The sequence below is a fragment of the Syngnathus acus genome, chromosome 5 (genome assembly GCF_901709675.1).
Source record: "Syngnathus acus chromosome 5, fSynAcu1.2, whole genome shotgun sequence".
NCBI classification, from domain to species: Eukaryota; Metazoa; Chordata; class Actinopteri; order Syngnathiformes; family Syngnathidae; genus Syngnathus; species Syngnathus acus.
The window spans coordinates 10616200-10743645 of NC_051091.1; the positions used below are offsets into that span (position 1 = coordinate 10616200).

The 127446-nt window shown below is 42.6% G+C and overlaps 6 protein-coding genes across 8 annotated transcripts; 5 read left to right on the top strand and 1 right to left on the bottom strand.

The window, feature by feature from the left end:
* Nucleotides 1–766: 766 nt before the first annotated feature.
* pax7a (paired box 7a) lies at nt 767–44538 on the top strand. 2 transcript variants are annotated; one of them, XM_037251499.1, is made up of 9 exons: nt 767–1224; nt 2583–2818; nt 4180–4324; nt 4548–4676; nt 21334–21533; nt 28012–28177; nt 28267–28457; nt 40874–41129; nt 42615–44538. In XM_037251499.1, exons 1-9 carry the CDS (start codon nt 1140–1142, stop codon nt 42728–42730), a joined length of 1524 nt encoding a protein of 507 aa, XP_037107394.1. In that variant the 5' UTR covers nt 767–1139; the 3' UTR covers nt 42731–44538. The 2 variants fall into 2 exon arrangements, with proteins under 2 accessions (XP_037107394.1, XP_037107395.1); XM_037251500.1 differs by having other exon boundaries at nt 4180–4309.
* Nucleotides 44539–64780: 20242 nt separating this feature from the next.
* On the top strand, nt 64781–66207 carry mrps16 (mitochondrial ribosomal protein S16). The gene is made up of 4 exons (XM_037252436.1): nt 64781–64949; nt 65062–65098; nt 65536–65802; nt 65988–66207. The coding sequence occupies exons 2-4, from the start codon at nt 65086–65088 to the stop codon at nt 66095–66097; spliced, it is 390 nt and encodes a 129-aa protein (XP_037108331.1). The 5' UTR covers nt 64781–64949; nt 65062–65085; the 3' UTR covers nt 66098–66207.
* Nucleotides 66208–66824: 617 nt separating this feature from the next.
* LOC119122986 (mucin-5AC) lies at nt 66825–75517 on the top strand. Of its 2 annotated transcripts, XM_037251723.1 has the most exons (14): nt 66825–67214; nt 68290–68475; nt 68941–69029; nt 69639–71694; nt 71866–71975; nt 72065–72129; nt 72211–72298; nt 72511–72563; nt 72644–72846; nt 72909–73074; nt 73973–74140; nt 74243–74304; nt 74758–74838; nt 74942–75517. In XM_037251723.1, the coding sequence occupies exons 1-13, from the start codon at nt 67133–67135 to the stop codon at nt 74823–74825; spliced, it is 3396 nt and encodes a 1131-aa protein (XP_037107618.1). In that variant the 5' UTR covers nt 66825–67132; the 3' UTR covers nt 74826–74838; nt 74942–75517. The 2 variants fall into 2 exon arrangements, 1 of the variants encoding a protein (XP_037107618.1); XR_005097984.1 differs by lacking the exons at nt 72909–73074; nt 73973–74140; nt 74243–74304; nt 74758–74838; nt 74942–75517 and having other exon boundaries at nt 66827–67214; nt 68290–68619; nt 68902–69029; ... (2 more) ...; nt 72207–72298; nt 72644–72731.
* Nucleotides 75518–75891: 374 nt separating this feature from the next.
* Nucleotides 75892–85106, bottom strand: errfi1a (ERBB receptor feedback inhibitor 1a). Its single transcript, XM_037251724.1, has 5 exons — nt 84899–85106; nt 81464–81667; nt 81295–81377; nt 80056–80754; nt 75892–79655 (listed from the first exon to the last, which is right to left on the bottom strand). The coding sequence occupies exons 2-5, from the start codon at nt 81613–81615 to the stop codon at nt 79255–79257; spliced, it is 1335 nt and encodes a 444-aa protein (XP_037107619.1). The 5' UTR covers nt 81616–81667; nt 84899–85106; the 3' UTR covers nt 75892–79254.
* A 21627-nt stretch (nt 85107–106733) lies between these two features.
* Nucleotides 106734–111343, top strand: LOC119123297 (taste receptor type 1 member 3). The gene is made up of 8 exons (XM_037252294.1): nt 106734–107020; nt 107228–107528; nt 107643–107999; nt 108711–109115; nt 109189–109392; nt 109570–109690; nt 109908–110278; nt 110388–111343. Exons 1-8 carry the CDS (start codon nt 106818–106820, stop codon nt 110967–110969), a joined length of 2544 nt encoding a protein of 847 aa, XP_037108189.1. The 5' UTR covers nt 106734–106817; the 3' UTR covers nt 110970–111343.
* A 90-nt stretch (nt 111344–111433) lies between these two features.
* Nucleotides 111434–117182, top strand: odad1 (outer dynein arm docking complex subunit 1). Its single transcript, XM_037252293.1, has 15 exons — nt 111434–111601; nt 111880–111960; nt 112245–112341; nt 112422–112611; nt 112750–112875; nt 112952–113065; nt 113174–113241; nt 113698–113870; nt 113946–114080; nt 114213–114295; nt 114368–114536; nt 114677–114813; nt 115131–115234; nt 115335–115425; nt 115512–117182. The coding sequence occupies exons 2-15, from the start codon at nt 111894–111896 to the stop codon at nt 115605–115607; spliced, it is 1650 nt and encodes a 549-aa protein (XP_037108188.1). The 5' UTR covers nt 111434–111601; nt 111880–111893; the 3' UTR covers nt 115608–117182.
* The last annotated feature ends 10264 nt before the right edge of the window (nt 117183–127446 follow it).

Genomic DNA, 127446 nt, shown 5'->3' on the forward strand with positions numbered 1-127446 from the left:
TGGTGCACAAACACCCGAACTTACCCACACGCACACGCACACAAAGCGTAATTATACATATTCAACTATGAAGCAATTACTCTCCGGGGAAAAGTCAAGCTAGGATTTGTCAATGTAGCAATTAGCCATTTCCTTATTGAATAAAAATTACATTTTGAAATTGTGCTCAATAATTGACGGGTCAAAAAAAAAAAAAAAAATCAAAATGTTTACATTGCCCTAGAATGCGGACTTAATTTAATGCGCCAATATAATGTGGACGTTTTATTTATTTACTTATTTATTTTTTACAAAAATGTAATTTAAAATGTTCAATCTTCACGATGCAAGTTAGGACAATTAATAATAAATACATTTTCAATTCTTGATGTTTGGCATTCAGCATTTTTCTTTCGATTATATGAAATGTTTTTATATAAATGTCATGTTATTTTTCATTTTATTTATTTTTTAAGGTACACGTTTGAAGGTACACTTGGATTCATATTAATTTCTCAATTTCCATTGAACAGTTGTGTGCAGGCTCTTGTGATGGAGGATGAGGAGACTGCTGGGGATAATGATGAAGATGATGATGAGGATGTTGGCGGTGGCAGCAGTGCATTAAAAAGTCCAACGCGGCCCTGTGATTGGTCGCCAGGGCTGCAGGCTGAGCCCACTGGCTTTGAGTGCGAAAAGGAAAAGGCCACGGCAGCCTATGGGAGCGCGGGCTTGTCTCCTCCCACGATGTGTGCACCAAAGTTGCCCACTTCAACTACTTCCACGCAGCCAGCAGACATTACATTCACGCCAAATGCACCAAAGGGACAAGAGGGCCTGCTTTTGCCAAACTCCCAATTGCCTTCTTGACTCATTATCAATATTTTCTAAATATACCATTGCTGTTCTACTTTTCATTCCTGCCCCCCTCCCTTCACTTATGTGAACCTTGTCCAGTCAGTCCACCTGGGATTGGAATTTCACAGCATATTTTTCATTTCAGTCTTTTTTTTCTTTTCTTTTTCCCCCATTTTTTAAACCCTCCACCAACACATTCCTTGCATTTTGGACTTTGTGTGAGCAGCTTCGAGTCCTCCCGTTTTTTGTTTTTGTTTGTTTTTTATTTTGTCTGGCGCTACTGCTGAGCGAGTAGCTGTGGGATGGCTACTTTACCCGGAACAGTGCCTCGAATGATGCGCCCCACACCGGGTCAGAACTACCCACGGACTGGCTTCCCCCTGGAAGGTGAGCGGACACGGAGACTTTTTGGGTCTGGTTGGAGACGCTCGCATTAAGGTTACAAGTGTGTAGTAAATTAAAAACATTAAATTAAAAAAGAAGAAATAAGAAAATCGAATACTTGTTTTTTGTTTCTTTATGTTTACATTTTTTTGCACGTGGGCCTCCATGAAGGTCACGTATCTAATTAAAGAAACAAAATCCAAGTTTTTTTTTTTAAACGTTTCAAAATCATGTCTATTGTATAGGCTACTGTTACTGATAACGTTAAAAAAAATCATGTTTTAATTTATCATATAGGCATTTTTTGTACCCAAAGTTACATACATATATATATATATATATATATATATATATATATATATATATATATATATTCATCGCGGATTTTGCATTTATGATTAACTGAGTTCATATTCAAAAACATTTTTTAAAACATTATTTGAAGGAAATATAACAGTAGCGGTCTATTAGAACACAAATCGGTTTAAAATAATATTTCCTATGTTCAGATCAACTTCGTGTGAAGGATCACAAATGTAAATTTTTCTTACACATCGAAGTTGCATGTGCACGGTCGCGTGTTTTTACCATTCCTATTAGTCATATCACGTAAACGACATGCTGCAAATGTTCTTTTTAATGTTATTTTTAAAACAACGTCGTGCGTATTTTTCTGTAATGCTCTTTATTGAGCATTTTGAAACGACCACAAATGGGCTTTTTTTTTTTTTTTTGATCGTACGCCTCAAAAGCAACAATAACCAATAACAGAAGTGTCTATTTTAATAGCATTAAAATAGACGCATTACTGCTCGGCGCCGCCAAAAGAGGCAATCTAATTGTTAATTTGGCGACAACTCCCCACGCACACTCAAGCTGTCTGCAGCATACGGCAGTGGGACGATGAGGAGGATACGTCTGAAGACCACTTTTTGTATTTGCATGCATTTATGGCAACCATTTTCCCATTAGGGCCGCGTTCGTGCTCAAGTGGCAAAGGAAAACACGCGCGCGCACATACACACAGACACATGCGCGTGTCGCGTTTGCAAGTTGGCCGTGGATTTGCTCGAGAGGGCCGCCGCAGCAAATGGCAAATAAGCCACGGAAGAAACGTTGGAGGATCACATCAATATTTGGACAGCATGACTAGGAATAATCAAGGTGGCAAAGTGTCAGCCTCTTCACTGACTCTTGAGACGTGGAATTGGAGCGCGTGGAGTGGGCTCGGGTGCATGCACGTTGAATGACACACTAAATCTGTGCATCACATATTTTGAAAAAGAAATTATACACGCGTGGGGTTTTGTTTTGTTCTGTTTTTTGTTGTACATGTTCTGACACTAATGTCGCCCACGCAGTGTCCACCCCACTGGGCCAGGGCCGGGTCAACCAATTGGGCGGCGTGTTCATCAACGGGAGGCCCCTGCCAAACCACATCCGGCACAAGATCGTGGAGATGGCCCACCACGGCATACGGCCGTGCGTCATCTCGCGACAACTGCGCGTCTCGCACGGCTGCGTGTCCAAGATCCTGTGCCGCTACCAGGAGACCGGCTCCATCCGCCCGGGGGCTATCGGAGGCAGCAAGCCCAGGGTAAGTGGGGTTGAGGTATTGGGGGCGGGGGGGCTTCCATACAGAAAAGCGTGCACTTAGCGGACCCAGCATTATAGGGACACCTGAGCGCTTCAATGGCATTCATTGCAATTAGTTGTGTCAACGTCATGGCCATAATTACCTCTCATAATTGATCCATCTATGCAACTGGTGCCATATAAACAGGTAAATAATGCGGAAATTTTTTTTTTTTAAACATTCTCTCCTCGTTTTATCATATTTTTTTCCAGATTTGTCTGTTCTTTTGCTTTTGTAATTCATTTGTTGAGCTTGAGAACGGCCATATCATTAGGTACACGAGCACAGTAAGCTATATCAGCAATCACAACAATCAATAAAATTGAACGTGTAAGTGTGTGTGGGTGCGTGCGCGCGCGTGCGTGTGTCACTACACTTGAATCACTAACTTTACGACTATTATTGCATCCTTTGTCAACTCTTCACTACGTCAAAAATAATACTAATCATTTATATAGTTACTTGATATAGCATTGGGTACATTTGCACAATGTGATGAGATCCAATAGTGCTAAACTGCATAATTGTTTTAATTTCTGATACAATCTATATATCATATACAAACTGGCTAAAGCATTTACTGTAAATGCACCTTCACAATCAAACACTACACTGAGACTAAAAAAATGTGTAATTAAAATGTTTTTCTTCAATAAGTTAAATATCTTTTATTATGTTATGTATCCCTCATTTTATTTTTGTATTTAAAAAAAAATCTTAACAAAAGCCACAATATTATAACGTACAGCAACCAGTCATACAATTAGGAACACCAGCCAATTTTAATGATAGCATCAGCCCATAAAAGTGTTTTTAATATGCATGTGTGTATATTTTCTATTGTCATTCTGTACGATTCTTCATCTGCATCAGGAAAAGTGAGCAATATGTTATGTTACGGTGATAAATATTATAGTGATACACTCAAGAGTGATGATTCAAAATTTCAAGTTAGCAAAATTCAATCAAATTTTAAGGTGGAGAATTCAATAAAATTAAGCTTGATAAAATGACAAGTGCCTTTCTCTCATTTTCAATAAATAAATAGTAGTTTACAGAACTAATTGCCCCTTCTATTATCTCATAACTTACAAAAACAACTCAGCAAATTGTTTTGAAGCAAAAACTTGCTTTGTTGTGCTAAATAACTTTGTTGTCATAAATGTCAATATTTTCAAGTTATTCCAAGGTAAATTCCTTTTTTAGCTCCCCAAAAGAGGTTTTTCTTTTTAAATCTGTGTATGACTGCGTTCAATGTGTCCCACCATGAAATGGCACCAATTAAATTGCCCCCCCCCCCCCTGTCAACTTGCAACTTGCAGCAGGTGGCCACTCCCGACGTGGAGAAGAGGATCGAGGAGTACAAGCGAGAGAACCCGGGCATGTTCAGCTGGGAGATCCGGGATAAGCTGCTGAAGGACGGGGTGTGCGACAGAAGCACAGTTCCTTCAGGTGAGGCTTCATCTGGTAAGCTGCAATTCTTCTTTTAATAACCTTATCATAGGAGCCTACAAGTGCAGAATCGCTTGTCGTCTAACTGCTTGATTTTTTTTTTTTTTTTTTTTTTTTTTAGAGGAAAAAATATGCCTGCAAAATATGCTTGACTTTTGTGCAGTGTCCTTCAAATAAGATGATTTGGTTGTGTTGTGGGTTTGAAGGGCTAATCACCCATTTACCTTCTTGTCATTAGTGAGCTCCATCAGCCGCGTTTTGAGGGCCCGATTTGGCAAAAAAGATGACGAGGATGACTGTGATAAGAAGGATGAAGACGGAGAAAAGAAAACAAAGCATAGCATCGATGGCATCCTCGGTGATAAATGTAAGTTAGCAACCTTATGGGCCCTTAATGGCTTCTCTATATATCTACCACTTGCATGTCTTGTCAGCCTCCTCCCGGCTCGGATGGGAAGATTTGCCCAAATTTGTCCAAATGTACTTTCCTCCGAGGCGTCCTCGTGGGACTTGATTCCTTTGCTCATTCAATCCATTATTTATGAGAGTCTTGGCACGAAGGTATTTAGCGGCAGGAAATTAATTTGTGTTGGCCAATTGCGCCTCATTCATTCACACGTTCAGCCATTCATTTGCGGTGTGCTGCTTTGACCCTCCCCATCCCCCCAACCCGTAAAAAAAAGCCCCCCTTAAACGACTGCTGACCCACGGTCATATTTTCACCACTTGTTACTTTTAAGTTGAAATCAATGAGGTTAGTTGCTTCCATAAATGCTTCCATTTTGGATAGCTATGGATTTTTCCATTATATTAGCAGGAAGATGTATGTATTTTCTAGCTATGTGTAGGGAAATCATTGTAATATTTGGAAGGTGTGGAGAAAAGTGCTGTTGATAATACATAGTTTAAGAATATTATTCCTTAATTTTTAAAGTAATTGTGAGTATTTTGTACATAAATTGGAATTTAATAAATATTTAGCACCGCCAGCAGTAAAGTATATGTATACTGAATTTATAATAATTTGGAGTAAACAATATATTTAAAAAATAATTTGGAGAAAACAATGTATTTAAAAACGTAGCATTTTTTTTATATATATTAGTGTAAATACTGTAATGCTAAATATACATAATATAATAAACGCACTGGGGATCCTATTTTATGTGCATCGTGAGAAGCGGTTGATGGATGGATGAATGGATGGATGAATATATTTGAATTTTCAATCACTTTAGACTGATTTTTTTGGTCACCCTCGGATAATTACACGAACGCCCAACATTGTGAAAATTATCCTGAAAGACCGCGTGTCTTATCACTTGTGCGTAATTACGCACACCTCCCAAATTTGGAGCTGGAACATCGGGATTAAATTAAATGTGTACAGGCCTGTAGTATAGCATATAAAAAACGCCAATCATTAATTGAAAGTAGTGATGATTATGAAAAAAGGAATATTTCGTTTTGATAGTTTATAAATGACTAACAATAAATAAAAATGTTAAAAATCTTCTATACAATTTTAAAACCTTTGCTATGCAGTGCAATAATTTACTATCATCCCTAATGTTTTGCGTACACAATGATTTCGAGTTCGGATTTCTCGGTCACTCGCGTGTAATTGCGTATACGCGCACCTGGATCCAACGCGGGATTTGGATTTCAAACTATAATAATAATAATAATAATACATAGCTAAACTCCCCTTTTCATCTTGAAGACGAACCTCAACAAACCTTCCTTCCATTGATACTTTTTTTTCTTGCAACGAGCCACAAAAGCAAAATCCTGGAAAGCAGAGCAGCGAGAAGCGCCGCACTGGCACGTCCATTCTCCCTCAAACAAACGCCAGGAAACTTTGGACAAAAGGGCAAGGGGGACCCATAAAAAGGAAATGAATTATTCAGCACGCCCCGCTGCTAGATAGTTTTGTAATTTCATATAATGGCCCGATGGAGTGGAATCAGTTGATAGCGTGAAAACGCTCTCTCTATTTGTCTTCTCTTTTTTCCCCCCCTGCACCCTTTGCCACGCTTCAAGAAAAAAATCCTCCAAGTGTCCACATGCACGCTTGACCACGTGTACTCCCCTAAAACCATCCCATAATTCCCCTGGCTGCTGTTTGTGGCCGTTTTGCCTGTGTTTTTACATCAAGGAGCGAATTAGGTGGCTATAAAAAACAGCCAAGACTAGATGGCTTTTAATAATAATAATAATGTTAATACTTATTAGCGGGGAGCAGCGGAGACGAGGTGACTACGTGTTCACACCGGGTGTAATAGCTGGCAGGCACGCTCACAAATGTATTTATCCCCAATCAGCCGCTCACTCTGGCGGCGCGCGGCGCGGCGAGGCGCGGCCCCCCTTATATGAGCAGAGAGGGGCTTTCAAGCAGATTAAACGCAGCCTTTTATTTCTTTTCACTTTCATCTCAGAGCCGAGCTCACATCGTGGCTCGCCCTGGGCGCAAACATTCATGAGGGTTTCTCTTTTATTTTCAATCCACTCGCTCGTTCTCGCGCTCACTCTTTTTTTGCGTCTCCAGATTTAAGTCCCTCTTATTTATTTATCGAGTTGTTTATTGTGCGTGTTTTGGAGGTTACATCACGGATTTATCCCAGCTTTAATCGAGAGTTCATTAAAATGGCTGATCAAACTACAGTCGCGTCTTTTTCCGTTAATGGCAGATTAGAGGATGCTGTTCAAAATGTGGTTTCGGGGCCATTTGCACGCCACCAAATTATTATTTGGTTTCTAATTGGCGCTATGTTTCTTGCTAATCATAATTCAAATGATAGGAATATCCAGGAAACAAAAATGCAGGGGAAAAAATAATGTGAACGATATCCAATTTTACAACACAAAACAATGGACTTGTTTAACTCTGTAAAAACGATTCAATGTTGTATTTTCTTTAAAAAAAAAAAAAGTACTCAAATATGTGCAATATTCTAGTCCTGTTTGTAGCACGACAGTATATTTATAACAAAAGTTCAAAAGAAATGCAGACTTTAAATTAACTCTGAAATATTATATTGTTTATAATTGATTATGTTTTAATAAAACTAACATTAAGATTATTATGATTATTATTATTAGTAGTAGTAGTAATCGTAACATTATTATTATTATTATTATTATTATTATCATTCTATTTTTCTTCATACATATATGTAATTGATTCAAATACAACAATGAAATCCGTATCTCGTAATTTCCAATTACTTTGCCACGAACATCACCCAAATATGCGTGTATTGGTGCTGTAGTAGTAATTTCAATTTCTATAACAAAAAGATGACTTCTTTGTTGTTTCTTTTTTTTTACATTGGTAACGAAAATGTGCGCTCGTGAAAAAAAATCGATACTAAAAAACAAATAAAAATAAATACAATCAGAATTAAACCCCAATTGAAATACATATGAAAAATGTGACTTATTTGTGCAGTGTACGGCGCCCCCTTTTTTTTTTTTTTTTTGCATGATGCACATCTGCCACACATGCAAGTGACGCACACTGCGACAGGCGATGGACACTCGAGCAAATCGCGGGATTAGCAGGTCCTCAGTCTAATTAAACAGATGCCAGGTGGGATTATTCCCCAGTTTGAAGGAGGGGAAGTGACAGAGAGGTGCGAGGGGTAGGGTGGGGAGCACGCGAGCATGTCTGAAATTTCATTTGGGGTGGCGGCACAAACAAAGTATTATTCCATTGCAGGTCGTCCTTTTACGCTGCAAAGCGTGCACGATCTCCCCTTTTATAAATGTATACATTGGCAATATTTCGTCTCTAAACCTCGCTGAATGAATGAGGGTGATGTTCGGGGGGGGGGCATGCAGAGGTTTTGGTGTGTGTGGAAGGGGGGGGGGGATACTGGAGCGCACTTCAAACAAATCCATCTGGAACAGTGTGTGAGAGAGATTCAGTGAAAGTATGGGCGAGTTATTTAGCTATTAATAACGTTTTCTTTCCTCGGGCGCGGAGGAAGGAGAGAGAGAGAGAGAAGAGAACGAGCGAGCGAGCACAACTCCATCCGTACGAGCTATTTGGCTTGGCTAGGAACTGAGAGGGGAGAGCACCCAAATGGTGGGCAGAGATAACATACCCATCATAGCGCAGACCCCGCGCTGCGCTTCACTGCATTAAACTCGGATTAACCTCCCATGGCCCCGCACACACTCGAGACACTTCGCACTGGAATTTACATTGCACCATGCGGCTACACCACACAACGAATAATAATAATAATAATAATAATAATAACTATAAGGGTGTGCAGTCCTCTCCACAAAATGATTCAATACGATGATGAACAATGTTTTCATTCAGTACAATTTAGTGACATGAAATTAAATTTCATGTGGGCTGCGTGTTTATTTACATGCAACAACCAAGCCTTACAAAATTAATTTAAGTGAAGAAACAACAAATTTTCAGCAACGTCAAACTGATTTATACCTGGTGTGCATCTTCCTTCCACATAAGACTTCGATACGATTCTCGATACATAGGATGGGAAACGATTCAAGGATGCACCGATTTCAAAATGGAACAATTTGATTCGGTTTAGTTGCATCCCTTATAGGGGCATGTGGAGTAGTCAACCCAGAGGTTGGGTGTTCCATTGTGACCAAGTGTCCTTGAGCAAGACAGGTGGAGAATGAGCAAGCAGGTTGAAAAGCGACAACCCATTTACCATGACCATACCACTGTATGATCCTTAAATCAAATAAAACCTTTGAGATTACAAAAAGTCCACAAATACTCATACTTCGTATTAATAATTGATATTTGTTGGATCATTGCGTAATGACAGTTATTTACTAAAACATTGTTTTGGGAAGTGTCAGCACGTTAGGTCCAATAATGCACAAAAATGAAAGCAAGACTGGTGAGACTGGGGTGGGGGTACGGGCCAACCAAACCCGGAGTGACATTTCAGTGTCAGCGGCTTAAGTGTCGACAGAAATATAGATCTGAAAAAATAAATAAAAGAGGGGGAGAAGGCTTAGATTCCTTCTGCGCTGCCATTTGACTTTGATCACATCACAAATATTCATGGGGGCACAAACACTCTGCCACCATTATCCCGGCTGACAGTGATACCTCTCAAGGCTGTCTATTAATTAAAGTGGCGCACTCACCATGTGGGAACGACAACTAGAGCAAGAAGAAGAAAAAAAAAAGGTCCCCCCCATCTCTTGTGGTTTCTCCTCTTGAAAAGGGCCAATCTTCCCTCCCTGGCTTCTTGTGGGAAATTTAAAAAGTCTACACAGAAGAAGACATGGGGATTTCTAGCTCATTTCTATAAAGAGCCTTTTATAATCCTTTCCTGCTTAATAACTTAAAGGGATTCAATTTCTCCCCTCGTCGACGGGGAGGGGAGGTGGCTTGTGATCGCGTATTGTCGGGAAGCACTTGAAGGTTAACACTTCCTGCTCCCGAAGAGCACCACGCAACGTCTTAGTGTGATGTCACCAGCCCGTGATGCTTAATAACATCATTTTATTTACCGACCAAAATTCAATTCGCACACTTTGGCTAGAGTAGTGAGCTTGGGGTCTTCAAGCCACGTGAGACAAATTAAACAGGAAGTGATACCCCCTCCAGGTATCCTGTCACAAAACAACATAGGCCGCCTTTCATTAGGGTCTGTGTTTGATTTCCTTTCTAATTTTCACTAAATGCAAGATGAACTTCCCAACCGTAGCCCAGCTATCCATCTTCTATAGCATTTGTCCTCATTAGGGTCTCGGTTGAGCTGGAGCCTAGCCCGGCTGACTTTGGCGAGACCCAAGGACTACTTTGGACCAACAACCCTTCTCATTCACACCTGTGGACAATTTAGTCTTCCACGAACGTAACGTATGTTTTTAGAAGATAAGAGGAAGCTGGCCGATACCCAGAAAAACATGCGAACACCACACAGGAAGGCCCGAGGCAAGATTCGAACCCAGAACTTCAGAAGTATGAGGGGAAATTTGCAAACGGCTCGGTCAATATGTTTGCTCTGCAATCCAACAGGTGGAGGAATTTAGGAAGAAAAACAATTTTGCAGGTGGCACTTTGGTACACCAAAGAAGGTCAGTGCGATCCAATGACCCTGTCAGTATATAATGCAGTTACGAGAATCACACACGTTCTGAATAAAAAAATTTTTTTTTCGTAAATATTGATTAGTATCGACAAAGTATTGTGTGTGTAAAATAGACAGACCTCTTTGTGCCACTATATTATAATAATAATTTAAAATGTGCCAATTTGAGCTGCAATATAATGAGAGGGTTGGAAAAAATAATTTTCATGCATAAAATTAAAAAAGATGTACCATAAATGTGAAATACTGTGTAACAATTAGCCTAGGCAACTTCATGTTCTTCTTCGGGTCACATTCTCATTGAGCGTGAATCAACAGCGCCTCTGCTGGCCACAGCCTAGTAGTGCATGCCATTTTTATGAGTCAATCAAATCTGCATGGTTGATTAATTGATGGATCAAATGTTATTCCCAAACTTCAAAAATACATACTGCTTTTCTAAAGATAATGTGCATTTTTGACTGACAACAGGCTACAAACTTTACATGTTTGTTATTGTTTTGAGAGGATTGCATCTCACTGAGATCCGTTTCTAATATTTTGAGTAGTTATTCAGGCCCCATGAGAGGGCCATAATATTAGAAACAGCTCAGAGTATGATTCAGTCATCTTCCCCACCGCCAAGCCTTCCATCTCCCCTCCTCGGAGGCGTTTAATCGTCGCCCGCTTTGTTAGCGTTGATGTTTAATTGGCTGTGAGAAGATGAATGAGGCTGACAGGAATCAGCTGTCCACACGATCCCTTGTGGCTCCGACTCGGAAATCATAACCTGAGCGGCTTTTCCTCCCGCGAAACTGGCTCGTTGAACTTGTCACATCTAATTAGGGTGTTAAAGCGCGCTGGGAGCATCGGTGGGAAACAGTAGGCGGCATGGTCCGGGGGCAGCCAATAAGGCATTTTGGGGTCAGATGGTGGAGGGCGATGGAGGGGGTTGAATTGGACCACAGTGGGCTTTTATTTCAAAGCTTTCCTCGCCCGCTTTACCGGCTATTACATCAATTACGGTTGTCCGGCCGCCAGCAGGCGAACAGGGCAGCATGCATGCAGTGAAGCCTTGTTTTAATTGACTATGAAATTAATTAAAGCAGATGTCTATTAAGGACTTTTAACATTGGCCACATAGTTTAAAGGTGTAACAGAGGATTAATGGCTTACAGCCAAAATGACACTAAATTTCTTGCATGCTGTCATCGGAGCTGACAACAAGTGGCATTTTATTTTATATTCTGGCAATACAATGCAATATTGCTTAGCTTTTTTCCCCTTAGTTATAATTTAATGGCCTGAAAAATACTATGTCGTGATTTTTGCAGACCTTTTAAAAAATTCAGCATAAAGAAAAAAAATTGATAGGCACCCTCTTTTTGCTAAAACATATCGATGCAGCAATTCTGAATTTTTTTAAATTTATTATAGCTACTCAGTCCTCTGTCTGGTGCATCTCCAAAATTCAACATTTGCTCCTGAAAAATTTCATTTACTTTCCTGAGCAGTTTGTGTGAAAAAAAAACACTATTGTCCTCCTGCTCCATTTCAAGAGGTTTCATTCTCTTGCCTTTTGTGGGTTAATACTTTTTTTCTTGTATTGCGGCGTGGAAAGAGAAAGTGCTAAAAAAAAAAAAAAGGTTGTGTGATGTCTGACAGCCTCCTCTCGCTATTGTTCCGCGCCGGGAGGAGAGAAAGAGGAGGGGAGGAGAGAAAAGGCCTTTCTGTTATTTTCTGTCTTGAAACTTGCTATTCAGGCCAGTTGATGAACTCCTCCGAAAAGTTTATTAAGGGGACCAAAACAATAGGAACCAAAGCCTTTGGCTGCCCGGGCAGACAGTTTATAAACTAGCGGCCATTGTGCCTCAAAGGCAGATGCATGAATACTTTTGAATGGGGGCCTTCAAACTGACACGATAAGGCTGGACAGCAGCACTCTTAAAAAAAAAAAAAAAAAGGACACAGGCCGCTTCTGCTTTAGCTCTCGCTCCCTTTTTTTTTCTTCAAATTTTGCATTAATGTACATCTGCAAAGGAAGAGCAGGCGGGAGGAGGGTGCTGTCTCTCCTGGCTAAGCTATCTTTTTTTTAAATGCTTTGTTGCTTTAAATAGCACGAAAAAGAAAATACTGTGACATAAAAGCGATCAGATGTTTTAGAAATTGTCAAAATTTAGGATGTTTTTAACTAAAAATACTGTTTCCCGGCTTTACACAACATATTTTTAAACCCAAAACTTTGCTTGTGTGCTTACACTATAAAAAAAAATGTCCACACCTGTCTTTGCGCCGCGAAAATCCATTGCTGCCAGTATTGCCTAATTTTGAGATTTCTGGTTGCATTTTCACATGAACAAAAATTTGCGATTGCCGCCTTTCACAATATTGCTTAAAAAATGAAATACTGTATAGTTGCAGCCTCATCATTCTTAACACTTTTCTGGAGTAACTCAAAAACTAGAGCCAATTCTGGAAAATACAATGTCATCAGTGAAACTTTCTTTGCACCAAAATGTGCATTATTCATCAGTCCATGCAGTTCCGTTGTAATGTTTTTTTTATTTTATAATATAGGTAAAGACAAACAGAGAAAGTAAAAAGTATGTCTTTACGAAATGGGCATTGTGCTCAAGCGGGCTCCCATGTTGATATACTTTTGAAGGGGGCCAGCAGCCAAGACGATACATTCTTGGTGTCCTTTTGAGTGGACAATAGCCTGTCATTCTTGATCCCTCATCCCTCCCCGCGTCCCTCCCCTCTGCAGCCTTCCCTTTGAGTCCACTCACTCTCTGGCTCGGTGCCTCCCAACTTCAGAGGGAGTCCTCTGATTTGTGACCCTGGCAACCCTGCACTTAATCTGGCTAAAGAGGGATGGCGGAGTGCTGTTGGGAGGGGGGGGGGGCGGCATCCCGTCAGAGGCCCCCGAATAGAGCGAGCCGGCTCTGGCAGGTGTCAACGTTAGCAAACAATCGGCGGGCGCTGCCATTGCCGCGTCGCCCGGCGCGGCACAGGACCGCCGCTCTGAAAAGAGCCACATAATGTGGGGGGAGGACAAGGCAGAGAGATTACACTCTCAGACAGCTATTAGCGAGGATGAGGCTTTTCTAAACAAACAAGGAGGAGAAGGCGATCAATACTGTGTTAGTTTACCAAGTGGAGTCATTACAGTGGCTTATTTTCTGCCCCATTGTCTTTCTCTCCACTTTCTTCCAACATCTGTGAGCCGTATTGGCAATCCAATTTGCAGCAAGGGAGCTGGCTTATTTCTTCAGTCTTGTGTCACTTGCAGTGGACATCACGCTCAGGCATTTGTCCTTGTAATGAATCTTGATTGGGGTGTATTACCTCCGATGCGATCGTGGAGGCTGGCCTCCATTAGACTGAAGTGAGCGGAGGAAATGGCTCGGAGGAACGAGTTGACAACGAGCGGCTCTCGAGTGGATATGTGTCTTGACAAGAAGGTCGGCGCCTCCCCAAAGGCCATTTATTTACCTCTCATGGCTGATTCACCAAGAGAGACGTGTGAAGGGAAGATGGTGTTTTAATGGGAGAAAACTGGAGAGGGAACACTCTGAGGGAGTGTTTATTCGGTACTGGTTTCAGCGTTAACGTGACACCATTCTTAAATGAAGTCGACATATTTCCCGACTGCTTATGGGTTTTTAGCACAATTAAAAAATTCTAACTTTATACATTTGGGCCTAGTTGTTTAGCTAGACCTCACATGATGCTAGTGGAGCTAAAGGAGATGACTAGCATCGAGCTAACAACTTGTTTTATATTTTATTATTGTGTTATGTTAATAATAGTTGGCATTGTGTGCATTTAAGACATGATGCTTGAGCAAAAATGATCCATTACGGTTGCTTTAAATAGAGATTAGAACAACAAAATGGCAGCTGACATACGCGGCATTAAACCGCGGTAAAAAAACAACAACCAGTAACTGATTGACCTCATGACCGTTAAAGACAATAGTCACTATTGTTTAAAAACACAGAGAGCTTTCACAACATCAAACAGACAAAAAAAGAAGATAAACAAACGTAGAATATTATCTTGCGTTCCCGCTAGGAGGCACAAAGCACTCCATCTTTTGTTTGTGCTTCCATCGCAGCAATTTCTGTCGTAAACATGATTTAATTCACCGTGTAATTTCGTAAATCACAGTCATCCCGACCAACGAGTTATTTATCAGACATGTTTGGCGGCTGACAGTTGACGTCAAGCGACGACAAAAGCCTTTATGTGTGTGTGATTTTTTTTTTAGGTGAGGAAATGATCTTCCCTACTGGGAAGATGACTGTAAACTTTTTGACTCCAAAAAATAGGAAGCAGGAAGGATCACGTTTGACTTTTAATGATGTGCGGTGCTTGACAGACAGAGTGGTCTATTTAATTTGTGCGACATTTGTTACTGTTTCGGTATAACGCGAGGCACATCAAAAGACGCTGGCATTGGATTTCCCCGCCTGTCTGAGGGAATCTTCTGTAGTCGTAATAATAAAAAATAATAAGCAGGACCTCTGGCACAAATGCGTGTTTGTCGTGCTGATTAAGCTGTCGTTATTCCGGCAAAATGGTAGGTTTGGCGAAATTAGTCGACGCCACGCCGGCTTTTATGATGTCCATGTAAAATCAGATGAGGCGGTCAGGAGGCACGTAATTTATTGAAAAGACGGCGAAGCACTTTGCAAGCGATTCACCTCGCCGTCGAGGCTTGTCAAAGTCTTGACTGCTCACCGCCGAGCTGCATTCCAAAGCAGACAAAAGGCGTTTTGGGGCTAATTTTATTACAATACGGGAAGAGGGCCGCATAATGTGCAACAATAATTAGGTTTAGCAGACACACCGCCGCCACCATGCTCCGCTAGTCTTCAAAAATGCCCATTAGCTTATGCTACTTAGCGCCAGAACATTTCCCATTTTATGCTCATGATGGGCCACCATATTCATTTGTTTTAATTAGCCGTGCGCTACAAAAAGACTGCAAACACATTCAGCAACCCCCTCCTGTGAGTGTTGCCAATCACAAATGTGTTCAAATTGTCCAACAACTTTGCACCGATTTTCCCAAACTAATGGGCTTATTTCTGCATCGTCACTCATTGCCTCCCTGGGGAATACGCGGCGCTCGCTTACTGTGCCACATCTATTACTTTCACATTTACATATGAATGTGTGCAATACTTGTTTATAAAATACAAAAGATTCCTTTCTTTATAGAATACACTACAATAAGCATGTATCCATTCTGAAATGGAGGGGATTCAGTTTTTATTCACAATATAAGAAAATATGAATCAAACATGAATAAATGCCTACTGTACTGTTGTGAATGGAACACAATGGAAAATGACTAAGAAGTCACACTGCAGTGTGAGCATACTGTTGATGAAACAAAAGCAAAGACTTGGTTGGCTCGCTGTGTACAAACAACATTTCCCTCCACAGTGGTGCTCAAATACTTTTAGTTTGGTTGTAAATTAAAGAAAGAGCGAATCCCACCACCCTTCGAGGCTGTCACGTTTTCACACTTGGGCAGCGCCCAGGCATGGGGAGTCAATATGTCAGCATTTATGGATGCCCCGAGGTGCTGCACAGGCCTGTCAGGCACCTATTCATGCTCTAATGGCCCCCCGAGGAGCTTGTCTCTGCGGGCTGAAAAGGCAGGGAGGCCCAGCGGACAGGGGGCGAGGGCCAACGGCTAGCGTGCGCTCTCACGGATGCGCCGCACCATCTTCCCACTGACAAGAGCCATAAAAGAGCATCGCAACGGCTGCTCCTCACGCTCCAACCCCCCCCTAAAAAATAAACCTCCAAAATACGGTGCTGGCTAATTGTTCGTTGTGAGAAGATTAGAAAAACTCCCATCGTTCTTCCTCCTCTTCTTCAAGACAGACAAAAGAATGTCCCACAGATGAAAAGTTGGACATTTCTTTGCAAAAAAGTCCAAATTTTGGTCTTTTTTATATTGCGAGTGTCGGCGTTCCACCCCTTTTGTCCTTTATTGATTAGCCATGATGCGCACCAAGGAAATACCCAATTCCCCTTCATTCATCTGTAAATGAGCAAATAATGTAGATTTGTTCATCTTTCTATGCCAGCGACGTATAGTGAGTGAAATGAGTGATGCTTAACGGCATCATATGTTCCGTCTTTGCGTGAGGGCGGAGCATGGAGATAAAGATTGATGACTTGCCGTAAAACAACACAAAACTGTCCGGGTCAGATGTTGAACAAATGTGCGATATTATGGTCCTGCCGTGAAGAGCTTCACTGACTATCCTCCTGAGGCTCAAGCTGATGCACTTCAGCCATTTACTGAACGGACTGAAAACGATAAAACACAAATACAATACTCTCAGAGGAGCTGCTGTTGGCCACAGCTCACACGCAGATACTCACATCACGCGGCAGGCCATCAGGCTCCGCCTCTTAAAGGCACATTTCATACGTAGATACTACAATGTATTTTCTGAATTTTATTAAGTTTAAAGGGGTAAAACTATTTTCAAGTGGTTTTTTTTTCCATAGCATGGCTTTTGAACAATTGTATTTGGGTTCACAGTATGAGGAAAAAGTTGCCTCAACTTAACTCCAAATACTTTTAATACAATACACCGGAGAAAGACTTTTTCCTTGTTGTTGTTTTCCCACCCGCTAAAAGATAACCGCGGGAGGTTCTTCATGGCGAAAATTGTCTTTCAAAGTGTCGCGTTTATCGCCGATCTAGTCGCCGTCGCGCAAAGTCGCTATCTACTGCGCATCGGGACCGTCCCCTTCACTCGGCACCCCCTTTGGGATGACGTGCCTTCGCCGGTGATGCCGTTGTCCCCAAAATGCAAATTGAGGAAGTTGTTAGTTATTTGATGTTGCTGCACCCCCAACCGCCATCCGCCGCCTCCCCAACTCCACCCCCCCGAAACATCCCACAGTGTTGTGCGCTTGAATCACATGCAGTCCCGAGGACAGGCAGGCCTGTTTATATGCAGGCCTGGAGCAGCAGAGACAGCACAGAGACAGATGCATGTCACAGATAGCAGATCCCATCGCTTATCTGGGGCCGTGTGCATAATTAGGCCTTTTGATATTCAACCCCCCCATGACTGACAAAAAGTATAATTGCGCTATCATGCACGACAAAAGGTAGGCACAAAAATAAACAAGTCAACATAAAAAGGGGGAGAAAAGACGCCGTGTTATTTTTGTCCTGTGGGATACAAGGGAGGGGAAGTAAACAGCATTTTCAGCTAAATCTGCTGTCAGTCACAGTCAACTAGTGTGATTCCGAGCTCACAGGCTGGTCCTGTGAATGCCTGCAACACACACACACGCACGCGCACACACACAGAGCGCAAGGCCTCGTCGTAATTATGCTGGAACTAATATGCTTTTCAAAATGAGCCATTATGAGCTAATGCCGCGCTGCCAAAGCCCTGTCTGTTTTTGTCCCCACGTCTCGGATAGCACGCTAAAGGTGCGGCTGATATACCAAGAACATGGCGGCTTGGCTGGTCTAGTTTTTTTTTTTTTTTTTTTAAATTCACGACTGTATTAGAGATGAAGCACCTGGCAGAAGCTTGTTGTTGTCATCCATGTATTCAGCAGGTTTCTCCAGTTTTTTTTCCCTCTGAACTCGCCATAACCGAATTTGAACCCCAAAACTCTTCACCTGCACAAAGAGGCGTTGTTGAGTAAAAAAAAAAAAAAAAATCAGACTTTACAAAAATAATAATGTTGAGTTTTGACTGACACTGTTAGGGAAGCGCACTGCATCATACTGAGAGCTGTTTCTAATATTGTGGTGGAGGAGTCGAAGGGTGTGTTGGAATTGTGGGTGATGAGGATCCCATCTGGAGTGTGAGGAGACTGGAGGGGAATCCGCGGGGAATCCTTTAAAACTCAAGCTCACCTTCAAACTATATGAACTAAGTAAGACCAGTCTTTCAAAAAAGACTCTGTGTCACAATAAAAATAAACATGGCATTTATTCACCCAAATGTCTGCTGGAATCCCAATTAAGCTAAAAACAATTAATCTTGTATGTCGATCTAATTTTATTTTTGCCTGAAGTTCTGTACATTATCCTTTTAAAAATGCTTTGCTGGACCTTTTCCTACTGCAACCGGTAAACAAGACCTAATAGTTACGCTCAATGTAATGTAGCCAAATTCCTTAAGTGAACAAAGTTTAAATTACTTTATGTGGATCGTGGGATAAAGTCCAGAGATCCCAATCGGAATCGCTGTTCACAGTTCTTCATGGAAGTTCGAAGCCATGCAACACTGGCGTGAAGAACTTCTTGGAATGAGTTCTTATACTTCACAAGTCTTTAAGAGAAATAACTAACAAGGTACTTCCCCTATCCTGATAAAAAAATGTAGCTTTAACTCATTCTCCATCTTAATCAAGCACTTAGCCAAACAAAAGCTCTGACCAGGATTTTAAATCAATGTTTGGCGGAGGTTGGGGGTCGGGTAAACCTTCAGGGGGCCCCCCTGGAGAAGAACGCTCTGCGGTAATCTTGCCCACTGGATGGCGCATAATTAGATTCTAATTGGACTTTATGTAAGTAACGACAGACGCGAGAGAGGTTTATCAATATCCCATGAACCCTTCGAGCGGTGGTATTATGCGGAGGTCTAATCAGTATGTACCTTTTTGTTTCCGAGCGGACTATTAACGGATCGGTCTCGAGCCGCCTGTGGGAATGTTGTTTGCCCGTTTAGGTGATTATTACCACTGGCGAATGAGGTAAACAAAACAAAAGACATGATTTTTAAATGTGGTCATTAGTTGCTAAACACACTAAAATTGTGCCTGCAGTCTTCCTGAAGTAACAGCAGCTTCGCAAAAAAACAAAAGCTACGTAGTCACAAAATTCCAAGAAATGTTGTTTTCCAGATAAAAACACCAAACTGAACAAAACTGCCCAAGTGATTTTCAAAGAAAGATAATTGGGTCAATGGAATTTTTTGGGCTGGAAATTCCATTCTTACTTTCTTTCACATGCAGTCCCAGCTGGATGCTCCATGCCTGGCGTGTAGCATGTTCCCGTTCGCCCGTCCTCATTACAGGCAGGCCTGTTGACCTTGTGCTTGTGCTTCATGTTTAAGAGCAGATGTGTTGGCTCTGAAGGGCTTAATGGAGAGCCGGCGTACATGCTATCAGCTGTCCAGGGTTATCAGTCATTAGCCCGGTGGCGGGCTGAATGTGACACCGGGGGCCGCGGTAGGGTCCTCGCAAAGTACAGTCGTAAAGGACAAAGGAAAAGACGATCGTGGAAGGAGACTTGGGCGTCCCCTCGAGTCCGCATCGACCGCGTATCCCCCCCGGTAGGATGGCGGGGGTGACTTTGGAAAGCTACCCGGGCTCGGTCTCAAGTGTCGTCACGGCAACTTAGCCGGCCGACGGATGTACGCATCCTCATGAAAACCAACAATAGGATACGTGGTGTATGTACATATCCAACTTTTGTATGTTCAAGGGCGGCGCGCGTTCCAAGAATCAATCTTTTATTAAAACGGATAAGACTGAAGAATTGATTTAATGAATGCGTCCTCATGTCCGGCGGCCACGTTGTAATCCGCAGAGAATCGTCGAGCGCGAGCTCAGGGGGGACAAAAAAAATGTTGGTGGAGTGGCCTGTGATGATAGTCTCTATATAATCCCCTAATTCCTTGTTTAATTAAACTCTGGAGTCGGCCTTGAGACTTTGCCAGCTCTGTTGCTCTTTTGTTCTCACAGTTGTTATTCGGAGAGTATTCTTTTGTCCACTTCTGCTAAAAGATGCAGCCGGAGAGCACTGTAAACGGAAACAACGGCTAAGGTGACCATTCCGTCTTTGATTGGAGCCGAATGGTGTCACGAGCGAGAATCTGGCGGCTCTTGCACATCTTCCCCCTTTTATTTTCCCTCTCCCACACTTTTCTGGACTGCGCGTGATGCAATCCAACAAGGCCTGCAGCAACACTGGCACGTCAGCGCCGCCTTGTCACTGTCTCAATGAGGAAATTATGAAAATAAGAATTTTGTGACATGAAATGAAAGGGGCCATGTAGTCTGAATAGACGTGCAGAGGAGGTGAAAATGATGCAATTTTCTAAATTCTGTTTTAATGGTAATGCGCGATGGTAATGCGCGTTTTGCTGTCAGAAAACGTCCCTGTCGGGCCCGGATTGTGCGGCTTTCTGCCGTATCTCCGTTCCTCGAGCAAAAAGTCGGCTTAGCTGAATGCCTGAAAAGTTGTGTAAAATGTGTTCTAATTCACTTAATGACAGCAGACGCAAACACAAGCGTCAGGCTGAATGGCTTTGCCGCCATATTGTGCTGCGTGTTAACACACACACAAACGCGATGCGGCTGTGTTTAAGCAGTGTGCCCTGGGCCAAGGAGCAGCAAGGTGGCCCGGGCAGATTAACCCAACTACGGAGCTCCGCCCCCTTTCCTGCTTCGGTACTCCGACTTAACTTCCTCTACCCACGATGTTGCCCGCTTCTGAGGCAGGGTTGTGTCTCAAGGCCTCTGCTATATCAAATTAATAGTCACAGATTAAGATAATATTCTCACATCTGTACATAGTGAAATCACATTTATCACAAGGAATAAATTCCAGACACGCCCATAATCGGTGAAAATCCCTGAATTGGGGAGGAGGGGTCTTTTACCTCAGAGGGTGGAATAGAACAATGGCTATGTTTACATGCACGCTTTTATTTGGATTAAAAATCTGATCAGAAATCAGAAAGGTCAGAAACCAAATCACGCAAGAAATTAACAGGAAACTACAATTTGCCTTTATAACACTAACTACAATGAACAATAAATACAACGAAATTAACCGTGGCTCTCCTTTCCCACAAATACCTAAAACACCTTCATGTTCTTCCCCCAACGACCCCGACAACATCGCTGAACCCTCCGCGTCCTTTTCTCCAGGTAGCCGCACAGACGATGGCTCCGACGTGGATTCCGAGCCCGACTTGCCGCTGAAGCGCAAACAGAGGCGCAGTCGCACCACCTTCACCGCCGAGCAGTTGGAGGAACTGGAGAAAGCCTTCGAGAGGACGCATTACCCTGACATCTACACTCGGGAGGAACTGGCTCAGAGGACCAAACTGACAGAGGCCAGGGTGCAGGTAGAGTCTACTAACCCATACACCAATTTTATGATTTGTTTTTTTATTAATGTTTCACAGTAAATAGTTGGGCACACGTTAGCAGGATTAGCACAAAATAAACCAAAAAAAATTATATGTATATAACATTACATGGCTATTGTACTTGTAGTTGTAATTTTATGCTAAAATGAGCTTTGAATAGAGGCTAATTCCCGCTGTTCCACACCGGAATCGTAATTCTCGCTTTATGGGTGTAGATGTAGTTTTAAGGCTCGTTGATCCCAACAAATGCATTGTTGCTGCACTATTATGGATTGCATTGCACAGTGCTTTTAAAGACGTTCCCATGCTTATCACCAACCTCCAGTGTCGTAGTCTGCGAGTTGCCTGCCTGCTTGCCTGCCTGCCTGCTCGGGTGCCACGCAGCTGTGTGTCAGCGAGGGAAAATATTTACAGTAGAGTTATAGCGGCAGCTGTTCTCTTAAAGTTAGGGGGGGTGAGAGGAGAGAAAGTCGACGCATTCCTGATGGATTTCTCATTCCGGCCGTTTGGCCAGGATCTCATCCCATCACTTTCAAGCTCGCCGCTGCTTGTAAAACCTTCCACATATCACACGGGGTTCCTCATCCTCTCTAGGGACCCCTTTGCCCTGACATTAATCAATCAGCCACCGGTTGGGGTGGAGGCAGGGCGGTAGGGGGGTCCGAGGCAGCCCTCTCCTCTTACCGCAGTCATTCACACTCAGTCTGAACCCCTTCAAGTGTGTTAGCGCATGCTAAGTGTTCATCCATTGGAATAACTCTTTGCACACATGTCTGTGTCCATCTTGCGCGATTGCACGAGATGGCTCGGTTTTTGTGTTTTATCTGTGGGAGTGACATCATGTCCATGTGCAGGACACAGCTGCTCCACTAGAAATCACTCATTGGTTTTCAAAAAAAGTGATGAAATGGAGGACACAATGTCAATTTATCTGCATCTGTACATCATACATTTCATGAGGTCTTCCGGCCGTGGATCTTCATTGCACACATGAGGTTTGGTCTGGCCTTGTGGAGTTGACTTATTAGACTTAAGTACTTTATGAGCAGTCATCAAAGGTCGCCACCATGCGACACCCACGTGCTATAACAAAAAAGCAAATCTTTTGCAATTGCGTACACGTAATTCAAATTTGGTAGCAATCAGACCATTTGAGTCCCATGGTAGTTTCACGAATTAGCCTAAAATGGCGACTTCAAACCATGTTGGCCATGTGTCTTTTCTGGTATATTTTGTTGAGATTCATTTTCACGTTGCTATTTGATACTGGCCTGAATTTTTTAAAATGAAGACACAAAATGAGTACATCTTGAATTCAAAAGCTAACTTTGAGAGAATATAAGAAATTTTACACCTGAATGTCTTAGGGGAACTGAAGTCTCTGAGCCCCGCTTTGAGTTTTGCCCATGGCTACGCTTCTGGTTGTTTACATGTGAATTTTGATGGAAAGCACATGTGTGTTTCATAGTTGAAGCAAGGCACCAGCTGGGCCTCTGCAAAGGTGCCCAAATGATGGGAGAAGATAGGAGACCCTTTGGCTTCTCCTGCACAGCTGCAATGACGCATCCTCCAGATGTCGTTGAACGCCAAAGTTGTCCGGTTCAATACAGATTACAAAAACTGCGTATCTGTATTTGTCTTCCAAAATGACGGGAATCAAGTCATTCTCTCCGCTCTCAAATATTGGAAAAGATGCAACCAAGAGATGATCACGGAGGTCCTCCAGCACAGGAAGTAGTAGCCACTCAGGAGGCCCGAGCTGTCAATATATTCTGAGATTCCGACGTTGGGCTTTGACTCGCAACACAAACTCAGCACCTCATAAAAGGCAGCCTACTCCCTTGTGTCCGTGCCTAGGCTGTCATTTTAAGACCCCCTCTCCTGCTCTCACATCCATCTTTATCAGCTCCCGCTGTCACTTTCAGCAGCAGTTACCAGCGCTCCTTCGCCAGCGCATTTTATGACCCCGGCTGACAAATTGCGGGATATGATCCGTGCGAGCCGTTGAAGGCCCGTCACAGTGGGAGGGAATTCTTCCTTCTGCAGTATCTTTTGCTTCAGATATCAACTATCATGTCAACATGAGCGTGAATATCAAAAAGCCATGGTGGTGGTGGTGGTATGGAAGGGTTATAGAGTGGAAATGACTGGAATCGTCAAGAATCGTTTAAAACTGAGATACATATATATTTACCATTTACAAGAAGATTACATTTTAGATGACGATCATGGAAAATTCCATTCTCAAAGACACCTGTTGACAAAAATAACTAAATGATGGAAACATTTGATTTTTCAATTTCAGGCCACACTCAAATTGACAATTCAAAAGCTAAAAATAAGGATTAATTGGTGAAAAAAGATTTTGAACAATGCTACGGTATTCTTCAATTGCCGATACAATGATGAAGACCAATTGGCTATATTCAACTCTCACATTTCTCCTCATTATACTGAACCAGTTCGTCCTCGTGTGACTCTGTAAACCCCGCATGCCGCCGAGTGTGTCACAAGAGATCCTCTTTCATGACCAATAAACATTCTGCGTGTCGCTATCATACTTAGTGGAATCTAATAAGTTATAAGGATCGGCTTTTACGAAGCATGAAAATCAATTGTTGAGGTGGGGTAGGGGGCAAAGTTTCTCACTTTGTCTACGGCTCGTGCTTACCATTTGGGTTGGTGTGTCTGATTTTTCATTACACTCATGTCTACAAACACTCTACGGACAAATATATATTTGAGGATACCTCAGAATCGCACCTGTAAGATGTAAAAATTGAGGAAAGTCAGCCATTCTTTCCTTTCTCAGCTTTTTAAAGACGTCTAGTCCAACGCTTGATTGATTCTTATTAAATGACTCAAGTATGCTCCTTTTTGTTCCTAAAATGCGGCTTTGCAGCTCAGACATGCCGCGAATTCATACGCAACAGAAACCAAGAGGGATGTAAGACAAAGTAGCGATTGTTTCACTATCAATTGCCCACCAGCGGCAAAAGAGAGACGATCACAATGGAGCCCGGTGGCGGCAGCCGAACCCAACAGGCAAACTGTATTCCCGCCAGTGTGGGGTTTATGTTTCATAAAGGCACAAATAGGATTTATGTAGATTGTGGTTGGAAGAAATTGTTGCCGCGCGTCAGAGTGAATGTTCTAACACTTTCTTATTATTAGAATTTAAATGACTTTGGTACAGTGCTTCTGTACTCCTGATACTTATCAAGTTAATCCCACTCTCCTCTCAAATTCACACTCCTAGCTACTTTAATTAGCATAGTGCCAGCAGTCTGGAAGGCAGCGGGAGGAGGAGAGGGAAGAAGGGGAGGGGGCGATGAGGAAAAGAGGGTGAGGAAGAGTGATATTGCGTGGTAGGAGACTGGCGGAGTGTTTGTGTGTTGAAGCTGGTTGCATCACCCCCCCCCCTCATGTGTCGGGGCTGGATATTTTGTTTTGTCATTATCTCGCCTCTCGCTATTCATCTGCAGCAACATGTCGCAAATTGGCTTCCGAGAGGCGTCACACATCCGGTGTGCACTTGCCTGCTATTGACGGCATCCTTCATGGGGGAATTGGACGCATGATCCGTCTATTGAAGATGAACGACTCGCTAGCGCAGTATGGAGACGATCTCAGATCAGGGACGATATCAAAAGAGACACGGAGGCAGCTTACCAGCAATCGATCCTTTTGGCGAAGGGTGAATGGACGATTGTGAGGCAAATGTCTTGATTTGAATTGGAGGCTAAGGCCATGCCCACACGAGTTATAAAACCTTTAGTAACTGCACAGACAATGTTTTAAAGAGCCTGTGCAGTGAATTCAGAGATTAGTTTTAAAATGCATCGTTGGAAGATAAATGCTGAAATTGTGCAGTACGTTCGAACGACATAACCCGGTCCATACTGTTTACTCCAAATCGGCAGTTCCGTGCTTCCGTATCTTTTTTGTATATACATATAAATGATATATTTGTATTTATACCCACAAATCTGCAATCTAATATTGGGAGCCCATATAAAAAAAAAATATTTTATATAATTAGACACCTCCCATATGCTTTAAACACATTGAAGCGTGTTAAACTTTCTCACACACTTTTTAAAAACTTTGAAAATTTGGACACACAACCACACACACACACACATGCAAAATCATTGTTAGCATACTATTGGTAGAACACGGTATGATGAGAGTGCATGCTCAACCAAGTGTGTCCAATGATTCCTGCACTTTTGCACTGCATGAGGAATACCAGCACTGATCCGAAGCCAGCGAGGTTTGCACACAACGTAGGCAACCTTCACCTTTGGTCCTCCTCCATCTCCGCGCTTCCTGCAGCAGAGCTAAGCTCGCAAGCCGTCCTCCGTCTTTGCCTTGTCCAGAGCGCAAATATGCCAGAAACCTTCTTAACGCTTTGAGAAGTAGGCCCGTTGTGCAGGTAGATACGCAAGTGGCGAGGGAGCTCTCCCTGTATGTGCCGCTGCAGAGAATTAAACCGGATTGGGGAGAGCCGAGAGGAATTGTGGTCCAAGGTGACTTTGTGATCGGGTTCCAGGGAGCAGCCTGAAATCTGCGGCTTGGGGCTGTGTGTGGATGTGTGGCTTTGGAGTGTCAAAGAGCCTCAGGCTAGGACATATGCACATCGTTTGACCCCTTTAGTTTGTAGGGTGAACTTTTAAGTGTTGAAAAGGAAGTCTATTGGATCGCTACAGAAATTTTGTCTTGATGGGACCTCATTAAATTGCCACTGCTAAAATCTATTTTGAAAATGGGAAAACAAAGAAAAATATGTAAGGTGTGATAAAGCTACAAGAATAATAATGTAATTTTATACTACATTTAATTTTCATAGTACTATTTAAACTTTTATTCGGCTAATTTCACTCCGTTATGGGAACATTTAAGAAACATTTTACCTGCCATCTAATTCAATCGTTATATAACGCAACTATATTCAACTGTAATAATTATTATTCTAAAAGAAAGTCATTGTAATAATTAGTTTTGTATAATATATTATTTCTGAATGTAATCAACTCTATTTCTTTCTGTTTTAACAAGTTAACAAGATGGAATACTAAATAAAAACAAACCAAGCGTGAAAAATAACAACATACATAAGTATAGACTGCATGCTATACTGAATACCTTAATAATATATAAATCTGAGGCTCAACATCATCGTCAAAACGCTTAAGCCTTTTTGTGGCTCTAGCGATGAAACGCCGCCTCGCTCTCCTTGGATGACAACGAGGGGGGGGGGGAGGAAGTGAAAATGAACATAAAGCAGGGCTGGGGTGAGAGGATGAGGTCGGAGGTGAAGTGGCACTGCGGGATGAAGAAAGGGGGGGGCGGGGAGGAGTGTGTGTGTGTGTGGAAGTGAGGGGTGGGCGAGGCAGCTGTTTGTCTGGCCCAGTCGGAGTTTGGATAGTTCAGAGTTGCGAGCACGCTCCACTACATCCCAATAGGAACCACTTGACTGCAGCCACACATCACATTTGTTTTGCGGGCGCTGATTGAGGCCACGGCAGATGAAGATTTCACCCTATTCCAAAAGTCACACATTCAAATGCGGCTAAGATCCCGTGTAGGCCCTTTCTGATGAGTTTATGTGGATGTTTGTGTGTAGAAAAAAGGAGGCACCTCCTCTTCTTGAAAAAAGAAAAAAAAAAAAGCCGCAAGTGTAAGTCCCCTTGAAAGTGTCCCTGTTGAAGGACTGTTTAAAAAGGGACGCCCCCCTCTTTGTGCCCACTGTTCTGGTTGGCGTATGGAGGGGCTTTTGTGCCCCTCTTTCATGTGCGCTCACAATGGGCCGGGCCGTTTGAAACACAACAGTAGATGAACTGCGCTGACAGTGTATTAAACTCTGATGAATTGCCTGTGCGAGGCATAGATCAATGTCCTTCAACCCCCCCGAGCACGCAGCCAAGGCCGGGCCTTGTCTGGGCTAAATGGAACAGGTTGCCGGCTCCTTTCACAAGGCCTGATTATATTCATGTTTTGTTGAAGAAGAAGCCTTTTTAAAATGTGTAAATCTTTCTAAAGAACTCCTACTTTTTGGGTCTTTTCATTCAGGGGGTTGAGATTGTGTGCTGCTCGTTTCGGGAACGCTGTCCGTCTAGACGAGAGTTTGGAGACGCTTCTTTTTTGGTTTTCTAAATAGCAGTCACATTTGAAATAGGGAAACTATTAGTAGGGCTGATTAATCATTTTGCCATGTTTCCATTAAGGCATCAAGTTGCCACAAAAAGCGCAGTCAGTTGATTGATTGACATATAGAATTGTTGTTGACCAAGAGTTTTGAAGGGAGGATTGAACATTGCGCCACTTTGTTTCAATAACATAAAATATGCACAAATTTGGAAGATTAATGAATTTTGAATTACTTTTTGGATCTAATAGGCAAAAAGTGACACTTTCAAATCTTGTTTTTACTCCCTGACATCTCCTTCAGGTGTGGTTCAGCAACAGACGGGCAAGATGGCGTAAGCAGGCCGGGGCCAATCAGCTCGCCGCCTTTAACCACCTTCTTCCCGGTGGATTCCCACCCACCGGCATGCCCACTTTACCTACGTACCAACTCCCGGAGGCGAGTTACCCCGGCACCACACTATCGCAGGGTGAGTGCATTTGTCTGCCTTATTTGTTTTTATAATTATTTTCTTCTTGGCTTGAAATCCTTGCTTGTGTACGTTTTCCCCGCCGTCAGAGGGCAGTACCTTGCACAGACCTCAGCCCTTGCCCCCATCCTCCATGCACCAGGGGGGCCTGAGTGACAGCAGCTCAGCATACGGCCTGTCATCCAACCGCCACAGCTTCTCCAGCTACTCCGACTCCTTTATGAGCCCTTCGGCTTCCAGCAACCACATGAACGCAGTCGGCAACGGGCTGTCCCCGCAGGTTAGTCAAACGCCATCATGTTCCTCTCGCTCTCCTCATTTATAAGAATTATGTCATCGTATTTGAGTGCAATTAAAATGTTCGGCGGTATAACTACCAACGTGGGCTTTTATGTGCGCCTTCCAAAGCGCCTGGATTTATTTCAGAGACTCCAAATTGCTACATTGGTAAAACAATTGGATTAACATCAACAAATTAAAATTCATCTTGATAGTTGACGGCGAGCACTCGAGCCGTTCCAAACAGCCACTTTCCTGGGACGTCTAAATCCTGCGCGTCGCAGCCAGAACACACGGAGATGAAATAATTAGCTCAAGCTTAAAAATGTCGACCCGTAATCTTCTTGGCGTAATTGTCTGCAGCCACAAGACTCCAGTTTCTTTTTTTTTCTACGCCCTTATTTCCTTTCTGTTTTATTTTCAAGCAATTGCAGAGAAGTTGGGCACTATTTTTACTGTTTAAATCCATTTCAGGGCCTCTTATTTCCTGCATTAAAAAAGAAAGAATGTTAACCTCTTCGGGCGCCGCGGTGTAGTTTGAGCTTTAAGCGGCAAAGAAATGATTTGTAAATGATGCAAATCGTGTGTACGGAGTGAATTATACACAATTACCCATCAAGACTGGCCAGCCTTGCCCACCCTCACCGACAAGATGCGGTTAACAAGCAGAAAATAAGATTGAAATGGTGCGTAAAGAGTTGAAAATGAATTTCAATGCCGCATTTGTCCACAATTACCCCCATCGTTCACGTATTTTATTTGGGTCCCCCACGCCCACCCCACCCCCTTTTAAAATATTTCTCAAAGCAGATTCTCGGTATTACTGTTTTTTTTAGTAGAAAGAATTAAGGATTTTGTGACAAAAAAGAGATTTTCTCTCCTGCCGGAGTGACGGAGGAGGATAACACGGCAGCTCACAGCGTGTTTGATTGTTAATCGTGGCGCAGGGGGCTTTAGCTGCTAATGCTCCGGCTGAGAAAACTGCAAAAGAAAAAAAAAAAGCCAGGAACACTAAAGTCATTTGAAGTATATGTACTGTAATACAGTTTTTTTATATTGCTTATGTAAGTTGAGTAATTACTTTCTTTTAACAACCCAAACACAGACTCATTAGTTATTTAATTAGTTAGTTTTAGCTAACTAGCTAGCTGATGAGTGACAGCTTTGTTTTATCAAACCAAATACTTACAACTTTGAAGATGATTGTGAAATATCACACTTATAATGGATGGTACTTGGTTTTATTAAAACCAGTACTCGAGTTTTTGAAAATGAACTTTTTCTAGTCCAGTGGCAATTGGCGACGTCGTTACTGTGTTTTAATTAAGCAAGTTTTTGAAAATGATCTTTTTTTTTCGTGTGTGTTCAAATGTGTATTTTTGGGCATGTTTTTTGGTCGATATTTTGATGCGTCATGCCACGCTAGTGTGCAAGGTCGCTCGGCATTCCCATCAGTCTCTCAGCATGCGAACCAAACGTTCCCACTGGCAGCGGAATCAAAGTTCACGCCGGCGGTTGCGGAGTCCCGCCGAGTGAGCAAACAAACGCGCTAACACGCGAGCGGTTAGTGCAGCTGGCTTGCAATTAAACATATTCACCTACATTGCAAATTGAGTTCATTGGTCATGATTTGCAGTTCTTGATGAGGAGAACATATGAAGAGCAATTCATTAGAATGGAAACGAGTATTTAGGATTGGATCTGTTTTGCAGGAGATTGCCTATGCTTGTGCATTGCGAAGTGTTTGTTGCGAAAAAAAAATATCTCAGCTTCCCAGCAAATGGGCTGGAGTGGCGCGCCGCCAAGTCCGTAATGGAATCCTGCAGCGTTAGCAAGGCCCGACAGGAGCCCCGCGTCCATCCCAATCCCGTAACCTAACCCGACAGCACACTTTCCCCCCCCTCATTACAGCTGGTGGAAAAGCTATCCAAAAAAAAAGTGAAAGCGCTGGCCGTTTTCATTGTGAGGATGTGTTTGGCTGCTTGAGGGGCGGCACTGGGTAAGCTGCGCATGGCTGGGCAGCAGCAATGACTCCAGAAGTATTTTCCTTGTTTTTCTTGTTGGTCCTTTGGAGGACAGCAAGACACAAAAACACACACACTCAACTCAAGTCCGTTCTTGCCTTTCTGCAATCATTGGGAATGAACATGGTTTCAAAAAACTAGTTAGCTTCAGAGGCAAGAAGTAGCCTTCTTGGAAGTAAAATTTCAGAGTTTTGACTGGCAGGGACATCTGCTGGGAGATGGACGCAAACAACTGCTGGACATTTGAAATTCAACAGAATAAAAAGAAGATGTTTGTAGTATTAAGTTGCAGCTGTAGTTACGGACTTCTGAAAAGACGTGTTTTTATGAATGTAGGCAAAGGGAAGGAATGTCTTTGGGGAGTTTAGTGCCTTAAGGACATCTGGGCGTGAAACTGGCCGTTTTTCAAACGCCATTTTCAATTTGATACCTGAACTCAATATTTTATTAACTACCATAGATGTCGCTAGATCCACCTCTTGCCAAAACGTGACAAAAAAATCATTATGCTAACACAAAAAAGGAATCGCCATAGAGAAATAACATTGAGGTCACAGTGTTCGTGAAGCAATGGTGAATTGAACACAAACAATATTGAATTATGTTATTATTATAAAGCACACTTTTCTAGGGTGGGAGTTTTCTTATTTCCTTTCCTATTCCTTTCAATAAGAAATACGAGTTGAGACATGTGGTTTCACAGAGCGGAACCACAACCAAAATATGGCCCGCGATAGAAACTACCCGGACATCCCTGCACTCCATCACGAGTGACAACCGGTTCAGTATCCCTGGCCGCCACGCGAGATGTCATTGCAGTCTTGATGGAGCAAGTTGAAAAAGTTTGATGAAAAATAACTTTTTTTTTCCCCGCAGTTTTATAAAAGTGTTTTGGAATGACAGGGATGTATGTGTGTGTACGTAGAGGGCCTTTGGGCTGTGTGAGTGGGCAGGGCCTTCACACACACACACACACACACACATATGTACACCGGATCAGAGGCAGTATGCGGCTCTCACCCTTGCCTCCCTTTGATCCGTGTCCCGGGGCCTGCCCGCCTGCCCGCCTGCACCGCACCAACGCACGCTGACACCATGCTCACCAGCGACTCCCCACAACTGTCTGAGCGAGATAAGCCAGGGGAGACTCCAAACTGAGCTGCTTCTCCTCCATTAGCCTACGAAGACGCTTCTTTAAAAAAAAAAAAAAAAAAGACGGGATGAATTATTTTTAAGAGCTCTTGTCGCTGCCAAAAAATGGAGAGAGAAGAAGTGGGGGGGTTGAAGTATATGGAACAATCTGGCTTCATTCTGCCTGACTTCTAACAAGACACCCTGCACCTGAATACCAATGAGAGATAGTTTTTTTTTAGGGGGGGGTAGTCCCCCCCCACACTATTAAAACTTGGGCATTAAGCCTCTCACCGGGCACTGTGTCAGCTGGCAGCCGACGCTGACAACAAATCAAAGGGGATGAGCACATTGCCCGCCTGCATTCACAGCACCAGCGCTCGCTCAGTAAGGGGGGTGTGAACCGGGGAGGGAAGGGTACATAGTGGTTAATTAGAAGTCCCATTAAAACAAATGCTGTTTCAATTTGGCAGCGGTTTAAAAAAAAAAAGACGTAAGAGGCTTTCTGTAAAAAAAAAAAAAAAATTTTAAAAAGAAACCCGCTGTTGGCAGCTGCCAAGAAAATCCAGAGACTGTAAATCATATCCAGTGGCTATAGTGTTTGTGCACAGATTATTACTGCTGCCTGTTGTGTTTGCAATACTTCTGAACTCTGAGGAAACCTGCGCTGAGTGTGACATCACTAATGTGCACGGCACAAGCAGAATGTGTGTGTGCGTACGCTGCTAAATGTTCCCATTTGGAGAGATGTAACTTCATGAACAAGACATCAATAGCAGCACATGTTTGACTAGTACAACGCAGACGCCCCCCCAAGACGTTAACAATGCTAATTTGAATTAAACATCAAATTGTAAATTTATCTGTCATATACATTTTGCCATTAGCACTCTGAAATAAATAGGAATGAAGGAAAATAATGACAAAAGTATGTTAAGACATCAATTCTTGATATGCAGTTTATGCACCACAATCCAGATCCTCAGCAAAATGTGTTGTGGCATCCGCACCACCCTTCCACTATCTAATTTTAGTGTAATCTTGCAAAAAAAAAAAATAATCCACTTAAAACTGTTTAAAAAAAAAAAAATTAGCTAGAATTGTACAAAGCACAGCTGAGACGTCCACCATGGACAAACACTGAAAAAAAATCCATTAGATTTTGATTACATTTTGTTTTGTTAATTCAAAACAACAACAAGAAGTTAAAAATACACACCTACAAACAAATATTCCGGATTTGGCGTCTCCGCTCATATTTTCCACGTAGCAACCTTGCCTTCCTCTCCATTTGGCTGCATGTCATGGCTGCGCTCACTAACCCACCCCCCGCTCCCCCTCCACCCTCCTACCTCCACCTCCACTGCCACCTTCCTCCCAAGCTCCAAAACGTCTCTCCCCTGGAGAGGCAGCGCCCAGATGAAAGGCTAAGGCGGACAATAAAAATGCTATTTAAATGCAAGGGTGTTTGTGTGCGAGTGAGAGATATTTCCCGGTGAAAGTGAGCTGCCGCATCCCGATAAATAATAAATATAAGGGGAATGTGATTTACATTTATCTCACCGAGGCAGCCAATATGAATTTGGGTAAATCCTAGAAGATGGGGATTTAAGGAGCAAAATGACTGCGACTGATTCACATGCTGTGTGTCCCACGCATTCACGATGCCTATAAGGTGCACTGCCGCCTTTATTACACAAGGAGGCACAAACTTGGATGCTATCGAAAATAAACAACGGTGATCCTGCGCAAGGTGACTTTAGCTGGCGTCAACAAGACCCTTATTCCAACTTAGGCAGGCTACTCCCTACATTATAAACACCTTCTTGTGGTGTTTGATTAAATCTCAACCACCAAGTTGGTTCTGGTGACTTCGACCCAAGACAGTCTCTCAACCCTGCACCCTCAAAAAAGTTGTCAATGGAGGTCTTGGAAGTATTTTCCCGCCCCTGAATGGTAGACCAGGATTTCCTCAAAGCCATCTCAAAGTTGTTCTCCGTGGCTTCCTCCTACGTCCGACTTTTTGCCTCAGCGATTACCACACCTTGTATTCCACTTGGTCCATTTGGGCTCAGTGGTTTTCCATCTCCCCTGGGACATGATCTCATTCCTACCAGAGGTGAGAGTTGAAGACCCTTTTGATAGGGGACTAGGCCAGACATTCCCAGCAGACCCCTCGTAATATGTTAAGGCTTGTCAGGTCAGACTGGCACCTTCCCCCACTACCCACCATCACTGCCAACGGTGAAGATTGTTCCACCATTTTCTTCACCTGAATGTCTAAGACATGTGACTGCAAGTCCAATGACAGCCACAAAGTCCATCATCAAAGTAAAGCCTGAGGTGACCAACACCTACTTGGCAACTCTGGAGAGGAAGAGTCCAACCCCTCTTAAGACAACTGGCACCAGAGCCTAAGCTCTGTGTCAAGGTAATTCTGTAATTAACGATGGGACCAACAAGGTCCCCGACTTTGACTGTGAGCCAGCTCCCTCCCGCAGATGGATCTTAGTCGACGCCCAAGGTGGGGGAAAATGCCATCCAAAAGTGTTTCTTCATTGGGCGTCTTTGCCTGGTCCCTCACCCAGGACCCGTTTGCCCTGGACGACCCTACCAGGGATATAAAACCCTTAACTCCTACAGGATCAAGGGAACACTCAGGGAGGAGGAGTCTATTGGACAAAAATCCCGTTATTCACATACACACATACTCATTAGGAATTCTAACCAGGTATGCCACAGCGGAGATCATAAGGTAAATTAAATGCCGTGATCTAGAATCACTAAAGTCATCACGAATTTGAGCTGAGCTCATTATCGGAAGCCAACGGTTATTTAGATACCTTGTTATCCTCTACAACCTTTCCAGCACTTGAAGAGCCAATAACAACCACTTGTCGTTGGCGGGCAGGTGAAGCGTTGGCGGTGACCCCTTTCCCTTCCTCTGGAGGTGCAAAGGTCACGTGAGCGAGAGGTTATTATGGGATGTCCGCGGGGTCGCTTTTACTGTGAACCTGCCATCCAGCTCGTGGATGTTGCGTGTGTGCGCATGCCACATGTGCTTCCTGTTAGTTCCAGATGCCACTCTGACAGGTGCATTGATGTGATTGATACCCCACTCTGACTTTTTACCCCGTCCTCTCTCACCTACACTTTCATGGCGGCGACCCCATTTTGCGCCAAAGTTCATTCGTAAAGCTAGCATCGAGCCGGCCAATAAAACCAAGCCACACGGCCGGACCTCAGCTGGGTTTTACGGCTCCTCGGTAGCTCCCCACTCAGTCTCCAGCTGAGAGCTATTTCACTATTTATTTACATGTAATTATGGCTATGAGGTGCAGATATTAACACTGTCAAGAACAATTTGACCTGACATTTTTCACCAAGCCTGGCCCCTGCTGGTTTTAGCAAACAAACCATCCCCACCCCTCCTCCTTCTTCTTCTCCCCATCATCCTCGCCTTCCTCCAACCTTTTCTCCAGCCGTCTCACTTTCTGCCTCCTGCTGCACACACTCACACACACATAACCAAAACTACTCTCCTAGAATCAGAAAATCTGCCGTTTAATTTAGAAGTCTGTGTGTGTGTGCATGTCACAGTGTGTGTGTGTGTGCGCACTTCTGGAAGGGGGCCTCTCTTGTTCCCAGTGGCTGAATCCATCCCATAGTTACTCAAGCATATCACTAGCAAAGAATAGACGACTGCTCCCCACACATTCTCCAATTGCAGTCCAATAGACGACATATTAACCTCTGGTTAGTGCGGGGCGGGGACTTGATAGCTTGTGGTGTGATGTGTTTAAGAGGTTAGTGGACAGCTGTGCTCACTCAGATGTTATGGCATTACTAGAAAGGTTGTGCGGAATAAAAGGTGGATGTGTGTTATTTTAATGTTTTGGGGTCAGGTATGTGCTCAGTGTATTTGTGTGTGTTAATAAGTCGAATATGGTTTTTTTTAATAAATAATGCTATTTTCTGGGCAATTTTTCTTTTGTTTTTTATTGTATTTTTGTGTCAAAAGCAGATAAAATTCTTCCTGGTTCTACAGATATTTGTCAGATATGGGAGTAAGATGAATATGAATTAGTTGTACTATTTGCCTGGGGTTTTTTTGGAGGGGGGGACTGGAGGGACAGGAAAAGAGTGACAGCTTGTTCCAGCGGCTTCTAATCATCCTCATCTGCGCCTCTCCTGTCAATGCCCACTTTCTGTCATTGCCAATCAGCCACTTAATTGAACACAATTAGCACCCCACCCCAACACCGCATTCTTCCAAGACCCCCCCACCCCCACCCCCCGCTACCTCTCATTCCTGGTGGAAGACACTTTTCACTTGTTATTAATGTGCCGCGGCCAATTAAGACAGTGGCATGCGGGCCAAAGCCCATCATCTGCTGCCTGCCACCGTCGCGCAACCCCCAGCTACCCCCCCACCCCCTTGCACCGCGCCACCTCCACCGTGACCAAAACGCTTTAATTCAATTTATGCAATCGCTGTTATTTTTAAATAGTCATTTTGTCTGCTCATATGAGGGGCCTGACTGCCCGCTGGGCTGCCCCCCCCCCCTCATTTTATGTGAGGGGAGGGGGAAGGGGAGCAGGACTTTACTCCTAGATAGTTGGACTTATTAGATAAGGTTGATTGGGCCTCCTATTTAGTGAATATAAGGACACCCACCCCTTGCCTATGCCTCAATTTGATCATTTATACAAATGGTAACTTTAGACAAAATGGACGCCTATATATAAATTAGAAAGTGCAATTCATTACTTTCTTACATAAATAATAATATTCAAGACATATGTCTCATAAATATCCATCCATCCGTTTTCTGAACCGCTTATGCAGTTTAAATTAATGACATTTTAAATCAAATTGTTTAAACAATAAATAAAAAATAAAAAATGCTGCATGTAAGCTTCCTAATTAGAAAAAACAATACCAAAGTAGAACATGTTGAGTGTGACAGGCCATTTTACTTGCTAATGTTCCATTTCCCAATTGCGTATTCTGGAATAGTTGACCGTCCCTTGTCAAAGTCAGACACTTCCCGGATGATCAGCGCCCGAGGACGAACCAGCGCTTCCCAATATCGATCTGCAATTCATGCGTCACCTGCGCGCATCTCCACTAATCGCTCTCCATCTGTTAAGGTGCTAAAATGCGACATTCTGCAGCCTTCAGATAAGTGGCACGCGTGTTGCCAGTGCTCATTTTTATTCCCCCACCTCCCGTCTGGCCGCCTTTGACCTCTGCCTAACTTAAAGGTACATCTCGAGGGCATTTCATTTGGGCCCAGCGCCGCAGCTATCGGTGACAGAGGAACTAATCCAGTCTTGCGCAGATTAAGAGTATTTGTGGAGCTGCGGCTGTGCTGGATGGAACAGAGGGGCTCTCGCTATCAGCTCTCCAGGCAGGCGAGCCCTCAGGCCAGCGCAGTCCTAAAGGAGTCTTTGTACTCCCCCCCTAAAAAAAAAAAAAATCCTCCACTTCACTTTCACTCTATCACTTTCTAGTTGCGTCTCCAGCACCCCCTGCCCTTCTTCAGATAGCTGTCACATTTCTACTCGTCCATTTTTTTTTACACACACAAAATGCTGCAGATTTCACTGCTGAATTGTATTTTTAACCATTTTAATGCACATTTTCTCCAATTTTATTTTGTAGTCCGACATGCACTGTTGCAGGTTCTAAAAAAAAGATGCAGATTTCACTACGGTATTTTTTAAGTTATTGCACCCCTTCCATTTTTTTTTTTTTACAAAAATTTGTGCAGTTATTTGAATGGGAGAATATGTTGCAGATTTTAATCCAGAATTTTTTTAGTTAAAAGTATGATCCCAAGTTTCGCTTTCTGTTCGTGTGCCTCCTCCTATAGGCCTTTGCATTTCCTCTCTGCTGTAGGTGCCGGAAAACGCTGCAAATTTCACTCCATAAGTCATTTTAACATTACACTAATGCATGTCTTTCTTTTCTGTATCACATTCTATTCGCATCATGGCCACTACTTTCCTTCTACTTTTGCAATTCTGCTCTCCTTTTTTTTCCACCCACACTGCTGCAGGTGTTTGATTGGGAGGAAAAGCTGCAGATTTCACTCCAGAATTATATTTCAAATCGTGTTATTGCATGTCTTTCTTTTCAATATCACTTTCTATTCGCGTCTCAAGCCCCGTTACCCTTCTTCCATGGGCCTTCATACTTTCTCCTTTTTTAACACACACTGCTGCAGGTGTTGGAACGGGTGGCTATACAGCGGATGTCACTCCAGAATTCAAGAATTTTTCATTTCGATTTCTCTTCATGTCTCGAATACCCATGATCTCCTTTCTATTTGGACTCTGCCGTCTTTTTTAATAGTGTTCAAAAGCTGCAGAGTCCATTCCGGAATTATATTTTAAATGGTATTAATGCAGGTCTTCATACCTACAGACAATGCAGGCACAGTGACAAATCTCTCCAGATCTCCCTCCAGAATTGTATTTGAAAGGGTATTAGCGCATATCTTTATTTTGCGTTAATTTCCACGCGGCACAACAACAATATTGCACAAAGGGAAAGTCGTCAAACATACACACACACAAAAAAGAAAAATGCAACGTGACTGTTGCAGACATGAGAGGGGAGCAATGAAAGGAGCTCTTTATGTGCCTGGAGTATGCTATTTATTTATCTGAAAGGATGCACATTGTATCAATTTACAATTCTCCGCAGGCTGCGGGCTTCGCAACTTGAGAGAATTAATTACTTTTTTTGTTATTATTTTTAAAGTAATCTATCTGTGGTGGGGGGGGGGGTTAGAGGGAACAGCCCGGAGCATTGTCCTTTAAACTAAAGTCCTGGCTCGCATTATCTCCCCGAGCAGCACTCGTGCGAAAACCGACAACAAACGAGCGGCTGAGGAAGAGGAAGGAGATGGGGGGGCGGCAGAGTATGACAACAACAACAAAAAAACAAATTGGTTGTCATTCTTTTGTGGAACATTTATGCTAAAAACGCAGCATATTATGTAAAGATCAATTATGTATTACATAGTTCTTGAATTTTTAGCAAAAATGTGCTCCAAAATCAACAATGTAGAAACCACTACGGCAAATATTTTAATACATTTAATCAAATTAAGTTATTAAAAAAAAAAATCTGATTACTTTTTCATGGAAATTCTACTAAATATTTTTTGGGGGTATCCTAACAGAGTTAAAATCCCTTTATTAGTATTTTTAACAGAAAGTTGCAGAGGGCGCTTATCTATGCTGCTTCAGCAAAAATAAAACGATTGAAGTCAAATTTTTTCTTTTGGAGAAGTACTGAAGGCTCTTTCTGACCCATCCTGATCTACTAAAATAGCAACAGAAAAAAAACGATGTCGCCGGCCATTTCTGGAGATAAGGCCTCCATTTTCTTTTGAAGAACTTTTATGAGCGTGAATATTACCGTAATTGCAGCGATTGTTGGCCATTGCGCTTCATCGGGGAGGGCGATGCAATCGAGCTTCAATTAAAAGCTAAAACGGACTCTCCCTGCAGGACACGTTGTCAAATGTCGCATGGATTTTTATGAATCTCAGTCAGACGCATCACATGGGTGGAATGAACAAACGTATAGAAACGGACACAACAATTTGTGAGAGCTTCGGAGTTGCGAAAGATGTGATGAATGTCGTCAAGGCTCGATTCCTCCTGTTCTGGCTCGTTCACATATGTCTAAGCGGCGATGGCCTCCGCGAGAGCCTAATTGGTTTAGCAGGCAAGGGGTCACAGGTCAGCGTAGCGTAGCCAAACTCAACGTGAACCTGATGTTGAGAGGAAGGCCTGTCGCTATAGGAGGGAAGCATGTGTGGGATACAGGTCTTTTTTTTTTCTTTCCTCTTCCTATACTAACAATGTCTGCTGTGCATTGTTTTTATGGCTTTTCTTGTATTTTATTATATTTTTTGCAGAGGGTTATTATATATTTTTTGAATTTCTTTTCTAAAAATTTGGCTACATTTTACGAATTCAGTTCTGTGAGCCGGTCTGTAATTTGAAACATCCATTATTCGAGGTAATTTTTCACAGTGAAATTAATGGGAACACAATTAATCCGTTCCAGCCCCAATTTATAATTCCCTTTTTTAACGGGTGTAAAGTTGAAAATAAATATAGTGCAATATATCACACTGTTTTGAAAAAAATTAGATAATTTTCAACCAAATATATTTCTGATATTTTTATAAAGTAAAATTCTATAAATACTGCAGTACTTTTTTTTTTAAATTCTTTTCCTTGTATCTCTTTAACAAGGTGCTTGAGATCGCAGCACAACTGGAGGTAATCTCTTCCATTTGAACACATTCCGAGCGCTTCCTCCGGCGAATGTCACATGCTATTACAATAATCTAGAATATTGAATTGGAAGCTTTATGCAGTGGGAATAATGCACGCTCCGTCATATTGCGGGGCCGAGCCCTAACCTGCAGTATCAGCGGGCCTCTCCGACTCGGCGCGGGGATCTGAGGGGATCATTTACCAGTTCCAAGTCCATTACTATTCATGAGACGGCGGGCTTGGGGGCGAGGGATTAGGGACTCCCTTGGCGCTTGTTGTGCCGCCGGCTCCGGCTCGGGCCGCGGGACGGGGGCCGTCTGGCGCGGGTGGCGGGTCTATTATCGCCCCGAGACCTCGGTGTCCCTCATCGGAACACTCAGTGACAGCGCCAGCTAATGGAAACAGTCGCTCTTGTTCCCTTCAAACCCCTTCGCCCCCTAACTCGTCCTGAAGAAAAAGACGGGCCACTCGATTTTTTTGCTCAACTCTGAGCAGAAACGGCGCCTTTCCATGGAAGTGCCCATGGCTGGCGACCAGTCCAAGGCGTATTCTGCCTCCCAATTTTGTTGCATGTACAATGACAATAAAGGCATTGTATTCTATTCAAAGTCAGATGGGATAGAGTTAAAGGTCACGCACTACAGAAAATGGATGGAAGTCTTTCCCAAAGCTATTCGGAAGAATTCTTCTGAAATTGTTGTGTTGGCAAGCATAGCAAATGTGCCAGCCTCAAAACCCAATATTTTGCCACAATTTTATGAAAAGGTAATTTTAAGTTGAATTTCACTTTTGAATAATGTCCTGCTTTTGAATGAAACGGATACAAATAAATTTGATCAAAGAAATTATCAACAGGTTGATCGGTTATTCAAACTCTGCTCACTTGCAGCCCAAATTCTTCCCCAGTAAATCTGCCTGAAGTCATGAAAAGTTGTTTTTTTTGGCGTGCCCCCAGGTGATGAGCATCCTGAGCAATGGCAGTGCGGTGCCCTCGCAGCCTCAGCACGACTTCTCCATCTCGCCCCTGCACGGCAGCCTGGACGCCTCCAACCCCATCTCGGCCAGCTGCAGCCAGCGTTCGGACACCATCAAGGGCGTGGACAGCCTGGCCTCCTCGCAGTCCTACTGTCCCCCAACCTACAGCGCCACCAGCTACAGTGTGGACCCTGTCGCTGCCGCTGCCGGCTACCAGTACAGCCAGTACGGCCAAAGTAAGCCATCTACAAATATCCAAAATATAAAATACCAAAAATAATACTTGAATGCCAAAAAATGCAATTAAAGTTAATTGTAAAAGTGTAAAAAAAATTAATAGTCACCCATCGAAGCCTCAAATGTTCACATTTTTACAATATTTACAGCTTTTAACTTATTTTTAAGGACACCTTTAAAACAATACAAACAGATTGAAATAGAAATAAAATAGATTAGAAACAGAAATAATAAATTCTACCATCGAGCGGAACCGTGATATAATGAGGGTTGACTGCGTACTAAAATGTGCAACATTCTTGGAAAATGCTTTTGAGAAATGGGAACTAATGATAAAACACAAAAGAGCAGAGACCCTCTTGACCTTTGCACCTGGAGGCCGAGACACGTGCTCTTGATAAAGATGCCCTCGCCCCCACATCGTGGCTGAGTCACATCCCTCTCCACTTGGACGGGAAAGAGAACGAGGGCCACTTCAAAGAGCGGCACGCCCTCGGGGCCGCCATGTCCTCTTGCCCACCTCTTCCTCTCGCCTCCATCACACACACACACACACACATTAGTACAGCCCAGGGGCAGGAAAGAGTTAGCTTTATTCGATTAGCATAATTGACTGATGCTGTCGCACTCATTCACCAAGGTAAAACCAAGCACGCCGTCCTGTGCGCCATTTGTTTGTATTTCCATCTCAAAGCTCCGCGTACGCAAGTTGCGTCAGCGATGCGTCAAGCGGATGCAAACTGATGGCGGGTTAATTAAGACGCTGATTGAGCGCAGTGGACAGCTAATGAATCGAGGGGAGCCGCCGTCGGATGATGAAAATGATCGGCCGCGTGGAGTGTGGAGGGCATGAAATCGCAGATGCCAAGTGTAATGAAGACTGGCACGCATATTCACATACTCAAGGCTGGGAGGGCGGGGGGGGGGGGGGGGGTCTTGCTGAGTGACGGCACAGAGGGAAGCTCTACCAGGCTGCACATGCGCCATGCCAGTGGTGTGCCAACATTTTTCACATCTTTCACTCTGGCTTCTGACACACTATTTCACATTCATCACAATAGGTCTTTGTGAATGTCATGTGACTCAAAAGACGAGCATACATGTGGAAATGGTCGCTTGTCAATCAAAGAGGTGACACAGGCAGGTTAGTGTAGGGACAAAGTGACATGGGGAAAAAGTTGTAATAGAAGGAAAATAAGTTTCGGATATCAACAGAAAAAAGTTATTTTTCTCCCAAAGATTTTTATAGTCATCTTCAAAAAAAACGTAAGACAATATTTTATGCAAAAGAGATTTTTATCTATATACAAGAATTAAGTAATATTACCAAATTGTAAAAAAAATCCATTTACAATAATCATATGAAAAAATTAAATTCGGTTCTACTAGTGACCCCAAAGCTAAGATTTCTGTTCCTGCTCCAGTCTGCTCTGTTGTGGCCCTGCGAGTACTGAAAGGATGTGCTTGTTGTTGTTTTTTGCTAGCTGCCGTGGACTACCTGGCTAAGAACGTGAGTTTGTCCACCCAGAGGAGGATGAAGCTGGGCGACCACTCGGCCGTGCTGGGACTGCTGCAGGTGGAGACGGGTCAGGCCTACTGAAGCCCTGAGGACGGCCAGCAGCTGGACCAACACTTTAGAGCCAATACTTTTGACTTTGATGTTGATAGTAGTTCACATTCATCATTTCAACTACTTTCTCTGCTTTTTTTATATTGTTAATATTATTGTTGATGTATGATTGTTGTGCAAATGTTGGTCTTTGATTCCATGAAGAGGAGTGTTTTTTTCCCCCTTAGCAACTCTTTTCCCTGAGCTCCATTTTTTTTTTTAGGGGGGGGGGGGGGGGTTGACCTTCCCGCTTTCATATCCATCTTGACATTCCAAAAGCACTTGGCCACTCTGTGGGAAGTCTGGCTGGAGGGAATCTGCAGGGAATTTTAAGCAGTGTTTTGGCGGCCAATAGAACCACCAGCCCCACCCCTTTTAAGCGACGTCCCCCACTAACCTCCAGCCCATCCTTAGCCGCGGTCCATGGGGAAGGGCGGCTTTGTTTGCGGAAAACGGATTTGGGACATTACTATATTTTGTTTAAAAATATGGAAGCCGGGCTACATTACGCTAAATCCTGTCTGCCAGTGTGCAAAGCTGATTATATCACATAAATATAAAATCATGCACCTTCACACAAGCATTCCTTCCGAAACATATTAAAAAAAAAATCCTAGAAAGCATTCCAACACTTTTTCCAAAAAAGGACTTGAGATTTTTCTCATGACATCATTTTACGGCAATGAAGTTGACGATTTACTAAAAATGAAGTAAAATTAGGATGCATTTTTACAAAAATTAAACTGTAACATGGGTGAAGAAAGTTTGACTTTTACAAGATAAAGAATAAAAGAGTTTATGAAAAATTTGTGATTTAATTTTCATTAAAAAATTCAAAACGTTTTATGAAAATAAAATTGCAACATTATGGGGCAACATGTAATATTACAAGAAAACTGACAAAAAAGGTACACGTTTATGACAAAAATAATAATTTTATGAGCTCTTAGTATGATCTATCGAAAATCTCAAATTCTTTTAGCCTTCATCTGACATAATCCAGGACCACCTGTTTCCACTCATGTGTCATTTATTTCTTTTTTTTGGGGGGGGGGGGTCAAACTTTTCAAATGTGTACAGGCTTCTTGTTTCTAAAGACTATGTTTTATACTAAAACAAAACTTTACCTTTCACTTTGACCGTCTGTTGTCTTTCAGTTGATTTTGTTGGACTTTGTATTTAATTGCGTTTGAATCCCGCTTTGGGAAGTAGAATGTGTAAACACTTTGGAATGAATTCCCCTGGATGTGGTCCAAATGAAAGGACAAAAACTGCTCCGAATGGACCCCCATGGGAGCACTCGGCAGAACTTTTGACCTGCTGGCAAGGCAGGACTGGACCAGTTTCATGTTTACGCGGTCAATGAGGGGGGGAAAAAAAAAAAAAAAAAACCTGAGTGGCGCTGGATTTGTACGCACTGAATCACCTGCTTCTCCTGTGAACTTGTGAACACTTAAAAAAAAAAAAAAAAAAAGACAAGAAAAAAAAAAAAGAATTAGAGTCGTCTTTAGTGTATCAAACTCATTTCTAACGCTCAATAAACATTTGGATATTTAAAGCATCTTATTCCTCCCTGATCCCCCGATGAGCTGAATTAACCTGTTTAGTTGCTTTCTGAGTTCCTGCTTTTTGTTCGGCATGTATGTGTGTGTATATTATCATGATATAATTTATTCTGCTCTATGAATATTAGACTAGTGGGAAAACTTGTATTGGTATTTACTACCTTCAGCCTGTGGGTGTGTTTACTGTAACACTGGCGTAACTGTTATCAAATAAAGATCCCAATTCAAATCAAACTGTGAATTGTTGCAGTGGGTTTTTTTCTGTTTGCCTTAAAAGTGAAGTAAAACTTGACAATTGTAATATTTAGAAGAATTTTTTTCAAGATAGTTGTTTTATGAAAATGACACATTAGTTAAATTGTAATCTTAAAAAAAAAGTGGTTAAACGTGGGCAATAAAATTGTAATATTGCCAAGATAAAGTGATATATGCTAATTTGTGAGAATGAATTTGTGATGTTACAAAAAATGGTGATACGGTGGGCGGGGAAGATAATTTCATTGTGTATAAATTAATGACAACGGAAGTGACTCATTGAAATGACAAGGAAATAAGTGCGTTGCAGAAATTATTGCTTTTTGGTATGCGTTCAAGAGCATGCATCGTCCGCGGTGGCTTGCAGCTGTAGAAAGTCAGTCAGCGTGTAACCGCAAGAATGTTGTCTACAAATCTGTCTGCTATGCTGTCCATGCAACGCGTCTTATGTTGCACGTCTAACATCCCGGCTCACTTAGTGTTTATTTTATCACCGCCGCAGCTTGTCACTTGCATCACATATCATCCCTTAAGAGCTCTTAGCCGTACTTTATCTAATTATCATGATTAGAATCGTGTGTTGATGAATCGAAACAGCAAATCAGGTCGTGATTGCCGGGTGAGAGATGCCTTACATAGCGAGAAATTATTCAATGCATATTGTTGTTCATTTGCACTTTAATGGAAGAGAGCGCAAAGGCAATCACGAGAATGAACACTTTAACATGAGATGAAGAATCTAATATCGGAAATACTTGTCTAAATAAACCTCTGCTACTCATTAATTGAAACAAATATTACTCTCTTCAGTTCTATTTCCTTGGAGGGGTCAGCAACCTCTCGAAAATGAGAGCTACTTCTTGGATACTGATTTCTGCAAAGGGCTCCCATTTTAACACACAATTATTTAACAATGCAGGAAACTGAAGTAAAAAGTTTAGTATATGTGTACATTTTAAACAAAGACTTCTCGGCCATGTTTACTTGCTATGGTGTCAGAATAATGATTTTGATTGACAGTGATTGTAAGGATCAAGTGGTCTTTACTCACATTTTTTTATAATTTGCATTCAGATCAATTCTACGCTAATATATTTATTATCAGTTAATATAAATAATGTGACAGAGTATCAAGGAGTCTAAGAATACTGCATCCATGTGAAAATTGCAGGAAAGATACAGATATTAAAAATTTCTCCTAAGTGTGGAGTTGGCCAGGGGGCTGCCCAGAGAGTGACGAAGGGTGGACATGACCACCCTTGGCCACCCCTTAGTTCCATCCCTGGTGATACTCTAAAAAAAAAAATAAAATTTGCATAAAAAGGCTTATGTAAAACATCTAAAAATAGCCAATTCCTATATGGTGTATTAATATACTTTGCAGGAATGGATTGATTTGATCTGTCCATATTTGTGAATGACTATTTGAGGAATGCAATTGACTAGCGGCCAGTCCAGGGTGTAACTGCAAAGTAGGATAGGCTCAAGCTCACCCACGACCCGAATGAGGACAAGCGTTATGGAAATGAGATGGATGCAAGTCCAAAGCAGATGTGGATTGTTGACCTTGAGTATGTGCCGTGCATTGTTTGTCGCCTGTGTCAGGCTTCATCTCTTCCTCTTAAAGTTAGTGTCGTGCCTGAGCAGATTAGCCATGGCGTCCTTGCAGTTTTGTCCCTCCTCCGCCGTGCGCCTGTCACTCACTGTGGACGAGGTGGCGGCTCAGGCGTCACCACGCCGGAGAGCTTTGGCCCGCTGCCCGCTTTGATCCAATAATTGATTGACTACAGGAGTCGAGGATCAACAAGAGCCCTTTTCCCCTCGCCTGTCTTCTAGGGAGGTTTTAGATAAAAGTGCCCAGGCATCCTGACTCCTCCTCTACCGCCTTGACGCGGACATGCGGCCATTGAAGAAGGGAGGGGATGTGGTAGGGGTGCGTGGGGGCTTCAGTTCCACGGTAGCTTTACTGTGGGCTGCATCTCCAGGTCCAGGGACCTTGTGCGCTGCCCCTGACGGTAATGGGTTTGTTTACATCACAGGGATGGAAATGGGGAGGATGGGAGGGGGGGGGGCTGAGCCTCAGCAGAGAGGCCAGGAGGGCTCTATCGCTCGGAGACTCAGTGCGGTCATAGTCACTCTGAAATGATCCGTGCAAGGGGGAGATGTGATTCTCATCTCATTTGGGGCCCCTGAACCTGGCCCTGCTTGATAAGTAACCTGCCGCCTGCTTGACAGCCATGCCGTGGAGGACACTAACCTCCCAGGGAGGAAGCAAGGCCACGTCTTGATGGAGAAACATGAAAAAAAAAATAGCACTGTGCAAAAGTATTAGCTCACCACTACTGCTGTTGTTTGCAATAGTTACTTCAACGTAAAAAACGGTGATGCCTTGATATAAGAGTTTAGCTCACAACTCAGAACATGATGGAGAAATGATACCACCTGCTCCACAACTAGCATAGCACGGTCTCCCAAATTCCCAAACACCATAACGAAACTTGCTGCGGCGCAAAAATAAAGATGTGCCCAGTCGTGACACCTAGCGCATGTGACAAATCTCAAGACCAAAGGATATGTGAACACAAACAATGGTGCAACACATGTAGACAGATAATGTAAAAATACTCATGGGCACATACTCTGTCATTTGTGAAAAATGACTTTTACTAGTCGCTGTCTTATTTCTACGTCCAGATTGGTCATTGACTGATAGCAAAAAGTCTTTTTTTTTTATTATTACTTTTAATTATGTCATCACTGTATTGTTTTATAAAGTAGAGTGCCTAACACGCAATAGTCCTTTTAAAGTTCTAGAAAAATTCTGCATTAAAATAACGCTTACATTTATAAAGACATGAACAATAATGGAAAACTTTGTCTCAGTCTCATGTAGATATATTTTTATTTGAAAGAAAAGTGGTTCTGTTTTGCCCCAGATGGACCTATCGTATTTGCTGATTCTATTCTCGTTTCCCGAGTGTGAGAGTCTCCAGCCGTGTGCAGGTATGCTAAGAAATGATTAAGAGATGCTCCGGGGGTCTTGGTTTTATTCTCCGAGATTATGTGTCGCGGGGAGCAAAAAAAAGCTCCCAGCTGTCGCCATGAAAGCACTTACAGTATAATAATCCTCCACAAATCCTGTAATTATGCCAGCATATGCCATGTACCTGAGCCTCGGCTTTATGCTCGTCACCTCCGAGGATCCCGTGCAGACGCGCATATATATATCTGCTTGCTACTCGTTTGCATACGGCCAAGCAAATCTTATTTCGGGAAACATTCAGGCTGTTTTGAATTTCAAGGTTAACCCTCTCGAGTATTACACATAGATAATCTGTCGTGTAAAGAGTGAAAAGTAAAAAAAAAAAAAAAAAAAGAAAGAGGGAGCTTAGAGTGAGGCATTGTCCCAGATTAATGCCAGTTCATTTCACACATAGGCTTTATTGTCATATGATGCCTTACTTATATGGAATTTTGGACATTTTATAATGACAAAAACACTCAATGGCATCAACAGACAATTTAGGTTTTAAATATTACAATAATGCAAGAAATCGCTGTTATAATGCAAAGTGGCAGTAAGATAAAATATTGATAACGATTTATTTAGTAATTATGTCTCGTTTTTTGATTGCAGAATTTATTTTTGTCGGTGCTAATTAAAATAGTAACTGTTTCGTTAAGCAACTACATATCTAAAAAAAAAAAAAAAATTAAGGTGAAATGTTAAGCATCAAAATATTAATATCAAGATGGAGTATGGAAACAGAAACATCAGATCATCATATTACTATCCAACTTCAAAGTAATAAGGATTAAATTTTTTAATGGTAAATGTGTCTACCATTTTTTGATTAAATGCAGCAAAAATTCTTTGTGCTATAAAATAAAACGTAAAAGTTGGTAAAGTTGACAAAAATCGCTCTTTGCGGTTGTAGGTGAGCATAAACAAACTGGGTAAAAAAAAAAAGTCTGCGAGCATCAATATTCAACTTCAGTCACTTTCAACTGGAACTCTCATTTGCAATGTTTACATATGCATGGCATATATTGTAAAGACATCCAAACTTATATACAATGTTTTTCCTTCCCAGGGCACAAAACTAAATGCAGCATCTGTGCACGTGTACCTCATTTTACGACTAATGGTTCTGTTGCATATCAGCACACCCTAAACCAGAAAAGAATAAGGGGAGGTAGATAAAAAGTTGTAAATCTAGGAAATCAGAGCAAAGATAAAAATCTCTCAGTGAAGCTTCATTTCCATTCAAAATGGCAGCCTCTGTCTTCTCCAACTAATTAATATTAATAACCCAAATGGAAATGAGCGCGCCGGTGAGTGAGTTGAGCGCATTCAGCTCGGAGATTCGCATGTATAAGCCCTTTCTGGGGAGAAGTGAGCACCAAACAGGCGTGACGGCGGGGCACGGAGCGCCATACACACAGACAATTTTTCTAGATAATAGCCTATCACGCAGGATACAATTTAAATTAAAAAATGCAATTTTCACCTTGAAATGAACAAATGATTACAATTTCTATACAAATTAAGGCATCCAGGCTGCGCCTCAGTGCTGTGCCAAGGCCATGAAACCTGACATAATTGCCATGAAATACATTTTCAAATATTTGTATTTTGTCCAGTGCGCTTTTTTAAAAGGCACCGCTCTCTCGCCTTGTGTTGCCTTGTGATCTCACCTCCTTCTGGGGGGGAAATACATATGAGGAGAAAAAAAAAAAAAGGCAGAGATGAAAAGCTCTTCAACAGGAGAGATAAAAATGTGAAGAAAAAAAACAAGCTCCCGTATACACAGTAAATCAGCGTCGGCCCCCGCGGCGAGCTCTAAAAGCCAAATTACTGCTTCTTATCTAAGGAATCGCATCTACTAGTTATCTGCTCCTGAGATAGGCTCCTTGTGCTCCTCACCAGAAATGCTATTTATTTGTGATTACTCTTTGAGTCAAAGCGTGTGTGTGTGTGTGGGGGTGGGGGGGGGGGGGGGGGGGAGTGCAAAGTTTTGGCACATTCTGAACTCTTCAGAGACGCAAAGGCAGAACTGAAGGCACAAACACCTTATTTGGGCTTAGGGTGGTCCGCAGCAGAAAGAGGGATGAAAGTGTAGCCCATGGGAGAGATGAGACAAGAGTCCCGTCGTATCGCTCATGCCTTCGCGCTTGAGCAGAGGTGTCGAATTGACTTTAAAACGCAGAACCTGGCGTTGGAGACATAGGCGGGTGGAAGGCAGCCAAAAAGTTTGTCTTTTGACGCAGACATGCAAATGTCCTGGCTGAGGGGAGAAGAGAGATGCAAGGTTTCCGCAGAGCAAACTTTGCTCTGGTTTTGGCTTGCAAACAAGATGCATGAGTCTAAATGCATGCTAAATGATCGCAAGCGGGAACATTCAGATACTGGCTTCATGGACTTTGTATTCTTTTTCGCGGAGGATGGAATAAAACTAATTGTGGCACAAACCAGCAACCATTAATCGGAAGAATTTTTTTCTCCGCATTTTTCTCCAAAAAGTTGAGTAAAACACAACTTGTAACAAGTTTGGGATGACTCTCCGTGGCCATCTCCCGCTCCCTCCTTTCCCTCTCTTTGCCCTCCGCGTGTCGGAGACTCTCAGCCAGAGAGGCGCACATCAGATTTCAATAGTTGACCTCTTTAATGCTCAGGTCAGCTCTGCACCGGCAGCGATTTCACACTCAAGATGAAAGGGAAATGAACACTGCGGATGCGAGGGGGTGACACGGGGGCCCTGACCAGCCATTGCCACTCTAACCGCCTCGCTGCACCGGGCTCAGATGAGTCTACGAGGAGGAGGAGGTGGTGCTGAGACGGGCTTTTTGCCACCTGTGTAACAATGGCCAAAGTCAGCCAGCCACGACAGATATGTTCACTGTGATTGGCTCGGGGAAAAGGGCTGACTTGAACTAAGGACACAGTGGAAAGTCTCCTCATAGTCTGTGAGCAGCATGGATGAAGACAGCTACAGTAAATCATCACAGTAAACAGCATCTTGTTGATGGACAGATATTTTTGTTATTTGTGTGTGACTGGACAAAGAGAAACTCAAATTTTAAGGCATCACTGTATGACACCTATCATTTGAATTAAACCCTCTCTGTTGAAATTTCTTTTTTTGAGTCTATTGTGCCATTACCGGCTGCGCCTTGTTGCTTCATCTCAGTGCCGTCGTTACAGAGGACGAGGCAGGCCGCCAATGGCCGGTAGCTGCCTGCGAGTAATGTAGCGCTTAAGTGGCTGTCAGCTTTATAAAGGGAGGGAGTCGACTGTGTAAATGTGTGTGTAAATAGAGTGTCAGATCAGGACCCCAGGGAGCGGAGGTGGGGAGGGAGTGCACGTGTGTGTGTGTGTGTGTAAATGTGTGTGTGTGTGTCCCAGTAATGGCAGTTTAACCCTCCCCTGCGTTCCCCGGGGCTCCACGTCGCCTCTGCCCGCTCCTCCCGGCTGGGCACAGTCGGGGAGCAGCTCCTTATTCATTCATGAGAGGAGCGGCGGATAAATAAAAAGGTTCATTACGGCGCTAAAGTGTTACTAATGACATGTACCTGCCACTGAGCACCTCCGAAAATCTAATGTGACACACCGGAATGGAAAATCTATTCTGGCCCGGCGAAAGGCCTCCAGTGGCGCCGGCGTGTATAGATCTACTCTATGGAAATTTCTTTCCGCTTGCCCCCCAATTGTGTCTCTGCCTAAAAGCAATATTTACACTAGCACAGCCATTATGTCGTACTACGCCCTCTGCGCCTGCCGCTGCGACCTCCACATTAGCTGCAAATTGGACTTTACAAACTTGTCGGGGCAGGCACACTCTTGGACTCTGCAGCCTCCAATAAAATAGCACTGTGACATTAACGCTCAATTCCATCACATGCGTCTTGGATTGTACGCCAATGTGCCAATAGTTAGTTCAATTATGAGCAATATGCCAAGTTCGGGCAGAAGTTTAACTTAGAGGAGCCCGCGCAAATTCTGATGCCACTATTGAAAGTAACTAATTTGGTATAAAAACCTCAAGGATGTATGTTTTTGACATAATTGCACTATAACTAAAAAAATTGGATGCTAGTGGAAACACAATCTGTACATGATCACATAAGTTGATACAATTAGATCCTAAAATGTATCTTTGGTTATCATGACAAATGCTAAAGAAATAAAAATATATTAAATTCAACTATATATTTGAACAGGTAACATATCCAGCCATCCATCCATCCATCCATTTTCTGAACCGCTGAATATTTATATTAAATATACAGAGGATGAAAGAATATGAATTTGTAGTACAAATCAAAATACGATCCTCAATATTTAACCATTTGGAACACACACATTGCAATGTATGGAATTTAACGTTCTTTATCCACCCCCAAAATATTGTCGTATAATATACATATAAAATATATTTTAAAAATACATTTGAGGTGCATGGATGTCTTTGACAATAAAATAATTATATTTTATCTATTTACTGCATTTTTTGGGTGATTGGATGGGAAGTATCACAGGGTCCTGTGCATATACAGATAGATTTAATTGTAAATAATACTGCCAGAGAATATAATAAGATTACAGTACAACCAAATAAATGGTACCACCACTGCCTCTAAAGAAGAAAGGCAAGCTATGTAAAATATACCGGGCAGCCGACTGATTTCAATTGCAAAAGTCTTGAAAAGGAAATATCAATAATGAAAAGTGAGAATATGTGCGTTACACTCTTTCTATTACTTTGGTCAGACGAGCACAATAACAAACAGATTGTTGAATGAACACCTCTGTGATGATGTCAATCCCCCAAAAAAAGATGTCCCAATTTCTAACGCGGTTCTCATTTTGCATGTCAATAGACACGTATGGTTGCACAAAAAGGTGGTGGAGGAGCGTTCGGTGCGGCTGATTGACTTTCCCTCTTAAGACGCCCGCAGCAGAGGGGCTTAAAAGCGTTACTGTCAGCTTCTCACCTGCATCACAGGAGCTGCGGCCTCCCGCTCGGAGCATGCAAAGCAATATCCCTCTATTCACGGCCGGGGCCGAGCCGGGATTCACAGCTGTGGCTCTTCGCACAAAAGCAGAGGGTCAGTGTTATCTTATTGAGTTACCTGTGGCTAAGCCTTGAGCCGGCGCGTACAATGACGACCGCTTAATGATGGCGCGGGGGCCTTAACCCCTCGTCCCCGAGCCTCATTTCCGCGCGGCGGCTGCCATTTCACAGCTGTTAGCCACACACTCTCTTTGTCGTGATTAGGGACAAATTAATAGATGCCTCCTGGTAATCAGCTTTCATTAGGGGGCCTGTCAAAGCGTCGGGCGGCGTCCGAGGGGCGGCGGGGCCCCGGACACGCCGCCGCTCGATGTGTGGCTAAAGGCGCGGGGAAAGCGGCGCATTGACACTCGTCGTGGGCGCATTAAGATGGAGGTCATCGCGGGACTGACATAAAGAGTAGTCTTTCTGCTGGCTGTAATTGGCCCCAGCATGCTGAAAATGGACTGTAAAATGTAAAAGGGGGAGGGTGGAGGGGAGTTGGGGAGGAAAGCGGGCAAGTAATTGATTTTTTCCCCGCATGCGGAATCCAGGCCAGGGCTGTTTAGCGAGTCGTTTACAAGAGCCAGCGGACGGCATAGACGCACTCATCTGCCGGGAGTTCCCAGGGGCGCGTCGGGAGATAACACACCTGACACCCCCGCAGCAGATGGACGGCAAGTCACCGAGGGGCACCGGGCGTCAGAATTCCCGCGTGCGTCGGGCGGGCGCCGTCTATTTCCACTCCCCTCCATCCGCTCTCGGAATGGATGAAATAAACTCATCAGACTTCCAGCAAGTTTGGCATTGTGCTCCAAAGCCCAAGTCATTTCAGTATGTAGATTTGAGACTTAAGCCCATAACCGCGTTGCATGGTGCATGACCACCCCCACCTGCTGGAGAAGAAGCAAGGCCTGGGTGTGCATGATGGGATATCTGCGAGACGGGATATAGCGGCTGGCCTCCCTGCATGTTCCGTCATTGAGCTCCAGCGCAACCCCTTGAGGGAATTAAGACAATAGCCTGGTGTCAGATGGCATAATCTACTCACAAACAACAACAACAACAAAAACACTATCTTATTCACCATGAGCTGTGTGTAAAAACCCCTTGGAAAAAGATGAATGAAGACGAGGTGACGACGACGCACGCATGTCAAGATCTATATGATCTCGTCGGCGTATGGAAACGGTGCCGATTAGCCGCAGAGTCACTGCTGTCAAAAATGGAGATGAGCCACCCAGAAGCCGGTGGCATCGTGCGCTATTTGTGCGTCACGCACAACACGCGCCATTTTCCTCAGCGTCGGGCTAAATTGCACCAAACAATGTTCAAGATCAATTCCTGCATCAAAAAACAATGAGCGCAAATCCCATTTCTTCAGCCCATATTGTGCTGGGAGAGGGCCCCCGTGTTTGCATGAAGGTAATTACAGCGGGATTTGATGTTGTAGTGTGCCCAGAATTCTCCCAGCTTTAGATCAGGCTCAGGGTGCTCCACCCCATTAAAACTCCATATGGGGAGCCCAGCTGTGATCAGAATTGCAAGAGCAGGAGGGGGAAATCGATTTCATTTGCAGGATTATTGATGTAACCAAGATGCCGTTTGTATGAAACATAAAGTCTCATTTCAGAGGTCATGGATAGAACTGGAATGGAGGCCCCCTGGCTGTTTGCTGTATTCATTGAAACATTACAAAAAAGAAAGAGTCAATATATACACTGATATACATGGCCTTCACCGCATTGCACCACAGTAGTACTTTGCTGCATTGCATTTATTACACTTCTGCTTACACAAGTAACTTATGAATGTGGTGACACAATTAAAATCAGAATTCAAAAATGTATGGCGGGGGGGGGTGCAGTTAACAGTTAGTAACGATTTATTGTGGCACAGTGCTTTAGTGCATTCGATGGGGTTGTAAAAAAGAAGGGAGGGGGTGGGGGTGAGGGTTCAAAGCGGACACATAATGTTGGCAGTAAGAAGTCCCCTGGCATTGAGACGTTTGCAGCCTTTGCCAAGAAGCCCACCTCATCCACCACTACCCCCCGCTTCCACCTGTTCCGACATGTTAGGAGGATTTTATAAGCCAGCCTGACGTTCAACACGAGGTGATTGGTTGTACATTTAAAAAAATAAAAAAAAGTAGCGACAGATTTTTCCCAGGGTTCGGATGGCCTAACAGCTGGATCTTTCAACCGAATCCATCCTTCCATCTCGGTGTTCTTGCCGCCAGATGATGCTCGTTCCCACACATGAGTAATAACCAGTCGGATGCGATGTTTTTTTTTCTTTCGAGTCCACAGTTAGTGTCCAACAGAAAATAAATTTTGATGCTTTTCTTCTGCACTAAGTTTGAATTGTGCCTGCTGAATTGCAGCTTCCAAATATACAGCATGAAATTGCTAAATTGACGTATCATTTGCCATGAGACTGGGAGTATAATATTGCTAAGCTAATGATTTTGTTTTACGGCTTCTCTGACGATAATGATGACAAATCTCCTCAACAAAATATTTTGGTCATTTCTAGATGTGGATTCTCAACTACAATGAAGAAAAATCTGCTGGAGCAATAATAACGAAGGTAGCAAGATATGGGCCGTTGCAGCAAAGTGGAGACTGTGGAGCATAATGTATGTTTTTCCACTTAAGGGAGCTTCAAAAGTTACAACGAGACCACGACGCACGTTGTTGATACTGTGCATTGGAAAAGGGGTACTTGACGCCTCTCTCTCCTCCTTGAACCCCAAAAGCTTCCTCCGGCATTCTTGACAAACAGCGGCCAACATTAACCACCCACCCCAACACCCAAGCTCATTTCCATGTGTATGCTATCGCCGGGCTGTCAGCGGCCGCATTGGCCTGTCGTTGGCAGGATGAAAGGCAGAGGGAGATCCTGTTGAGTGAATAATCTTGCGAGTTTACAGAAGGGAGAGGATGTCAACTTGACAGAGTGTGAGTCGCACAAAGATTGGGGGATTCACTACGGGCAATCCCATAGTCCCTTTAAGTCCAGACGTGTGAATGTGAAATCAATGGTACATCCGTACAACTGTTTGTTTGCTGGACCCTGGGACGCTTTGTGGTGTGTGGATTTTTTACCTCGTGGATTGAGGACACAGAAGAAGGGGTGGGGAGATGGGGGGACTGTAAATGCTGGAAAATCCAGATCTGGCTTCTTTTTCTTCCCCAATAAAGGAGAAGCAAGTCAAATATATTCTTTCACCAAAACGTGAAAAGTCACAAATGACAGTGCCAGCGCTGAATGGCGGCAATTAGCATATTCACCTGTGATGTTTCCAATCGCTAGCGACGCTCACGCGTCGCCACCGCCTCTATTCTTCTCACTCTTTGAGGGCACCTTTCAGTGCACATATAGCTGTCCTGGTTGGCAGCGCCATCCAGCCTCGCCATTTATTTGATATGCAAAGGAGCGCCGCCGTGGAGCAGCTCCACGCTCTCCGCTAAAGTACTTTACTCCTCACATAACCTAAAGTGGCAGCGGCGGAGGCATCAGGATGAGCTCCAAGAAGAAGAAGCGAGGTAGCTCTTCCTCACTCTCTCTCTCTCTGGCTGATTTATAATGCACTTAACTCCCCCCTATGCCTGATGATTGTCTGCATTACCGGGAATCAAACACGAAGCAAAACAAATAAGAATGCCACTTTATATTCCTGTGGAAAAAGCAAAAAGTCTTTCATTACATTGCCGCTCTGGCTTTTGTGGAAGCAGAGACGAGGATTACACACAGGCAGAAGGCTGCTTGAGAAGGCTGGGTGACAAAGACACCAACTAAATCAACTATATGTGTTGCTTGAAGTTTGTTGGAATGCTAAAAAAAAAATATTCAGAGAAGCCTTCCTGAAAAACAGCGCTGCGACCACCGCTGGCGGAGGACAGTGTTCTTCTTCTGTTATTATTCTTATTAAATGTGCTATGTGGAGGGCCTGCAGGTAGCTAGCGGGATCAGACGCGGGCAGAGGGGGGCTGTTTGGCTTAAGTGTTTTTTATTAGGAGAGATGGAGACTTAAGCTCCATGGCAGAGCCGCAGCCCTCTCTCCCAGACGGGGGCCCACTTTCCCTGCTCACTCCGCATAGGTCCGTATCAAAACATGCCGCTCCAAATGGCATGCTCCCTTTTTTTACCCCCCTCCCGCTCTCCCTTTCACTGGGCTCAGCTTTCTGCCCCTCAATAAAGAAGGAAATGATGGAATTCTGCCATGTCTTTTGACTAGCACCACATCAATATGGCCACAAGACTCAATATGGACCAGTGACAAGGAGCCCATGAAGAGAATAAAGGCGACACAGGACGGAAAATGTGTGTCTGTGTGCAAGTGGTAGTTGTTATTGAGATGTCATCGATATGAGAAAAAAAGTGTGAGACTTGCTAGTTTTTCTAAACTTTAACAAAACAAGACTGCGTGGAGATAGGACATTTGGTGTTGTTATATTTTATATACATATATAAATAATATATACAAATAATATATACATACAAGACACAAATACGTTTGAAAAGATTTTAGGTCCCTCCATCGCCCCCTAAAGGTTGAAGAGGGAAACAAGAGGTTGTTGATTCTGATCAAACTTGCTGAAGCAGCATGTGGCACTTACCTATCTTTCCATTCTAAATAAAGTAATTGTCAAAAATTAATTTGGGTCGGGATGGGGGTATGAGGCTACAGGATACCTTTTGAGGGAATCATGTCTCATTGGTTTAGGTGTACGACGCAGCGCTGATCCAAATTAGGCTCGTTTGGTCTCGATTTAGGGAAGGCCTCGAGGTACACGAGTGTGGAGCCTGGATGTGTGCTGCAGCATGATAACAATCATAAAACAACTCAAGTGGTCTCAAAGTCTGATAGGAGCAATATGTGCTGTGAAATTTATTTCCTCCTGCTCCTTCCCCCCCCCACACACACACAGACACAGACACAGAAGAAGAAAAAACACTCCCCTATGTGGCCAGCCCTGTGTTACAAAGAAGCTTCTTTAATTGTGTGCTGGAATGATTTCAGTCAATATCTCCATGTTTGCAAATGTTATCAACTCCTCTAAAGGGTCAAATGAAAGGGTCTGTCTTTTTCTTGAGAATCAAGGCAGAGGAGAGCGATTCATGTCGCGCACACTGTTATGCATGGATAATTGATTACGGGAGCAGCATGGCCACCGTTGGATCTTGATGGCGGCGACCGGGAATGTCACCTCACTGAAGTCAAAGCCGCACTGAAATATGGGGGTTTTTTTTTTAAAAAAGGCTTCTCTCAAAAAAAAAAAAAGGCTGCGCTATGAGCAAATTGCACCCGCAACCCTTATCTGCACGGGACAGTAGTGCCACTTCTAGGAGCGCTGTGAACACTTAAAATCATAGGGACGCATCACGCTCGCCTTTTTAAGCGGAAATCAAACATGTGCCGATAGTTTGGAAGAGGAAGAATAATGACTATTGTGAAAAAATAAAAAATTACACCCCCCACTGCCAATGTAGCCCATGACAACAATAAAGGGAACACATTTTCATTCCAATATTTCAAGCAAAATTGTTTGAAAATATAGTCTGTACATGTTTGTAAAGAGGACGGGATTAAGCGAATGCCTCGCACTTTATTTGGGAGTTGAGCTATAGCAAAAGCAGTGCAGAGAGCCTGCTAAATGGTGCTAATCTATAAAGGCTTACTCAGGTAAAAATAGACGACACCTGCATGCCTTTTACCTCCTCTGTGCTGCAGGGGGAGGGGAAAGCTTTAAGAATTCATCTCCCTAATTTGATGCACCCCAAATGTTGCTGACTTGCCAGAAAGTAAAAATAAATAGCAATATGGTACACGTACAATTTTGCGTTGAGAGTTGGTTTTGGTGAAACAAGAAGTACAATACTGACTAACAAATTACCGTATTTTCCGGACTATAAGGCGCACCGGACTATAAGGCGCACCTTCAATGAATGGCCCATTTTAAACCTTTGTCCTTATATAAGGCGCACCGGACTATAAAGCGCACCATTAATGCATCATGTCAGATTTTTAATCCAAATCAAATCATTCTCCATTTTATCTTTTTCATTTCAACTTCAGACGCAACAAATTACTTTATAATCACAAAATGCTGATCCATAGTTTTTTGGATTAATGATTCATAGTCTTCAGCGGGCCACTTATGATTTATTTTATGACACAATGCTTCGGGCCAGTTTAAATTTAGGAATTTGGTCCATATATAAGGCGCACTGGACTATAAGGCGCACTGTAGGCTTTTGAGAAAATTTTAGGTTTTTAGGTGCGCCTTATAGTCCGGAAAATACGGTAAGTGAAATACACGTTTGAAAAAATAACTTGTTGAATCACAGACCTGTCACCTGCCCACTTTAAAAAATGGTATTGCCTGAACATTCAAAACGTAGCATAACCAGGAAGTAGCCTCCTACCAAACAAAACTAGACTGCAACTTTTTCCATTTTTGTTGGTCACACATATAGTCACCCCTTTTTTACATACGAGTCACGATTAAAGCGAACCCCCTAATTAAAATGGTACCAGCCAATGACCTTATTTCACATTAAAATCAGTTGATGTTGATTTACAGCCTACTGCTTTATTCATATCATAGTACAGAAGAAATCATAAAACAGTCACATCTCTCCATCATGTTTTATGTTAACAATTAAATCTTGCTGGAGGTTAAGTGTGCCACTGAGCTGTTCTACATCACACTGATCTCGTGTTGAAGGCCTCTTTCCATGGAGCGCCACTTGACATACTGAAACAATTGCGTATGTCACAACCTCCCTTCGTAATCATGCGTGAATGAACATGTAAACTTAGCCAAGTATTAGCGGAGCGAGGCCTATGTTCTCAGAGCAAATGCTTCCGCCACCACTTGCAGCTCGAGGAGTGAAGACGACCCACATCAGACAAATCGGGATGGGGCCTTACAATGAGAATTAACAGCTTCCATATGTGCACATATGCTGTGTAAATGTCATTATGTACTGTACAAAATGGAGCATTTAGACGGAGGTTATCCTGAGAGTGCGATCTGTCATGCTGATCTTTTCAAGGCAAAATGTGGGTAACAGCTGTTCACTTTGCCTGGCATTATTTTTCTTTTCACCCAGAAACTATTTTCAGTCAATAAAGAGCAGTGATTCAGTCCGAGTTGGAGTTTAATGTAAGATTAAACACACAACAAAAAGAATCACACACCTTATATAGGCTAATAGAAAATTAGCATCACGTTCCAAGTAGTATATTCGTTCGAATAATAAATATTCACTCACAAATTCTGTAGGAACACATAGAGACTGGTAATCTAACTAGAGTTTGGTGATCTAGTCAGTTTGTCAGAGTTTGTTCAAAGTTGCGAATTTTCGCCAAATGTTCGTAAACTGTTTTGGGGGGTTTCCTTGCTGCAAAGAAATGTTCAACAAATTTGAAATGAAAAAAAAATTGACTTGCAACAAGAAAAGTACATGCAAACATCTTCCAAAGTCTGCCGCCCATTTTGCGGCCTTGAACCAAATCTGAAGAACCCACTGAAGAAGGCAACGAATTATAAAAGCTGAACAACAATCGAGAATATTGTAGCTGCATCGTCAAGATGTCAAGTTTGGCTACTTTCAAGCAGTGTGCTCAAATTAACGTTGCATATTTGCTCAGCCTGGACTATCAAGTATGAGTGAGCCATAAATTGCAGGCTAAAATCACATCTTAATGTTTGCGGATGTTATTTTTCCACCTCCATGTCAAGAGCGTGATCTTCCTTTGCCGACTTGTGGGGAAAGTGTTTGGCAGCAGCGACGCGCCGTGCGGTTCTGTGATTGAATTAAGTTTGAACTATTTTAACACATGTTCCCTTGTTTAGGGGGGAAAGTTGCTGCGGAGCTGGCTGCTTAAGCCGTGGATTATCTGTCTGCGTCCTCGCTGCCTCTTTTAGCGACGACACGAGTTCACCCACTCGAGAGTCTATCGCACATCCGCAGAGCACCCCGGGAGAGAGCGGACCTCGGGGAAACCCAAGTAGCGGCGTTCGGGGAGGGGGTGTCAAAGAGTGCAGGGGCTGAGCGGTGGAGGAGCCCATGGGCATGGCCCTCTCGCTCTCTGGCATCCACTTTGTTAGGAACACAACACTAATCCTCCTTGTGTCTTTATTGCCCTCTATGCAGCAGAGTGGGCTGGGCCTTGGCCCGATCGCACTGCTTGAGGGCCATACCATCAGCATTACTGTTTGAAGATAGGCCACATCATCAAGCATTAAGGCTCCTAATAGAGACAAGCACTCATTGGAGTGAAATAGTATGGCGGGGGTAGATTATTGCATCCAGAAATGACTGTGAGGCAATTGGGCTTCGTGTTGCTACACATCTACGCAATCATTTATACAAAACATTCATGCGCTGCCTTCTTTGTTAATACACCCCGCTGCAGCTGACAGTCATTTGTCATGCGGCGAAATGGAATGAAGATTATGAATGTTAATGTGCCTTTTGTTAGTTTATTTTATAGACGACCAATCAAATGCAAACTGCCTCAACAAAAATTCCCATTTGAGATCCATTGCATTTGTTCAAATGGTTGTACAAACAGATATTTTTTTAAGTAACAGCCATTCATTCTTTCTAGCGAGTCAGAATTGCAGTGAATATTTAAATAAAAAACACTTGAATATGAAATTCATATATATATCTAAACGTTCATGCACATGCATATAGGGCAGATTGACATTGAGTAAATTTAAACTTGGTTGCACCCCCAGCAACAACGTTCCTCTTGCAGTCAAAACACAAGTTCTTGACACAGAATTCTATTTTCCTATTCGCAAGGACTTTCCCACTATCTTAGAGTAAATAGCTGAGGTTCCTTAGAAAAATGCAAACGGCTAAAAACAAACCACAAATTGTTGGGGCTTCATGGTAATATGCAACAAAACACTAAGCAAACAAAAACCTACCAAAGCAAAAAATGGCCTAACCAAATAAGCACCTACGCGATCATTAGCGGACTATTGCTGCACGAAAACAAAACAGTACAAAAGTTTTGATGATGGCAATTCCAACTTTGGGGTATATTTTCAAACACATTCAATTGGTGCTATGGTGTGTCTGGCCAGCCATGAACCCAGGTGCACCAGTGTCAATGTCACCTTTTCACTCCCCCCCCCTTCAGCAAGCAGTCAACCCAGCTGTCACCTGGGCACTTGGCAACAGAAGGTATTAGCATCAAGATGCAGCCTTGATGACATGCTTGTCACTCATTTCTTATGTGAAGAAAATCAAGCCTGTGCATAGATGACCCAAATCTAGCAACAAATGGAGCGAGTCCAAGTTAGTCAGAAATGATACCCAAAAAGGTAACCGCAGTTCGAACTCCAAATATTCAAGATTCAAAGCGTTTATTGTCAAAGCTCGGCACTGTGAGGCAAACAGGCTAATTTTTTACTTTTAAATGTGATTGGAATTTAAACGCAACCAGGGTTGTTACTTTTCATTAGTTTAATAAAAGTACAATGTAGTTTTGGTTGCAGTAGTTTTTGGTTATTCTTAAAAAGCTTTCCCATTTTTATTTTATTTTAATAATGATGTGTTTTTTCAATTTTAGGGTTTAAAGTGAGTCATAAAAAAGTTCATTTCTATATTTTAACATGAATACTATTTTTGTTAGTTTTTCTTTTTGTATAAAATGTTCAAAATATTTTTTTGTTTTGGTTTTTTTGGTATAAAACGTTCGAAATTCTTGCAGATGAGGCTCACGGAAATAGTACATTGAAGAAAAAGAAAGAATGAAAATCTTAAATTGTAATCTCTTCCTGTATTGCAGAAGTCTATTATATATCTGGAGCGAGCCGAGAGTGTGTTTGTACGCTACAGCCACATGAGCAGTTTATTTCCATGTTTACACCGTCTCAAATTCTTCGCAATAGTAACAGGATTACTTTGCGACAAAACGGCAATTTGTGGAATTCCCTCATTTCGGCGGGAGGATTTTCTTCTTTCCTCTGTCCATGTCTAGCTAAAGACTGTTTTTGCATTCTGAGACCCTCCAAACTAGGCTTGATTCCGGTAAGCCTTCAGGTTTATTGCAGCAGAACTAGATAAAGCAAGAGTGGAATGAGAGAAAACTAGGAACAAAGCAATGATGACAATTAGTGCAGCAACTGGTTGTGTTGAGTGTTTGTATGATGTATCACAAAAGTCATTCACCAAATTAAAAATGACAACCACCCCAATGTATTAATCAGATAAGCTAAAAGTCAAACTAGCTTCTTCTATTCCTCCACTACCACCAGTGGCACTAGGCTGCCAATCACAGGCAAGTCTCAGTACTACAACAAGCATCTGATTTAGGTGAAGATGATTCTGATTGTAGTTGGAGATATCATTTTGTCTGTCAGTTTGTGTGTATGTTGCTCATCTCGGGTGCACCACACACTACATACTCAGCCATAAATATATACAAAACCATTTAAGGTGTTAAAAATCAGTATGCTAGCAAGCTTTTCAACATGATACTTCCAATGACTGCATGAATGAAAAGAATAGTCAAACTCACTATTTGAAGGGATGGTCCTGGCTCATTGTTTAGTGCACTCGACTCACATCCAAGGTTTGGTTGGTCTGTTGCACAGAAGAAAAGTCAAACAGCACTGCATGACCCTAAGGATAGAGACATAAGATATTAGGGGAAACACTTGTTATGCAAAGCTGGCTAGCTCTCTATTTGCTAATAAGCAAAAATAGGCTAAAATAAGTGTTGCACCAAGCCTTGTTAGCTGAACTGGTTCAGCTTGGGACAGTAGCTAGGCTTCACATATTATTAGTACAAATCAAAAATATATATGCTTGCACAATGCTCAGCTTACCTCAGAGCAGACAAAGGTGTGCTCTCATTAATCATCTGCACGTCACATCATTTAAGAAGAGCTATCTTTAAAAGGAGCAGAAATAAGTTGCAAACTTTGTCGATTGAATTCAAAGGTGTGCAGCGAGGAAAGCATGCGATCTCTGTTATCCACTGTGATTGGCCAAGTTTTGGGTGTGGCTTAGCACTGTTACATGCCTGAAATGATGGGATCAAATTGTGGTGTTAAAAAATCCAACATATTAATGATCGTGTTTATTTCAGTGCCATGGGTCACTTTGAAACATTTCCTCAGTGTGATCCGGGACTTTATCGCGACATGCTTGACGGAATTAGTAAATGTAGACGAGTGAATTAATGTATGGAAATGAGCTGGAGCGGCACAGTTGGTACTATGTTGCGTTGATCCCCATGTGCATATGTTCCTAATCACCACTGCTTCTTGGATTCACTCACAGGCACGCAATAAATAACCTGCTGCCAGCACCCTGCCTTTTGTCTAATTAGCTCTTTCACTGGGCTCTCATTTTTGTGGCACAAATGGGAATTCAGGATTAGACTCTAATATATTATGTGAATTTCACAAGTTTATGCTGGAGAAGTTTCTGGCCTCTTGTAGACCCTTTTTAATACACAGCCAATTTTTTTAGGCTTGTCCTCTGGGCCAGGAGTGCCGAGCCTACCTGACTTTAGGGTGAGAGAAGCAGGATACACCCTCAACTTCCTGTGATTTAGGGCTATATAAATTCACTTGATTTGACTTGACTTCACTTGACTTGACTGGGTTCCAGTAAGTCGCAGAGCACATATCGAGAATTCACAAACTCATTCCTGACTACTCAGTCTTCATTCTTCAATGAAACTAACATACATGGTTTTGGAATGTGTAAGAATGTACCAGGATAATTTTATTTGATGACAAAATAAAAGATCAAAATCAACAGGTTTAAACAAAATGGAAATCAGTAGGGAGAAGAAAAAAAAAAACTTGTTTAAATCACCAAAGTAAATTTTTGTTTCTCAAACCCGAGAACAGACGAGCTAACCTCTAGTACATCCTGCTGACATTACTATGACACTGCAGGTTGACAGCAAATTTGAATCACGGATACTTTTTGTGTCCCAAAAACGTATTTTTGACGTTGATTTGTAAATCTCTTTTACAATTAAAAGAAATGTTATATTGCTAAAAAAAAAAAGAATATCTTTGACACTTATGCTTAAAAGATTTCTAAATTATTAAATTCGCGAGCGCAGTGGCTTAGCAGTGCAACACTGCCCTCTATCGGCGGAAACCTTTCAACGTCTTGTCTGAAAATGACGCAACTTCCGGTAGAAACATGGCTGCGCCCTGACAAATGTCACATTAGTTTTGGGCAACGCGACCAAAACAGGCACTCTATATTCCATAAAACCTCAATTCTCCTTTGTTAAGCGGGCACATTGTGCTGCTTTCCCCATCCAAGACTTCAGAGGTATTCTGTTCAATTTTCCACTCGTTTATTTGCTGTTTAGCTCGGCTGAGCTGATGTAAACATTAGAACGGCATCTTAACGTCATTTTTATTTATTTTTGTGATTATTGCAGCTTTGAAAGTATTCAGTGGGCATCATGGTCCATATAAGTAAGTACTGCATCTATAGCAATAAAAATTAAATCGCTTTACCGTTACATGAAGAACCCCGACTGGGTGGGGATGTTGTCCTCTGTTTACGACTCCGTTGCTTGCTCCCTCCAACTATTTGGCTTTTGGAGATAATATAAGCGTAATAATGTATTGATTAAAATAGATAACGTAGTAATAAAGTATTGATATTTGTCCATTTGAATATCATCAAAACCATATTTTTAAATTTACATCAGTTTTGCCAATAACAAACATGAGACATAGTTAAATTAATACGATATAAAATTGTAAACTGGGCATAGCTACCCAGAACGTAAACATGGACCTGCACAGCACTGAGAAGCAACCCAAAAAAAGATACAGGAAAAAAAATGTACTGTAGATTTTCACCAACTTCACTACACATCCTTTACCTATCCAATCTCCTTTTGCAGCGTCGCAGCTTTTAAAGCGGTACCACGGGGGCTATGTGGTCATCCGCATGGCTCTGGCAGGTCACAAGCAGGCCAACAGACCCTTCTACCGCATCGTGGCGGCGTTCAACAAGCGGGCGAGGGACGGCAAGTACATTGAGCAGCTGGGTACATACGACCCACTGCCCAACGTGTACAATGAGAAGCTGGTCAGCTTCAACTCGGACCGCATCAAGTACTGGATCGGCTGCGGCGCCCACACCACCAAGCCAGTGGCCAAACTTCTAGGTGTGTCTGCGTTGTTTGTTTGCATACATTATACTTCTGTAAGGAGAAAACTTATACATTTGAATGAGATATCATAATACTGGATGGATGAGGTAGATGAGCGCAAATGGTTTCCGATCTTTCGCCTATGAATTGTACTCAACTGTTAAGACATGCTCCAAGAATCACCATTTCTATTCCCTCAGGTTTAGCGGGGTTCTTCCCCCTTCATCCAATGACGGTGACAGAGGCGGAGCGTCGGCGAGCCGAAGCGACGGCAGCGGAAACGGAAGAAAATCTGGAGGCGCAAGTGTGAAGAGTTGCAATGTGATTGCAGAGACTGTTTTTGTACATTGTATATTATGTTAGACCTGTGTGTGATGCACTGAGTGAACTAATAAATAAAAGTATCCAAAAGAAATAGAATTAGTGTACTTTATTACATCAGTTCAAGTTAATTTTTTTATCACTTAATCACAAGAAGTCTCAAGTTACACTTCACTTACCTTCTTTAATAAATTGTTAAACATAACTCTTGGTTACTTCCTTATTCTCCTTCAGTAATTTACTTCCTCCATTCTCCTGAACTTTGTAAACTTTAAATCTTGATCTTTTGTTCTTTTGTTTTCCTTTTTGTGTGTGTCTGACTGTGACTCAGTGGTGCTAAATGGTTCATGTCAAACAATCAAATGAAAAGCGTCAAGTGGACGTCAATCTCCATTCAATTATTTTTACAACTCTCTCAGCGCTCCCTTTTTTTTTTTTTCTCGATAGGACGCACATAAGAAAACTGCGATCGGTACACGCTTGGTTTCAACTGTTAACTTGAACCTGTAAAGTCAACTGTTTTTATAATGGGCTCCAAAATTAATGATTTGCTTTTTATGCTGAAAGTCAACTAAATTTGAATTCTGTATGTATTTTTAAACTGATAAAAGCGATAAGCCTTCCTGTGAGACGTGAATGTTTACTTCAATGACTTACATGACTGTGATAAATACTTCTATACCCGACCTAGCCCCCCCCCCCAAGTATTGTCCAGAGACCTGAACCTGCGTGTGTACTTTCAGGGGATTTGCTGGGACTTGGGACTTGTCAATCTGTTGCGCCATTCTGCTCCAATACATGAAACATTTGCTGAGGGAGGGCACAATATCAGGAAATGTTCAGGTGACCCGTTGATCATTTATGACACGTGTTATACAAACGATTCAATTGAGCAGGTTCAAACTGAACTACGGTGAATCATATATCGCGGAAGTAGGTACTTATTAATATTTTCTCCATCTTTATAAGTATGCTGAAACGATTCATCTTTTGGATACGTACTTGACAAGAAGGGAGCCTGAAGATGTGGAGGAGGATTTCCACTGTTTTTATGACCGTAGGCATCATGATGCTTGCATTCAGTGTGATAAACACACAAGAACAAGGTAAGTCTCGTTCCCTCTATTGATGAAATAATATGAATTTGTGTAAGTTATCCACTTAAGAAACATTGACCTATAATATTGTTAATAATTGTCTAGATCAGGGGTTCTTAACCGGGGGTATCCATACCCCTTGGGGGTATGGGACCCAAATGCTGGGGGTATGGGACTCGATCTCTCGTAATCAGGTATTTTTTTAGTATCTCTCGTTATTTTCTTCTATTTTGTACCTATTATTGTTCACAGGTTATTTTTTTTAGTTATGCTTATGTTCTTGTTCACTGTCGTTATGCTTGTAAGTAGTTAAAATCTGACAATCTCAAATGAACGTAAAAATCTGCAGACCTAACGATTAATCTGTAGAGTTGGCAGCACTGACAGCACAGGCAGTGGGTGTTGTGGCCATCAGCTGACAAGCAGCATAACTGACCACAACATTGCTGTAGCGTCAAAAAGCCGTCCGCCCCCTCACCCACAACATTCATATTCACGCCTCACTCCCACACCACAGCAGTTATTTTGTCCTGCATCACACTCACACACCCATCCTCCCCTAAGGAAAATATTAACACAGAAGGAATAATAAGGCAAGTAAATATGAGGTCAAAAGCTCTTCTTTCTTCTTTCTTGCTCTTCTTTTTAGGGTTAGGGTTAATAATTATTTCAACAGTCAAGTGAAGGGGGTATGGTACCATATTGGACAATCCATTGGGGGTCTGGAATCATTCGAAGGTTAAGAACCCCTGGTCTAGATGATAAGTTTAGAAAAAATATTTTCATCGTCCAAATCAAGTTTGTTATAAAACAAAGTACATTATGGAAAGTAACAAAATTAAATGAAGTCACAAAATTTTGAAAATGAAAGATGAATGCTTTGTTGATGATTTGGAAAACTTTTTTTAAACAACGTGTTTTGGTGTTTCTCAAATATTTATTCACGTCTCAAATTAAAAATTGATTATGAAATAATGGTGATGTATTATGTTGCAACAGGCATATTTTATATCCATATAAATGATTTACTATTCTTCTACAAGTACTGAAATTCCCTCACCTTTGCCTTTCACATTCGCTCTAGTGACTACCCAGTTGAGTCTTACCTCTTCTGGATCTAAAACAGACACAACTCAACCCTTTCTCTGGACCACCAAACAAGCAACGAGTATTTATCCATCTTCAAAACCACAGCATACATTTGAAACAACATTTGGAAGATCCACACCTGATGACAGCAGTACTAAGTCAACTACTCAGGAATCAACAAGTACAAGATCGTTGTCCTCTTCAGAGCCACAAACTGTGTCAGCCATCGTTCCCACAGAATGGCACACGTCAATTGAGATATCCACCACACAGCTAACTTCATCTGAATATAGGACAACTTCAATGAATCTGAAAACAACTCAGTCCTCTCCAACCAGCAATGGACCATCAACGAGTTCATACTTATCTTCAGAACCAAAGTATACATCAAAAACAACAAAAACAACTCAAACTAAAAAAAACAGTCAGGAAAGTTCAACTAGGGGATTTTCTTCCACTTTATTCCCATGGACTGCATCGCTTACAACATTCATGCCCACTGAATCAACAGAGTCAAGCAGATCACATGGAACATCCACCACCACGAGAACAAAGCAAACTACTGGCAACAATTCGTTGACAGCAACATCCAGTACTTCGACAAATCCTGACATTTCCTCACCTTTGCCTTCCACAATCCCACCAGTGACCACTCACTTGAGTCATACCTCTTCTGAGAGTCGAGAATCAAGCACAACAATGGAAACAGCCACCACCACAGGAACCATGCAAACTACAGGCAACAGTCCATCTACAGCAACATCCAGTACTTCGACAAATACTGACATTTCCTCACCTTTGCCTTCCACAATCCCACCAATGACCACTCACATGAGTTATACCTCTTCAAAGAGTCAAGAGTCAAGCACAACACCTGAAACAGCCACCACCATGAGAACAATGCAAACTACCGGCAACAGTCCATCTACAGCAACATCCAGTACTTCGACAAATACTGACATTTCCTCACCTTTGCCTTCCACAATCCCACCAATGACCACTCACACGAGTCATACCTCTTCAAAGAGTCAAGAGTCAAGCACAACTCCTGAAACAGCCACCACCATGAGAACAATGCAAACTACCGGCAACAGTCCATCGACAGCAACATCCAGTACTTCGACAAATACTGACATTTCCTCACCTTTGCCTTCCACAATCCCACCAATGACCACTCACACGAGTCATACCTCTTCAAAGAGTCAAGAGTCAAGCACAACTCCTGAAACAGCCACCACCATGAGAACAATGCAAACTACCGGCAACAGTCCATCTACAGCAACACCCAGTACTTCGACAAATACTGACATTTCCTCACCTTTGCCTTCCACAATCCCACCAATGACCACTCACATGAGTCATACCTCTTCAAAGAGTCAAGAGTCAAGCACAACTCCTGAAACAGCCACCACCATGACAACAATGCAAACTACCGGCAACAGTCCATCTACAGCAACATCCAGTACTTCGACAAATACTGACATTTCATCACCTTTGCCTTCCACAATCCCACCAATGACCACTCACATGAGTCATACCTCTTCAAAGAGTCAAGAGTCAAGCACAACTCCTGAAACAGCCACCACCATGAGAACAATGCAAACTACCGGCAACAGTCCATCTACAGCAACACCCAGTACTTCGACAAATCCTGACATTTCCTCACCTTTGCCTTCCACAATCCCACCTATGACCACTCACATGAGTCATACCTCATCAAAGAGTCAAGAGTCAAGCACAACTCCTGAAACAGCCACCACCGTGAGAACAATGCAAACTACCGGCAACAGTCCATCTACAGCAACATCCAGTACTTCGACAAATACTGACATTTCATCACCTTTGCCTTCCACAATCCCACCAATGACCACTCACATGAGTTATACCTCTTCAAAGAGTCAAGAGTCAAGCACAACTCCTGAAACAGCCACCACCATGAGAACAATGCAAACTACCGGCAACAGTCCATCGACAGCAACATCCAGTACTTCGACAAATACTGACATTTCATCACCTTTGCCTTCCACAATCCCACCAATGACCACTCACATGAGTCATACCTCTTCAAAGAGTCAAGAGTCAAGCACAACTCCTGAAACAGCCACCTCCGTGAGAACAATGCAAACTACCGGCAACAGTCCATCGACAGCAACATCCAGTACTTCGACAAATACTGACATTTCCTCACCTTTGCCTTCCACAATCCCACCAATGACCACTCACATGAGTTATACCTCTTCAAAGAGTCAAGAGTCAAGCACAACTCCTGAAACAGCCACCACCATGAGAACAATGCAAACTACCGGCAACAGTCCATCTACAGCAACACCCAGTACTTCGACAAATCCTGACATTTCCTCACCTTTGCCTTCCACAATCCCACCTATGACCACTCACATGAGTCATACCTCTTCAAAGAGTCAAGAGTCAAGCACAACTCCTGAAACAGCCACCACCATGAGAACAATGCAAACTACCGGCAACAGTCCATCTACAGCAACATCCAGTACTTCGACAAATACCGACATTTCATCACCTTTGCCTTCCACAATCCCACCAATGACCACTCACATGAGTTATACCTCTTCAAAGAGTCAAGAGTCAAGCACAACTCCTGAAACAGCCACCACCATGAGAACAATGCAAACTACCGGCAACAGTCCATCTACAGCAACACCCAGTACTTCGACAAATCCTGACATTTCCTCACCTTTGCCTTCCACAATCCCACCTATGACCACTCACATGAGTCATACCTCTTCAAAGAGTCAAGAGTCAAGCACAACTCCTGAAACAGCCACCACCATGAGAACAATGCAAACTACCGGCAACAGTCCATCTACAGCAACAGCCAGTACTTCGACAAATACCGACATTTCATCACCTTTGCCTTCCACAATCCCACCTATGACCACTCACATGAGTCATACCTCTTCAAAGAGTCAAGAGTCAAGCACAACTCCTGAAACAGCCACCACCGTGAGAACAATGCAAACTACCGGCAACAGTCCATCGACAGCAACATCCAGTACTTCGACAAATACTGACATTTCCTCACCTTTGCCTTCCACAATCCCACCAATGACCACTCACATGAGTTATACCTCTTCAAAGAGTCAAGAGTCAAGCACAACTCCTGAAACAGCCACCACCATGAGAACAATGCAAACTACCGAGACCAGTGCAGTGAATTCCATCATGACATCTCCAACCATCACTAAGTCCACTCCCACATCAACGAGTAATTCCACGGTCACACAGTGTCGAGACGAGGACTGTCAGTGCTTGATGGGCAAGTGCATATTCAGTACAGAACTCAATCAATGCCACTGCGTTTGCCAAGAGGGTATCTTTGGAGATACCTGCAACCTTGGACCAAACAACATATCTCCTGATATCAGTAAGGAAAACTTCACCTTTCTGAATGGTTTGCAGTGATACTTTGAGTTGTGCAATTGCTAATCAAACCTGGAATTGTCAAAAAGGATTTTTTGAAAGTTTTAGTCCATATTGTACAAATTATTTTATGCATATGTACTGTTGAGTTATTTTTTTTCCCCTCACCTTACAGATACCACAGCAATACCTGATCGAAAAGTAAATATTACTTTGGATATCAAGATCCCGTTCTTAGATGATTTGCGCTCAACATCAAATTTCAACGATACGTTAGTGAAGAAGGTACAGTTGTGTGTTTTTTTTCTTTATTAACTGAGTACAGACTGGTTGAATATTGGTTAGCCTCACATTTCTGAGATCCTCTTTTTCAGCTTGAACCACTGTGCAAAGAAGCCGATTCCCAAGCTTTTAAAAAAGTACAAGTTGTCGAGCGACTGTAAGTTTACTGATCAAGTTGTTCAAATTACTTGCTCGATTCAAGCTTTTTTTCATTTGTTGTCTGATTTTTACTTTATAGACCGGGAGATGTTATTGAAGCAAGGAGGATGGAACGCTCTCTGAGTGACCAACCAAAAATCCGGTTTTCTGAAATGTTATTTAAGAAGGTAGACATTTATTTATTTGTGTCAAGTCAAATATGTGATGTTCTTAGTACAATATGATTAGAACAATTCATTGACTAAATAGTTTACCAGATTCTACCATCTATAGCATTTAGCAATTAGCGTAGCACCTTAAATACAGGCCTGATGTTTGCACTTTGAAGGCTCTGCTTTAAATTCCCTCATCAATGAGTTATTTGTGTTTTCTACTATAGTCGAGATCTCTGCTGAAGAAAGGCGACCCACGAGTAGACATCACAGAGTCGTTGTAGGTGAAACCCTGCCCGTTATTTTCTCGTTTTCGTCTCAAACATCTTCATTTGGCGACGATGCGTTTCCCTGTCGTAGGCCGAGAAGCGTTTTGGCTACAAGCCAAGCTCAGTACGCCTATCAGAATAACGCTACACAGATCAATTGGCTCAACACGAAGCTCGATGGCGCTTTGAAAAACATTCTGATGGACAGCGACAACATCCAGCAAATCTCTCAAGCCTTTGATAACACCAGCGTGCTCTTCAAGGGAGTCGTCTCCCCAACACCCCAGATTAACGGTAAATCCAACCTCATTTGTTGTTTTTGTGGCTCAAATAAAAAATTTTTTGTCGGCAATCAGATATCACGGACATTGAGCGCTTTGTCAGCTGCTCCAGTTTTCCTAATTACACTGCTGAGGTGATTGAGGGTCAATGGCAGTGCGTTGCACTCTGCAAAAAGATGCCGGACTACTGCAGTGGACACGGCAAATGTCACAATGATCTTCGCAAAGGGGCCGTGTGCAGGTAAAACCCTTTGATAGGTGCACCTGCACTATCCAGAGAGGCGTGACAAAGTATGACCCACTATAGTTTTATCCAGGCCATGAACCAGTTCTATATTTGTTTGCCTATCATTCATTATTTATTGATTTTTGTGTATATATACCGTATTTAAAAAATGTGTATTCATTAAACAAGTGGAATATAAAAATATTAGCATTTTGTTATGCATCGTATTACACGATTGGTTATTTAAATTAATACAAAGGATAATATTTTGAAGAAAGGCAATGGATTATTATTATAATAATAATAATAATTATTATTATTATTATTATTAAATAATAATAATAAATAATCTTTTTTAACATAATTTACAAATGTCCTGGCCTATTTATCAGTTTTAAAAACCAAATGTAACACCTGAGCACAAAAGTTTGCCCACGCCTGCTATATTTGATGCCATCCATCCCTTGGCTTGAATATTTTGCCTAGTGCTTGTCAAGTTAAACAAAGCGGCCTACATGCCACTCCGTGCCTCACTTAATCATCTCTTGCTTTGTCCACTTAAATAAATAAACACCTCACCTCACTCAAATTTTAACCGACTCAATTATGTCTCTTCAACAAACAATCGCCCTACCCAAGATGGTGGCCTCTGTCATGTGACACCATGCCCAATTAATCATCCACTTAAAAAATACCATTAGATTGCCTCCATTTGATGCCTAAGTTCAGATAGTAACCTCAATTTTAATTGAAGCGGTCCCTCAGTTATTTGTCTACTATTTTGTAGACTTTATTCAACCACATGGTGCATACACTCCATTTAAGAAAAGAAGAAAAAAAAAGCCTCACCCTTATCCAGCAGGTGTATGTTAGTATGGATTAGAATGCACACATTTGCTTGTTTTTCCTTTAGCTGCGACGGGTCAAGCATAAGGCAGTATTACGGCCAACGATGTGACCGCTCACGCTGGGGTCCGGGCTTCTATGGAGCTCTATTCGGATCACTGGCAGCGGCCCTGCTGATCATCATGATTGTCATTTTGATCGTCTTCCTGGTCAAAAAGAGGCGGTCTGGGATGTGGTGAGTCAGGATCACAAAATAATATTTCAGTCTAGTCCAAAAACATCCAGTAAGGGATGAGGGGAGAGTTCTAGGCCAGAAATGATGAAATTGTGTTTTCAGGAAAAGGACTGATGGAGGATTTATAGATTTTGAAGAAGACTACTTTGACTTCACAAACATTGGTAAATTGAACTTTTTTATATTATCTACTTTATACATTTTTTAAGCTTTATTTTTTTTCTACTTTAGTCTCATAAAATTACACTTTATTTGTAAAAGAAAAATACAACTTTATTGTCATCAAAATGCAAACTGTGTAATCAATAGGACTTTCTTCTTTTCATATAACATGCCAAGTTTATTCTTGTAACCTTCCAGTCGGTTTCTTCTTGTCATGAAAAGAAATGTTATCTAAAAATGTTCTTGTAAAATTGCTACAATTTTCTTAAAATCAAAATGCAGGAAAAGAACATAAATAGATGTTAAAGTAATTCCTTGCCTCAAACGGCTCTGATAGCCTCACTATGGTAATTACAGCCACCAGGGGGCGTGGTTTGAATTGGTGACATAAATTGCTATCAATATTATATTATATGAACGATTTTAAATGCAAATGTTATTTGTTTTGTGTGGAGGACGTCGCAATTTGGGACTGGCTGGTCTTTACACGACTGAAAGGTTGACGGCATTTAGAGAGCTTTGATAGACAAATGCAGGTACGATTTTCTTGGTTCTGTTAGATTAAATAATTTAAGGCTCGCAAAAATGTCACGTTCAATAATCCTGAATTCAACGTGCTTTTTCTTTTTGTGTCTGTAGGTAACAAGTAAGAGGTAGTAAACGTCAGCCCCAGATGACGACAAACTGATACTGATACAATCAATGGATATATTATATGTATTTGATTTATGATTTAAGATTGTATTCATTTGTATTTACTTTTTTCAATGCATGTTTTTTCTTACTTATATACAGTTGCTTACAAATTGATATAAAAAAAGTCTCAAGATTACACTTTCTTCACAAAATTAAAATCCTTTTTTTTTTTTTAATTTACTGACTGTATTTCAAAACCTGTCCGAGGTCAACATGATTGTCAGTACGTCCAACAGTGAGAGGCATTTTTTGCTAATGAACGTGCAGATTTTTTTTCTCTCTCCTGACCTGAAAGGAAAAATGATTAACCAAGCAGCTGCAGTTTGTAGTGTTACGTCGTTAAATATTAACTGTGTCCAACCCACATCGACATAATTGAGGGACAAATTACCTGCTCTCATGCACGTTCAAACTGAGAATTACATGTATGATACGTACTTTATTTTTTAATTGTGTAGCTGTATATATATATCCTGGGGCCAGCAAATGAAAGCCAATAAAGGTCCAAAACGAATCTAATCCTGAGACTGATTACATAATTTCTCTATTTCACATTGAAGGCATTTTTTAAAAATTATTTTTGCACGTGTGGGCGTGAGTGCATCCGGTGGGGCATGAACCAGGGAGTGGATGACAACGCTGTCATACACCTGTCAGTCAACCTTTGTAAGTCACTCGCTGGATGGAGGCCAGTCACAATAAGGCACAGAAGGGTGTGTGTGTGCGTGTGTGTGTGTGTGTGTGTGTGTGTGTGTGTGTGTGTGTGTGTGTGTGTGTGTGTGTGTGTGTGTGTGTGTGTGTGTGTGTGTGTGTGTGTGTGTGTGTGTGTGTGTGTGTGTGTGTGTGTGTGTGTGTGTGTGTGTAATAGTGCAGGCCAAGCAGACTGAAAGCAATTCATATAAATAGGTTTATTTTACTTTCCTTTGAAAAAACAACTATGTATAATAAACAAATGGAATCGTTAAATACTGTACACAGCATACTGAACTCTCCCAGTGCACTTCCTCACCACAGCAGAGAAGTTATTTAGTCTTCAGTTGTTGTTTTTTTTTCTTCATTTTTTTCCTAATAAGACATTTGAATACCTTTCAAGATTAAATAGTACCAGTGTATGATGTAAACATTTCTTTTCATTTCTGGGGGTAACTTTTGAAGTCCAAGCAACATTGTTTGTGAGCAGAAATAAAAAAAAGATATATATATATATAAACGTATATGTACTTCAATAACCGGTTGACCTTAGTTAGCAATTTTCCCCCAAAGTGAACTCTGGGTTCTTTGATACGTGTGCTACATTTACAATATCATCCTCAAGTGTCCATTGGGTAATGGAAGAACAATAAAAAAAAAAAAAGTTCATGAAGTCTATATTGTATATATATTGTATTTCTCTATTTTTTTCTCTCCGTCGGCTGCCAGCAGCCAAAGTCTCTCAGGCCACACCCACTGCAATCATGTCAGGCAGGAATGCATGAGCAGAACAGGAAAGACTGTGTCCACATGCTGAAGGTAAACCCTGAACACTTGTCCTCTTGCATTTAAGACATCTCCATTTTTAGAGATCCTCCTCACTTCACTCTCATGCACACAATGAACCCCATACATCTGTCGTTTTGGTTTACCAAGGAGTATTAGGGTGACAATAGAATGGAGGAAAAAATAGTCATGACAGTAAAATATGATTTGAAAAAAAAAGTCCTTCTTTGGGGAAAAAAACGTAATAATCTGAGGGGAAAAAAATTGTATTACTGAATTTTGAGATTACGGTTGGGATTTGTGAGGGGGGCGAGAAAGAGAGTCACAAACACATTTGCGAAAAGGTAGTCCTTTTTGGGGGTAGTAAAAAATATGAGCTCCATTTCTCGTGTTTTTTTATGGATAAAACGTAATCATACAAAAATGAAATTAAAATCATATTTTAAGAATTTGGCTTTTTTTATTTTGATATTTGTTCCCAACAAATCTGGAAAAACTTTCTGAAAAAATATACTTTATTCTCACTGTATTAAACTTCATTTGAACTAAATGTGAATTTATTTGGAACATTAATGCTTTACTACTTTTCATGTCCTATTTTCTTTTCCGCGTGGCCCTAATACTCCTTTGAAAAAAGCTCAACCCCCCAAAATAACAGACAATGTGAAATGGAGGATTCGTATCGAGGGAGGTAGCAAATGTGTTCCAAACAATGACTCACAGCTTGACCATTAAATATATTTAAAAAAAAAAGAATTTCATTAAGAATACATTCACTAAAGCTGGGCATACACTGTACAAAGCGTTAGTTTAACTTTCACACTTAATTGCCAATGAGAGAACATCAAAACAAGCGATTGAAGGGTTCATTTAACGCCTGTGGGGGTCAGTAGAGTGCTTTTAAACAGTTGCCAACTGTCAAAACAATCGAGAAAAGGCATTTTGCGCCATAAGTGGGCTAGGAATGCTAATGCTAAAGATGCTAAGAACACAGCGATGAGCTTCTTTAATCTTTGTTGCATGTGTCTTTATTTTACAGTGTATGTCCAGCTTTAGGCTGATGCTCTCTGTGCAACCTCCAAATGCCAAAAATAAAAACAATTAAATGCAGTAACAAGTACGGTCACGGAAAAAACATCCACGCAAACAACACTCAAGGGACGACAGACACTGGCTTTTCGTGCTGGGATTTTTCTGTCCATGGAATGGGTGGATGGAGTCACCTAGGACAATTTTTTGCCTTTTGGAGGTAGTATCAGAATCATAAAGGAGCCAATGTGCAGTTGATATAAAAAATCTAAACACCCCCATTCATATTTCATTTTTAAAGAAACGAAGATAAATCATTTCTTAGAACTGGGCCTTAGTCAAGGTGGAGGGAGTTATAATAGCAGTCAGCGTTAGCATGGAAACGTTCAATTTGATATGATTCATCCCTCTCTTTTTTTTTTTTACATTACATAAACCTAGCATTTGGACAGGGGTGTGTAGAATTTTTATAGCCACTGTAAATGGTGTACGCCAGCATGGCGGAACAGGGTGGTGCGAAGTTTTAACGCCTGTAGCTCACGTCCGAGAACCATTTTCAACATGAAATGTCACATACGATTATGACAAAATACATTTGAGGGAAAAAACAAAGTGTGAGACGAACCATGCTGAGTTGTGTTACAGATCTAATACGTCTGTTTATGAGGCTACAGAAGCTGCACTTGACTTTCATGCTAAGCTACGAACAAGTTGGGGGAAAACAACAAAGACATGAACAAAAACAATAATAATCATACGCTCACATACAGTAGATACTCGAGTGCTAAAATCCTTCATTTGACCCTAAAATAACTGATATTAGGGATGGGCTGAGTTTTCTTGGGCGACTATGGGCGAAAATGTAGTGGCAAACGTTCTGAACTCCCTTTCCATGCTAGCTAGTGTCTTATCTCATCTCATCAGTGATTTTGCAGGCTCCCCCTAGTGGTATCCAAATGAATTACTGATGTTCAAACAGTGCATAAAGTTACAGTGGCTTAAACTTTTAGTACAAAACATTTGTTAAGTACAGTTCAGTTGTATAGTATTTAACTTTTAGGAGCAATTCATTTGCCATTTTTTTCCACTGTTGAGAACCTTTAGGTACAATGTTTATATATGTGTCAAACATTTTAAAATAGTTTTCTTCTCCTTAGTATTTAAACGCAAAGTTAACGTTAAAACTGTGCATTATGTTATGGTGACTTACAGTCAAAGATTTTTTTTAGACATGACGAACACCTTCTACGCTACTGCATTCAATGTTCGTCATTCCGATGATGCTTGCAGTGGTTACAAAGGTTTTGAGAACACCCGGAGTAGCTTGTGCTCAACTTCAGCAAAACCAAGTGAGACCGGATCAACAAAGTCTCTGCTGTTTGCTGCAATTTAGTGCACTCCTTTTTTGCCTCACGCTTCAAGACCTAATTCATTTACCCTATTGACTAGTATGCCCATCCCTAGCAAGTGTCATTACTGACCTTTTGTCCCAGTTGAGATAAAAAGCAGCGTTTACATTTTTTTAAAGCCCCAACACATCACAGTCAACCATCCAGACACAAAACACTGAAAGTGAGGTGGTTCAAGGCCCGCTTGCACCTTTCGGACTGTAAAATCTTTCAACGTGGTTGAATGCAACCCGTGATGAGTCGCGTTAGCAGTAACTGGATACAGTGCGCGAGTACCCTGTGTCCTTAAATACCTGGCGGGTTCTAAACTAAAAGCAGCAGTTTGGAGCACGACGAGGATCCTCAAACTAGATCCACGGGTGCTTTCCGCCGGGTGTGGCAGTCGCAGTCCGAGTCCGGGCTGTCGAAGGACTGCAGGAATTCTTCCACGGACCTGGAATCCACGAAGGTCGGCCGGTGAGGCAGAAGGTAGTAATGAGTGCTGCTGGCCTTTTTCCCCTCCTTGTCCACAATAGGCAGGATGCAAGGTGAGCCCTCGCTGTTTTGTCTCCGTAAACTCCGACTGACGTACTTGGGGTTGGGTGCAAAGCTTTGGGTGGTGGGCATCACGTTGTTGGTGTATGTTGGGAGGCTCCGGGGGCTCGGGGTGCGGGAGCTGCCCAAGGACAAGGGGTCCCTTGGGGGCAGCTTTGGTGGTTTGTCCTTGTCACTGTACGAGACCTCTGCTGACCAGCGGCGGGTGTCTGACAGAAAGAAGACAAAGGTCTTGATTGAATAAGTTTCAGATGCAACGATCTGTGTGTCAGTAACTTTCACTAACCCAGGCTAAACCTAGCTCCTCCCCAACACAAATAGGAAATGATCCTGGTAAAGAAATGGATGGATGGATGGACGGACGGACGATCAATCGCCCGCCTACCCCAAAACCAAATAAATTACATTAAACGTTTGGCCTGCGTTGAGTCTAGAAACATCACTCATCAACATTTGAACAGGATTAACTGCGGTTGTCGTTCGCATTCCTTGAGGTATTTCGACCCAATCATATCATTAGTAAAGTAACCATTAAATTAAAAGCAAACCTGCAACCACAATCATCATCATGTTTTTGATATAAAATTAATTAAAGTGTTAAATTCATACCTCTTTGACAATGTGTGGGATCTGCTGTTTTGCTTGTCCGTGGTGGGATCGGCGGCGGAACGTCTGTTCTGTGATCCGTGTTGAAGGTGGAGTGATTGAGGCGCAGTAGGCAAGGCTTGTTTAAGGATCCAGCAGGTGAATGATTGAGTGAGAGAGAACGATGTAGTCTCCTTTGAGTTTTGTCCCGCTGCCGTTGGCAGCTCGCCGGTAATTCCTGGCGCCGAAGCTCCTGCACATCCTTTTGCTGCGGGGGATGCGCGGGAAGCTGCTGAGTTTGAGGTTGCCTCGGGCTTTGCGGTCCTAAAGGCCCGTCGTAGTACGCGTGGTTAATCTGTCCGCAGTCCCTGAGGCTTCTCCGACTGGGAAGTCCAGTCCGAAAGGAAGAGGGTTTGGAACACTGATGAGACACCAAACAGCAGCTCTCGTCCGTGCTGGTGAAGAACTCCACCTCGTTGTCCATGGCCAGCTCCGATGAGCTGTCGATATGCAGCGGGATGGGCGGCAGAGGCTTAGAGCACCTGTCCGGAGTCTGCGGCGGACTGCTGCACTCGTACATGGAGAGCCGCTGGAATGAGGGGACCACCTGGTCGTCATTGGTTGGACTCGGCGAGGATGGTTCGGCACTGCAGGACAGGGAGAGATGGGAAGGCCGCGACTTCTTGGGAGGTAATTTCAGAGTGCTGGAATTGTAATTATGTCCTGCAGAAGAGCAACAATGACACATTACGACGTTAGTCATAGAAACAGACAAGACAATACAATTTATATAGCCCACGAAAAACATGGAAACATGAGCTTGTGTTTGAATTTTGCTGGAAACATACCAAACAGGGTATGAAAATAACTTCTGTGACCCACGTTCTTCACTGCACACAAAATAAATCTCTTCAATCATTGTGGTTGTGGTTGTGGCATTCCTCAAAGTGTTTCGAACTAATCATGTCACTAAATAAGCTCATCAAAATATCAAAAGCAAATTTACAACCACAACCAGAAAAATCCCATTGTTGAATGGCTGCCTTTCTGATAACTGTGGGCATTCTTACCCTTGTTTCCGACATAACTCTTGGATTAGATCTCATTATATTGTGCAGTTGTGTCTATTGTTGTACCCAGTCAATTTCAATGTTGGCAATACTCCCAAAAACAAGGATGGTGAGCCGATGACAGCATAAAAGCAAAGAAACATTTGTGTTACAGAGGGCAGAATGGAAGCAATTGACAAAGGACGACTCTTACTTTCATAGCTTAGCAATGGCGGACTCTTGTGCTGGCCATGAGAGCTGTGATCTGGGTGTGCAGATTTCATAGTGAAGTAGAAGCTGTCAAGGATATAAACGATTACGACCACACTCTTCAACCACGCAACATTCCGCCTTCTTCTGTAAGAATGTCGTGGAGCACTCACTTGTCTATGTCGTGGGTAAAGCTCCACGATGCTTTTGATCCAGCCATGCTGTGATAGTAGCTGCCCCGCAGGAAGGGGTGTTCTACGGGAAAAGATGTCTCCTGGGCAGTCAGGCCCACTGTGGACATGCTCCAGGCACACTCGGGTCGCATCAAAGCCAGGAAACACTCGGATCGTCGGTCCGGCTGGCTGCCACTCTTGTACCTGCGACAGGACCCCGAAATACACACAGAGGAAAGAATGAAACCTGAATGTAAAAAAGCAGGTGCATTCAAGAGCAGGAAAGACATGTTTGGATAGAAAGCACATCCACGTTTCAGAAATATTGAGTCACGTTAACCGAGGTAGTTGGTATACGAGTTGACTCGAGAAAAACAACCTTCAGTCAGAATTTGGATAACTGTTGTTCAAACGTTCCACGAGCTGTTGAGTAATAGACTGGAGTTTTCTGGAACTATCCCTGCCTCTAATAACTGGAGAGAGCATTTTGAAAGCAGCTTCCGTTGCTGCAATGCGACCGGGCCTGAAGTGCAGAGGAAGGGGCTCCTCCTGTTACCAGAACGCCACCTGATGTTACAACAACTCCTCATGTCAAATGACCTGAACATTTGTGTCATGTCAAGTATGTGTCAAGCCTGAGTAAACTATGTCTACAATATTCAGCGGGGAAAGGAGACCCGAGCAGCGTATCGATTTTGTCCCCCTGCCGTTTACTGGGGTCAGAAATACACCGGAGGCCAAAATCCAGATGCGATTTGACCGGATTAACCTGTTTAGGATTTCACAATCGGGAGAAAAAAATAGCACAGAAAGCAGCAGATAGTTTTTTGTGGATGTGGCATCACCTGGGCAGTGTCACAGATGAGCAATCCTCCGCATAATGTCGGTGTGATGAGTGAGAATACTAACCCCGCCCCTCCACCCCTGTGTAAAAACTCATTCCTTGTCTCCTGTGAGGCATATTTATGCACAGCAATGACAGCTGCTAGGAAACAAAGCCCTAAAACAACAGGAAGCACGGGGGCATCGGTCGGAGCCAAACTGCACCAAGCAGGCATACCGTTGCCATCCACCCCTGGCTGCCCCCGGGTTTGTTGACTACGTTCGGCGGGCCGAGGGGGACGGGAAGCAATATGATCCTTGATAATGAACCCCAGGGGCTTGTGCTTCCTCTTGCAACAGGTGCAAAGACAGTTCATCCTGGCACTCAACCACCGGAGCACTTACAGGCAGTGGGATTAAAACAAACCGCACGTGGCCATGCAGGGTGCGGAACTACTTCAGATCATCAAGCCAACAAAAAAGGGCGATATGGAGTCTATTGGGGTTTCTTCCTTTTCATATTGTTCCACGTAAGATTTGATTCATAGGTATCCTGACAGCATTTCAGACTCCTAGTCCATTGGTGTCACTGTGGGTAGAATCTGCCCGACTGTACCTTGTTGTGGAAACTCGTCGATTTTTCCAGGTATCTTTTTCTGAAGCTAAATTGATACATGGCCAGGAACAACCTGCTTTCGAAATGGTCTAAACATTCAGGCTAATGTTGTCCAAAATAGCTTTTCCAATGCCAAACAAGACCACAGTCAAGGAACCCAACTGGTGTCCTTCTTGGTACAACCCACTCTAATACATGATGGCCGGGTATTGGACTCTAATGTATCCTTCCTAAGGCTAAAGATGTACATGGGCAAGAAGGAGTCTTTACAATTATCCATTTGTGTGTTTATGTCGAAAGTATAATGTACTACCCCGTTGAACAGTAGCCAACTGTACACTACTGCAATGCAAACATTCCACTTTATAAGGTCAAGGAACCTTTTTCACGGGCAGAAAGCATACAGTGTAAAGAACCAGGGGTTGTCAGCCTTCTCGGGACTATTCCAGGTAGATGGTTCAGCAAACTCTGAGACTAATCATGAGCTCGAGTTTAACTCGCACAGAGATGGGGAAACTCCGAGTATCCAGTTCCAGAACAGCTGATATGAATTGGGTCAATCAACTCCGAGTCGGTTAACCTCGAGTTAAGTGCATGCACGGCCAGTTCAAAAAGTCATCATCGATTGTGCACTGATACCTTGAGTCGTCATGGTAACCATGGAGAAGAAAACCCGATCTGCATATTTGACACTCATTGAATTGGAGGTTTTAATGACATTGTACGATGATTACAAACCCGTTCTCATGAAAAAGAGCATAAAATAAATAAATAGAAGTATAGGCTACCATCTTTGGATCAGTCCGTGGGTTTCAATCTATTTAAAATCGTGATTGATCAGGTATAAGAATTATTTATTCCTACAGCTTTTTGGCTCGGGTCTTGGATCAGTATAATACATTTTGTTCTCAAGAAATGGCGATGAAGTTACAAACCGCACACAGTGAACTAGTTTGTGCAGCGATTTAAGAATACGTCATGTATTTACTGTTTTTGTGGTCTACAAATGTTTTACATGTACCAATTTACTCTCTTTAAAACTACGTTAGTGTAGTAGTAAAGCCATATTAGGAAAACGGAAGACCGTTGTAAACCGGAGACACCTTGTAAGTAGGAGTTCGGAGACACCCTGTAAATAGGAGTTCTCGGAGGTACCTGTTCCTATTTTCCCCCGGGGCTAAAAATGAGCAGGTGTACTCCCAAGTTCTAAAAGTCAAATGTCACAGATACAGAAGCACATAATTTGGTAGAACCACCCCAGCAGCATGTACCATACCCCCAAAAAGATGGTGAAAACCCTCTCTGGGTAATGTGACAGAAATTCAGGCGCGCTCTGTCTTGCAGAAAGAGAGAGAGAGAGAGAAGTAGAAAGAGAGAAGGAGTTGCCGCCCCCGCTGCACGACACCCCTGCAACGGTTTCCAAGCAACCATACCCGCTTTACCTGTGCGGCAAGCACACAATAGCGCACACCCCCTCGCTTTACCGGATTGAGACAATCGTGTTTAAAAGCCCTCTAGCAGCTGGGCTGAGTCATGCCACTCAACACACGCCATACACGCACACGTTTATATGATTTGGCCACACGCACGCACGCGCAATGAGGATGCGCAAGTCATTAAAATTAAACCCTAAAAATTATAAACAGCGCATACAAGGATGCTTGCAGCGAGGTTTGAGTAGTGTAAATATTAAAATAAACCAGCCAGTGTCACGTAAACAACGGCATGTTATGCTTTATGCATCTCTTGTTGTATCATTATGGGATTATTTTAAGGCGGTTTGTTATTGTGACTTGGACGGACGCTCGTGATTGACTGTCCCGATCAGTCCCAAAATTATAATCGCTATAAAAAAAAAAAAAATAGAGGGTATTCACGTGAACCCCCAACAATATGCATCACTCGATGACGCCTGACATCAACCCACACACTCAAATGAACATGGTGACACAAACAAAGTCGCACGCACTTCACACGACTTCAATTGCAGCACTCACCAAGAAAAACTCCTCCAAAGAAGCGCCTTTTTTGGGGTAACGCTCCAATAAAACTCCTTTTCCAGGCTCTTAAAACGGCTCCGGTTTGTTTGCAACGTACAGCTATATTGGAGTTAACATCGGGAAGCAACAGACGCCTACGAATGGCTCACGCTTCCCCCCCCCACCCTTGCACAATGTGACACTTTTGGATAAAGTGTTGAATTGAAGCGAGCTGACGTCTTATAGGCTGCAAGGCAGGAGCTCCAGTCGAGAGACGCCCTGGCCCTCCCCACTGTCGCACGCTCACCCTTAAAGGCGCACACGTCCTTTTATATTCCGTTGCGCACACAGCAAGGGCGCCAAATTACTCAAAACTACTGTTACTTTAGAATAAAGTAAAGTAAAAAAGATAATCTTCCAAATAATTATTTGGGTAACTATCCAGAGGGAGAAGGAAAAAAAACATCTGATGGATTCATTTTTAAATAGCGCACTAGACTAAAATAGACCAAAATATAAACTAGGAAGGCAAATTCACATATTGATCAATAATCTCACTTTATACAATATACAAACAACAGTAAATAATTCTTTTATTTTTGTTTACTCAAAAGAACCAGCAGAACAGGACCACCAGGCTCAGATTATGATTTATATTAATCTGATTATATGTATGATATAATATTATATATATCATCTAATGTTGTTTTTTCTAACTGTTATCTTCATACAATAATAACTGATAGGTGCCACCTTCAGATTTAGTTGTCTTTTACAAATGTTATAATAACCACTTGTAACTAGAATGGCACTCAGTAGAACATAGAGCTATTATGATTTCCTGGTTCATGGAGGATGTGCGAAATGATGGGCAGTGCCAATGATACCATGTTTTACACACTGATCCAGCAATTATCTGCCTTTGGCTTTTAGCCAGTCATGGAGTGTGATAGACGGATGAGGTCAGCGTCATGTCTGATATTAACCTTTGCATCAGTTTAGCAAAATGGCAAAATTGCCTTACACAAACTGTCTGTTCATTCAGTGTGGTTTATACAGAATGGCAACCGCAGAAAAAAAGGGAGGGAAAAGTTTTTTTTTTTAATATTACATTTTCACACGATATTCACCCAATGACGCATATGCATTGCTCAAATGACAGGACATTGCACCATTTGCGTTTATACTTTTCAACATTTTCCACTTACTAAGAGCAGGCTTTGCATGTGATGCCTAACTTTTCCCTCCAACATGGCTTTGCTACAATGAAAACAAGCACAAGAACACACACTTATTGTACCTGCACAGTGCACACATGCAAAGTGCTGCCAGTTGCACAAAGCCGACATTGTTTTGCAGTACAGCTTATCTGATTGCCCTGAGCCCTTTTTCTCTAGCTGATCTAGTTTGCTACTGGCACTAATTAAATATTAAGATACAAAATATTCAAATTATTAAGATGAACATTTTAAACAAGTCAAAACTTGGGGCCCTGAAGCTGAGACCTGAATCTCCCTCTCGTCAATCTGCGCTAGTCAATTCAAAATACCAAAATAAAGAATTGCACTCGTGCAGACGTGCAGACTGCGCTTCATTACGCAAAATCTGTGATTAATTTGGATAATTTATATTTTTTTAAAGATGATACTACTTGTATAACAGTTACCATGTTAAAATATTACCTCTACAGTCAATAAAGGTTTTCAAGATAAAGACAGATTGTTCAACTGCTATCGTTAGCTTGTGCAGGTGTACCTAATGTAGTGGTCACATGCAACACTCCCATAATGTCAGTTTACAGTCGTGCAGCCTACTTAGCAGTGAACCGGTGGTTTATTAACTATGTCACTCTTTCCAAACCAGGCTAAACAAACCAGCGTTGTGACACGCAGGCTATTCAAACACATCTAAACAATAGCGACAATCACCTCATGTGTTAAATCAACAGCAGCCCAAAGCAGAGGTGTGTGTGCGCATTGAGAGAACAGTGTTCTTCTGTTTAAGTTTGTAAATGCTTTACAGCTTGGGCACCCCGGGGGCCCCTAAACCCCAAAGGCCATCAACTAAAATAATAAAATAAAAATGATAAAAAATAAAAATAATACTTTTTTTTTTTATAAATCTTAAAAAAATAATAAAATATAGCATTGTATACATCTATAAATATACATCTATAAATATATAGTATATATATATACGTATATATATATATATATATATATTCTTGGAATTGGGGTGTTAGATCACCAAATGATTCCCGAGCGCGGCACTGCTGCTGCTCACTGCTCCCCTCTCCCCCAGGGGATGGATCAAAATCACACGGGGATGGGTTAAATGCAGAGGACAAATTTCACCACACCCAGATGTGTGTGTGACGATCATTGGGACTTTAACTTAACTTTATCGCAACATATTCCTGCACAAGTAGTCAAGTATGTCATTTTGCCGCTGGTTTTTCAGCTCCCCCGACTCGCCTGCGTCATGATGTAATCACTCACAGGAAGCACCTTATAAAGCGAAACAGGGAGCGAGAGCGAGATGGCACATGAAGGAACGCTTGAGGAGCTTCTTCATAATTGTGACTCACACCTAGCCTCCTTCACCACTTCAAAAGGTCACCTTTTTGCTTCCTTTGAATGGCACACAGGAAGGAATTCCCCTTTGTGGCATTCCAACACAAATGTAGCAAGTACGACAGTGTGAAAGGGTGGTGCCTGCTTGGCTCATCAGCGTAAATGATTTCTTCACAATGGAGGTCAGAGCATTGATTGCCCCAGCCTGCTGAGGTTATTAAATTGCATGCATATTCAGCCAGTGGCCAAAGTCCAAGTAGATACAAACACATGAGCTTGAAAGGTGACGTCAAGTTTGAGAGCTTATCGAGCAGCATATGTCTGGTTGCTACTTGTTGTGGCTTTATTGACATAAAAAAAAAAAAAAAAAACTCAATCATGGTGTGGACTCAGCATCGATGCAGTGTAATCTGGAATCAGCTCACTTCCTTTTTCCTGACCTCATTTGACGATTTAATGGCTATGCACGTTTCTGGACAATGGAAATATCATCATATAAATCTTAATTAAATACTCGGGTCTAACAACTGTAAAACTACGCACAGTAAAACATGCAGTGATGTCCTTGCCATGAACTCTGCTCTGTGTGTGCAAATGGTGCAAGTGTGCTCGAAAAGTGAGTAGATCCGCAGTATGTGATTTTTCCGGATAATTTCTGAATAAAATCACTCAGTGTGATGAATATCATCTTACAAAGAAAAAAGCCTGATCACAGTGTGAGTGTGCCATACATTTCATTGAGCTCATGTCTTGTCATCGCTCATACAGTAGTCGCTCTGTGCCAGCAGGAGTTGCAGGTGTGCACTTCCAAGCCGATGACACATCCGAGTCCATTACCTCTCTGTGGTTTTGTCTCAGAGCTTCCCACAGACACACATTGCCTTCCATAGAAACCAATCACAAGGCGACAGACGAGGGCTGTCATCACTCACCTAAGCGTAAACCTTGTAAAAGCGCACTTGTTAGCGCGTTCCTTGGAATGCTTCGCTTCTTAGTCACTTCCTTTATTTGCAAATGCTGATGGGAAATGCGGAGATCCGGTTGTAAATTGCTCGACAAGACAAGAATTTTCTATTCTGGAGAGCAATACAAACAGAGGCCTGATACAACTCACCATTGCATCATGCCGCCGCATTGTTATGCTAAGTGGTTACAGCGTTGGCCCAAGCCAGTCCGCCTCGCTAATGACGACAGGGTGTGTTTTGTCTCCAAGACATACTGGCGGGCAATGTCTTATGAATTAAAATGGTGTTAGTAATCCTCATGTTGGAGTGAGTTTACGTCGGGATGGTGTGGTTAAACTAAAAGAGCATGGGAACGTAAGATTCCATTCGCAGTCACGCTAAAACCGCACACCCTCCCTACGGTGTCTGACGTCTGGGGAAAAGCTGTGAAAATGACAGCTGTGGTGTGAAGGAGGACGTCACGCCGCTCTCCGACTCTCCAGCTGTTGCTGGATTAAATGCAGCTGGAAAGCGACTCCAAATATGCCTTGTTTCCGGCACATTTTTTCCCACCGCTAATCGTAAGCAGTGCCGTGAACATCTTTGAGCGATTAGGCAGTCCTGAAGAGGACCGTGAACAGATGTACTCCCTGAACTGTGTTTCAAACAGCCAAAACAGGAGTTTCTGGAACTTAGCCAACGACTATCGCAGGCTTCCGGTGCTCTTGATGTTGCCTACAAAGCAGAAAGTTTACCTAAAATCGATCAATCTTAAAGTAACAATCCGTAGGCAGGGGGAGCTCAATCCTCCCTCCATTTCCCAGGGGTGAAGTTAAATTTGTACATCAGAGACCAGGGATCCCTTTGAGGAACTGATAAAGATTTCAGATGTGCAGTAAGGAAATCAGCATCACAAGCATTTGTGATGGCGCAGGGTTATGAAATTACCGATCTCTCTCGTGGCGAATCAAGAGGGCAGGAAAACGTGTAAAGATGGATGGTCCACAGATGGGCTGCACTCCGTCAGCTGGATACGTCTTGTTTCCACATTTTCTGCATGACGGAGGTTGGAATCATTTGGGTCGGTCTATGAGCCGTGTCAGAGTGCTTTTTTGTTCCATTCTAACAAGAGCTTTGGGCCTCGGTAGAGTAAACCAGGCTACTTGTGGCAGGCGCATTAATTCCTCCAGACAGAAACGATCCACATGACGGAGCACAACCGCGTCGACAAGATGAGGTCCAGTGGCTGTTTTCCATCTTACAAGAAAACAAGCTGTGCCGATGCATACATTGTGCCGGTCCATTGAGGCAACCAAGCGTGGGTGGTATTAAGCGACCCAATCCTTAACTCCGACTATGGAATTTGAGAGCTGCTAAAGCCTTGAGGCGATGCACTGATGCACATGATAAATCAGTAAAATAATAACTTTGCAGCAGAATGTACAGGGCTGCCATACATACAAGTTTGAACACCTGCACCATTTGTAAACTGACCAAACATTCTTGGGAAGTCACATGAACTCTGTTAAGATACCACGCAAAACTTGTACCGTTTGTCACCAAGGTTCAGCTAGCATAAATGCTAGTAGCCTATTCCTATTTCATTTACACTTACCGTTCAAAAGTTTGGGGTCACCCAGACAATTTAGTGTTTCCATGAAAACTAACATAACTGCACAAGGTTTTCAAGAGTTTTCAAGGGTTGTTTGATTGTCCATTAGCCTTCTAGCACAATTAGCAAACACAATGGACCATAAGAACACTGGAAATGGGCCTGTATACTCCCATGCAGATATTACATTAAAAAACAGACATTTGCAGCTAGAATAATCATTATCAATATATGGAGTATAGTCCTGATTAGTTTAATATTATTCTCATTGAAAAATAGCGATTTTATTTTAAAAAATAAGGAGATTTCTAAGTGACCCCAAACCTTTCAACGGTAGTATAAATGTAATTCATTATTTCATTCTGTTGCAACCAATATTTTGTCTTGTGTATCTCAGTTTACCCGATCCGCATTTGTGCCTTCCCAAGGGCCTCTGGAGACGCTGTCGCCTACTCACTGTTGTGGTCACCCGACAGGAAGTGGATCAGCCGCCCCAGACCAAACAGTGCGAGGCCTCTGGAGCCTGAAGGCGTGTGGGAGGTGTGCTCTGAGCTCTCAGTGCACAAAGTGCTTCTTACTTCTTTGCCAAGCTGGTTGTGTACACAGACACACACATAAATTGACTTACTGTGCACAAATAAGTCACGTGACTTTACATCGGACTTTACATAGAACTTTACATGCGTTCCGCTGAATCCTAGATCAAGCCGAAAATTTCCAGCGTGCAGGAAGAGGGTGTCGTTTTACACATCTCCAAGAGATATCACACTCACATATGTGTCCCCCTGACCTCGCACTGGCTTGAGTGAAGGACTGCCTTTAAATAGGGACTCATGTCAAAGCGGTTTGGACATATTGTGACACACTGCTCATGTTAAAAGAGCCTTTTTAGTTGTTCTCGAAGAAGACACACTCTCAAGGAAGAGAAAGTAGCTAAATAGTCTGCTTTTTTCTGACTGTTTTAAGGTGAGCCAGCATAATGAACAGGAAGTGATGGCCTTTGGGTATACCTACCTGCCTAATAATTATCCCTGCTAATTATAAAGCAGCTTTGATAACCTGAAAATAGCTGGAAGGGAAATACTGCCTGCCACAAAGCTTCAGATTAAAATGGGTAATTTTCCATGAGTCCCTATGTGTGATGAGAGTTCTACCTTTTTCGGTGACAATAGCCAACCATCCAATTATTACTGAGCCAACCTGTCTACAAGTAGATTAAATTCATCTAAATTGTATAAAGTTTTTTTTAGCAAGGGTGGAGTTAAGTGGTTATACTTTCATGCACAGAATTTAGATTCCGATGAAAACCAATTCACCGTCTGCACACCTTGAAGTTTTTAACTGAGACTGAGAGAGACCCTTGACAAGTTAATTGCTGGATGTTCATTCCAACAAGTTACACAACAAACGCATTGAAGTAAAAAGTCAACAATGATTATCCGTTTACATACGTTCAGGGTCAATTCAAAATCACTTTTAATCTGGTTTAAGCGGTCTCTACACGGCTTGATTGCATAAAAATACCTCATAATCAAGGGTTATAACTGCTTTTTTCTGTCTTTTAATTTGAACTCCACTGTTGTTTTTTTGGGAATCCAACAATATATGTAGTACAAATATCCTTTCAAGAGTGCCTGGCATGCTGGTTTCAGAATCCAAACTAATCCATATAAATTATGACTGTGTTAAATCCTTTCCAAGTCAGTCAAACAAACTAACTTAAGGAAAATTAGCATCAGCGCTGAACAAACGACAGTTCATATTGCGTGACAAAAAGCAGACTTGACACTCATTGCAGCTCACGGCTGCTCTGACAGCTTCCACCTCCGGAGCGGGAATGGGAAAAGACGTAAGTAAATACAATGGACCAACTGGTCTGTCCCACGCACCTTACAAAAAACACTTCCTGTTGTGTTTACTCATAACGTAATGCTGATCCATCATGTGACACAACTGTAACTTGGCAAACACGGCCTTGTCATATTACGCCAAGTCGGTGTAGCACTGTTGTCGGCCCAACGGGTGGATTAGGAGGAGGAGGAATTTCTAAAGGAGCCAAGCATACATCAGCTAAATTAGCCGGGTGATTCAGATGGAAAAAGGGAGTTACAGAGGAGGACTACCAGGGAGATGGAGAGGGATGGTTCTGGGAGTAGTCACAGAAGGGAAGCCACCCACTGTGACCACAGAGGCTTGACTCATACGTTTAAACGGGCAGATGCTTTTGGGATAGGGACACACTATCCTGCAGGACATGCTAAACCAAAGTGGACTCACAAGTGTCACTCCTGTTGCCAGGGTGAGGCGGCATGGAATCTGTTCCCTTCCAATAGCTGAGCGTGGCAAAATAACTGTTGTTATGCTATCGGGAGTCATTCATAAAAAACGGATGTGTACTGTTTGGTTACACACTGTTGACAACTGGAACAGCGTGTCCCGCCTCTGTTGCAAAACGGCATCATTCCTCGTTAGGTGATTGTCGAGGGAAAAAAACAAGAAGACACTCGGGCTGAATGGAAAAACACTTCAAGTGAAGTGTGTTTACCTTTGCGGCGTTCTCACCGGTTTTTCAAGTTTCAAGCATTTCCAATTTGATTTGAATTGAATTTTATATCTGGGAATATTCTCATATAACCATGTTAGGCAGATTTTCAAGCATGATGAGACTCCGCAAAAGCAACGATTTGAACGTGAGACCTCTCAAATAACGCCAATACGTTTTTTTCTTCATCTACTACATGGGAAAGGTCACGTGTGGTCTATTTCCACTCGTGGGTGGTCGAGGGCATATCTTTGATTCTCACATGAAGTCATGCATGCAATGTTATGACATCCTGCACAGGAGCTTCATGAGAGTTTGTTCACATGTAAGCAAGATAAGGTCATTAAAAATAGAAGAAGCTTATTCCCTCAGTGTGATGTAAAATAGTGTTACACCGATTCAAAACAATAAAAAAAAAATAGTTTGCCAGTATGCCATCCCAAAAAGAACTGCAAAGTTGTGATCAAGTGTGTATCAAGTGAGTGCATAACAAGTGTGTGAACATACAAGTGTGCGTTTTAGCACCTCGCCTCCGTTTCCTGTTTTCCTCTCACTATGTCCCCAGTCACTTTGCGGACACGCCCCCCCCCCCCGGTCTGTACAGCAAAGCTGATAACCACCACCACCACCACCACCACCACCCTCCAAACCCTTCCTCCGCATGAAGATAAGAACTTGTGATTACGGCTGATAGAATAGCAAGCCTGCACTCTTATAACCCAAACAAAATACATGCGGTGTGTGTGTGTGTGTGTATAAATCGTAGCAGCAGCTCTTCCAGAGTGTTTCTTGATTGGACACGTGGAAATCTAATCTGACAGCAAAGAGATGAACAGTGACACACAAGTACATGCACACAAGCGTGCACACCATGCACGCACGCTCTTTCCTGGAGAGAAAACTGAGCATGGCAGTGATTACTCAACAGACCGGGGGCGGAGCATTGTTTTTTTGTCATTAGTATTTTCAATGAGGCAACCAGTTCCAGATGCACTGAGCACAAACTACAAAGAACCACAACAATAAAAGAATGAATGAAAAAAAAGAATCAGTACGGTAGATGAGGAACGAGCACGTCCACCTCGTAGCTCTGAAGTTCTGGGGTTGTCTTCTGAGGTTCACTGAAGACTTTAAATTGTCCATCGGTGTGAAAAGTTGTCTGAACTTCTGAGAAAGATGAGCAAAAATTGGAAGATTTTTTGGGGTCGAATGTCTTTGTCTTATGTTTTACTTTGTTCATGTCTTCAAAATAAAAACAACAAAATCAGTGTGCCAATTTTCAAAGGGAATTGAAATCTGCCGTCCGATTAATGGGTTGAGCCGTACTTTGAAAAAAGCTTCCGTGAATGAATAAATTGCCTCATCCTTTGGCAACTTCAGTAAAGCCGCCATCAAAGTGCGTTGGATTAAAGTGAGCTAAAGCCTTTTGTTTACAAAATTTCCCCTAGTGTGGTTAGCCTTTGACAGCTTCTCAAACTCCCACACGTCTCTCACAAGGGCAGGAACGTGGTCGAAAACACCAGGAGGGTGCAGACCATCCGTCTCTTCCCGTAAACTGCATTTTGTGAGGCCCGCTGATTTAAGTCTAGTGTTTCATACAAAACCCACACGTTGTTTGTTTGACTCGTTGCCATAGAGACAGTGACATCCCTCAATGGTGGACCTGAATAGATGTTGCGGGGGTAGTAAACGTTGTTAGCAAGTTAGCGCAAGTTCATCACAGTGGGCAAAACAATCTTCTAGATTTTCATTACGAGACAGTGACATCCCTCAATGGTGGACCTGAATAGATGTTGCGGGGGTAGTAAGCGTTGTTAGCATGTTAGCGCAAGTTCATCACAGTGGGCAAAACAATCTTCTAGATTTTCATTACGATTGAGATTGACAGAGTCCGAAATGTGCTGTTTGCCTCTGCGTCAACGTCACGTTTCTTTCCTGCCCTGTCAGCTGTTTGAATGACAGAGAGCTAACTATATGACCTCCATCCGATTACTTTACAATCCTCTGGCACCAGACGGTCTGTCTCAGGTAGATTCTGCACCTGTGTTCCAGCAAGTCACTCACACTAACCAAACACACGCACACTGAGTTGTCACTCTATCGCTTTGCTAGTCAGTACTTTAAGGGCAGTGTGTGCAATCACACAGGCCTATAAAACACTGGCCCCTTTCGCACTGCCAATAAAATACGTAAACTTTTTATCACGTCACTCTTTTGTTTAAACGGCGCAGTCATAGAATGGCGGGACGAAGTCGACCGGAGATTTGTCCTTGACCTAATAGAATTCTGTAGTTTAAAATTTAAAAATTGAAGCTTTTCAGATCTTTTAGTACGGCTTGTTTTTTTTGCCTGTGCATTTTACAGAATTTAATCATTTCGTCTTTCCTGCGATCAGATAATAGGATGCGTGGCGAAGTATAAAATACGTCAGCCAAAGGAATGTCATCTGTTATTGTTGTGATACAACAATTCTGCGGGGGGTTTTAATTCCAGCTTTTTTTCCGTGTCGCAAATTTGCCGGCTATCCGCAGACGATGTGCAATCCCGGAAGAGGGATGTGAAGTTTATCACTTTACCTTGTCCTCTTTCACCCTGTAGTGTTGAAAGCAAATATTTAGATTCATCAAACACTGGGGTTGGTTAATTATCTGATTGTGAGATTTTGCGTCACTGTCTGAAAGTGCACAGCCCGGATCCTACTTTATGAGTTTTTGCAACGTTAATATATGTTTACATGAAATTAACCCGTGGCCCAAAAAATATTACTGCACAGTCTTATTCATTTTTAATCAACTTTCATCATATCAATGACAACAATGCAAAAATTTCTACTTTACATTGTTTCAGGTAAAAAAATCTCCGGAGTTAAATTGACTTGTAGATATTAATAATAAAAAAAAAATCAAAGCGTAACACTGAATGACTTTTACAGACTAGCTTGTCAGACTATCGAGGGCCGACGCTGAATGTTTGTCACCATGTTTGTGACTGGTTGGACCTGATCTGTCACAAGTATCTCTATCCTTTCACCAAGCGTAGAGGGTAGGGCTTAGCTCAAGCTTGCCTCACACAAGTGTACAAAAAATGGATTTACACCAACTGAAAACCTTTTAATATTTGTTTTTTATTGCACTTCTGCCTTAAAGGAACGGGTGCACTTTTTGCACCAGGCAGCACGTGTGTTCACCTCCATGTGGCATATAAACATATTTCTGTCAATCAAGGCACACCTTATCTTTAAGATCTTTTATGTATGACTTGGATCCCCACTGCATGTAGTCAGTGAAGGAAGGAAAAACAGGTCAGCATATTGTGCAACCGCTTGGCACGATCCGATCATTGTGTGCTTCATGCAGTGCAAGTGCTGAAGCGTGCATTTAGGAGGTTGCGTGCATACACACAAGTGAGGAATTGTACATTTAGAGTGCATGTTTTGACCATTAGGCTGTAAATATAAATACTTGTACGGTGTGAAGTACAATACACAGTTTGGATTATTGTATGTCCTGGACATATGCTGTTTTGCAGACTTATTTCAAATGGGACTAAAGGCGATCATTGCTTGCTTAAGATGAAATTTCAGATCTTCAGTAGGTTCACACTAGTGCATTTATTTTCCTCTTAATTGCACGGAAATTATTTTTAAAAATAACATCTTCCACACAAAACAAGTTTGCCTCATAGAAAAATAAATAAATATAATTTCAATGCATTTAATTTCTATATTGTTCTGTATTGTTATTTAAAATGTTGCATATCTAAAAAAAAATGCTGTTATTGCATTTTTTGACAGTATGCGTTTCTTTCATCATAACATTACAGTATTACCGTCCTTTTTTGATTAGTTGCCAAAAACAAAAATCCTAAAATGAGCCTACGGCCTTATAGTGACATTGTTCTTTAAAGGAAGCTCCTTTACCCTACACAGCGCTATACTAAACAATCATCTTCACTTACTGCTTAAGGCTTCCACATCAACTGAACCACTGTACAGGAACAGGAAAGTCGGGATTCATGCAGGTACAAGATGTACCTGCACTGTGCCACTAAAAACCAACGTTATGACCCAAAACAAAAAACCCTCAAACATGAGCAATTATGTGTACAACCACCTGTGCATGTTTGCGCTTACTCCCAACACAGACATGTTCCTATGTGCACTGCAGACTACGTGTGTCATATGTCTGTGGTTTACAAACACTGTATGTCTGCCGTTACCAGACACCGTGGCTATTCTGGCCCCCTCTCCCCAAGTGCCCCCCACCCCCCATCCTAGTGTCCGGTCTCCGTGTGGAAGTCTGCAAGCCAAGGTCACCGGGTCACATTCCTCCAGCTCTTTGGCATTCTGCCCAAGGGTTCATGTAGTGTGTGTGTGTGTATGTATGTATGTGTGTGTGTTCTGCACTGCCTACTGATAGAGGCACACGCTCGCGCACGCACGCACACACATACACATACACATACACATACGCACATACGCACATACGCACATACGCACATGCACACGCACACGCACACGCACACGCACACGCACACGCACACGCACACGCACACGCACACGCACACGCACACGCACACGCACACGCACACGCACACGCACACGCACACGCACACGCACACGCACACGCACACGCACACACACACACACACACACACACACACACACACACACACACACACACACACACACACACACACACACACACACACACACACACACACACACACACACACACACACACACACACACACACACGAAATAAAGAGCCAAAAAGGGACGTGTTATACAGGAGTGTGATTAACGTGGCTGTCTACACACGTACTTTCAGCAGCGGTGGGTGCCTCGGATGCAAACAGTGCTGACGCGTTTGTATGTTTGAGGCTTGACGGGGGGGTCCTCCAGGATCATTTGCGGATCATCATATTCTCATATGACATACGTATGTGATAACTATTGAATGCCAACGTGTTGGTATGCAAAGTTTAAAAAAAAAAATGCCCAAGTGGAATCCAGTTTTAAGAATGTCTTGCCTGATGAGATTTGGTTAATCATTCCCTCCTAATAAATGAATGAACTCTGCCAACAATTAAGTCTTCTTCACCAAAACATCTGTCGTACACAGTATCAAGTCTGACCTGTGGTAGTAGAAGAAGAAATCTAGGTAATATGCTAACCAAATTGTGTCTGCAGTCTTTTCCTTGTCTTTTTATTGCGGTAATTGCCATGTTACACAAACACTCAATACTACCATGCTTCAATCGCAACTTCCAAATAGACAACCCCTTAAAAGTGAATAAATAAAATAATATGGAATGGCACATTAATTATTCCTGATAAAATCACAAGCTCAAGCCACTGCATGAAGTTCAATCAAAACGCCAGACACAGATTATGCAAATCAGACAAAGAAGTCCAGCCATGTTGCATGGGCCATGAACTTCCTGGAGTTCTATTCCCTGAAATTCAGAGGGTCTTGCCGGAAATCCAGCTCGAGGCTATCAGCCCCCCCCCCCGTCGCCGCCTCCCACGGAAAGGGTCGCAGAGTGTGAATAAGTCCACAGAGCAAACATGGCCGTGGCTGACAGGCGGTCTGACTCAGCGCCACATTCCAGTGGAGTCACCCATCCACTTTACCCTGGGCACACGCAGCCCTCTGCACGCACACTATGCATCACCTCTTAAATCTCCTTCTCTCCATCGCACCGTGCACCATACAGGTGCGCTGTACTTATACTATCTAATTAACCGCAACAACTGCTTCCCATCATGGCATTTGTCACTCAATCTTACTCATGATGTGCACATACCCTATTTACTCAGTCCACATCACTCTTGCGCCACTTTTTTTTTTTTTTTGTATGAGTGAGTTTATTTTATCCGGTCAATGGAATGCAATGGAGAGACTGAGAGCTCACCTTTGGAAAAGAAAGCGACTCTGTGTTGAATGTAAAATGTATGACAGTCAGTACAGTATATCCCCATGCAGCTGCTATTGCATGTCTGGATGCTAAGCTGCCAACTAGCAAGAGCCCTCAGTCATTCACTCATTCACTCAGACTGATTCCCAAACCAGTCTGTCAAGGAATCAACATGTGAGCGCAGTTGACACCATCTTGACATACATGTTAACAGAAATTAACTTGGTCATTATAAAAGTCCCTATAGAGAGAGCATGATTGCATCACTATGACATCTGAACATCTAAGCCTTGTTTTTGTTGCACAACTAAAGATAATATGAACTCATTGGCTGCCTTTGACGGATATATTCAAAAATCACTTTGAACTGACAGTCGAGTTCACGTTATAAAGATTGGAATCAAAGTCACACAGGAAATTGATGTGGCATTGTTCAAACAAAAGAGGAAGCGGATATCTGGTTTTTTTTTTCCTCCCCCAGAGCAAATTAGTATCCTTACACAAGTTGCCTTAGGGTAAAGGCACACCAAGCCTATGTCAAACAACCAGCCGCAATCAATGCGGATTGTTGCGTCAACTAACTTGACTGTTGTCTTGGCCAAACTAATTACACATGAACATAATGTACACAATAGGCTGTATTAAATTTGTTAACATGATTTTGTTTGGGGCTCCTGCTCCACTTGGAATTTATTTTATGGCCATTCTTGAAGCGATAAATTCATTTGCTGGGTGATCAGAGCAAGAAAAAACTAACCATAATAATACGGTGCACAAAGGTTGCACAAGTTAATTTTATTTATATTGCATAAAGGATGCAAGAGGAAAATAATGTTTTATTTTTCCTTTTTGGTCAATTTTTTTTATTTATTGGGCTCATTCTAAGTGGTCAATACATTACATAATTTTAAAGAAATTGGTTCCGTAGTGTTTACAGAATATACGAACAAACACCAATCAAAACATTTGAATAATTGCAAAGAAAAGACACACTGTGTGATAAAATCATGCAGTGTCCCTGCCTATTTTGTTAGGCGTGTGTGATTAACCATGCATGAGTCAGATACAGGTGTTTTGCAATTGAAGCAAGGCTTCCTCACTTCTCCCCTCCCCCATTTTTTTTTTTTAAGCTTTATAGCAATGACACAGCCTACATCTTGACACGCAAGGCTGCTGTCAATCAAGAGATGTACAAATTATCATTCAACACGCTAGAGACAGTCGGACGGTCCGCAGTGAGGGTATCTGTGTTTCCACGGTGACAAATTTGGTCCCACCAAAGATATGAACGCTCATGGGAGGAAAGTCGATAGCATTTGCAGGTACAGAACCATAGTAGAGAAACGGAGAGTTAAATCTGGGTCTTTGGATAAGATAAACAAAGTGGAGGGATTGAGAAAATTCTTCTGAAATGTGTCAATGTTTATGTAGTCATGGTCCTGCAGTCCAATCTGGAGGACTTTACGTCCAGCACTAACCTGTACTCAGGCTGTCATGTTGAGGGCTATTACTAATGTGTAATCGCGGTGATGACTGGTATTATCGCCTGCCTGGAGTAATGCAATGTGGATTTTCCTGTAAGATCACCAGAGTGACGCAAAACCTCCGTCTCTAGAGCACCAACTGAGTCATCTTTCTGAATAAAATACGAGACCCGTGTTTGAGCTTATTACTTTCAGATGTGTGTGGAACTGGGAAGAACCTGTACAAAAAAGCTAAGTCAACAGAAGCCCACTTGTCCATGATTTGGAGATTTTTAGAGTCGTGACGTAGTTGTTCCGTTTGCCAACACGGAGTACGTAAGGCAACTGACCAGGGTTCAACTTTTCGGTTCCGATCGTTATTTGTTCCCAAGTGGACATTGGTGACTGGTGGCTGACGAAACAAACACATTTCATTTATGATTTGTTCTTGGGTCTAGAGGGTGGCCTTTTCATGCTTTGGAGTGTCCTCTCGTGCTCCTTACAAGATTGTGAAACGCCACCAGGCTACTACTTGTTTGGTTGCTTAGCAACCACCGCAAGCTATAGACAAACTTGTGCCAGGCTGCCGTTTTCCTAAGGTGCACCTTCCTGCACACTGACCTACGGCATGCACCATGAAAACCAAGTGTAGTGTGAAAAAGGCTTGACGTACTACACTCAACCGTTCCACCGTGTCATGTTGAAAGCAATTGTTACGGCCTTGTATGTATTTTATACGCAAGCGCTTGCACTTATCAGGCAACCAATCTAATGTTCTGATTGCGGGATTCCGTGTCAGCAATGCGGACGTGCACAGACTCTGTGAGAAAGGCTCATTATGATCGGATCTGCTCGACTGATATTGCTATGATGCAACTATTTCAATTGGCAATCAAAGATAAAATGTGAAAATGTGTTTTCATTTAATTATATGATTTTTCTCATTTAAATTTTTGGCTCTGATCAATAATACAGAATGGGGAAAAAAAAAACACCAATTTAAATGTTCTAATATTGGTTTAGTCAGATTTACATGACTGGAAATCAATAAACAGCATTAATACATAAAGATGTTATCTTGTTAGCTTATTAGCCGCCACAATCAGTCAGGAGCACAGGGAGAACATGCAAACCACACAAGAAGGCCCGAGCCCTAATTCAAACAATGGCTCAAATTAACTGGAATAATTTCCAGTTTCAATGTGAATCGAAACAAAAAGTTGCATAGAAAACAGAAAAGCGACTGGTTGGAGAGAAAAACATTTTGACAGCAAAACCGACCTAATAAAGGAAAATGCAACTGAACTCACCGACTGACTCACTCACTCACTCACTCACTAAGAAATGATGAAACAGTGTGCGTGAAAACGTGTATTTATGTTAGCTTTGTGAGGCATGAAGGGTACAGGAGACTGGAGACGGATTTGACGGCGATGACTGGACATGAGGGCTGCGAAGACTCCTAACCTGTGCTTAGGAGGACAGACACCCCGAGGGCAAGACCGCAGCAGCTGGTATGTTTCTATAAACAGACAGGCCGGGTCGGGCCGTCCTCGTGTGATGTGCGCAGCAGATGCTGATCTCTGTCAGTCTTCAGGAAGAAGCAATTATTGACTCACGCCTCCAATTTATAGTGCACATCAAACCGTCCGATTACTGGCAGTCTTCAAGTGTGACTCATATAGTTGACAGAGATGCGGCAACCCAAAAAAAACATTGAAACAACTAAAAATGAGGACATGCCATTGAGATAAAACTTTACATGTAAGATCCAATAACAACCCATTATTTTCCCTCAAATTATCATCCGGGAACTTGTCATCACACTGCACCACACTCCGTCTGTTCTATGGCTGTTGTGCATCTTACATAAGATTTGACCTGGTAAAATTCCACAATGCTGCCGCACGCCTCTGTCCTCCATCGTCCAAGTGTAGCGACAACAATTTCTCACTGTTTAAATCCAGCCGCCCACTCCGGGGATGTTTTTACAGCTGCTTACAAGCGGGGGTCGCCTCACTTCAAATGAGACTTTGCCTTTAAGAGTCGCTCATCCGGATACACTACATGTCATTGTTTTCGGGGCTCCTGTCTACTCCTTTGGAGCGTCCTCACAAAGCCTCTTGTGGCCTATTGAGGAACATAAATCTGCACATTTAATCCGTCCTGTACGGAATATGAAAATCAGCCAACTTCTTGCATTACATTAATGTTTTTTTACATTTTTTTGGGACATTTAGTTTCATTTTACCATACACGGAAAATGTCTCATCCGAGTGGCTCCAGCAGGTAATAATCAAAAATAAATAAAATCGCACAACAGGAAAGCAGACTAACTGTGAGATCACGCATTAGTTGCCTGATGAGTTACAGAGCAGAGAATGACAAATGAGAACTATCAGTTTGCTTTGGGATGTAACCTAAAACCAGCACATAGAGGAATACACACACATAAACAGACGCAGACACTTTCAGAGTTGAACAGGACAGATATAAAGCGAGATCCAGCTCTGCTTGAGCACTTATAATCACTTGAAATTCTAGTGCAGTGAGTGTATCATCAATAAAGGGGATCTGGTAGCCCCATCCTGGATGATGCAATGCATATGTTCTGTCTGGAAAGGGTAAAAAAGTAATTTAAGTAAGTAATATCACAGCTGCGTATTTTGTTTCTGTGTGAACACTCCATCTCTATAATTTTCCACATTGCTATCGCAATAATCTTATCTCACGCCTTGACGGGTTGCACGTTGCAAGGTGACTGAGGACTGACTTTTTACTATTGGAAAGTCACTTTATGCATGTACTGGACTAGTGGGTGCAGGTCAAACAAATGTTAACAGGAAGAGAACAAGTCCAAGGATGGACAAGTCCAAGGATGGACAAATTATTCATCGCAGTGATGTAAGCATTCAAGGTTGATTGCTCATTCTTGAATTTTGTGTTGACCATCTGATTAGCATGCAACCAACCATTCGGTTTTATTTTATTTGAATTTTTTGTTTTGAAATACGCAACCACCAGAATACTGTCTGTATATTATATTTTGTATATATTTTATTTATATATACATGTATATATATATATATATATATTGATTTATTCATATAAATGAAACAAAAATATAAACAACATAAAATCTGTAGCCAGAATCAAATAGAATCTGCCTTTCACCCCCCCCCCCCCCCCCAAATCTTGAACAGGTTAAGAATGGATGGATTAACTGGAATGTGACTATATGCGACACTAATAGCTGCAGCAGATTGTTGGCTATCGTAATAAACGTGCTCCCCAAAGACACAAGTGTCCTTGTGAGCTTTGAGCACAAGGTAAAATACTTCCATTTTCTTATACTTAACATTTTCAACGACCCCATAAAAATTCCCAATGCACAAAGCCTATAGAGCACTGCTGGAGCATGTGAGCTGATGACCACCATCAGTCCCCAATGCGAACTGAGAATGTCTTTCAAGGGTAACAAAGCATTTCCTGACCTGCAGGTTATTAGTCAATACAGTGTCCTTCTATATTTATTAAAAAGTCACAAATCATTTAAAAATAGTATTAGTTGGAGTATTTATAAAATTGGCTAACATTTATCTTGTAATTGAATTTGGATATTTGATTCAGCTCTTGTATCCGATTTCATTGTATCGTGCATAAATAGTGGTCGTTCTTCTTCATATATCGCGTTTGCATCTCTGCACATGAGCACACAAAGTTGCAACACACTCACCAAGCACATATGCACACACGCAGGCTAAAAGACACGAAGAAGAACAAGTTTTACAGACGGGAGGGGGAGGAGAAGAGATGCTTTATTTAACCCTTTACAGGTTCAAAGCGTGTGTTGCAATCGTGTTGGAGGGAAAAAATGTTCTAAGAATAATTTTAATATCAAAAGTAACAAAGCATTGCTTCCCATTGCATTCTTTGTATTTAAGGTCGGTCACATTTTCTTCTCTCATTTTGGGGCAAAATACTGTTGACAGTGTTTTTTAAGGATTTCAAATATTGAGGCTCTTCCAAATTATCGTGAGTTGGATATTTAGGATTCACTAATTCATTGCCACAGATGAATTCTAGTCGTTAACACGAACCCAATTGTTTTATGCCGACGACAAATATATTCGACAGGAACAAGGTTTGTGTTGCATTACAGACAGAGAGCTAGTGAAGGTTTTGAGAGAAAAAAACATCTGCAAAAAAAATAAATAAAATAATGTGGATGTCAACTATTAAATTAGCCATTGACGGATTTGGCCTTCGATGTAGCCTTAATGCAGCCTACTGTAATGACTAACGGATCCTGTAGATGGCAGTGTTGCAGACATCACTTTATATTTGAAATCAGCACAACCTCTTAGTTGAAGATAAAGATTATTATTAGCTCGTCTCATCAGTTATGGCGCCTGCCACATTATGTACTCAGACTGAGGCATATCTTTCCATAAAATCCTTCCTGAAAGTTTCCCATTACACAACAACAGGTGCTTGTCTTTTCCACACTTTCTCCAGAATTTTCGGCAGAGAGCCGAGCGCATATTAGCATTCTGCGGCCGGAACAGGCCGGCTGACAGCCCTGACTGTGCACAGAGAGGCCGGCTAATAATTTGTCAGCGCCTGTGGGGGTATGCGGCCAGCATGTCAACAACGGGCCCAGTGTTTCTTAAGCCAGCGATGGAGATTAGAGAGCGAGTCTGATCCGGCCACTAGGCGGGCAGGGGCGAGTAATGACAAGAAAGAGGGCTAAAAGGAAGCAGAGAAAGAGAGTGGCTGGTATTCTTGGGCCTTTCTCATGCAAGAGCACATTCTGGGAAAAGTGCTGTCTCGAACTGAGATGCGTTGCGCAATCATTTAGGCCCCTTAGCAGATTAACCCATGGAAGTGTATACAATTGCAGATGAGCAGGGCAAAACGTGTTTTTTCAGATTCAAGGCCTCTTATCAGATGACCACACAGGTGCAGCTGCAAAATTTTGGGCCTTTCTTGCAGCACCACACATCAGGCCTACTGCTTTTATTCAAATAAATGTTCACTGGCTATATGGTTTTGGATTTTTTTGCTATAAACCTCACTACCAAAGTGAGTGAGTGAGCTCTGCAGGTAAAGCAGATAAAAGAAACACATCTGACATCTAGTGGCTGAGCTACAGACAGCGGTAGTCCACGGTGCACGGGTGGATGAAGAGCCATTTCAGTTTTTAGAAAGGGCCACCCGAAACTGATCTTATATACCATAAGTGGATCCAATGGTAAGTGGTGAATGGTGAGTTAAGTCGAAACATTTCTTTACAATAACATGTTCTATCCATTCCTAACAGTTAAAAAATTTGCTTCTGGTTAAAATTACATTTGTAGAATATTAATTAGGCAGCAAATCCTACTCTTTTTTTATCCATCTCAGGGGGTGGCCATTGTGCCAAATAGTGTTGATTGAAACTACCGTCACAATAGCTAATGGTAATGACTGTCACGGCTCACGGCTCACTTCGTTTCTGGGTTTGGTCATGTGACATTGCAAATAAAGCACAAATTATACAAAAGTAGTTGATGAGCAATGGACAATGTTTCTTCAAATGAAATAAAGACTGGCGCCATGTCCGCTTCATGCTTTACAATTCAGTAGGCGAAAAGAACAAAAAAGTTGCTGGTGCATTCAAGAAAAACATTGAGTTTCATCACCAGGCTTACGTCAAGATACCAAAATGAGATAGCGAGGAGAATGCCTTCTTTTTATCTCTGAACAAGCCCTTCCTGGAGCTGATAAAGCTTCAAAGCAGTCGAAAAGTTACGTGATTAAAACCAATGATGGTTGTCTGCAAACGCTGAAATCACAAGTATACAAGTGAGGACACGCAGCAATTTCGGAGAAAAGCAAAATTAACAAAGATGAAGTAAATAAAATGAGCATGTGGTTATTAGAAGAGTATCCAATGTCTTGTGTATATCTATATGTAAATATATTGGGAGGAAATGTATCAATTTGCTTGCATGGTGGAACTTTCTATGCAAACATTCATGCAAACCAAGACAATCAGGGGAAAACAAAAACAACTAAACCCAAGAACGAATTCAATATACATTTGCATTATTTCACTTAGGGGCCCAGATTGTTTTTTTGTTTGTATTTTCTACATGAATCTCATTTGAGTATTTGGTTACAATGCAAAGGCATGCATGCAATTTCAAGAAAAAAAACGTGCCCTCATCTCACATGCAGAGAAGGGAATCGAATATCAAACCATAAACAAATGTTAGGAAAATACAGCGGAAAGTTAAGCCCCGCCCATGTGAAGAAGAAGCAACAGATATTTTATGATGTCCCCTGACTCACCTATTCACACAGTTATTTGATTATTATTTTTTGTATTTGATAATACATGAGCTATTTGGACAAGAAATGTGCATAGTGAATTAATGGCTCCATCGTTAGTTGTTTTCGCAGAGGATAAATAATATATGCTGGTGATTATCGTCATATCGTCAATCTACATGTTTTGCTGCATTGTTTGTGATCAAGTGTCTGCTTCCGAAAGGGTTACAACAGTGCGACATTAAACAAGCTGACTTTCCTAAAGTAAAGTTATGTGATTGTTTTAAATAAATAAAAATAGTAATAATTCTCCTATTATACGTTTAATTTGACAGTAAATTTCAATTGAGAGTGGCAGTGAACTGCTTGAAGCTAGTTAGGGCTACTTATGAGTTACCAACTCCCTTTAGTTTGTGAGATGAGCACTTCACTACCTCACCAAATACTTCCTAGGGGGGCGAAGCTACGCTCACCTTACAGGGGACTTTGCATACCAAAAACTTTCATGGTACACTTGCAAGCGCTGAGCTCATCCCTCCTGCCTCATTCGACGCTGCTTATAATAAATCATGGCTGGATGTTTGAATCTGCTGGTTCTGTGCTGGATGATGAGGCTGACATGTTGCGTGACTTCACCTGCATGGTTTCAGAACATTACCACCAACATCTCCAATTTATCTGGAGACATTATGCTGGGTGGCCTTTTTGCCATCAACCAGCTGAGCAGCAACCTCAGCCAGAGGACGGAGCCAAATGACATCCGCTGCGAAAGGTATATATGTGTGCTTTTAATTTTTTTAATCCTCAAGCCACTTTTGCTGCAGTGAATGAAAAGTCTGCTAGAGAATATTACATAAAAATAAAAAAAACTGAATTTGTAAGTGAAATTCTACTGCATGTTGTGAAATCTTTTTTTAAAAATGTTTTTTTAAGACCTCTAATGGATATAACAAGGCTTTTATTTTGCATTTTATTCCAGTTTGGATAAACTGGAACTGGGCCGTGCATTGGTGATGAAATACACGGTGGATGAAATCAACGCCAACCAAGCGCTGCTCCCCGGCATCAAGCTGGGTTATGAAATCTACAACACGTGCAAAGAAACCGCTGTAGTTGTAAGGCCCACTTTGTCCTTCCTGACTGCAAAAAACAGCGGTGAGCTATCTGTGGAGTGCAACTACACCGACTACGAGACCAGCATGGTAGCCGTGATTGGACCTTCTAACTCTGAGATGGTGTCGGTCATTGGAAAACTTCTGGGATTCTTTTTGATTCCGCAGGTTTGGTTGCTCATTGAGTTTTATTGTTTTTATTTTTTTAACAATATTGTGATCAGTGCATAGTAGAATGAATGGAATTATTAATTTATTCAAAGTATGTTGATTTCACTTCAGATCAGCTTTGCTGCCACCAGCAACAAATTCAGCAACAAGCTCGTCTACCCATCGTTCTTCCGCACAGTGCCCAGTGACACATGGCAGGTTGACGCCATTGCGCTTCTGCTAAAGGAGTTTGCTTGGAACTGGGTGGCAGTGGTGGGCAGCGATGAAGAGTACGGCCAACAAGGCGCACTGGAGTTCACCAAAAAAACTGAGACCATGTCGATATGCGTGGCCTATCAGGGCATGATACCGATCTACAGTGACCCTGTAGAAGTGGTCAAAAATATCATTGACAACATCCAGGCCACCAATGTCAAAGTGGTGGTGGTCTTTGCTTTATCAGGCCCGGCTGAAGTCTTCTTCAAAGAGGCTAGTAAAGACTCATGATTATGCAAAACATGCAAGTAACTATCAAAGAAATTATCAATTTCTTTTCAAAATCACTTTTTCTTCAATCTGAGTCTCGATAGCAAAGTTGTGCAAACCCTCTGATGTTGAGGAATTGTCAACTCTTGGTCTGCGGCCCTCTAACGGTCCGTGACGGTATTGCAGGTGGTCTTCGAAATTGGAATTGAAAAAGAATTGTAACCTTTTTACAAATAAATTTATTATTTATACTTGATTTATTTTCCAGCTAATTTTATGAATCATTTACCCATCCAAATTATATCAAATGTATCTGAGATTCCCAAAATAGACATACAGATGCAAATAAATAGCATGTATAGGTCTATCCTCCTTTGGTGCAAAAAAAAAAAAAAAAAAAAAAAAAAAAAAAAGAAAAAGCAGTGATCCTCGAGTTGCTTCTTGGTTATAATCGTGGACAAAACCAGTTGAAAACCCCTGCTCTGATTGATGCTAGTGTTATTGTGCCACCCAGTGGACAGTTTGAATATATATGGCAAATTTCTTGCCAAATTGGTTCACTCTAAATTTGAACTATTTTTCTAAATGTATTCATAATTGGACAACAAAATTAATTTTAATAAAAAATTAAAAACATATTGAAATAAAAGTGTTAATTGCCTAAATTTTGGCACAATCATCCATAATCCTAATTGATGCATCCATGATTCACAGGTTATCAAGAGGAAAATAAAAGGCGTGTGGATTGCCAGCGAAAGTTGGGTCGTTCACAATCGCCTGACATCCATCGCCGATATTCAAACCATCGGTACGATCATCGGATTCACCTACAAAACGCATACCTTGGATCTGCTACCAGCCTATACTGAGACGCTTTTTACAAAACTGAGCGCCGAGAGGATGACGTCCAATGATGCACCAAAGCTCAACGATCCCTGTCCAGAATGTTGGAACTTATCCCCTGCAAACGTGAGCATAGTCATGGATGCTGCAGTGCAAAGAGCGTCTTTTAGTGTGTACGCCGCCATTTACAGTGTTGCACTCTCATTGCACAACATGTTGGGATGCAACTCGACTAACTGTAATTGGGATGCCGAGACCAGAATTCTACCTTGGAAGGTGATCCTACATTAAGGCCATTCTGGTTTTGTTGCTCATATATTAATCTCTATTCATTTTTTTTCTTTTGCAGTTGTTACGAGTGTTACAGAACACATCTTTTAATATTGATGGCAAACATTTAGTGTTTGACAGTAGCGGAAACCCTAATATGGGTTACGATGTGATCGAGTGGATCTGGACCGAGTCACATTTAGAATTTAGAGTTGTCGGAAGCTTTAATAAAGAGCTGTCTATCAACAAGTCTCTCTTCAAATGGCACACTGAAAACTTACAGGTAATTGAAAAGAAATACTTGCAGGGGAGATATGTTTTTTTTTCTCAATTCAAAATAGTACCTAGATGTCTTCATAAAAGATTTCTCACCCTTATTGATAAACACATTTTGGGAATCAATGTATTTTGGTCTGGAGTGGTGGAAAAGTGCAAAAGTGCAATGTCATGACTTTTGCAGGTACCTGAATCCACCTGCTCAGCGGCATGTGGGATGGGCCAGGTCCGCAGAGTCAAAGGCTTTCATTCGTGCTGTTTTGATTGCATTGACTGTGAGCCGGGCACTTATCAGGCCAATAAAGGTAACGTTTGTGAACACACAAATACAAAGAATAAGCTAAACACAATGCTAAGCAGGGGAGGGCTATGAAACAATGACATGTAATTTAAGGTTTGAGGTCAGTTGCTCTCTACATGCTGTCTGTTCACATTTGAGGGTGAAAAAAGCAGAACCTTTGCTCATGCTGACATGTCAAAGAATTTACACCACAATCTGATTTGAGGCTTTCCAATACTTAGAGGACATCCAGTGTACTCCATGCCCTGAAGGCCAGTGGTCTCAGATTCTCAGCACGAACTGCTCTGAACCTACCTTTGATGTTTTGTCCTGGGACAAACCCGCCGCACTTCATCTGGCATTGGGCGGGGCACTGCTGCTGCTATGTCAGGTCGCTGTAGGTGTCGTGCTGCTCCGGCACTGGCGGACCCCCATGGTGGCAGCCTCTGGTGGGCCCTTGAGTTTCGTGGTGCTGTTCAGCTTGACGGGAGCCTGCCTCAGCATGGAGCTCTTCCTGAGGCAGCCAGGGGACACGGTGTGTCGCCTTCAGCTGCCCCTCATCTCCATTTTCCAAACCATTGCTCTCTCTGTTATCACAGCCATTTCCCTGCAGGTGAGGAATGACATTAGGTCACACTGTACAGCTGCAACACCCACCATTTTAATTCTATATGAACTGTACTGGAACTGAAAAATATACTTTCGCTCGTCTTGCAATGCAGATATTCGTCATAACAGAATTCCACGACAAGGCCGCCTCTCATCTACAGACACTTCGAGGTCCCGCTTGCTGGCTGTTTTTGCTCATCTGCTGCGCTGTGCAGGCCGGTTTTGGCAGCTGGTTTATCCAAGAAGGGCCCTCGTTGACAGAGCATGTGGCCCATATGGAAATAAATTTCCTCAGGGCCTTCTTGTCATGTCCGATGATACCGATGGTTGGACTGGCCTTGATGCAAGGCCTCAATGTTTTAATGGCCCTTCTGTCATTTATGTGCACCTTCATGGCAACAAAACCGCCGCATCAATACTACCTTGCCCGCGACATCACCTTTTCCACTCTCATTTATTGCATAACTTGGGTGACCTTTATTCCAATCTATATGGGTCTGGGTGAAAGGAAAAGGTATACTATTTTGATTGGCGTCAATCTGTTTGGCAACTTCGGACTAGTGGCAGGTTACTACTTTCCAAAATGTCACCTATTATTGAGGAAACCTGAGCTCAACACCATGGAGTACTTTTGCACTTTTTTGGAGGGTACGATGCCAGCTAATGAGGACCCACAACCTCAGCAAGACCAATAAATAACAAGGCTGTATTCCACGTGGGTAGTAAAATGCATTTTATGTGGTCAATTGTATTTTGGCAAATTATTACTAATTACTATTACTAATGTTGCTGTATTATATCTACATTTGTCAATGGTCATTCTTGCACATATGTAAAATGCATCAATGGTGTGATCTTACAAATATATCTTATTTACAGAAAATAGACCAAAACAATCAGATTCATCTTAGATATTTCTTGTTTGTTTTTTTTACACATCTCATAACTCAAAAACACATGTACGGACCATACTACTTTATCATTTTCCACCTCTACAGCTTTTGTCCACTTCACAATCAGGTATGCTAGGTGGATTTGGCACAAATAAAACTTCATTTGGTGTCGTTGTGGATATTAATATTTTTGTCTACCATAATTTCGAATGTAAATCAAAATACATCTTGAATGTGCAATAAAACTGACAAACGCCTAAAAAAAATTTGACGAGTTATCAAGCTCACCTGCAACACCAACGCTTGCTTCTTGCGCGGTGCATTCTGGGAAATGAAGTTTTAAGTGACTTGGTGACAGTTGCTAACAACTCAAGCCCCTCTACTCGGCAAGTTTTACGGAGAGAAGGCCCCGGATTTTCATTTTTTTAAATCAGGTAGGATTGGTTTATATTTATATTACAAACGAACACCTTAACTGATATTGTAACTTTTAGCCGAGTATTTTAACAGTTTTACTGCCGACAGCAATTAGCATTTAAAACGTCGTCATATTGCTTTTACCTGGGTAATATCAACGTCATCGATTGAGCTTCCCATACTGCTAGATAAGCATCCGGTAAATTCAAATGTGAAGAGAAAAACGACAAGACGCCGAGGGCAGCTTTTCTTAATAGAATTATGAAATGTTTTAACCCTCTATATCCTATTTTAGAGTGCTGTATAAGCATGTCCAGGGGAAGAATAACGAGAAGTGCCCATTCAGACAGTAGTGATGTAGATGCTGATGGTACAGGTAAGGTAATTTTGAGATAATTTTGTTTTTAAACACATATATATCATACCATTGCATTGGGTACTGTTGCCCTATGAGATCTAATACAAAAGCTGTAAAAAAAAAAAAAAAAAAAGTTATTTCTTTTCAAATATGCATTTCGACACCACTCTTGGATTAGATCTCACTAGATACTAGAGCTGTCCTGAAAAAAAGTGAACTGTGAGTGTCAAAATGTGTTCATAATGACAAGATATACTTTGAATATATGTGCAGAGGCTAGTGTGTCATTTTATTCCCAACAGAATTAGAGAAAGCCAAGTTGCTGAGACAGTACCGAATCATGGATGCAGACCGGCAGGCTTACAGCATTCAGGCCCGGCAGCAATTACGGAAACAACAGTGAGAAGAAAGGTTCACCGTTGTTGTTTTTTTGTTTTTTCCATTCTTTTAAACCCAAATGACTGTTTTTGTTTTGAAAGGCAGGAGATAGAGAAGCTGAGTGCCGAGCAGGAGGAGCTCAGGCATAAGCTCAGTGCTTGTAAGAGCTTGTCCCGTCAAAAGAGGGACAAAAAGGATGCAGACAGCCTTCAAGCGCTGATGGAGCAAAGAGATCGCCTAGAGGAGGAGCTGGAGAAAGAAACACAACATCAAAAAGAGCTGCAAAAAGAGGTGAATGCTCTGTAGTTGTAGTTTCAGCATCCCCCTAAAGAGGACATTTTATAGAAAATTTACCTTGTAAATAGAGATGGCATGTTCGCCCAGTTGTGTAATGTAAAAAAAAACATGTTTTATGTGTCATGTGGGCAGATCTCAAAGATGGAGATGAAGCTGAAAGAGCTGAGGAAAGAGAATGCCAACACAAGTGACACCCAAAGATCTGCCCACAGGCAGAATCAGGAGACCATGCGCACCCTGGAGAATAAACTGCAAGGAGTGAATATCAGAGCTCATCTTTAGCTGCATAGCTTCACATAACGGCATAAAAAGACTCTTCCTGATGTCTTCTCAGGTCTTAACCCGATTCAATGAACAGCTGACTAAGAACAGCCACCTCCGGGAGGAGCTGCAGACTCTCCATATTGAGCGCGTTCGTTTCCAGCGGCTACACGACAGGCTGGTCCAGGTGAGAATCTCAGCACATTTCTAAGGCACTGCAGCATCCTAGCAACATGGCTGTTAAATAAAAGAGCTAATTCGCTGGCTCTTCATTGTGATTGGTTGCTTCCCACAGGAGCTCCAAGATCTCAGGAAGAAGACTGCTGAAATAATCACTCTGTCGACTGCGGCCCACGATGCAAGGTTTGAATTGCAGTAAACACTTTTTTTTCTTTTTTTTTATCGAAATATTCTGTATTTTGACTCTAAGGTACAAATACGAGATCTGATTTTTGTGTCCACTTCTCAAAATCATCTTGCTGGCGTCAGGTGAAATAATTTATTTTCCATTCTAGTTATCTGGTCCGTGCTTTACATTTATTTTATTTTTCAATCCAGTAATGTCGGTGAGTTCATCATCATCATCATTAAAATAAATAAAGTAGCTGAATTTGCGTTTTTTATCCTGTGAGAAGGGAAATAAGAGTCGCTGCATTACAGTAATTGCCAATAGCACAGTGGAGTCAAGAAAGTACCTTGCAGTTGACAGCATGTGGCAGCATTGAGCTCCATCGGCAATGGTAGAAGAAGCACAGAGGTCTAAACCTGGATAACCACGGTTGACGACCTGCAGACCAAGACCATATTTTGTGCATTTAGGGTGGAGGCTCAGTCCAAGTTGGCGATAATGCGAGAGAAAGCAGAGAAGGAGCTTGCCCAGTACGGCACGGAGATGAGAGAACTGGAGAGGATTATTTCACACGAGTCCGGCCTCAAAGACTTCTTCACAACCAAATACAGCGAGATGTTGGGCCAGGAGGGGACAGATGCCGGTCAGAGAAATTTTACCACTCCCTCGTTATGTCTTGTAATATAACTTTTTTCTTTAATCTTCTTACATCAAACAGCGTCAGGTTTGAATGAGGACGGGACTACAGACTCGAGTAAGGAGTCACCAGATGACTTGGAGACCTTTTTCCAGAAGATTCAGGCTATCACTGGAGAGGCCAACCCAGAATTGCTGGTCAGCAGTTTCATCCAGGGTACGTACAGTATCATAATGAGAGCTGTTTCTAATATTTTGGTTACTTTTAAAAAGTTGATACAGAAATTCTGTTGTATTTTGCTACGTCCAGTGTGTATTACGTTGTGTGTTTTGCTGTTTCTTTGTGCAGCTGAAGACCGTAACTTTGCACTTTTCAATTTTGTAAACGAGCAAAACAACGAAGCTGAAGCTCTGCGGGAGCAAATCAATCATGTGAGTTGAATCACAAAGCATGGCCACCCAGCACAATATTACTTTGTATTATCCAACATGTGCCCAATACAGATCCAGGAAGAGATGGAGCGCTTTCAAGAGAGACGTTTGCGACAGGAAGAGGACCATCACGCTCGGCTGAGAGACGTAGATGCGCGGAAGACGGACGTCGAGTTGCAAACTGAGGACGTTGAGAACCGTGCCGTTGTCTTACGTAAAGTCCTGGATGAGGTTAAAACAGGTCTGGCATGCACTAAAGAAATCATCAAACAAATGCAGCAATGGCTTAAATGTCAACCTGCATGTGTACCTAATAATGTGGCCAGTGAGTATGCACACATATAATAAAGAATAGGAAAGAGTTTTGTTCTATTTTCACAGGAGTGAGCAGTATTGTCTCTAAAGTGGAGTGTGACATGGAGGACACCATCTGTGATAACAATATTATGCCCTATTTGGCTTTGGTGGAGCAGAAGACCAACCAGCTCCTCACCATACAAGCTTACCTCGATAACAAGGTAACGCTAATCTGTGAAATTAATGTGTGAAGAGACAATACTTTGTCATTCAAACAGCACAGTGGCCTTGACTGTCACACACAAGTTTCTTTTTAATAGGCAGTTAAAGAGTTAAATCCCTAAAATCTGCCTAGCAACAACTAACACCGTCAAATTATGATGTTGAAGAAGAAAGCGAAAAAGACAGTTTTGGGGAGAAAAAGATTTAAAATCTAATGAATGTTATTATTATTATTCTCCATGCATTTTCTATACCACTTATCCTATTCACTGGGTACACGTGCTCTAGTTTGTTATCGTTTTATTTACAATCACAGGAAATCGGCAAGGACTACAATCCCTCCGATCTGCCCAAATTTCTTTTTGGCCAAAACCCAGAGACACTCCAGGAGAATATTACCATTCAAACTGCAATCCAAAGGTTTTTGCTCTTATTTTAAAGAAGATTGTTTAACATTCTTTGCATGGACAGTTGCAGTTACATGCTTTGTGCTGACAGAAGTGTTCTCTGACCTCCCCAGTGTGGACTATGAAACGGACAACTCGCTTGTCGTCGATGAGGAAGAGCGGCCTCTTTCTCAGGGGGAACTCCGTAGAAGAATATTGGAAGGAGTGAGTCAGATTTAAAAATATATACATATAATTTATAGTCTATGTTACTTAGAAGCCAGTTATATCGGGTTTCATTTTCCTTCCAGGTTTTGCAAAGAGAGAATGCAAGCTTGAAGTCGACAACAAAAAGCTTCAAAATGAGCCCACGTGTTCTCGAGGAAACATCGATGGCACAGATCTGAGCGCTGGATCCATACGCAAGGTTGTTTGTACACATACACGACTCCCGAAATGTTTGGGTGAGATTTCAGCATGGACTTGAGTAACAGCGGAAATAAGGAGAGGCTAGAAGAGTCATAGAAAGGCATACAAGCGGACGTCCTTGAAGATCTTCACGCATCCGTGAAGATTTGGTCGTTCAGCTCCTTGTTGGAGAACAGCAGGGTGTGCTAAAATGACTGAAGCTCCGAACAGCATTTAAAAGTATAGGGGTCAAATTAAGATCACAGTAAAGGTGCATTTTCGCTTCATGTTGAAATTTCACCTAAAAGCACATTTAGAAATTGAAATTCAAAGAATAATTTTCTTATTCATTTTTAATGATGACGTTTTTGGTTCAAGTCCCTTCTAATTTTGCTTGCAATTTGTTTATTTGTATCTAATTAGTTTGGGAGCTATAAAGTCACCCTGTGGTTACCAGCTGCGCTTTTTAATGTGTTTGTGGCCATCTGGGTTTTGGTCCATACTGTTGCACCACGTGACACGGGCTGCTATGCCCCAACGCAAAGGTTGGGGGCAGCAAAAAGCTTTTGTCAGTCTAATTGACATGCTGAGATTTGGATTATGGCGTTCTCGACATGGGGTGAACATTTTTGCAACCTCCGAGGCATTTGAAGTTCTTTTAGCGTTGGCTGTATTTAGTCATTTTATGTCGCTATAATCAAACTATATAAATATAGAATAAAGGAAATGTATAAAATACACATTTCCACACCTCCAGGTAATTCAGTTGTAGCATCGCAGTGGGGTGCGCTTGTTCTGTTCGACTCAATCGGTTCGCAACAGAGGATTTCTGCTACAACCACTGATTTTGACCATTTTGTTGTTGGTAAATAAAAATAATAACACATTAATTTAAAGCCTCAATATATGCAAATCTATATTTTAAACTAAAAGAATTCAAAACATTTGTTTTGACTTTGCTAGTTAGTTTAGCAAGTTTGAAAATGTGGCTTTTTTTATTGCGCTAAAGCTCCTGTGCTTCACCTAAAGCCGCTGAGATACCCAAATTAAAGAGGACAGAGAAATGATGACCAGGTTTCGATTGTAGACGTTTTATGTTCTGCATGGCGCAGCAGCAGCGTGCCTAACAATTGGAAAAATGCGCAAATAAACAATGACAATACAGTAGTCTAAAAATATACTAGATATACTTGTTTACCTTTAATGTAGGTGAGGTTTAGCAGCTTTGGAAACACTTTCCTTTATTTTTTCAAACTGCAGCACCTCCCCTTTTGGGCTATGCCTTACAATTTTGAAAACCTTGCTTTAAAAACACTACTAACCGTAGTGAATGTTATTTTGTATTGTAGCATATCTTTGAGTCATTACACTGTTTATATGTCCAAGTTTAGTTTGAGGAATCTCTATTTCGGTCATTTATTGTACAGCCTTTTGAAATGTCATCTTATCCAAACAGCAGCTTCCTGTAAAACTCGAGACGTGATTTATTTTTAAGATGCTGTATTTGTACCACAGGCATCGTGAAACAATTCACAAAGCTTGTTACTATATTTGGGAATAAAAGGTCGCCTAGAGTTCTTAAGTGTTTGGACAAAGTGTTGTGAACAATTAAAATACGATTGAAGTGTCAATTCTGCTTTAATCGTCACGTTTAATATTTAGATGAAACATTTGTTTGAGTGTGAATATCTAAGAGAAGAAAACTTGTGAAAGGCGAAGGCTTGCTCGTGCCTGTATCTCAGTGAGCCGCGAGGGTTTGCAAACATTGGAAGGTTGCAACTTGCAAACAGTTGCAAACAGTTTTCTTGTCGCCAAGAAATTTTGAACATATCCAAGATTTCTTTTGCGACAAGAAAAAACGTTGAAGACTATTAAAACTGTTAGTGAATGTCTGGCAAACATCTTTCTGACTGTTTGCGACCTTGAATGAACCCTGACTAAAAAAATCAACATTCGGGCCGTGTGCAAACCCTCACTGACCTTCGTTGCTTAGTGAGATACAGGCTTGTGCAAAGATTACATTCACAAAGATTTTTAAAGGCCGCAAACTGTTTTTGTCAACGCTCCAAAATTCTGAAAATGGTCAAAGTCTGATGACGGCAAGAAAAATCTGAAGGCAAGAATTCCTTAAAATACACAACTCAGTCGCGGAAATTGTCCAGAGGATCTCTTAAAAGTTAAATTCTGTAAATCTACACTTTTTTATTTTAAATCCAGTGTGGCAGCGTATCAAATACCTCAACCAAGACAGTGTTCGCAAATGGGTCAATCTGATGCAATCAACTGAAGCTCTTGTTGCTTTAAAGATTTTTTTTTAGGATGTGGAACAATTACTCCTCGCATTAGTGACCGTCGGAGCGCCGGTTTGGTGGGCTTATTTAAAATAAACCCACTTGCAGCCTCTGCTTAAATAGATTAGAGCAGATAAAAGGGGGCGCCGTAGAAACAGCGAGCAGGGGAAACGTGATGGAGGAGAGAGTCTGCCCTCTTTGAAATTCTACTCTCGCCACCAACCCCTCCTCCGCCTCGTCCTCCCTGCACACGGCCCTGCATCTCCATAGAAACCCTCCCTTTTTAATCGCAACACAAGCCTCATTTCCTGCTCCCGACAAAGAGCCCTCAATGCCCGCCTCGACACACCTCCTCCTGCAGGCTCTACCTCAAGCGAAAGCAGTGAAACCTCCACTCCACCTTGAGCACTTCTCTCCAGAGTGACACTTTACCTCTTGCTCAACAACTTCCTTTTTGCACACCTTGATTGGCTTGATTGTCTGGATTTTTCACTTTTCTTCCACCTAGTTTTGAAGAAGGCGCTGTGGACTCTGAGTGCCCTTGCATGACTTCTGTAGTGTTGTCTGGGAGTGAAAATACACTGTTGCCTCACTATCTAGACTAAGGGAAAAAAAATTCCCCCTTGCTGCCCTCCTCCTGTTTGTTTATTTGGGAATGTTGCCAGGTAGTTTCCTCAGAGTGCCTTTCCCTCCCTTTGACGTATGTACGACACCCCCCTGTCGCCCCCCCCCCCTTCTTCTCCACCTCCCCCATGCTACTGCCACTACCAGCACTCCCACCCTCCCTTCTTCCCTCTCACCCACATCTCAGGGATGTTGCTAGGCAACCACGCACCATGAGCTCATTTAGCAGCCAATCAGTTCTGCGGAAACTTTTTCAAATCCCATGCCCCCCCCCCCCCCCCAAACACACACACACACACACTACCCAATCAAGTCAATCTTTATCTATGCAAAAATCACGTTCTGCATTTCTCCTTTTCCTATAAATTATTCTTCAACATATTCCAAAGGTTGTCCGCTGGGTGGCAGCACGGCGGGTTCCTCCTGATGTATTTCTTTTCTTCTTCCCGCTGTTGCTAAGCAATCCTGACTGTCGTGTTTTTTCATCTGTGAAACATTTGCAGATATTTGCAGGGATCCCGGGCACCATTTTGTCTTTGTGTTCGCCGCATTCGAACATGATGGCGCCGTGCACGGATTTCAATGCGTAACGGGAATTTCAACAAAAACCTCGCCCTTAATAATAGTTGGCTTCGGGTTGTCGTCTTTGTATCGGGCTGCAGACAGGAAATGTGTACTTGAGTGATTAGGCCTGCCCTGCAGCTCTCTTGTCTGCTTGCCACTTAGCTGACAGAAGAGAGAGAGTCTTGTCCTTGTTTTCTGATAAATTCATGTTGTTGTTTGGTTTTTACTTCCAAAATGCCCCTCCACGCCCCTTCCCCCCTTTTGCCTCCATCTCCCCTGTGTGCGACTCCCTCGTCGTCGCCGCCGCTTTGGTTGCTGTGCAGATGGCTCTTTGTTGAAGCTGCACAATGGAGCTAAGGTCAGCGGGCCTAATGCCATGAGCGCACACGCCAACGTTCTCCTTTCCAGCTGCCTGTCGTCTTCATTTAAACTTTGTCTTGTACAGCGCAGCCAAGGCACACTTGCTTTTGTTTCAGTGTTGCCTGAAGTGAATGCGCTTCAGAGAAGCTTTTGTAGCCGCGAGTGCCCCAAAGTAGCCCCACAAGTCTGGTCTAAAAATAGCTCACCATTGATGGGACAATTTCTAGGAATCTTGTCCTAGTGGTCATTTGAAAATGGAAAAACATTTGGAGATTTATAAAAAATAAAAAAAAGTGTTTCATGATATTTATCTATTTCCCACCTAGGTGAATCATTGTTAATCATTAGTGTGATAAATCATTAACAGGAACAGTGTCTTCACATAAATGGAGTTTGATAAAATGTTCTTAATAATTTACAGTCATAGGTAATTTGATCAAATTCCTTACTTCAGAAAAGTTTAACTAACTTGTAGCGCTCCGTTTCAAAATGGCTGGTGAGCTCCGATATACGCCATATATTGTGAAAATCTCAAATTCCATTTTTATTTGAATGAGTTTAATCTATGACATGCTCAAGACTCACCCAATCTGACATATATGTCACATTTTTTTTATTTGAATTTTCCTTTATGCTCGCTCTCCAACCAGCTCATCCAACCCACTCGAGGAACACACAGAATGCAAATGCACCATCTGCTGTGCCATTCCAAACAAACGATTGTTCATCACTAATGTTGAAGAAATCGAACCTCTTGAATTATTCACAGTATCACAGGATACTCCAAATTCTCAAGAGTGTCAACAGAGCCCGGTTGTTTAAAAAGGCACTAAACATGGCTTCTTACATTGGAAATGAAACAATTAACAGCTCATGTTTCCTCATGAAGTCGTCCCAACATGGCTGCATGAGTGTGAAGGGCCATGAGGTCTGGGGGCAGGTAAAGCGGAAAGGCGGGAAAACCGGGGAAGGCGGAGGAGACGAGAAGGAGGAGACTTCTCCACATGCTCTGAGAATTACTGGAAATTTCCACTTACACAGAGTCACCGCGAGGGTGGAGCTAAGAGGTGAAGAAGGCGGGTTGGCGCTCAGCTCAAGTAGTTGACAGAGAAGAAAGATGTAGTAGTACAATGCAACCTTTTCCGTTCAATTCTTCACAGCGGGAAATCATAGGTGACTTTTTTGGTTTAGCGTTGTTTTGGGAGTGTTGCCATAGCAACAAAGCTTACAAACATGTCCCGGCAGTAATCTTGCATGTTTCTTGGTGCTTTACCTGGCCCTCCAGAGAGCAAGAGGAAGATTCCCAGGGCTTGTTATTCCAAGGAATCCGATCCCACACAAAAAATCCCTCAAAATAAACAAAGCTAAAATAGCAGGGAGTTAAAGTTTTAGATGCTCCCTGAGCTGAAGTCTCACAAAATTTGTTTCATTTGTGGGTTGGTCATAGTCAAATTTGTTCTATATGCCATCGCCTGTGTTCTTATGTTAATAGAATTATATTACCAAAAAGCCCCAAAAAGCTAACTGCAATTGTCAGTCATGTAATTGTAACTCAAGTCCCCCCGCCCCTGAAATTAAATTCCTTCTTTACTCTCTTCCAAGTGCAAAATGCGCCACTTCAATCTTTTTAAGTCGCTAGCAAATACATCTTCAATTGTTTTTTTGCATTCTTGGAGCAGTTCCAAACACGCACACTCTATCATTTTGCAAATCCTCATCAAGGCATTAATCCTTGGAAGGGACATTAAAAAGGCTAGTCAACCAAAAAGATCCGCATACGCTTCAGGAATGTCAACATTGTCTCCTGAGCCACATTAGATTGCGTTTATTGACATTTGGTTTAGAAGCTCAGAGAACACACATTTAGTTAACAAAATGAAGGTATTGCTCGTATGTTGCGACTGCTTCTACTACTAAAAATATAGCTACAACTAAAATAATTTAAAAATTACTCGTACTTGTTTAATCCTGACATTAGTTGAGTTTCCCAGATTTTTTGAAAATCCAAGCCTACAACGCCACAAACTTGCAACATTAAATTTGGAGGGAATGTCTGGCATGAGTAGACCCATAAAAAAGTCGGCCATTTTGTTTTGAGTGGGACATTTTAAGGTCATTTTGGTAATTTCTGACTCTTACCAAATTTTAAGATACTCAACGAGACAAAAATGTGATGCATTTGCATTTTCGTCATTGCATGTCGGAACTTTATTTCATGTATTATCTTGCCGTATAAATGTAAAACCATAAAAACTCACACTGGACTCCAACCTTTATTTAAAATATTGATTTTCATGCTGTTATCAAAATATGCATGTATTGCGTATTGTGTTCCATGCATATATTCAAATGCAATACTGTCTTTCTATATTATGATAGCAATATAATCAATCAAGCCCACTCTGCTCCCAGTGAGAAGTCAAATTCATGTTGTCCCCCCGAGCACCGCGGGACTCGCCTGACGACAAGAGAAAGGCCGCTGGACCATACGGGACCCCCGCAGTTCAAAACAAAAGACCTAAGATTGCCGTCACCAATTCCACCAATTATTAGGCCCCTCCCCCCAAGCCTAATCCTGACCCTTGCTCTCTGAAGTGCCCCCACTTTGCTCAGAGCAACTTACATTCCACAAGTCAGGGCAGGCCTTTTGTCCTCGTAAAATGGAGGTGAAATGAAGGCGCTTACTTGCCATTCTGTGTCATGTCACTGTGCGCTAGGACACTTGGGGGTCTTAAAACAATATTTCCACACTTTCAAAACATAGAGGGTCTTGTTTTTTGTAAATGATTACTTTCGCCTGCTGCCATATAATTTTCCCTCCCTTATGCAACTGGAAAAAGTAGTATAAAGCTGAACTGTTTGCACAATTGCTTTCTTTTTTGGATACTTACGCGCGGGCTGCACACAGGGCCTTCATTGAGTTGCACAAACATGGATGGAAACAAGATGTGGTAGGCAAATGAGGAAGGAGAGGAAATTATCTCACAATTCACCCCCCCTGCCCAACCTCCACTCATCCGCCTCATTCTATTGGTGCCCACTTTCCACTCTTCCAGAGTGGAGGGTGAGTAATGCCTTCTGCCATCCGTGAGTTACTCCCATGTCTCCATTGGAGGCACTCAGGCCATTAGATGCTATGCAAGCTCCACTTCAGGGTTAGAACTTCCCAATCTTATCGTTGAGATGATTTTCTTGGACAACATAGTCTGGATAAAACCTTCGTGGAATTGCTCAAAAAGCCCCAAAACGTTTAACCTACAAGAATATAGGAGGTCCTCGCTCAATGTTTGCATTTGGTCAAGTTCTGTCTTGAATGCTCATGAGAGGAATGTCGAGCTCATTTCAAAGTTCAGTCTGACAATGTCACCCAAATATGTACATACATTCATAAGTCGGAATGTGGTGTTGTCTATAATTAGTTTAAATAATTACCATAATTGTTTTCATAAAAACACATTTAGGCCATAAATACAAAGTATTATAAGCAAAACTGTAAAGTGGTAACTGAACACAAATTTGGGATTATAAATAATTTTGATATGCAACACACAAGCCCCTTATGATGAATAACATGAATGGATTTGGTTTTCCCTCGCCCGGACGCGGGTCACCGGGGCCCCCCTCTGGAGCCAGGCCTGGAGGCGGGGCTCGAAGGCGAGCGTCTGGTGGCCGGGCCTTCGCCCATGGGGCCCGGCCGGGCACAGCCCGAAAAGGAAACGTGGGTCCACCTTCCCATGGGCTCACCACCTGTGGGAGGGGCCAAAGGGGTCGGGTGCAGTGTAAGCTGGGCGGCGGCCAAAGGCAGGGACCTTGGCGGTCTGATCCCTGGCTGCAGAGGCTGGCTCTTGGGACATGGAATGTCACCTCTCTGGCTGGAAAGGAGCCCGAGCTGGTGTGCGAGGCAGAAAAGTTCCGACTAGACATAGTCGGACGTGCCTCCACGCACAGTTTGGGTTCTGGTACAAGCCCTCTCGAGAGGGGCTGGACTCTCTTCCACTCTGGAGTTGCCCACGGTGAGAGGCGTCGAGCAGGTGTGGGTATACTTATTGCCCCCCGGCTGGGCGCCTGCACATTGGGGTTCACCCCGGTGAACGAGAGGGTAGCCTCCCTCCGCCTTCGGGTGGGGGGACGGGTCCTGACTGTTGTTTGTGTCTATGCACCAAACGGCAGCTCAGAGTACCCACCCTTCTTGGAGTCCCTGGAGGAAGTGCTGGAGAGCGCTCCTTCTGGGGACTCCATCGTTCTACTGGGTGACTTCAATGCTCACGTGGGCAATGACAGTGAGACCTGGAAGGGCGTGATTGGGAGGAACGGCCCCCCCGATCTGAACCCGAGCGGTGTTCTATGATTGGACTTCTGTGCTCGACACTCATTTTCTATAATGAACACCATGTTCAAACATAAGGGTGTCCATGTGTGCACTTGGCACCAGGACACCCTAGGCCGCGGTTCGATGATCGACTTTGTAGTCGTGTCATCGGATTTGCGGCCGCATGTTTTGGACACTCGGGCGAAGAGAGGGGCGGAGCTGTCAACTGATCACCACCTGGTGGTGGGTTGGCTCCGATGGTGGGGGAAGATGCCGGTCCGACCTGGCAGACCCAAACGCTCTGTGAGGGTCTGCTGGGAACGTCTGGCGGAATCCCCTGTCAGGAAGAGCTTCAACTCCCACCTCCGGCAGAGCTTTTCCCATGTCCCGGGGGAGGCGGGGGACATTGAGTCCGAGTGGACCATGTTCCACGCCTCCATTGTTGAGGCGGCGGACCGGAGCTGTGGCCGTAAGGTTGTTGGTGCCTGTCGTGGCGGCAATCCCTGAACCCGCTGGTGGACACCGGCCGTAAGGGATGCCGTCAAGCTGAAGAAGGAGTCCTATCAGGCCGTTTTGGGCTGCGGGACTCCGGAGGCATCTGACAGGTACCGGATGGCCAAGCGGAACGCGGCTTCGGCGGTTGCTGAGGCAAAAACCCGGGCGTGGGAGGAGTTTGGCGAGGCCATGGAGAATGACTTCCGGACGGCTTCGAGGAAATTCTGGTCCACCATCTGGCGTCTCAGGAGGGGGAAGCAGTGCAACGTCAACACTGTTTACAGTGGGGATGGCGTGCTGCTGACCTCGACTCGGGACGTCGTGAGTCGGTGGGGAGAATACTTCGAAGACCTCCTCAATTCCACCTACACGCCTTCCATTGTGGAAGCAGGGCCTGGGGACTCTGAGGCGGACTCTCCAATCTCTGGGGTCGAAGTCACTGAGGAAATTAAAAAACTCCTCGGTGGCAAGGCCCCGGGGGTGGATGAGATCCGCCCGGAGTTCTTAAGGGCTCTGGATGATGTGGGGCTGTCATGGCTGACACGCCTCTACAACATTGCGTGGACATCGGGGACAGTGCCTCTGGATTGGTAGACTGGGGTGGTGGTTCCCCTCTTTAAGAAGGGGGACCGGAGGGTGTGTTCCAATTACAGGGGAATCACACTCCTCAGCCTCCCTGGTAAGGTCTATTCAGGGGTGCTGGAGAGGAGGGTAAGTGGGGAGGTCCAACCTCGGATTCAGGAGGAGCAGTGTGGCTTTTGTCCTGGCCGTGGAACAGTGGACCAGCTCTACACCCTCAGCAGGATCCTCGAGGGTGCATGGGAGTTCGCCCAACCAGTCCACATGTGTTTTGTGGACTTGGAGAAGGCGTTCGACTGTGTCCCTCGGGAGGTTCTGTCGAGGGTGCTTCGGGAGTACGGGGTGCCGAGCCAACTGATAAGGGCGGTTCGGTCCCTGTATCACCGATGCCAGAGTTTGGTCCGCATTTCCGGCAGTAAGCCGGATTCGTTCCCAGTGAGGGTTGGACTCCGCCAAGGCTGCCCTTTGTCACCGATTCTGTTCATAATTTTTATGGACAGAATTTCTAGGCGCAGCCGAGGCGTTGAGGGGGTCCGGTTTGGGGACCTCAGCATCGCGTCTCGGCTTTTTGCAGACGACGTGGTGCTGTTGGCTTCTTCAGGCCGTGATCTCCAGCTCTCACTGGAGCGGTTCGCAGCCGAGTGTGAAGCGGTCGGGATGAGAGTCAGCACCTCCAAATCCGAGTCCATGGTCCTCGATCGGAAAAGGGTGGAATGCCCTCTCCGGATCGGGGATGAGATCCTGCCCCAAGTGGAGGAGTTTAAGTATCTTGGGGTCTTGTTCACGAGTGAGGGGAGGATGGAGCGCGAGATCGACAGGCGGATCGGTGCAGCGTCGGCAGTAATGCGGACTCTGTACCGGTCCGTCGTGGTAAAGAGAGAGGCAGGCCTGCCTGAAAAGGCAAAACTCTCAATTTACCGGTCGATTTACGCTCCTACCCTCACCTATGGTCACGAGCTATGGGTCGTGACCGAAAGAACGAGATCCCGGATACAAGCGGCCGAAATGAGTTTTCTCCGCAGGATGTCCGGGCTCTCCCTTAGAGATAGGGTGAGAAGCTCGGTCATCCGGGAGAGGCTCGGAGTAGAGTCGCTACTCCTCCATGTTGAGAGGAGCCAGATGAGGTGGCTCGGGCATCTCATCAGGATGCCTCCTGGACGCCTCCCTGGGGAGGTGTTCCGGGCATGTCCCACCGGTAGGAGACCCCGGGGACGACCCAGGACGCGCTGGAGAGACTATGTCTCAGCTGGCCTGGGAACGCCTTGGGATCCCCCGGGATGAGCTGGATGAAGTGGCTGGGGAGAGGGAAGTCTGGGAGTCCCTCCTGAAGCTGCTGCCCCGCGACCCGACCCCGGATAAGCGGAAGAAGATGGATGGATGGATGGATGGATGGATGGATGGATGGATGGATGGATGGATGGATGGATGGATGGATGGATGGATGGATGGATGGATATAAAAACACAACTTCTTGAGCTATTTCCAGCCCAAAAAAATACTCACTCAACAAATAATCATGGATTTCAAATAAAAAATGGTCAGCATGTAAATAATTTTGCTCTGTCTTTGGTTTACAACAGACTTTCATCCGTCTTATTTTGATATTACCCAAAGTTTACATAATACACAATGTGCCGTAATCCATCATTTACCTTTGCCAGTTCAGACTTGACAAGTCATAATTTCAGTTGATATAAGAACAAACAAACACTTAGGCCTTTAAATGTAAAACAACCAAATGCAAATCCTTAAGTAAGACAGTAACCTTAAAATGAACCACTGTATTTTTTGTCTTAATTTTTTCACAAATGAATAATGGCCTCCAGAAGAATAAAAAGATTATGATTCTTAACTGCATACAAGCCGCCAATCCGACTGACTCAGTGACAAATGCAGTCCCAGATCGTGCCAGAACACATGCCTTTGAACTCTGCATATAATTAGTTTTCGTAATTATATTTCTGAATGTGAGGTGAGTCACTAAATAGGCTTATGGCCCTGAAGGCTCCCTTGAAATATGTGGTTGCAGCAGGGAAAGGGGAGGAGGCGATTAAAAAAGAAAAAAAAGAGGCGGTGACGATCCCAGGAGACAGGCTAAAATTAGACCCCTGTGACAAGATATCCCGCTCGGGGTGCGTTCAAAAAATTTCAGAACAAATATATTTGAATTACAAGACTAATATCATTTGTGGCCTGAAATGCCTCTTTTAAACGGACATCTTGAAAAATTGGCCATGTTTGAAAGCACTGTTGTGGTATTATCCCGCTCAACTGCGAAAAACGATCACATAATTGCCTCTGTTAGGAAATTTTTGCTGGATCTCTGTGTAAAAAAGTCTTGAGTGCCGCAACACAGAAAAGGCCGAATCGGCGTGAAAGCGGCCTGAGTTGAATAACGTCTGGAGTGGCAAAAGAATGCTCGGTTTATTTCTTTAACTGGCGTAAATGAATTGCAGGTAATACAATATTAACATTTGCCGGTTTAATATCAGCTATAAAAACTATTTGTTCCGCTTGGTAAGAGTGAAAAGCCTTCAACACGCAGGCCTCATTGGAAGCGACGGGGCTGCAAGACTGTACGAGCGCCTGTTGTCACTTCCTTTGGTTTAACAGTTG

What these genes read in the sequence shown, in the direction of transcription:
- pax7a (XM_037251499.1), top strand. Translation starts at nt 1,140, where the DNA reads ATGGCTACTTTACCCGGAACAGTGCCTCGAATGATGCGCCCCACACCG. An exon ending in GCAACGGGCTGTCCCCGCAG is followed by an intron (nt 28,458 to 40,873) that starts GTTAGTCAAACG and finishes GCGTGCCCCCAG; the next exon opens with GTGATGAGCATCCTGAGCAA. An exon ending in GTACAGCCAGTACGGCCAAA is followed by an intron (nt 41,130 to 42,614) that starts GTAAGCCATCTA and finishes GTTTTTTGCTAG; the next exon opens with CTGCCGTGGACTACCTGGCT.
- LOC119123297 (XM_037252294.1), top strand. Translation starts at nt 106,818, where the DNA reads ATGGCTGGATGTTTGAATCTGCTGGTTCTGTGCTGGATGATGAGGCTG. An exon ending in CTGAAGTCTTCTTCAAAGAG is followed by an intron (nt 108,000 to 108,710) that starts GCTAGTAAAGAC and finishes CATGATTCACAG; the next exon opens with GTTATCAAGAGGAAAATAAA. An exon ending in CCAGAATTCTACCTTGGAAG is followed by an intron (nt 109,116 to 109,188) that starts GTGATCCTACAT and finishes TTTCTTTTGCAG; the next exon opens with TTGTTACGAGTGTTACAGAA.
- LOC119122986 (XM_037251723.1), top strand. Translation starts at nt 67,133, where the DNA reads ATGTGGAGGAGGATTTCCACTGTTTTTATGACCGTAGGCATCATGATG. An exon ending in CAACATATCTCCTGATATCA is followed by an intron (nt 71,695 to 71,865) that starts GTAAGGAAAACT and finishes CTCACCTTACAG; the next exon opens with ATACCACAGCAATACCTGAT. An exon ending in CGCAAAGGGGCCGTGTGCAG is followed by an intron (nt 73,075 to 73,972) that starts GTAAAACCCTTT and finishes TTTTTCCTTTAG; the next exon opens with CTGCGACGGGTCAAGCATAA.
- mrps16 (XM_037252436.1), top strand. An exon ending in GCCAGTGGCCAAACTTCTAG is followed by an intron (nt 65,803 to 65,987) that starts GTGTGTCTGCGT and finishes CTATTCCCTCAG; the next exon opens with GTTTAGCGGGGTTCTTCCCC.
- odad1 (XM_037252293.1), top strand. Translation starts at nt 111,894, where the DNA reads ATGTCCAGGGGAAGAATAACGAGAAGTGCCCATTCAGACAGTAGTGAT. An exon ending in TGTAGATGCTGATGGTACAG is followed by an intron (nt 111,961 to 112,244) that starts GTAAGGTAATTT and finishes TATTCCCAACAG; the next exon opens with AATTAGAGAAAGCCAAGTTG. An exon ending in AAAAAGAGCTGCAAAAAGAG is followed by an intron (nt 112,612 to 112,749) that starts GTGAATGCTCTG and finishes TCATGTGGGCAG; the next exon opens with ATCTCAAAGATGGAGATGAA.
- errfi1a (XM_037251724.1), bottom strand. Translation starts at nt 81,615, where the DNA reads ATGCGACCCGAGTGTGCCTGGAGCATGTCCACAGTGGGCCTGACTGCC. An exon ending in GCCATTGCTAAGCTATGAAA is followed by an intron (nt 80,755 to 81,294) that starts GTAAGAGTCGTC and finishes GCTCTTCTGCAG; the next exon opens with GACATAATTACAATTCCAGC. An exon ending in TCCCACACATTGTCAAAGAG is followed by an intron (nt 79,656 to 80,055) that starts GTATGAATTTAA and finishes TCTTTCTGTCAG; the next exon opens with ACACCCGCCGCTGGTCAGCA.